General features: G+C 35.0%; 1 protein-coding gene across 4 annotated transcripts; it reads right to left on the bottom strand.

Annotated features, from left to right (window-relative positions):
• Positions 1 to 2,792: 2,792 nt before the first annotated feature.
• On the bottom strand, positions 2,793 to 116,133 carry ESYT2 (extended synaptotagmin 2). 4 transcript variants are annotated; one of them, XM_074193244.1, is made up of 24 exons: positions 115,765 to 116,133; positions 67,756 to 67,797; positions 65,959 to 66,093; positions 63,250 to 63,326; positions 62,344 to 62,416; positions 61,997 to 62,086; positions 38,660 to 38,715; positions 34,207 to 34,327; positions 32,606 to 32,782; positions 31,670 to 31,752; positions 29,699 to 29,747; positions 28,784 to 28,873; positions 28,173 to 28,268; positions 25,761 to 25,862; positions 22,543 to 22,605; positions 20,075 to 20,149; positions 17,769 to 17,855; positions 16,364 to 16,513; positions 12,400 to 12,788; positions 10,976 to 11,074; positions 9,780 to 9,911; positions 4,259 to 4,364; positions 3,412 to 3,461; positions 2,793 to 3,321 (listed from the first exon to the last, which is right to left on the bottom strand). In XM_074193244.1, exons 1-24 carry the CDS (start codon positions 116,116 to 116,118, stop codon positions 3,276 to 3,278), a joined length of 2,742 nt encoding a protein of 913 aa, XP_074049345.1. In that variant the 5' UTR covers positions 116,119 to 116,133; the 3' UTR covers positions 2,793 to 3,275. The 4 variants fall into 4 exon arrangements, with proteins under 4 accessions (XP_074049345.1, XP_074049346.1, XP_074049347.1 ...); XM_074193245.1 differs by lacking the exon at positions 22,543 to 22,605; XM_074193246.1 differs by lacking the exon at positions 25,761 to 25,862.
• Positions 116,134 to 119,893: the final 3,760 nt, after the last annotated feature.

Genomic DNA, 119,893 nt, shown 5'->3' with positions numbered 1-119,893 from the left:
TAAAAATAACCAACCATCCTTTGGGTTTTTGGACTAATCTTAAAGTTTTCTTTTAGGATAAAGATGAGAGAAAAGAAAAATCATAAACCATCCACCATATGAATTGTTTATTGAATAAATACATGCACTGTCATGTAAATTATTTAAGCAAAAAAAAAAAAGGATAACCTATAATAAAAAAGTCCCTCTTCACTGATTTCCAATTTTACAGATTCCTGCAATCCTGAAATAGAGGCAATTGTAACAAAAAGAAAATTTGATTTAGTGGAAATTACAAGTGCTATCCATACTGAATCACATTTGAATACACTTAATTTATTTTTTTAAAGCCCTTCTCACCTAAATAAAAGAAATTTTGTAGAAATTTTCAGAGCATAAAATATAAATGGTGCTATATACAGCAAAAATTTTTTCCTTTAATTTTTTGAAACATTGAAAACAATACTTTTAAGGCACAGGGTATACAATCCACATGTACAAACTAACCAGAACTGCTGTTTGAATTCATTTAAGATTTTATTTCCTGCTTGGCTCAAAATGAAAACTGTTAAGTCCTCTTTACTCACCTGGACTCTTGTATCAAAAATTAAAAATCAATACAAACTGAAATTTTTCCACTATTGAAAATATGGTTCTAAAAATCTAGTCTTCATGATTATCCCATAATCTAATCTTTCAGGTATTCATCCTAGATCACCACCCACCTTATTCCTAATCTTACTATTGTTCTTGATGCTATTAGATCCATGTTAAGCTGTCATTATCTTTTCTTTTAAAAGACTAAAGGGCAGGTACTGGAATTCTTATATTTTCCAGACAAAGCCTCAGTTCTCCCACTAATTAGGATTTAAACTTCTAAGCAATCTAAGTGATAGCAACCTGAGGATACTTGACTAACAACAATAGGAACTGAGTCTCATAAAATTAGGGTCTAGGACTAGATAGTCCTGCCAAATTGCTTTACCTTTGTCTTTTTGTTTCAATCTCTTGATATTTTTCCCCCCTCTGCACCGTCCTAAATAATTTTCTGAACACTAATTCCCAAAAGGGAAAAAAATATATATATATACATGAATATGTGCATATGTATATATGTATACATATATATATATATGAAATATTAGGTAAAGAAGCAAAAAACTACATGTAAAATTCCTTTGTTCCAGAATTTTCATTCAGATGACCATGATGTTGAAGAATGTTGCATTTTCCTCCCTTCTTTCAGGCTGGGACAGAAGACCAGCAACAGAATTCAATGTAAAAAGGTGACAGTAAATCATGGGTAGACAACTAGATTTTCACGGGTTAATACAGATCTTTCTCATGCTATAGGATTGTGAGATATATATCATATACACACACACATATATATATGTATCTATATATACACATATATGTATATATATACCGAATATATAAACACACTTTCTTTTGGAATGGTCACCAACAATGACACATATTCACACTGAAGCCTGTTAATGATGAGGTCTTCCAGTGAAATTTCATTTAAAGGAAACATGATTATTTCACTAAAATATGGCATTATCATTTTTACCAGAGTGAAAATGAGTAGTGAAGATACTCACTCACACTGTAAGTAGACCTCAGGAATCAAAAGTATTTATTAACTAAAAATGACATAAAATTAGAAGGTTCTGGAATCTAATATCCACAACAGGCACTTTGGTATGTTTGGTCATGTGAGCTGTTATAAGTTGCTGAGTTTGATGAAACTTGATTTGAGTTCATTATAAATCTGTTTCTAAAAGAATTTGTTACATAATTTTAACATATTCTCTTAGGTAATGAAGTCAGGTGGGTTACTTGACTAAAAGACCTTTTATTTTTAAACGAGGTGCATACTTTTTGTTTATGAAGTGCATAGCATAATCTTCCACACATAAGTAGGCTCCTGTAAGTGAAATATACTTTCAAAGTCTATAAAAAAAAGACTTCTAAATTTTGTATATAACACTGTTCATGACCTAAACTAATGAAACCACATAAAACTTTGTGTTACAATTGCTGTTAGTCACAACTCTGCAGCTATGTTGAATTCCCTTTGGTCATGCCAGTAACCTCTACATAGCAGCAGAATGTAGTAATGTCTCATTTTAAAGGTGATAATGACTGATACATGGTATAAACTCAGGACAAACTGTGTCTTTAAAAGCAAGTTTTTCACTTCACTGAAGTGGGGTCAAGACAAAGATCAGGTTTGAATTCAACATTTCACAATATACATTCTCAGCTTTTCATAGCTTGATCTATAAATATTTTTTAAAATAGGCTCTTAAAACAATGAAAATTAATATGATTTATGAGTACTAATTTTGATAACTAAATTCTGACATGGAAAGTTGCTTTACTAATCTTTTAAGTGATAATTTATATCTATGTTTTAGATTACATGAATAAGTTACAATAAGCAGGCAACTAAAATTAAATTCAAAATTTATATTGCAAATGTCTTCATTTCTATGGAAGAAAGCCCCATGTGATTTATGGAGTATGACAACCTTCTCTTCAAATATAATACTTTGACAGTTTTTAGTCCTAAAACACTTTTCTTATAATAATAATCATCATGGCTTTTCAACAATAGAACTTAATGTAAAAATGTTTATATATTGTACTCTTTCACTAGCCACAATAGGCAAGAAAAACACTAATCTTAATAGTCTTTTTTAGTTTTCTTTTTTTAAAAAGAAACCCCCAAAATAAGTCACTGAGACCATTTTGCTGCAAAGGTCAAATAAAAGGATTATCTGTCATAAGAATTTAATATGAACACAAAGTATATATATATATATATATATATATATATATATATATATATATATATCCCCTTGATCTATTTTCATCTGACTTCAAACCAGCATGAAGAGATTATAAAAAAAAGTCTATTTACATGGCATAGTGTGCCTTGGTGATATACAAAACAAGGCAGTAATAATAAAGCATATCATATATTCATTTTCTAAAAGACAAATGACAAATGTTTCCATTTAACAAATCTTTCTACCACTCTATTGCACATTGAAATAATAGGCAAAATATTAGAGTAAATTAAAATATGAAATTTAACAATAAAACTGGCTAAATCTGCAAAAAATGTCAATGTGTTAAAATTTATAAAACCTTTGGGGTGTGTAATAACTAAATACATAAAACTATAAAAATAATATTGAAACATCTGTGAAAATGATGCATTCAAAGTGTATAAAGACTGGCTAAGTACAATATGCAAGAAATTCTTCATGTTGAAAGAGGATCTATATTGCAGCCTGTGGTCTTGTACCATCTTCTGTCAAGTCATACCTGAAAATATGCATAAAAATTTATTGAAATATATTTAGAGTCAATTATGTTAACTGTACCAAATCAACAAACATATCAAATCCCACTTACCACTGGGTCCAGCCTTTGGCAAGATCCTCTGAGGCTAGAGATACCAACAACTGAAAGAAAAATGGTAATTCAAAGGGTAAATCATTCATTACTATTGCTAATTAGGGAGGTTCATTCTCTATTCAGTTTTTCATTATGTCTTTTGTCATACATCTTTCCCTCAACCTACCAAGCCCAGAGTTTTCTTCTTTCTGTTAATATTCTTTTTCCCCCATTATCCTGTTTTCTCCTCCTGGGAATTATAATCCTCTAGTTTCTTTCCACAACCAACATTCTTGAATACCAGTTTATATATATTAAGTGTTCCAAAAGTCTTAGTGCTATTTTTAAGCTACTTTAGGCTTAATTAATTAATTAATATGATGTATAAGGACTATTGTCATTAATTAATTAATTAATATGATGTACAAGGACTATTGTCATTCATGAATAATGCCCATAAGTTTACAAGATGACCCAAGTCTCTCTTTTTATCTTTTCCTTCATATAATCTTTTACATCAATGAGACATATAATTTGAAATCTGTCAATTTCAACCTTCTCCTAACTTCATCCTTTTAACTCAGTTACTATCAAAAACGACATGCACCCCTTCTGCTACTTCATCAAGTTTACAATATCAATGAGACAAGTTACAGAGCCTCGACTTTGTTAATAAGTCCTCCAGAGGTTGCAGAATGATGCTGTAGTCTAGGCCATTCTTTCTCATAGAGAACTAACTGAAGATCAGGACTTAATGCAGAGACCTCACTGAGTAGGAGGTAAGGCAGGATTTAAATGATCTTTTTGATGACTTTGGTTTTTAGAAAGAAGAAACACCTGACAATTTTGATTTGCAAAAACTTACTTTGCCTAGAAGCCCTTTGTCTTTGGACAAGAAGCCACCACTGTTCTTGACAGCTACATCCAGGGTTCTCCTTTGCACTTCTGGTAATGAAACACTGAAATCAAAGCTAAAAGGCATAAAGGTATTACTTGCATTTCCTTACTTTACCATTAAAAAAAAAACAAAAAAGCTTAAATTTTGACATTTCAACTTGAATTGCTTTTCCAAATTTTATCTTTTTTTTTTAAACCACAAAACTTAATTTAACAGCTAGGCATTTTTACTTCATTGTCCATAAATAGAAATTCTAGTCTCAATTGGCAGACAAAAATGAGGGGTTGCCATGGCAATGTAAATAACACAAAAGTTCTGTTCATGGCTTCCTGAGTGATATGAGGCAGGACAATTCTGTTACAGACAAGGGGCTATCATTGTGGAAGAAGTATTATGCAATGTAACACTAAATTCTAGGTTACCTTAATAATTTCTCTCTCAGTGATTTTACTACTCTTAAGTACTAGTCCTGTCATGCTCAAAAGTAATTTTATGCTAAAGTGAAATGGACTCTACATGAAGGGACATTGTCTCCAAAACATACTGTAATGGGATAAACAAAGTCAAAGGCAATCAATAAGAATAGCATTTAAATGTTAAAATTGTTTTTTAAAAAAGAATTTCAAAGGAATATAAATCAGAAGGCTAAATTATGGATGGAAATTAATAGAAGTTAACATAATCTAATTTTTGAAGTAATATGAAACTATACAAATGAAACCATATTATGCATTTTAATAGCTTCTTTCTCCAAATGTCTATCTTCAATGCAAATTTTTTTCACTTAAGGGGAGTTTAAAATAAGATGTACGTATGTGTGTGTGTGCGTGTGTGTGTGTGTGTGTGTGTGTATATATATATGAGTGTGTGTAAATAATATATGTTCATTTTCTTCCTGAATTACTACAATAAGAGTAATTATATTATAAAAGTAATAAAAATTTGAATATTTTTTAATAATTGACCTTCCTATCAAGTTAATTATGATTATTATCATGATCTGAATGATTATTTGCAGCATTTCCCTTCTGAGTAATAGTTTATTATGGTGTTATTATGTGTAGTTTAAAAAATACAAATATTAGACCAATAAAAATTATATTAATCTGAAGTCCAACAATAAAGTAAAAGATCTAAAAAACCTCTCTGTAGACAGGTATATCTCAACATACATATATAAAAATATATGTTCACGTAAATATAAAAAAGCTATCTTAACTATAGATCACAATCTAGTTTTATATAAGATGGGGGAGGAATCAGTGGGGGGTAAAGATGTAAACCCTTAAATTACAATTTTAAATACCTCTCCTCATACAAATGAGAAAAATGGAGATTCAAAGATTAAGCCAAGGTCACACCACTAGCTTGTGGAATGGCTGGATAAGAAGCCAAATCTCCAGCTTTTTAGTCTAGTAATCTAGACTATACCTCATGCTATCAACCACCCAACACAGATTTCAGTCATCCTTACATGAATGTGGTACCATCACAATATACCAGGAAACCCTAAGAACTGCTTGGAGAAGTCATTAGACATGGGTTTGCTACATACTCTCCGACATTGATCATTTTTCTTCTTTTTTCATCTTAGCCAATCTGATTTGGAACATTTTTTCATATGAGTATAGATAGTTTATAGTTTCTTCAACAGAAAATTACTGGCTCATATCTATTAACCATTTATCAATTGGGGAGTGACTTGTAACCATATAAATTTGATTCAGTTCTCTATATTCTTTTTTTTTTTTGGCAAGGGGTTAAGTGGCTTGCCCAAGGTCACATAGCTAGGTAATTTTTAAGTGTCTGAGGCAGGATTTGAACTCAGGTACTCCTGACTCCAGGGCTGGTGCTCTTATCCATTGTGCCACCTAGCCACCCGCTAGGTAATTATTAATAAGTGTCTAAGGCCAGATTCAAACTCAGGTACTCCTGACTCCAGGGCTGGTGCTCTACCCACTGCCAACACCTAGCAGCCCCTCTATATATTTTCAACAAGAGTCCTTTAATAAAAACACTAGCGATGAAAATTATTTTGAGCTTTTTGCATTCCTTCCAATTTTGGCTATAAGATTGGTTTTATTTGAGAAGAAACTTTTTAATTTAATATAGGTAATATCATTCATTTGGCAATTTATAATGTTCCCACCTGATGATAAATTTCTCCTGTCTCCAAAGACTGGACAGAGTATTTCATGTTCTTTTAATTGGTCTATGGTTTTGCCTTTTATGTCTAAATCCTGTATCCATTTTGACTTTATTTTGGTATAGGTGGTGAGATGTGGGTCTATGCCTAGTTTTTGTGATACCATTTTCCAGTTTACCCAGTAGTTTTATTGAATGGTAGTGGTGATAATGGGCATCTTTGTTTTACCCTTAATCATTATTAATTAGAGAAATGCAAATTAAAAGAATCCTGAGTTACCAACCTTACACCTGTAAGAATGGCTATCATGATAATACAATAAAAATCGTATGCAATAATGGACCAGGGAGATATAGAACCAAAACTAATTGGAAACTGAATAGCCTCATTTTAAAGAATGAGTGGATTAAACAAACAAATTATAGAAAGAATTAATTATTTTATCCTAGATAATGACAATAATGAAACAACATACCAAAACCTATGGGATACACTCAAGGCAGCAGTCAGGGGATATATTACATCTTTAAATGTGTACATGAATAAATTAGAGAAAAAAGAAATCAATGAACTAAATATGCAACTAAAAAAATTAAAGAAAACAAATTAAAACACCCCAAATGAGAAATTCTAAAAATTAAAAGGAGAAATTAATAAAACCAAAAGCAAGAAAACCATTGAACTAATAAATAAAACCAAGAACTGGTTTTATGAATAAAACAATAAAATTGATAAACCTCTGGTCAATTTGAATTAAAAAAAAAGAAAACAAAATTACTAGTATCATCAACAAAAAAAGGTGAACTCACCACCAACGAGGAGGAAATTAAAATAAACAATTCAGAATTATTTTGCCCAACTCTATGCCAATAAATTTGATAATCTAAATGAAGAGGAAATTAAACACCTAAATAACCCTAACTTAGAAAAAAGAAATTCAAATCCCTAAGAAAAAATCTAGGGCCAGATGTATTCACAAGTGAATTCTATCAAACATTTAAGGAACAACTGGTTCCAATTCTATATAACCTTTCTGGAAAAATAGATGAAGATGGAACCTGCTTAACTCTTTCTATGACACCAATATGATGCTGATACCTAAACCAGGAAGAGTTAAAACAGAGAAAGAAAATTATAGATCTATCTCCCTGATGAATATAGATGCAAAAATCTTAAATAAAATCTTAGCAAAACGACTACAACAAATTATCACTAGAATAATACATTATGGCCAAGTAGGACTGATGCCAGGAATGCAAGGCTGGTTCAATATTAGGAAAATTGTTAGCATAATTAATTATATCAATAACAAACCTATCAGAATCATATAATTAAAACAATAGATGCTGAAAAAGCTTTTGACAAAACCACAGCACCCATTCCTACTAAAAACATTAGGGAGCACAGGAATAAATGGATTGTTCCTTAGAATAATAAACAGTATTTAACTGAAATCATCAACAAGCATTATATGCAATGGGGATAGGTTAAATAGGTTAAATAAGATCAGGGAACAAGGATGCCCATTATCACAACTACTATTCAATATCATATTATAAATGTTAGCTTCAGCAGTAAGAGAAGAAAAAGAAATCAAAGGAATTAGAATTGGGAAAGAAGAGACAAAACTCTCACTCTTTGCAGATGACATGATGGTATACTTAGAGAATCCCAAAAAATCATCTAAAAAACTACTAGAAATAATCTGTAACTTGAGTGAAGTCTCAAGATATAAAATGAACTCTCATAAATTCTCAACATTTCGATATATGACTAGCAAGATGCAGCAGCAGTAAGAGCTACAAAGAGAAATCCCATTCAAAGTAACCCTCAAACAATATAAAATACCTGGGAGTCTACCTGACAAGGAAAATTCATAAACTCTTTGAAAACAATTACAAAACACTTCTCACACAAATAAAATCAGATTTAAATAACTGGACAAACATCAACTGCTCATGGATAGGTCAAGCTAATATAATAAAAATGACAATTCTACCAAAACTAAACTACCTGTTTAGTGCCCTGCCAATCAAAATTCCAAAAATTACTTTAATGAAAAAAGTTATAAGTAAATTCATATAGAGAAATAAAAAGTTGGGAATCTCCAGGGATTTAATGAAAAAAGTGCAAAAGAAGGGGCCTTAGCCCTACCAGATCTAAAATTATATTATAAAGCATCAGTCATCAAACTGTGGTAAATGTATGTGATGGAACACTATTATTGTTCTATTAGAAACCAGGAGGGATGGAAATTCAGGGAAGTCTGGAAGGATTTACATGAACTGATGCTGAGCGAGATGAGCAGAAAAAGAAGAACATTGTAAACCCTAACAGCAACATGGGAGTGATGATCAAACTTAATGGACTTGCTCATACTAACAGGGCAACAATCAGGCACAGTTTTGGGATATCCATGATTAGAGAATGCTATCTGTATCCTGAGAAAGAATTGTGGAGTCTGAACAAAGACCAAGGACTATTACCTTTAATTTAAAAAAAGTTGTCTTATTATGTAATTATGCTGTATCTCAAACTCTTTCTTTCTGAAGGATATGATTTCTCTCTCATCACATTCAACTTAGATCAATGCATAGCATGGGAATTATGTAAAGACTAGCAAACTTCCTTCTGTGGGAGGTGAGGGGGAGGGAAGCAAGATTGGAGGAAAAATTGTAAAACTCAAAATAATTAAAACCTTTCTAAAATTAAAAAAATGAATTACAAAAAACCCAATTATATTAAACTAATTATTAAAATATTTTCAAAAATTAATAAAAAAATAAATGAGTGGTCAGACTTTAGCGAAGCACGGAAAGAAAGACTTGCATGAACTGATGCTGAGTGAAATGAACAGAACCAAAAAAACATTTTACACATTAACAGCAATATTGAGATGATAAACTATGATGAATGAAATTCCTCTCAGCAGTTCAGTGATCAAGGATAATCTTGAGAGACCTGCTAGGTACAACATCATCCACATAAATATGGAGTTTAAATGCAGAGCAAAGCCTACTATGTTCATTTCTTAAAACTTTTATGTTTTTTTTCTTTCCCTTTGGGAAAGGGAGGGTAATAGAAAAATGTGCAACTCATAAATTTGCAAATGAATGTTAAAACCTACCTTTGCATGTAATTGAAAAAATAAAAAAAAGTAATAGAAAAAAAGACATAAGTTTGTGTTCTTCCTCCAACATTCACTGGGCGATCTTATGTAAATAACCAATGTCTTCAGCTATAAAAATGGGATCCAACTTCTCAATCTTACAGGGATATTGCATGAAAAAGGTTTTGTAAATGCAAGTTATTATTAGGAGAAGCAAAATAATAAGAACATACCTTTGATCAAATACTGGATTTAATGTTTTCTTTGATACATGTGTTTTTCTTCTTCCTGATCTTCTCTTGTCTGGAAGTAAATACATTCGAACATATGGATCAGAGCCATCCTCAGAAAAGGCAATGAGATTTCTGTAATTCAAAACAAAAAACACTACATATTAGATAATTTTCTCAAAAAGAAATTCTAGGTCCCAAAAAAGCTATGTGGCACATTGCCAAGAACATATTACATGTATATCAATAAATATCTGGATTCAAACTGATCCATCTAGTAAAAATCTTTAAATCTTGCTCATTTTAAGCCTGAACTTCATTAATTACTCATTTATCAAGTCTCAGTCATAGAGCCAATGTTATAATTTTTTTGACTTCTTAATGTTTATCAAATTCAAACAACTTCTGGTTTTGAGACTTTTCTGCCTGATAAATATCTACAGATTGATATATTTATTCACTGCTTTCATTATCTCCCTATGACTCTTTTACCTCAGTAGGCAAAGGTTTTCCTTATTTCCTTCGGTCACCCTCTTATATCATTATTTTTTGGGTTTTTTTTTTTGCAAGGCAAATGGGGTTAAGTGGCTTGCCCAAGGCCACACGGCTAGGTAATTATTAAGTGTCTGAGACCGGATTTGAACCCAGGTGCTCCTGACTTCAGGGCCGGTGCTTTATCTACTGCACCACCTAGCCGCCCCTATCATTATTTCTTCTTCATATAATTTCCTATGCCTAGAAAATTTACAACTTTATATTAATGAACCCATCTCCCTCCTTTATCCTTACCATGTTTCTTTTATAAAGTGAATATAAGTAACACTAAATAAGAGAAGAAGCCTTCTACCAAAAAAATCAGTATATTTACTGAACCCTCTTATCTCTATACTTAAGGGGAACAAGGTATTTTTACAAGTGCTATTTGAAGTGGATTTTATATATCTTATTTAGGCATCTTGAAATATATGGAAAATTAATACTAATAGTAATGTTATATTGTAAAGTTAAAAGACAGAATTTCCTATGTACTAATTTGAATGATTCTGAAAATAAAAAATAAAATTTAGTTAACCTATTCAAATACAATAATGAATTATCTAGTCTATGTATTTTAATTGTTTCATAACCTGTTTAAGTTAATAAAAACAAAATTTAAAAAGTCTTATAGACATGGACTGGGATATATATATAATGCTCACCTACAGGAATGCACAACCACAATAAGTTTGTTTCTTTGTGAACTGTGACGTATTGTCAACTGAATCTGCCCCAGGGGAGATTGTCCTAATGTGGTTCCACTATAAGAGAAAAAAAAAAAGCAGAGAAATTAGTTATTACCACGCAACATTTCACATAAAACTCAAAATTCTAGATATATACACTATTCACAATCATTTTCATTTGGTGAAAAGATGACATACATACATACAAGCTATTAAGAAGTATATCTATCCTAAGAGTCATTAAGAGACTAACTAAAAACATAATATGGAAATATGTACAAAGATAAAGTATTAGGCAAGTTTTGAGAGCATGACTTGAATATTATATATGCATTACCTCTCCTGCTCAAAATTTGTCAGTTTTTTTTACTTAAAAATAAACTTCAAATTAAGACATCATGGTATTTATACAACACTCTAAAGACATAAACTAGTTACCACTGAAACATTTTGAAATAAGATCCATTTAATAGAGAAACTGTCATGGGGGATGTCACAAGAAGAAGGTAGATGATAATTGCAATTAACTCATACCCCATGATCAGTTGTTGAAAAAATCTAATTCATAGTATAAACCTGAAACAAAGGAAGGATTTGGTAAGGCTGAGATCACTATTGCCTGCAAAGGAGCAGGTACCTCAAAAGAGCTTCTGGAGCAAGGACTCTTTTCAAAACACAAGTTAAATGATTTCTGTTACCATTTAATTAGAAAGTATTCCTTACTTCTCCCTTTTTTCTTGTAATTCTGATGTTAAACAGGCTAATTTATAATTCTGTGAAGAAAACTTTCAAAAAATCAACTTTAATTCCTTACACTGAGAAGAAAAGGTCAGATACTTTATGCTTATGATAAGTAGATTACTTTTGCTGCCTATCTAAATAAAATATTAATAACATTTATTAATTATAGCCTTTAAAACAAGATATTATCAAACAAAAATAAATGAGTCATTGAACATTTAAGGAAGGAAAAGTACTGCACAACAAAATCTTTCACATCCCCATAATACAAATTTGCATCCCAGCTTCTCAGATTTTCTTAGTGACTTGTAGTTAGCTATCACAGTACTTTAACTCATTCTCATTAGTTGGTACCCCTGCCAGCCCTCTATTTCCATCTCTTCCTTCCTATTCCTGAAACCTACTCTATTCTTTTCCATATTTTCCAATGACCTAATTATTTAATACTTAGGAAACGTTAACTTTAATGCCTCTGAAAAATCACAATCATTTCATGTCATCTAATGAAAATTTTGAGTTCTTAAAACCAGCTTCAGTTGACTTTTCCCTCTCAAAGACAATCAAAATGAGACTTGGTTTTATGCCTATTTTGCAATATTCTCTCCATGAATTTCAAAAGCTGCATGACAGTTAAGAAAAAAAAGTACTGAAGACTCTACTTTTCAAGTTGCCGAAGTCTCTGTCGAAGCTCCTGTGTGGCAATAGGCAGTGAGATGTCTGAAGCTATGCTGGGGGTGGGCTCCTTGATGGAAAGGCGGCTTGGGGAAGAGGTAACATTGGAGGTGTGGAGACTGGAGGAACTTTGGCTGAGGTCGGATGGCCACTGAGGACTAGCATTAGAAGGCTGACTCTTTTCATCCGGGTCAGTCTTTCTTACACCGTCAGGTCCTGAAGATGCTGAGACCACTTTGCTGGAATCAGAAGATACAGGTGCAGTGATGGGAGATTTGACAGATGTTTTCCTTCCTTCTTTGGAAACAGAGGGTCTTTTTACTTGGGCTGAATGTTGGTGATCTGGAGACCTTTCTTGTTTTTCCAGATACAACACCTAAGGAAAGAGATAAAACAGAATGTCAAAGAGGGAACATTCCAATGATTCCACAAACTTTTATGCAAGGCCTTGCATGTGCTAGGCACTGATCTTAGCACTGGGATATAAAAACAAAAAAACATGAGGCCCAGACCTCAAAGAATTTATTTTACATGGAGGGGATGCAATATGGACAGAAACAAATATTCCAAAGTAAACAAAATCATGTCAGGGAGGGGAAAACACTAACAAGGATCCAGGTAGAAGGTAGAACCTAAGTTTTAAAAGACTAAAAGCTTTTAAGATGCAGAGTTAGGAAGGAAGTACATTGCTGTTAAAGTGAACAGTCTATGCAAAGGCTCTGAGCAGGGAGATATAAAGATATACAAAGGCAGCAAGAATGGATAGGACACAGAAAACATGAGGAAAAGTAACACAAAATAAAACAGGATAGGTAGATAAGAAACATAGTGAAGTGGTTTAAATAGTGAATAGAAAATTTTGTATTTCATCCTAGAGACAACCGACATTGAGGACTGTAGTATGGTCAAAAATCAGGAAGAATACTTGGGCAAGTGTATAAAGGACTGTCTAGAGAAGGGGGGGGGAGAATGGAAGCAAGAAGATTGAGTAATTATGAAGCTGTTGCAAGTGTCCAAACAGGTGATGGGAACATCAACAAGGGTGGGAAGTGAGTCAGTGGAGAGATGAAATAGATTGTCAAGGTATAATCAGTAAGACTTATCAATTCCATAGATTTGGGGATTGAAGGAGAGTGGAAAAAAAAGGTTGGAAATTATAAGGGTTTAAACTTGTATGACAGTAGGACTGTTTCAAAAGAAACAAATAAGATGAAGAAAAGAGTGACATTTGTGACCATCTATTTAAAGTATGGTGTTTAAAAGTTTGATAGAAGACATTTTTTTTAAAACAGTTACTAAATTCTGAGTTCAAATCTGGTCTCAGACACTTAATAATTACCTAGCTGTGTGACCTTGGTCACTTAATCCCATTGCATTACAACCCCCCCCCCCCGCAAAAAAAATTACTAGATTATCCCTTTTGCAATAGGCATTAATTAAGTCTGGTTAAGTGACTTTCCCAAGGTCAAAGATATTTTAAGTGCCTGGACTCAAACATTTGAATTCAGGTCTTTTCATTCTAAGTTCAGTGGTCTATCCACTGCATCACTTAACTGCCTCTACTATCTATTTTGCTAAGTTAGTAAGTCATAATAAGTTAGTTAGAAAGTTACTGTATTAGAACAAAACATTTTTGTCCTAATACAGTAACTTTCTAATTTCTACTATATATTCTTATATATTACTTATATTTGTTCTAATATAATAATTTTCTAATTCCCAATTTTTAAATATTCTTTTGGTTAAAATTCTCCGTCTTAAATGATCTCTTTGAATTTAACTCTTGGGGCAGCTAGGTTGCACAGTGGATAGATCACCGGCTCTGGAGTCAGGAGGACCTGAGTTCAAATCCGACCTCAGACACAATAATTGCCCAGCTATGTGACCTTGGACAAGTCACTTAACCCTACTGCCTTGCAAAAAAAATAAATAAAAACCAAACCCCCCAAAATTAAATCTTTGTGTTAAGGGAAAAGGAGAGTGAAGTACTATTACTGATATCTATAGATGTAAAGCTAAGGGACTGATGCAAATTCAAATGACTATTAACAATTTTTGATCTATAATTGCAATTCACTGTCAAATTCTGCTTTTTTTTCCCCTTTTAGTAATTTATCCTGAATCTACTACTTTTATTTTTTTTTTTTAGGTTTTTGCAAGGCAAATGGGGTTAAGTGGCTTGCCCAAGGACACACAGCTAGGTCATTATTAAGTGCCTGAGACCGGATTTGAACCCAGGTACTCCTGACTCCAGGGCCAGTGCTTTATCCACTGCACCACCTAGCCGCACCTTGAATCTACTACTCTTCATAGCCAAGGTTCAGTTTAATTCTATGTTTAATCTTTCATTTTCCTTGCAATTTTCCTTTCACCACACTATCTGCTAATGCATTATTAACCCTAACCCTAACCCTAAGAAGTTAATAGAACAGAACATAAAATTCTGTTCTTTACTTTAACCCCATAATTTCCTCCATTTCATTTCTCCTCATTTAAAATAAAAAAGAATATGCTGATTATCATTTTTTTGGATTCAGTATAGCTTCTTCTCATTCTTTCTTGCAAAACTTTTTTTCAAGTTTAACCCAAACATTTTCCTTTCTCCATTTTTTCCCTCTTAAACAATTTCCTTTCTTTGATTCCATCACTTCCACATCATTCTCAATAATTTATGCTCAATATGTTCTTTTTTCTTCTTTCTAACAATAAATAAATCAATAAACAGCCCCTCTCTTTGAAAATCTTCTCTAGCTATGTAGAATGCAGAAAACTAATTCAACTTGGCTCCTATCTAAACATGCAACATTTACATGACTTTCTTTCCAAAACTTAGCAACATACCAGTCTCCTGGTATTTGCAGATATATTGTTAATAAACTTCAGAAAACCTTTGCAAAATTATCATCTAGAATAACCCCTGACTTGTGACTCTTCTTCAATGAATCTTCAAGCATTGTGCCATTTTGTTGAAATTTAATCTAATATCTTCTACTTGAATGAAAACTCTTAGAAAGGTAGACTCTACCTTTCATATATAATATATATATACATAAACATATATAAAATATATCTCAAAGTTCAACATGTCCAAAATAAGAGTTCATTACACTCTTTCCTTCTACCTTCCTGCTTATGAGGACACCACCTTTGTTCTAGTCTCTCATGCTCACTACCTCAATGTTATCCTTGATTCTTCACATCACAAAGCCAATCAATTGCTAAGCCTTGCCATTTCTATCTCTTCTCTCTACTTCTATAACCTTTCATCGTCTCACCCTCGGAGAATTCAATGGCCTTCTTGCCACAAGTCTCCTACAACTCCAATCTATAATCTATACAGTTACCAAAGACTTTTTTCTTGGTCCGCATACATGGCATTCTAGATCTCATCTTGTTGACTTTGTACTGACCATCCCCTATAGCTAGAATCTCTTATTTGGAAAAGATTTTTCCTTCTTTCCCCTCTATCTCAAAGAATACCTAACTTTCTTCAAGTCACAGCTCAAGGATCACCTTTTAAAAATATCTTTCCCCATTCCTTCAATTGCTAATGTACTGGCTCACACATTGTATTTAATTACTTTAGGTTCATCTTGTATTTATCATGAATATATATTCATTATGTATACATTACACACATACATGCACACACTTTCTCTTTTGACAGAATATAAGTTCCTTAAGAATAGGGATTACTTCATTTTTGCCTCTGTAGCTCTAGCACCTATGACAGTTCCTAAAATATAGGAAGTACTTAATAAATATTGACTGATGTTCAATTATCACCTAATGTGTAAATACAAACCATATTTGTTCAAGTTGTTCAAACCATCTACAAAAATTTTCTGTAAATATGAACTGGCCTAATGTATTTGAATGAAAAAAAATTCATACAGCAACTCTTTAAAGTTCCTATTCTATTACTATTTTGATTTCCAAAGATATAAATACCCTGAGAGCAATCTTCATTTTTATAGTGCTGTTTGGACCAGAATTGCTGAGTTGGAACCGTTGATTCAAAGTCAAGTCATCACTTGCCAGCAGCTGGCTAAGAGGAATCTTCAGATTCCCCAAGGAACACTGATGCTGTTCATCCTTGACCTACAGGAAATAAAAAAAAAAGTAGGATATAGTTTCATAATCTAGTTTTTGAAGGGGGGGGAGGGAAAAATACTTATAAAGGTAAAATGAAGAAAAAGACAGTTCTGACAAAACTGATTTTAAGTAGGCATGCCCTTTCATAATTGATTAGTGCATTGCAGAAGATCTTTATTTAGAGATAAATCAGCATCTCTTACTTTCAGGCAACTAATATGTCCTACAAATACATTCTGTCTATACTGAGGACCATAACCTCTTTTATGGCATCAAGTGACTCTTATGCTTGGAGATGGCAGATTATCCAAATCTATTGGAGGTCAGAAAAAAAGACTAATTATAATATTCAAACTTGAATAAAATAAAATAATAAATATACACTTGTAGTAGGAAAACCTTTTTGCTTTACAAGTCACGAAATTTATATCTAGAACTTTACAATTTGTATAAATGAAACAGAAGTTTCCTCCCATCTGAACTACCCTGATCTCTCAAGGTTCTAAGTCCAATGACTGTCAGTACTCGTCTCAAGGCAGCAAGGTGGCCCTGTGTTCTCACAGACTTATTATGTTGACACCTGGTTAAATGAGGACACCGTATCAGCTTAGTCCACTGCAGTACTCCTAAGCTCAAGCCATTCCACAGCCTTGGTTTCCCCAGCAGTGGGAATTATAAATGTGTTCCTACATTCAGCAATAGTTTGTGATGGTACCATCACAAATCACAATATGGTTTTTTAAAAATTACTTAAGTATTTTGGACCTGTAAGGAAATTAATGTATGGAATTTAGAGCTCCACTGCTTTGTGGACAACTCAAAATCTTAAAAGAATAAAAGGTAGATAAATAAATCATTTAAGAAGAGGTTGAAGAAGCCTAACTGAAAGATGCTGCAGGAGGGTATTCAGACATTTCAGAGATCACTACATTCAGAAAGATGGCTAATTATTCTCTGTTCTCTCATGATATGCACATAAAGTGAGTGGGAAATGGAGAGGGGAGAAAAGGAATTAGAAAACAAAAATTTTCTAGTAAAAGCTAACTAAGATTTGGAATGTGTGATGAGAATTAATTTCAAGTAGAAACCTACTACCTTTCTTTAAATATATAATTGGGAGATATAGGTCAGCAGATAGATTTCAGGAACCAAGAGTCAATTGCCTAGCCATCCTTCCGCTTCCCCACTGGTCTTATGATTACACAATTCAGTAGTGAGTTGGAGTGGGAGGTGGGGTGGGGATGAGAAGTAAACAAAATACCTCAATTTCAAGGTCCTGTCGCTTGGGATTGTGAATGAAGAAAGTGAAGTGCTCTTCCCAGACAGGTTCATTGGTCTTATATCGAATCTGAAAGGAGTAGCCACACAATTATATAATGTTTAAAATTATTTTTTCATTACTGAACTTGAAAAAAAATTAAATGTTAAATTTTCAACGTTTTGTAATTGAAATTAAGAAGATGCAATAGAAAGATAGTCCGAACTATTTTAGGACATCATGGAAGTCATTTATTTTTCTTCCTTTTAATTAATTTCTTTATTTTGAATTTTGTAATTTTCCCCCTAATCTTGCTTCCCTCACCCCACTCCCCTCAGAAGGCAGTTGGTTAATCATTACATTGTTTCCATGGTATACACTGATCTAAATTGAATGTGATAAGAGAGAAATCATATCCTTAAGAAAAAAAAAGTAAAGTGTAATAGAAAAATTACACAATGAGATTTTTTTGTGTTTTTTTTAATTAAAGGTAATAATCTTTGGTCTTTGTTTAAACTCTACAATTTTTTTGCTGGAAACAGATGGTACTCACCATCACAGATCCCCCCCCCCCAAATTGTGCCTGATTGTTGTACTGATGGAATGAGCAAGTCCATCAAAGGTTGATTATCACCCCCCCCCCCCATGTAGCTGTTAGAGTATACAATGTTCTTCTGGTTCTGCTCATCTTACTCAGCAGTTCATGCAAATCCTTCCAGGTTTCCCTGAATTCCCATACCTCTCCTGGGTTCTAAAAGAACAATAGTGGTCCACCACATATATATATATACCACAGTTTATTAAGCCATTCCCCAACTGATGGACAACTACTCAATTTCCAATTGTTTGCCACCACAAACAGGGCTGCTACAAATATTTTTTACAAGTGAGGAAGTCATTTCTTTAATGTTAAATGGTTAAGTGTCTTTCCAAAGGTTCTTAACTGGCTTCTATAAGAGGCATGACTATTTGTTTAACATCAATTATCTATGCTTAGACCTTCTTCTGCTGATTGCAAAGCACTCAGTACATGCAGGAGATCAATATAAATTAGTGAATTCTATACAATAAAAAAGATCAGTCAATATGATTTTACAATCGTTACTATGACTATTAAAACACCATAATAAATATAGTTCCTTTCCAGATAATTACAAATGATGAATATCAGTACTATTTTTCTTTTAAAATATGCAAATATAGGGGTGGCTAGCCAGCACAGTGGATAGAGCACCAGCCTTGGAGTCAGGAGCAACCAAGTTCAAATCCAGCCTCAGACACCTAATAATTACCTAGCTGTGTGGCCTTGGGCAAACCACTTAACCCCACTGCCTTGCAAGAAACCTTAAAAAAATGCAAATATAGTTTAGTGATCATTTGATTCCACTTTTTAAAAGTACAATGCCATATTTACTTATGAGTTTATATCTTAATTTGTGATTAGGATGGGGGGGGGATACCACATTTGTCACTATATTAAATAGCAGCCTAACTTCTATACTGTCTTGATACTTGAAGACTATCCACTTGTAATATGGCAATTTATCCCTAATGCTAGCAGCAATTAGGGAAAAACTTCAAATAGTCTTTAGATAATTAACAAACTCTTCATCCTGGCCTTTAAAACCCATTGTAGTCTGCTTCCAGACTGCCTTTCAGGGCAGATTATACAGCCCCATCACTATTTTCCCACTGTATATCACAGCCAAACCAGCTTACTTGTTGTTCCCATACACACCAGCCTGAAACATGCTCTTTCTTCAGGTAGATTTTGTGGAACTACAGCTTCCTTCAAGTTAGATCAAGCACAATCACCTACTAGAAACTAGCCCTGTTTCCCCCAGTGACTAACTCAAGTCATTTTTTGGTGTAAACACTTTTGTATTCATTTTTAGATCTAAGGAAGCACAGCAGCAGAGTGGATAAAGATCAGTCTCAGAAATCAGGAAGCTCTGGATTAAAATTCCCGCTTTAACACATACTCTCTGTGTGACTTTGAGCAGATCTCTTAACTCAGTGCTTCAGGACAACTGTCTGGGACTCTCAGCTGCAGCAAAATCCAGATCTTCCTTGGTAGAAGGAGTTCTTCCCAATGAGGAGTTTCCACATTGAATAAATAACCAGAGAAGTCCTATCCCAATACTTATCTATATATAGAGAAGATCCTTACCATCAGAATTTCATTATTTTGAGGGACAAGACCATCTCATATTTTTTTAGTATACTCAGGGCCTGTCACATAATAGACATGAAATAAAGGCTTACTGAAGGTTAAGAAAGTATGTTAAATGAAAATATCATTATCTTACCTTACTCTCTTGGGCCTTATGTCCAACTGATATTTGAACCAGAGGGTTAGGGTTGCTGTTTATTTTCTTCCCAGACTAATAACAACAATAACAATAACAATAAAAAACATTAAACACTTAAAAACTTTAAAAATAGGTTAGCCATGATTGTCATCTTTTATTCTTGTTAAAAATGCTTACAAATTCTTTCTCTTTCTCACTGGTCCTTGTGCATTTCTATTACTTCCTAATGCTTACATTATGGACATCACACAAGAACAAATCAGTCAGAGCACAATCCTTAAACAAAGTTCAAAGCCATAATTATATCTAACATGTAAGTGAATAAAGAACAAAATAGCTGTTCATTTAAAATTTAGAATAATTCTTTCTTTTAAAAAAAGCAATTTAAAAAATGTAACCTTGTCCATTCTTTAATGTGTATTATCATTTTTAAAGCTTAATATGGTTAAGGTGACAAAATGAATGAAACAAAATGGATGAAAATGGGGGAATACATGAAATAAGAACAACCTAAAAGAAATATTTCCTCCAAAAACCAAAATATTTAAGTTAGTAATAATAAACTAAAATAAACAAAATGGTCCTTTGATGGAAATAGGAGAAAAATTACAAAGTATCATATATGCATTTCCATATTTTGCCAAGTGTATCTAAATATTGAATCATCCTTACCATTTACTTAGCAGTCTAACAGGAAGAATAAATGCCACTTTCAAATAATTTTACATTTACAAAAACCAATGCAAAATGCAAATCAACAGTAACTTCAGAAAAAAGAAAATAATAGTGAGAAATGAAACTTTAACACAAGCAGCTAACAAGAAAATACAACAAAAATACAAAATACACAGTAATGAGGTTTATTTAGAACTCAGCCCCACAAAACACTAACATAGTTAAACATGAATTAAAGGACTGTTAGTAGAAATTAACTTTAGCACGTAAGGTCACAAAGAGTTCTTTCTAGCTGCACTGTTCTAGAACTAATCTCAGAAAATATTCTTAATTATGTTAACTATGAAAACAAAAAAAACCAAAAATATTTAAGGGAAAATTCCAGTTACATCTACAGTGATGTATTTAAAAATAATTGCTTATAAAATACACCATGAGCTGTAGAAGTAATTCACCTTTAAAAATATAGGCAGCTTATCAGTAAAGACTAAGTTGACAATGTAAGAGCAAGCTCACTATTATACAACAGAATACAGAAGCCTGATATTCAATGATGACATTAGTCTTTTTACCCAACTCAACTCCAATGAATTATTACTTCTTCCAGTTGATTAGCTAAACAATCAACAGTTAATTCACCTCTAAAGCAAGAGATATTTATGTACTATATGAAGCAAATTCCTGATTCTCCCCCAACACTATTCAAATTTAAACTGATCTTTTTTGGTAGATGTGATAGTATAAATCCACTTACTGAATGCACTCCTTTGGTGACAGAATTTTCCTGGAGGACAGCAGAGAAAGCGGAGAATGCAGGACAGGGCAGACTAATTTTTTCAACATTTACATGTAAACATTTAACATTTTCCAAAATTCAAGATGAAACCAGTGGAAAATAATTGAATTGATCATCAACTTCTATCAAATAGAATTTCAAACTTCGCCTTTTAGGTAGTGGAGCTTAGTTTTCAATATACCTCATTTAATGGAGATTTAAAACTTCTCAAGAAAAGCTATCACAAAACAGTACCAAAAGACACAACTATAGATTCAAAGATGGATCTTAATTAGCTTATTAACTCAACATGCTGGAAGAAATGATCTTTTCATGTTCATATAAAATTGGTCCATAAGATGACTAAATCATACTCTAAATTTGATTTAGATTTAAATAGAAATCTAGTCATTTTGAGATATTTAAATCAATTAAAACAAGAGTATGAATTACAATAGTTAACTCACATCTGATGCTCTCTACAGTGTAAGGATAATAAATTATATTTAAAGGGCTGTCATATAGAGTTTAACCTTGTTGTGATTAGCTTTAGAAGAAAAACTAGGAATGTCAGATGAAAGATCTAGTGAGGTAGGCAAAATTCGTCATCTTTAGAACTATCCCAAAGTGACCCGGGTTGCTTGAGTATTCCTCTTTCAATAAGAGGCCTTGAAGTGGAGGTTGAATGTCAAAGATGACATGATGACAGATTCAGAGTTGAAAGAGGCTTTAAAGATAGAAGGATTCCTGTTAAGGTAGTTGATGAACTAGGTAACTTCTGATTAACAAGAAGAATCTGTGATTCTGTGTAAATGTTCATAATTACCTGCAAAGTTGATTTAAATGCTCCTGATCACTAATTCTTGGACATAGTGTGGTATTTTTAATTATGCCAACTACAATAAAAAAGATATTAAGTAATTTCTGAATAGATCCATATAAACACCAAAAATTCATCTCTTTCAACATGTTTCAGTTAACTTTGTGACCTTAATGGAAAACTGTATTAGTTTACCTTTAAAGCTTTCTGAACTGCAGCCTTCTTCAAGCCATCATGGTTAAATTCTAATGGATTATTCTTTCAAGTCAGAAGAAAATGAATATTCCAAGGGTTAATACAACATGCAATGAGGAGCTCATGTAAGGTTAATGACACAAAAATGGGAACCCAAAATTTAAAAATAAAAACAAAATATCCACCACCAAAACAACTAAATTAAAAAGCAAACATTGAAAAAAGCCATTTGTTCACATTTCTTGAAGCACAAGAACTAACAATAAATATTTAATCAGCAAATATTCTAAAACAACTCTCCTCTAGAATATTGTCTTTTGTTTTTGGTCCTATACTTTTTCTTTCAAATTAAAGAACAACACCGCCATCACTACATCAATAAGCTTTTAGGTCAGGTTTCATATCCTATTTTTTTGTCCCAGTCCTAGCCCTTACTTGCACCAACTGTGGTTAAATAAAAAGGCCAACTAAACTATGAATCACAACTGCTCTGAAGGGAAAAGAAAACAATCTGCCTGTAAACAAAGTCAGAATATGAAATAATTAAATGGTATCTTGCTAAAAGGTCTATTTTATAATCACTCTTTCAAATTAATACTTTTTTGAGATATATTTAAAAATTATAACCAAGAAGGAAATTCAATTGCATTTTTAAAAAATGGAGTAGGTATGGAGAGAGACGTACTGAAGGGCGGGAGGGTACTCTGGTCTTAATTCTGTCCTCAATAACTGTGTGATCTTGAAACCAACCCCAAATTGGGGGGGGGGACTTAAGTTCCTTTTCTTTAAAAAAAATAAGAAAAGAAAAATGGATCAGAAGATACTTTTTAACTTAACAATTCGATGATAACAATTTTCAACTTCTGACCCTGGTTAGAATTTCAATGATCATGACCAAAATACCCCATCTTCTTTAAAGATATGGATAAGTTTTGTAATATCATTGGGTTGCCTATTAATTCCAAATTATCAACTATTATTTTCATCATATATAAATATATATGCATTTATATGAACTGAAGGTAATCTATCATTCTTGATTGATCATGGCAAACTGAAAGAATTTAGATAAGATGACGCAACTATTTTTAACTAACTCTAGATATTGAGATGCTCTATTAAGGACTGATTACTGCCCTATCAAAATCTTGTTTGCATAATTTAGAAGCATTTCTCCCAAGCTAGTCTTCTTGGAAAATAGTGATCAATATAATTAGATGCAAAAATACTATGGACTTAACTATACTCAAGAGTAAAAGTATAAGAATTAATTAGTAATAAAATTTCTGACTAATCTATAGGTATCTTTCAAATTAAGTATGACAGCCATACAGAAAAGTGAATTTTAAGAATTCATATAACAGAAAATTGTTTCATTTACATATTCTGTCCAAGTGTGAAAAATTCTAAGGACCATGATTTCAGCATCTACCTCTTAATATTAAATTGGGGGACTGGTCAAAAAATTCAAAATAAATTTCTGAGAGCTTTGAGTATAAAGATAAGGTATTCCCACATATGAAATTCTTACATCACATAATAAGAGTTTGAAGAAGGGAATAACTGATGATAAAGAGATCTTGGATTAGGGAAAGTTTTGAACTAAAGCCTGTTGAAAGTACAAGAGTTATAGTTCCACTGGTACCCTTAAAAACCAAAAGCTTCATAGGGTCTCATAACGTCATGAATCCTTCAATGCTATTAATAACTCTAGAACAAATTTCTTTTGTGAAAAGATACTACTGTAATACTTCAACAGAAATTAATGTAATGTGAAACTGACTTTCTTTTCAATATTTTTCATTTTACAATACCTTATTTTTAAGACTTGTTGGTGGTCTTTTTTCCACTTGACATATTTTTTTTTTAGATTTTTGCAAAGCAAATGGGGTTAAGTGGCTTACCCAAGGCCACACAGCTAGGTAATTATTAAGTGTCTGAGACCGGATTTGAACCCAGGTACTCCTGACTCCAAGGCCGGTGCTTTATCCACTACGCCACCTAGCCACCCCCAATATATATTTTTTAAATTACAGTTCTTCCACTGACTGGTATGAAATGGGTTTGATCATTTAACAACTCCAACCTTCAATTTCCTTATCTACTTGGGTTTCCCAGAAGGGTTGTTAGGAAATTCAAATAAAACAACATCTATGAAAAATGTTTTACATATTATAAAGTTTTCCAATCAACTGAATGATCATGAACATTCCGTTCTCAAAGATTCAAGGGTCAAATGCAGTTCAAGATTCATTCACTAAATACCACTCTTTAAGAAAGAATTTTGGTGTGTGTGTGTGTGTGTGTGTGTGTGTGTGTGTGTGTGTATTTAGTAAGGTGTCTATGGCTTTCTGAGAAAATAAAAGCACCAGTGGAAAAATATCAGTTGAATGAATTACATCATGAAAGTATAAGATTATTGCAAAGAGGCAAAGAAGCCACTTTCTGCATCAAAACCAGAGTTTAGGAACTCTCAACTAACCATTTGGGGAACTATCCAAGCTGCACACATCTCCTCTCTACTAACACTAATGATTTTCAGAAGAAAATGAACTTGAGCAAAAAAGGATTTGATACAGTAATAGTATATTTTGTTTTAAGTTAAGAATAAAGAGGAAGGGAAAAAATGAAGTTTTTGGTTTTCTATTAATCTCTTACAATTATTGAATGCCTGCTTTGTGCAAAGTGTATGTGATTCCCCTCTCTGTCATCACCAATAATTAAGAGTTGATTAGATGTTAGAAGAATATAGAACAAAAGAATATAGAGTCATAGCTTAGCTTGATATTTGAACTAATTATTTTGTTGGTGCAGGGCACTGGACTAAAGGAAATGACAGAAGTAACTCCTAAAATCATCCTTACATCTTAACTGAAAAGTAATCACAAGTAGAATTTGATCAATAAAAATAAAACTTAAATTCCTCCAAAAATTTCTTTTCATTGTATGCCAAAATCAACCTAAGAGTTCGTATCTATGACTTCTTAAGAATTCACTCAGCTTGTGCTTCTCATTGTAAGATGTAATATACTTACCAATGTTAGATTAAAAAAAATTTAAGTAGCACAACAAAATGCATAATAGTAGAAATCATGCAAAAAAAATCAAATAAGCATGCTTGGTCATTCCACCAAAGTTGATTGCTTTAGAAGCACCAGACCACACTCCAGCAGTCTCCAATTAAAAAGGAAAAAAAAGTATAACACCAGAGAACTCACAAATAGGGCTCTATAGACTGAGGTAGTATTTTCACAAAAGACTAGTCCAGATGCTCTCCTCTCTTTTAAGTAGCCACACCCAAAGTTTCCCTCGTAGATACTCTTAAGAAGGTGAAAATGGAAGGAGAAAGCAAAGAGTGATGGATTGTGGTAAAATGAATGCACAAGAAGCCCATTTATTATAAAAGTGTAAAGAAAAAAAGAGTCAAAGGATTCCACAATGGCTAGCAGAAAGACCCAGTGAGCAAGCTTCTTAAAAAGTCAGTAGCTTAGCAAGTAAATATTTTCCAAAAATTCTTTGCCTCTGTCAGCCATGATATTTCATGCACAAAGTGCCTTTTGTGAAATCTTTAAAGCTTATTCATTTTTTATATTCTCCAAACTTCAATTTGACATCATAAAAGTTTTACAAAATTGAAACTACTTAACCCAATCAGTGTAATATTTTTTAAAATACAAAGCACATTCTAAAGGTTCAATATTGCTAAACTAGGGATTTTAATGGAAATACAATTTTAGTAAAAGGATAATAAACTCTATGGAAGGTTTCTATCATCAGAAAATAACAATTTATAAAATCCAATTATATTAGACCACATAATCTACATGTTGAGTCCGAAAAAAACCTGAAGACAGTATTCCAAAAGGTATAGATACACAGAATACATTATCTTTCTTTTGATGTAAGATAAAGTAAACAAAATGTACAAACACACACACATAAAAACATTGGTAAAATGTTCAAAAGTTCAAGGGAAGACTTTAAGATAAAAGGAACAGTGTTAATTATACCATTATCAATCAAATTGTGGTAGCAACTAAAGTAAAGCAAAACCAAAGTTGTCTTCCTTTGGTTAAGTTAGAATGGCTTTTGCCATTGTTCTACCAAGTAAACTAGATCCCCTAGTCCAAGAGGAATGGTTCCATTTTAATCTTATATAGGTATGTATTTAACTACATACTAATTTACATACACACACACAAACACACACACAGACAGACACACATACTCTCTCTCTCTCTGAATCAAAAAAACCCCAAACAAACCAGGGAAAATTCTCTAGCTGAATATTCACCAATACATATAGGAAGAAATTTTCCTCACAAATTAATAGAATTTAATAGAAAATTTAATAGAAAATTACAAGATTCTGCTGAAGTGCATAAAAATATATGATAAACTGTGCTATGTCAAAAGCAAAGCATTTTTGAAGCCTATGAAGTTTCTTTTTGACCAATTTGATGAAACTGTACATTTATAATTAAGAAAACCACTAAGCTGAATTGCATGTATAGATTTTTTCACTAGGTACTGTAGGGGACCACATTATGTATCTAATGTAACATAGTTTCTTTTCCATGTTTTAAATTTTGAAAAAGACAAATTTGATTGAAAACTTAATAGCCAAGAGGTTATGCCTATGTATGCAACATTTTGAACAGAAAATTTTTTAAAAACTGTATTTAAAAATAATTTCTTTCCCTTTTAATAAGCAATAATGAAAACTTAGGTTTTAGTACTGACAAAAATCTATAACATCATATGAAAATAATAGTATTCTTGCATCCTCAAACTGCCATTATCACCTAGTCTATTCTATAGTCCGGAAACTACAAAGAGTAAATAAATACTTTACCTACTAAATCCAAATTGAGCTAGAATGCAACAAGAATGCAGTTAACCTCTACTTCGATGTTTTGCTATTTCAAGTAATTATAATTTGCATGTCAGGTTCACATCTTGATAATTAATAATCATTATTATCATTACTTGCTCTTTCTTTAGAGATACTTTTCATAGATTTTTAATATTTTACTGATGCTCTTTTTTCACTGCTGTCATTTCCCAATTCTCCTCTCCCAATAGGACCCTCCCTTAAAATAGAAAAGCATACTTAAACAAAACCATCTGATCCACTGCCCATATCTGAAAACATACCTCACTGTCACTAGGTACTGACAACAAATCTCACTGTCACTGTAAAAGGTACATTATCAGCCTTACTGCCTCTCTAATGAGAAGAGGGAGGGTATGCTTCATCATCAGTCTATGGAGTTAAGAATATGATTTAAATTAATGTCACACTGCTACTTTCATGAATGAAAATCCAATGTTTCTTTTTCTAGGCACTCTTGTTCAAGAAATCAATACACACACTAATCATATAAATAAGATAAGTTCAAAGAACTGCTTTCTAGTCATATTCGAAGAATATGCTTTCTAAACCAAGTTAAAACTCATTGCCTTTTTCTGAAACACAAAGTGACTAACAGTGTGCACATGAAAACATGAGTAAGGTTAGAACATTAGGCACAGTGTGGTTCATCAAAGCAGTGGAACACATTCTCAAGCAAAATGTGCTAGAAGGAAATAGAAGCATCCAAGTGGAGAGTCACCAGTGTTTAACTTACTGGAAGATTTCTTGCTGAATCCAAATATAAGATAAGCAATGCAGAAGAAAGGCCATCATTGGCTTGGTTTTTGTCAGCTTTAATTCCTGTTAGCACCTAAAATAAAATACCTGTTAGAAATGTTTTGACAATCTACTCAATACCTTGTTATTTTCAATGGACTAATCATTGGAACAGTTAAGATTAATGCCTTCCTTTCTTCAGGCAAAAAATAAAATGTGCACAAGCAAACATGAATGTCACAAAATCAAAAAGCAATCTATCTATCTATCTATCTATCTATATATTAAAAAGTATATCTATCAAATAAATGGTTAATTTGACATCTGGATCTTCATTCTCTTGTAGTAAATTTTTGCTCTTACAAAGATATCAATCACTTAAAGAAAAAGTTTGTATAAAGCAGATATATATGTCCCATAAACTTATTTTAAATTTGTTTTTAAAATACTTTAAATGTTTTCAAAACATTGAAAAGAGTTTTGGTTAGAAAAAGAGGGCTCATAGAAAAACTCAAAAGTAAGACTGTCATCTTTTATTTTTATCTTAACAAATATGAAATGAATGGATGTAAATAAAACCAGGGTGACTTAGAAACATAGAAACGATACCTTATCAAGATTCAAAACATTTGGCATCAATGTGAGCCATTCCAGTTTCAAATGCAATTTTCCTTTAGGGACCTCATCCAGAGTGAACCACTGAAATAAAATATTGAACAATTTTTAAAACTGTTTTAGACAAAAGTTTTCATTCATTAGGCCTTATTTAAATGAATCAAAAAGTTTTAAATAAAAAATGTTATGAAACATTTTAAGCCTTATTACATCGACACAACAATACTATAGAACACAATTAGAAGAATTCAAGTGCCTTACTTATGTTTAAAAGTTTATGTTCTCCTATTTTGGCCAGGAAAAATCAGAATTTTAGAAAGCTGAATTTTTTAAACTAAGTTATCAATGTGTTTTACTGACTACAACACACTAAAAGTTTATTCATTCCTGTTTTATCAACTATAATGTAAAAGATAAAAGTTTATTGTGGAGATGTGGAATAAATATGTTTTTCCCCACTTAGCCAAATCCTTCATCTCCTTCAATACCAATTCAAATCCCACCTTTTCACTAAATTCTTGCCAGAATATGGTTTCTTTCTCTCCTATGAATTCCTATAGATCTTACTGTCTCTACGTTTATATGGCTTTAGGATGTCATTATTGAATTTAGCTATTAAGTAAATCTCTATTACTTAACTTTCTGAGTATTTACAACTCATCCCCCCAAATCTTCTTATGCTACTTTTTATTCCCATAATGCCTTAATTTTATTGGTTTGCATTTAACTTTGCTATAGTAAATTTAGTTATATATAGAAATATAATTACTAATATCAATTTAAGTAGTTAGGTTCATTGAATTCCATTTAAGAATGTTTATTGGTAATGGTTACATGAAAAAAATCAAGGTTTAAGACAAAACTGTCAGAAAGAAACCCAAAGAATTTAACCAACAAAAGGGAACTTACTTCATCCAAGAGGCGTTCCTTCTCAACTTCAATCAGATCAATCATAAGACTAAGAAACAATAACATTACAGCTTCAGAACACTTTGAATCAAATGTTTTTTTAAACAAATGAAGCAATTTTTAAGTAAGAGTTAATTTTAAGGGCATTTTTAGGATTATTTAGCCCAAATATCATTTTATAGAAGTGATTGGCCATAGGTGACAATGTTAGCAATTAGCAGCAGCTTTGACCTCAAATTGAGAACTCTTAAGCATAGACCTAGCTGAAGTTATTACAGAAATGCAAGCAAATTAAGACAGCTCTATTCATGAAATATTATGTTAAAGAAATAAGTATCCACCTAGACTATGAGTATTTACAAACTTTACAATCATGTCCAAGCAGTAACAAAGTTGCTGTGGAGAAAGGGGAGGGAGCAGGGATATTATGAAGGATGGAAGGAGAAATTTCTCTCAAATGCCACTGTTCTAGCTATTATTTTTAAATTGTTATAGCTGTACACAATAAAATAATCACATTGTTGGGACACCTGGGTGGCACAGCAGATAGAGCTTCAGCCCTGGAGTCGTAGAAGACCTGAGTTCAAATTTGATCTCAGACACTCAAGAACTGCCTAGCTGTGTGATCTTGAGGAAGTCACTTAATCCCATTGCTGCAAAAAACCCCCAACAACAACCTAACAACCAATAATCACACTGTTGATAGAATCACAACTTTTTTCCTGGCCTGATGGTACTTATATTTATTAGAATCACCCCATCTCCTAAATTAGAAAGAGTAGATCTGAATATCTTTAAAATTGAAACTAGAAGACAAAAGAGAAAGCCCTTGGATTAGAATAAGTAATTAGAAGAACCACATAACTGGACTTTAGATGAAACTGTATAAAATACACTTCTACTAGTTAAAGATGGTTCAAAAGTAAATGAACATTCAGAAAGGGGACTCTGGAAAACTAAGTCAGGAAAGACAACTACATGATGTTAGGAGCAAAAGCAAAGGTAAAAATAAATTCAAATTTAAAAATTCTTGGAAAAGGACATTTAGAAGATCAAGAGACTAAGCCATGGAAGAATGACAAGCAGAAGGAAGGAAAAGACAGAAAATGAAAGATACTGAGGCTTTGTGCATATTCAAAACTTCCTAGAAAAATTCAACAAGCACAATTTGATTTGTTTCTTTTTAGTAATATGCATTAAATTGTGCTGTACAATTTATGATTTTATTACTACAGAATATCCACCTATTAAGGGTATATTGGTGTTTAAACACACACACAATATACATACACAACACACACACACAAACAGAACATTCTGCTTTAAAAACTTTTTGTTTGAATTGTCTGAATCAATCACTTGTTCTCCAATGCTTTAAATTACTGGCATATTAGCAGGCATCAAAGCACCTAATAATTTGAAGTGCATTAAGATCCTTTTCTCTAAGATTATTATGAAATGGTTTTTTGGTTGAAAAATTTTTCCACATTCCAAGATATTCCCTCCAAATTACATTTCAATTAAGTTTCTCTATAAACTTAAACTTAGTTAAATTATTTAGCAACAACATTGGCAATGAGGACAGGGATTCAACTTATGGTTTCATAGATGGAGCTCTCAGATTTAGCTCCCTCTAATCAATGCAAACTCTTCAAGTTATATAATCTTAGCAGGTTTCCAGAGCAAGAAGTAGTGAAATAATTGATACACTAGGGAATCACACAACTAGGAAGTGTGGAAAAATTAGAATTAGAACCCAGGTCTTCCTGGCTTTACAACTGACTTTCTAATCACTATACCACATTTCCATTCAACAATAATAATGTTAGAAATACTAAATTGAACCAATCAAACTAAATCAAAGTATTTCGTCTCTGAGTTATACCAATCAAGATGAACAATAAATGAACCTGATATTTTATCAATATAAATAAACATTACATTCTGATATTATATACAAAATGAATTTACCTTCCAAGGAAATCATCCTTGTCTGGGTCTTCATCAAAGAGTTCAATTTCTAACTCCTGTCCAGGATGTTCATAAACTAAAGCCTGAAAAATAAAATGTCAATAATTATTTTCTACTATTAATGGCAATGATATATTTCTTTAAAAAAATCTTTAAAATTTCCAAAATTTTTAAACATTCATTCTTCAAACCTTTTGAAATAAGAGAAGAAAGCACTGTTTTACAGAAAAAAGAAATTAAGGATCAGGAAACCTAAGTGATTTGTCCAAGATAATAGCATGAGAAAAGAGTCACAATTAGATATTATATCTTGACACTTAGTTCAATCTTCTTGCCATTATACCAAATTGCATTTCATATAAATTAGCATTAAAATACAATAAAAATATTTTAAAATATATTTATTGCTACTTTTCTACACAAGAAATATGGAGAAATGCAAGGGGGGCAAGGTGGATATTAAAATCTTCACCTACCAGCTCCATGACTGTTGCAAATCAAACACACTTTTAAGTTTAATCTGCATTACTGACATTTTCCCTATCATTTTCTTTTTTTTGGGGGGGTTGTGGGAAAATGGGGTTAAGTGACTTGCTCAAGTCACACAGATAATTATTAAGTGTCTGAGGTCGGATTTGAATTCAGGTCCTCCTGACTCCAGGGTTGGTGCTCTATCCAGTGTGCCTCCTAGATTCCCCTACCCATCTTTTTCTTAATGAAAGAAATCAACAAGACACTACTGTCAAGCCAAGATAAAAAGCACTTACTAATTATCAATACAGAAATGCTCAGCTCTTGTGAGCCCTGTGAGCATGCTCTATGATTACACCTCTAGTTAGGTTTAGTACTCCTCTCACTAAACCAAATTACTTTGATAGCCTAAGTTGGAAGCATTAGAATCAATGTTTTAAAATTAAGTGTGTTGTGTACAATTACCTCATAAACTTCATTCCACTTTGGGCTGAGATTTTCTTTGATGACCTTGCTTTGAAAGATTTGGTTACCGACCCTAATAACTCCATAGGGGTCTGATTTTCCCTTGACAAGGCCCTTAAGATAAGTGTCTTTACCTTGTAGATCCTGAGCTTCGATGAAATGTATTCTTAAAACACCCTGAGAATGAAGACACAAAAATCAAAGCAGTGAATGGTTGTAAGCAACGACTGTAGAATTCTTGACTTACTTTTTTACACATTAGTTTTTTTCAATATTGTGGCTTTAATGGGGATCTCTCTAAAATGGTAAGGTGTCCTTTAAATTATTGATATTTTATCCAGAGGAAAATATAGCTGATCAAATTTTATACTTCTAAATTTCACGTACATGAAGTTAAGTTAAATTTGGCAATAGATTGATGGTAGACATGTGCTTAGTTTTAAAGTCAGTATATTTCAAATGATACTAAGAAACAATTTTTAAGTTTAAGGGTATTTCTGGCTTTTCAATGATAAATATTTGAAGTTAAAATACTTAATTTCCGTCTGTAGTTCTTTCCATTTACTTTGCTGTAGTCATTGTGTGCATTGTGTTTTTGGTTCTCTCTACTTTATTCTACAGTTCTCATTTGTCTTACCCTGTTTCTATGTATTTGTGACACTCTTCATTTTTTTCAGCACAGTAATATTCCATTACATTTATGTACCACAATTTGTCAAGCCATTCACCCAGTGGATAGGCATTCATTTCTAATTTGGTGTCATCACAAAAAAATTTATTATAAATATTTTGGTTACATATGTCTTTCCTTTTGGTTTTTGTAAGGCAGTGAGGTTAAGTGGCTTGCCCAAGGACACACAGCTAGGTAATTATTAAGTATCTGAGACTGGATTTGAACTCAGGTACTCCGGACCTCCAGGGCCTGGTGTTCTATCCACTGCTCCACCTAGCTGCCCCCCTACATATGTCTTTCCTACCAGAAATGACAGCATTTTTTTCAAATTTTAAAAAACAATTATCTTATTAATAGTATTAAGTTTAGTTCAGATAGCTGCTGTATAAGAACTTTTAGATCAATCTTTTAATGTGTTTCATATTCTTCTTTCAGACGCATATGAGAATCAAGCTTTAAAATCTGAGTGACAACTGTTAAAAATCATAACATAGGGAAAAGCTCTCCATCTTGAATAAACTACTACTAACACTATTTCTAATATTGCTTTATCAACAGAAAAAGTAAAAATAGAAACAAAGTATTTTAGACTCATTTTCTAAGTAATGTCACTTTCAACAGCTATAATTCAATTGACCACATTTCAAATGTTAATATTTACTGGTTTAAACATCTGATAATAAGCCCTTTTACTCTGAGAATTACTGAAGCTCAATCATTTAAAAATTGTTCTAATATTTTTGCATAACATTTTTGGCTCCAAACTTCCTCTCCAGGGTGATTGAATTAATTTTATATTTGCACAGCAAGAAATGATCTTATTACAAAGAAATAATATTAACTTCAGAAAGAAATAAGAGGTTATTATCAGTTTGTTTTAAAAAAAAAGAAATGTTTCTGTTTTTAAATAAGAACAGAATATGCTTACCTTTGGTATAGGGAATCGCAACTGAGCAATCTGAACTTCACTGACAAGAGGAACTGTGATTCGATTAGGAAGCACCAAGTAATTGGATATTATATCCAGAATAATAGTATCCGATAAGCCACTATTAGGCAAAAAAAAAAAAGACTGTCATATCAAAATAGGTTTTCATAGGTAATAATTAACTCACACTATAGTGACAATTAAAATTTAGTTTTTTAAAAGACAGGACTCAGAATTAATGATTAGAAGGACTTAAATATTCTCACCGCTAAAACTACCATAATTTATATAGTGATCTGAAAACACAAAAGAATTTTATTAAATCGTATAATTTCCTAAGAAATTTCTCATTAAATATTTAACATTCAAAATGAAGACATATTTCACTAAATTTCTATCTCCCATTCTAAATGAGGTAAATGAATATTCTACACATGAATTCTAAAAGATAATCAACTTTTGGTTACACAATAGAACAGAAATTATCTTTTAGTATGTGACTTATAGAAAAAATAAAACAAATAATTATTTGAACTGATATTTCTAATTGACCCTGCCCTCCATTTTTAAAAATACCTGCTTTTATTTTTTATAGAGTTGTTATAAAGCTTCAATAAAATTATGTTTGTGAAAGCACTTGTTAACTGAAAAATGCTGTATCAATAAGGTATTATTTGATGGCATACAATTCATTTTCAATTTTACTGTATATAAAGCAGGAAAGGCACTCCTTGATAGTGCCCTTAGGACATAGATACATAATATACAATTAATATATTTTAGTTCTTCCAACTAAAGAGCTCTATGTATGTTATTAAATACTCACATGATGATGAATCTCCCACATTTTTCCTCTCACTGATAATTAATTCAACATTCACACTGTCTCCCTCTCCTTTCACACCCCCCCCCCTTATTTGCTACAGTGATTTTTACATTACATACTAACAAAGCAGATGTTCTTTTCCCTATCTACTTTGGCACAAGAAATCCATTAATTTTCCTAAAAAAGGAAACAACTGACATAAGTACTTTGTTTACGAGTTGCATCACAAAGTAAGACTGCTATTAAGCCACAATCAAATCCTGGTTAATGTTAGGAAAGACCTCCAGAAGAAGGCAGGATTTTAGCTGAGGTTCAGAAGGAAATTAGGAAAGCAAAAAATCAGAGGTGAGGAAAGAGAACCTTCCAGGCATAGTAGAAAGCCAACACTACTCCATAGAACGGGAGATGAAGTGTGATGTGTGAAGAAGAACAAATAGGCCAGTATATCTGGATCACAGATTGTGGGGAAGATGGGGAATACTGTATAAGAGTGAAGAAGCAAGGATGGGACCAAGGTTATGAACTTTGAAGGCTTGGGGAAATGGTGGAATCTTTAATATAAATAGCAATATTACATAAAGGGGAGAGACTTTTAGGAGGAAGGATGATAGCTTTATTTTGAACATAGTGATCTTACAATGGCTATGGGACAAACAGTTTGATTTTTGCTCCCTCCCGGGGGCAAATAACACTTATAAATGAAAAAAAAATTATTAAAAATTAAATGACCAATAATTGGTACTATGAAATTGGGTCTCAGGACAGAGTCTTGGGTCAGATGTATGGATCATCTATATAAAGATTTAAAACCATGGGAGCTGACAAGTTACTGGGAGAGAAGGTAATGAAGGGGTTCGGGGGAACCTTAAGGGTATGCCCACAATTAGCACTGGATAATGAACCAGTAAAGGAGTCTGAGAAGAACTGATCAGATAAGAACAAAATTAGGAGATAACACTGTCCAAATCATCTCCAAAAAACTAGAGAAGAGAAAATATCTAGGAGGTTAATAGTGCCAAGAAGGAGGAGTACTAGGAAAAAAATTTAGATTTGGCAATTAAGAGACAACGGATAATGCTAAAAGAAGTCTCATTTGATTGATAAGGAAGAAAGGTTAATTAGAAGAATGAATGAGAAGAGAGAAAATAGAGTTTAACATTGACAGCTTTTTCCAAGGCTTGGGTAGAAAAAAGAATAGAGAGAGAAATAAACACAAAAATAAAATAAGGATAACTTATGGGGAAATTAGAGTCTAATGATCTTTTTAAGGATAAAGGGAAGTTCTGGGAATTTTTCAAGGCAATAGGAAGAAGAAAACTGGGAGAGATGACTAAAGAGGCAATTTGCTGGAAAGGATAGAAGAGTTCAGCATTAAAGATTATTTGAAAAAGGGGGTTGCCTTAAGAAGGAAGGCTCCCTCTGGAGGGATTTGTATGAACTGATGCTGAGTGAGAAAAGCAGAACCAGAAAAACACTGTACATCCTTAACAGCAACATGGGGGCAAATTCCTTCAGTGTAACAATCAGGGACAAGTTGGGACTGTCTCCAATGGAGAATACCATCTGTATCCAGAGAAAGAACGGTGGGGTTGGAACAAAGACCAAGGACTATTACCTTTAATTTAGAAAAAAAAAAACTGGTATCTTATATGATCTTGCTATCTCTTATTTTATGTTTCTTCCTTAAGGATATAATTTCCCTCTCATCACACTCAATTTGGATCAAATAGTAAAGACTGCCAAATTGCCTTCTGTGGCGGGGTAGAGGAGGGAAGTAAGATTAGGGGAAAAATTATAAAACTCAAAATAAAACCTTTAAAAAAAAAAAAAAGGAAGGCTCCCAAGTTGTCAGAGATTTTCCTAGGAAGAAATACATTGACTCTGGATTTAGATTGGGTATCACTCATCTGATACAACACCAATGTGACCTTGGGTATGTCACCCAAACTCTGAACCTGAGTATGATCTACAAAAACAGAAAAAAAGGACATCAATAATCTGAAGAGCATCCAAGGAGGGTAAACAGGATGTAGAGAATCTTAAGTTCATACCAAAAGACAATTGATAGAGCTTTAGAATGGAGAGGACTCGAGAATGAATGATATCTGTGCTCAAAAACCTCCAAGACTGTCATGTAGGTTATTAATTCTGTTTGGTCCTAGAGGGAAGAACTAGGAACAATGTGGAAGTTTTAAAGAAACAATTTTAGGTTTAATATAAGGGGGGGATCTAATAATAAGGGCTTTCCAAAAGGGGAAAGGATTGTCTCAGTAGTATTTTACTGCAAAGTAGGTCATCAAGCAGTAGTCACACTGACACTTGTCCTACTGGACTGAAGAAGGGATTCTTTTCCTGGTGTGGGCAGGGTTTGTCCTCTTTACAATGTCATAGCACATTATCATCCATGGAGTTTATTTTTACAAACATTTAGTCACTTAGTATGGTTAGGGAGAAAGCATCAATTTATTTAGAAAACAGAAAGGACTTTCCCCCTAAAATACAGATTTTGAATGAAAACAGAATAATGGCCTGTTTAATAGTAGAAAAACCAAAGTTATATATAAAATTAGTTAGGACTGGGGCGGCTAGGTGGTGCAGTAGACAGAGCACTGGCCTTGGAGTCAGGAATACCTGAGTTCAAATCTGGCCTCAGACAATAATTACCTAACTGTGTGGCCTTGGGCAAGCCACTTAACCCCACTGCCTTGAAAAAAAAATCTAAAAAAAAATTAGTTAGGACTGATATAAGTATGCTTATTAAACATTTCATAAATTCCTAATTTAAATAACTATAAAATGAGTTATATCTGAGAGTCATTCAAAGACATAAAAACCAAACATGCAAGCAAAAGACTTTTCCAATACAGAAATATATGGAAACCGAATGAGAATTAACTTTCAGATATAATAAGCAGCACAACAAAAGAACTGTTGTCCATAATTACAGTCCTTTTCAGGTTTGTGACTTATAAGTCTACCATAAATGATTACCATTCAAAGCTTGGGGCTAATGAACAACAATAAAACAAGATTGGTTACATTTTTCTAACCAGGAAGAGGTGTGTTCTCCAGAAAGTTTACAAATGCTTACTGCATGAAAGGACTTGCATTTTCGGTCAACATTTCACTGTTTCAGGTTACTGAAGACACTCCAAAGAGGTGATGTGACTTTTCAAGTTCCTTATTTCACCCCTCCCCCCCAAATTCCAGAGAATATAATGTAATTTGTGTTCAATGTCTTTAAGCAACCATTCTATCAATCAGTGATTTTAAATTATGAAATGTGGCAAAAGCCTAGATGGAAGAATAACTTGAAAGGCAAATTGAAATCAAAGGATCATCTTTTGATGACATGTTCAAATATTTGGCTGCTTCATTAAATTATTATCTTAAATAAAAATAAACATATATGTGTATCTGTGTAATAAAGTAATGTATCCTCAAATAGGTTATACTGTTACAAAGGTATTAAGATGCAACCTCCCTTTTCAGAAGATTATAAGAAAGAAAAAGATGTCTTATGTCAACATTATTATCAAAATACAGATGGCTTAGCAACAATCACTAAAAATGAAATTTATTAAAATATTACTTAATTAGCTATTATTCCACATTATTTAAGCTTACTTTAGTCCAGGAATATCCAGAAGATTAGTTAGTCCTGTCCAATTAATTTCCAGAAGCTATAAAAAGACAAAGAAAAAAGTGTATTTAATAAGCCTTAAACAATGTATTCTCATTTACATACTTGTTCATTTTTAAATTTAACAGAAAATAAACTATTTGTTCATTTTTAAATGTAATAGAAAATAAACTATCACAAAAAATTCACAATAGAAGAATCAATACTCAACACACACAACACAAACACGTAATTCTGAATTTGTACTTCTACTAAACATATCTTCACTAAAAATCAGAAGTACCATGAGCTGAAATTTACCTAACTACTGTGAAATATGTTTATAATACATACTGTCTAGTAAGCAGAAAAGATCTTTCTTAGGAGAGTAAAGATTCAAATAACATTTTATAGGCAAAACTTCGAATTGTACAATGATAAAATTGAAAGGGATCTGAGAAATTACCTATTCACCTTCATTTTACATATAACGAAACTATGATTAAAGGTGAAGTGATATCAGATCTCATACGCTGTGGCCTTGCCCACAAAATTAATGTTATTCAAAGTGTTTTAGGGAAGGAAAAAGTCCATGCAAAGACAAACTTTCATATAAAAACTTACAAAAAGTCAATAAAACAATCTTACAGGATTACAAGGAAAGCTATTTTTGCCAAACTAAAATTCAACTGAAGGCTTCAAAACTCTCTACCCCCTCCCAGAGACTTTGATGAATCTCACTCATGAAGTTTAAACGAACGACTAAAAACAGTAAGACCCCACTCCCACCACTTCTGAAGTTGTATCAAGTAAAGTAAATTTCAATTTTTCATAAGAGCTGGATGTCAATGAAATCTTTCCTTGAGTTAAGAAAAGGAAAATTTTCACTGCTGTTTAAAGAGCAACCTGCAAAGGTTGCTTCAAAGATTTTCCACTCTCAAGTTTAAGTTACCAAACCTAAACCTAACACTCTTCACAGTATCCCTCAAGCTCTTTGGGTTCACAGACCTTCCTTTCTCTTGTTCCAGCAATTATTGTCCTTACCTCTGAGAGAGTACCTTGTGTCCTTGATCCCCACAACTATCAGTCATTACCTCACTCTCTTATATCTACTCATCCTTTAAAAATCTTCATTTCATCCTTCAAACAAATGAACAATTTCCCTCAAATATGTTAACTTTTAAATTTCCACAGTAACAAAATCGGGGCAACAGAAATCATCTAGTATTTAGCTCTCACATAGACAGGGAAACTGAAATGCAAAGAGGCTAATTTGCCCAAGAACTCAAAGCTAGGACTAGCAGGACAGGGATGAGACCCTTGGCTTCCATATTTCTCTTGTGCTCTTTCCACTACATCACTCTGCTTCTTTTTCTATCTCTTTAAGTTTTTCATTTTTTACTTTGCTGGCAAATTCATCAAAGTAGTAATCTATACCTATTACCAACTAATTCCTCAATTCCTTGCAATCCAGGTTTCTTCTATCCATGTTTACCTGCTACTTCTACTGAAACTTTCTTGGAGTAAAGAAAGTAGAGTAACAGGAAGTAGAGCAATATCTATTCCTCTAAAAAAGAAAATTTCTTCCCAAAAGATCTAGACTGAATATTTTTCAGGAAATTCAAGGGGAAAAAAATCCAAGTGAGTTCTTTTCTCCAGATGAAGTAGGCAGAGGGAGATAGAAAGAGAAGTCTGTGGATACCAGGGATGGGGTCTGACCAGGAGCTATGTGTGGAATCCTCCAGGCCAGAGGAGACTAAAGAGAAGGTCCCAAATCCAGCACAAGGATTTAATTTGCAAATGGTACAAGAACAGTATTCTACCCACTTTCAAGTCACAAATGGAAGCTCGTCTAAAGAAGGGGCAATGGGATGAGGGATGAGGGATGAAGAAAGGTCTGAGACCTAGGCTGTTAACCAAGTAAAGTTCATGTTCAGAAGCAAGTAGCAACAGTGTGGCTTTCACTTCCAAGAGCAGAGCAGGAACTCATTTTAAGCCTCTAATCCAGTCTTAAACAGAATAATCAGAACAGAAATCCCAAACTAAAGGGGAGTCTGAAGTTCTGGCATTCTGTTTTTCTGGAGCACTTCACTGGTTGAATGCAGCTGAGTTCAAAAGCAATCTCCTAAAAGGCAAGCCCCAAAGCCCCCTGCTCAGACCCAAACCTAGGCAAAGAATTCACCAAGCATCCCTTAAAATAAATCTCAAAATGAAAGTCCCAGGAGCATTAAAGCAAAAAAATGAGAGCAAAGAAAAAAATATTACCATTAGTCAGAAAGAAGGAATCAGCAGTCACCAATTTAATAGAAGTGAAGAGCTTAGAATATATTTCAGAAGGCAAAGGATAAGATGTAGAACAACAAATGATTTACCCAGGAAATGGAGTATAATCTTACTGAGGCAGAAAAAAATAAACTATTGATGACTTCTGAGCATTACTGATGAAAACACCAGAACTGCATGGTGCAACCAGAATAGAAAAAGAAATAAGAAAAGGAAAACAAGAATGAACAATCATAAGAGATTTTAAAAAGGTTAAACTGTTTATATTTTAATGCTAATTTAGTTCAAGAAACAAAAAGGGGAGGAAAAGGTTAGGGAAAATTATCTGCTATGGTCCAGTGAGTCAGCAGAAATTTATATAATCAAGAAGGAAGTTGGTCAGGGGAAGGTATTGACATTTGAGTCTCAATTTCATTTGAACTGATCAGAGGAGGGAAGAATACATACACACAGCTGGGTAGAAAAATGCATTTCACTAAACAGGAAAACAGGAGGGAAATAGGAGAAGAAATTAGAGGAAGTTTAAATTAAGGCAGAGATTGGTCCTAAGCAAAATAAACCCCAAACAAAAATATTAAAAAAAATTTCTATAATGGCAAGCAATTAGAAACTGAGGAGGTACCCATTAACTGGGGAATTGTTGAACACGTTATGGTGGATAAATGCATTAGACTATTATTTTGCTATAAGAAATAATGAAGAGAGGACAGCTAGGTGGCGCAGCGAATAGAGTACCAGCCTTAGAGTCAGGAGTACATGGGTTCAAATCCAATTTCAGACACTTAATAATTACCTAGCTGTGTGGCCTTGGGCAAGCCACTTAACCCCATTGCCTTGAAAAATCTAAAAAAAAAAGTAATAAAGAAGATGGTTTCAAAGAAACTTGGGAAGACCTATATATTGAACTGATGCAAAATGAAATGTACAGAACAGAACCAGGAGAAAAATTAAATACAATGACAACAATGTTTGTTAAAGGCACTTTAAAAAATTCTAGAAATTCTCTCTAATCAGTATAATGGCCAATCACAATGCCAGCATAAGAACAATGAATCATGCTACTCATCACCTAATAAGTCACTAAAAGTGCAGAATTAGATGTAGCCAGTGTAGAAACTTGTTTCATTTAACCACATGTTTCTAACAAAGAGAAGGATAGATGCATTGTTGATTGAAAAAAAATTATTTCTAAAAAAGGTAACTATTCTTTTTAAGGTTAGCAATGGTTCTTCCTAATTAGTAGATCTAGGAATCCCAATCCCAATCTTCCTCAACAACTCTGGAGAGACCAGTCATACAATATTCCAGTTATTTCTCAGCTTTTCCTCCTCTTCTTCCTTTTATCCCATAAATGGAACTATTTCTACAGACTACAATAGATTCTTCTTTCTTTTCATAACCTATCTCTGGGACCTTATCTTCTCCTAAAGCTTCCAAATATTCTTTTGTGTTAAGGAATAGCAAACCATGCCCTCCAGTACCACCTGTCTCCAAAAAGAGCTAGTCTCATTTTCTAACATGTTCTGTTACAACTCAAACTCAGTATTCCTAAATGTAAAAAGCATCTCTCATCTTATTTCAACTCTATCTCCTACTTCTTGATGTCAAAGACCATTATTTGTGTAACTATCCAGGATAGAAACATTATAATCATCTGACTCTTCCCTCTGCCCTAACGCATGCAAACACTAAGTACAACGGAACAGCGAGGTGGCTCTGAGAATAGATAAGAATGCCAGGCTTGGAGTCAGGAAAGCTCAACTTCATGACCAGATATGTAACCCCAGGAAAGTCACTTAACCCTGTTTGCCTCAATTCCTTATCTATAAAATGAGTCAGAGAAGGAAATGACAAATCACTAACAAGAAAACTCCAAATGAGATCAAAGAGAATCAAACTTAACAACAACCACTCCCTTCTAATAAGTAAAATGAAGATAACATTTGCTATACCTAACCTCAAGGGATGACTGCTAAAGTTCTGTGACAGACTAAAATAACTGCCTGAACAAGAGGCAGATTGCCAGCTTCCACAAACTTACTGTACCAAAACCATGAAATACAAACTAGACTGAATGATTAAAAAATCAAATTAAAAAAACACAATGTGATTCCTACCCTGAAAATTCAAAAGAAGGCAATCAGAAACCCCAAGGCAGCACAGACCAACTTCCCAATGAATTCCAGAAATGGGAAAGGGACAGGTGTTGTCTGCAAGTCTTCATGTTAGAAGAGCAAGAGCTTAGAGCTTCCTAATATAGATCCAAAGAGATCAGCTATTTCCAGGGTTGAGTCCTTGTAAGTCCAAGATAAGGGTAATGGGCACTTTCAAACCAAAGTGGTGTCAAAGGCCTCAGACCAGAAGGGCCAAGGCCAAGGGCCCTGAGTTCCCAGCACACTGTCCTGAAACACTATAAAGGGTCACAGAGTGACTTAACCGTGGGAGAGATGGAGGTCAGCAAAGAAACCCAGGCAAACCAGGGAACAACAAAGTTGGATTGACTATCCTACTCAGAAGCACAATGAAGTTGAAGCCTGACCCTAAATCAAAGCCCAATTCAGACTGTAAGCTCCAAGACATGAATAAATTAAAAAAATTACTAGTATAAAAATGACCATAAATGCTGAAATTCTCCCAAAGAAAGAGTACATAATTGAATTATAAATTAGCAGATTGAAATAATTTTCCACAAGAAAATCCAATATTCTGAACTTGAAAAGAGTTCCCAAATGGTGGGAATAAAAATTTCACCTACCTCCTAGGGTCCTTGTGAGTGAGGATCAAGTGAGCACTAAAAAATCTTAGCTACTATTATTTTTTCCCCTCAGAAATCTCCATCTATGGCAAAGACATCTTTCTTTCTCTCTCTTAAATTATCCTATAATTGAGTCATCAAAGACTGTTAAGTCATGTCTAATTCTTCATAGCCCCAGCTGACATTTTCCTGGCAAAGATAAAGAAATAATTTGCCATTTCCTTCTCCAGTTCATTTTACAAATGAGAAACTGAAGCAAACAGGGTTAAGTGACTTATCCAGGGTCACAGTTACGTGCCTGAGACCAAATCTGAACTCAGCAAAGGCTAACTAGCTAAGGAATTTGTATTTTATTTAATAACAGCAGACTATTAAAGGATCCTGAGTAGAGGAGTTATTTGAGAATATATGGAAAACTAATCCAGAAGTTGCAAATAATGAATTAGAAAGGAGATAAAGACTGGTGAGAGTCTAGATTAAGTTGGTGGCAATGAGAAAGAAAGAAGTAAATTGATAAAATACTGTTTGAGGCAGATATAGGGATTCAGTGAAGGGACCTTCATTAGAGTATATTAAACTCAAATATGTGTCTTTTGCATTTTTTTCATCAATTCTCTTATTATTCTTGACCTTTTTCTAGGTTTGTAAAATAGTTTTTTGATAGTTTGATTGGTGAAGCACCAAGTGAATTTAATATGGATAATTGTCATTTTAGTTATATTAGATCAACATATCCATGAGTATTTGACATTTTTCCAATTGTTTATATATGATTTTATTTGTGGGAAAAGTCTTTCGTAATTGTATTCCAACGCTCCAAATCACTATTAATAAAAAGAAATGCAAATTAAAACAACTTTGAGGGAACACATACCTATCAGATAAAAAAAGAAAATGGCCAATGTTGGTGAGGGCATGGGAAAATTGGAACATTAATGCATTGTTGGTGGGGCTGTGAACTGATTCAGTCATCCTGGAAAGCAATCTGGACCTCACCAAAAGGACAATAAAACTCATCATACCCTTTGACCCTGCAATACCACTGTATCCCAAAGAGACCATTAAAAAACAGGAAAAGTCTTACATGTTCCAATACATTTAGAGCAGCTCTTACAGTGGCAAAGAATTGGAAATCAAAGAGATGCCTATAAATTGGGGAATGGATGGACAAGTGTTGAAACATGAATGTAATGAAGAACTAATTTTGTAGGAAATCATGAGTGGTTGGACTTTAGAGAACCATGGAAAGAATTACACAAACTGATGGTGAGTGAAGTGAGCAGAACCAAGAGAACACATTAACAACAGCACTGTGAGATGATCAACTATGATAGCTGCAGTTCCTCTCAGCAGTTCAGAGAGCTAGGACAACCCTGAGAGACCTTCTAAAGACAACACTACTCAGATCCAGAGAATAAGCTATGGATTTTGAATGCAGAGTAGAGCATACTGTACTCACTTTTTTAAAACTTCTTTTGTATTTTTGTTTCTTTCTCGTGGCTCCCTGCCTTAATTCTAATTCCTATTTCACAACATGAATAATATGGAATTATGTTTATTAAGATTGTACATGTATAGCTTTTACCAATTTGTTTGCTTCTCTAGGGAGGGGGAGGAAAAGAGGGTGGTAGAAAAATAACTTGGAAAAGGGAGAATGTTTAAAACTACCCTTATGGGGGCAACTAGGTGGCACAGCAGATAGAGCACTGGCCCTGGAGTCAGGAGGACTGAGTTCATATCCAGCCTTGGACACTTAAGTGCCTAGCTTTGTGATCTTGAGCAACTCACTTAATCCCATTGCCTTAAATAAATAAAATTTAAAAAAAACTACCCTTGCATATAATTGTAAAAATTAAATAAAATTTCAATAAAAGCACCCCAAAAGTAGTTTCCCCAAACATTAAGATGTGATTCACTTAAAAAGATCACATTTTCTATGAAAAACTGTTCAAAGCTTCTAAGAATCCACATATATAAATATTTATGACATATAATAAAATTATATATATTTATATATATATATATATATATATATATACACACACACACACACACACACATTAACCATTTTTTAATTAGGGAAAGGCTTGCATTCATTTTTTTTTCTCTAACTTAAAGGGAATAGTCCTTGAACTTTGTTCAAACTCCACAGTTCTTATCTGGAAACAGATGATATTCTCCACTGCAGACAGCCCCAAATTGTCCCTGATTGTTGCACTGATGAAATTAAGTATGTCCATCAAGGTTGATCATTGCCCCCATATTGCTGTTAGGGTGTACAGTGTTTTTCTGGTTCTGCTCATCTCACCCGGCATCAGTTCATGCAAATCCCTCCAGGCTTCCCTGAATTCCCATCCCTCCTGTTTCTAATAGAACAATAGTGTTCCATGACATATATATATATATATATATATATATATATATATATATATGTATATATATATAACAGTTTGTTCAGCCATTCCACAATTGAAGGACATTTACTTGATTTCCAATTCTTTGCCACCACAAATAGGGATGCTAAGAATATTTTTGTACAAGTCATGTTTTTACCCCTTTTCATCATCTCTTCAAAGTATAGACCCAGTAGTGGTATTGCTGGGTCAAAGGGTATGCACATTTTTGTTGCCCTTTAGGTGTAGCAAAAAAACTTATACAAAAATTGACCATGCACTTAGGACATAAAAAGCTAATGATCAACTGCAGAAAGGCAGAAATAGTGAATACATCTTTCTCAGATCACAATGCAATAGAAGTCATATGCAATATTGGGCCAAGGAGATATAGACCCAGAACAAATTGGAAACTGAATAACCTCATTTTAAAAAATGAGTGGACCAAAAAACAAATTATAGAAAGAATTAACCATTTTATCCTAGATAATAATAATGAAACAACATACCAAAACTTATGGGATTCATTCAAAAGCAACTCTCAGGGGATATATTATAGCTCTAAATGCTTACATGAATAAATTGGAGAAAGAGGAAATCAATGAACTAAACATGCAACTAAAAAATTGGAGAAAGAACAAATCAAAAATCCCCAATTAAATAGTAAAATGGAAATTCTAAAAATTAAAGGAGAAATCAATAAAATCGAGAGCAAAAAAACTATTGAATTAATAAATAAAACCAAAAGTTGGTATTATGAAAAAAAACAATAAAATTGATAAACCTCTGGTCAATTTGATTAAAAAAAAGAAAGAAGAAAACCAAATTGCTAGTATCATAAATGAAAAAGGTGAACTCACCACCAATGAGGAGGAAATTAAAGTAATAACTCGAAATTATTTTGCCCAACTCTATGCCAATAAATTTAATAATCTAAGTGAAATGGATGAATATTTACAAAAATATAAGTTGTCCAGGTTAAATGAAGAAGAGATTAAATATCTAGACAACCCTATCTCAGAAAAAGAAATTCAACAAGCAATCATTGAACTCCCTAAAAAAAAAAATCTCCAGGGCTTGATGGATTCACAAGTGAATTCTACCAAACATTTAAGGAACAATTGGTTCCAATTCTATATAAACTCTCTGGAAAAATAGGGAAAGATGGAACTCTGCCTAACTCTTTCTATGAAACCAATATGATACTGTTACCTAAACCAGGAAAGTTAAAACAGAGAAAAGAAAATTATAGACCTATTTCCCTGATGAATATAGATGCAAAAATCCTAAATAAAATCTTAGCAAAATGATTACAACAAGACATCACTAGGATAATACATTATGATCAAGTAGGATTTATTCTAGGAATGCAGGGTTGGTTCAATATTAGGAAAACTGTTAGTATATTCAATTATGTCAACAACAAACCTATCAGAAATCATATGATCATATCAATAGATGCTGAAAAAGCTTTTGACAAAATGCAGCATCCATTCCTATTAAAAACACTAGAGAGTGTAGGAATAAATGGACTGTTCCTTAAAATAATTAGCAGTATCTATCTGAAACCATCAACAAGCATTATATTCAATGGGGAGAGGCTAGAGGCATTCCCAATAAGATCAGGGGTGAAACAAGGATGCCCATTATCACCACTACTATTCAATATTGTATTAGAAATGATAGTGTCAGCAATTAGAGAAGAAAAAAGAAATTGAAGGAATTAGAATTGGGAAGGAAGAGACAAAACTCTCACTCTTTGCAGATGACATGATGGTCTACCTAGAGAATCCCAAGAAATCATCCAAAAAACTACTGGAAACAATTATCAATTTTAGCAAAATTGCAGGTTATAAAATAAACCCTCATAAATCCTCAACTTTTCTATATATGTCTAGCAAGATACAGTAGGAAGAGCTAGAAAGAGAAATCCCATTCAAAGTAACCTCAGACAATATAAAATACTTGGGAGTCTATTTGCCAAGACAGACTCTGAATCTTTTTGAAAATAATTATAAAACATTTCTCACACAAACTAAATCAGATTTAAATAACTGGGCAAATATCAACTGCTCATGGATAGGTAGAGCTAATAAAAATGACAATTCTACCAAAACTAAACTATCTGTTTAGTGCCCTACCAATCAAAATTCCAAAAAATTACTTTAATGAGTTAGAAAAAATTGTAAGTAAATTCATATGGAGAAAGAAAAAGTCAAGAATTGCCAGGAGCTTAATGAAAAAAGTGCAAAAAAAGGTAGCTTAGTCCTACCTGATCTAAAATTATATTATAAAGCATCAGTCATCAAAACTGTTTGGTATTGGCTAAGAAATAGAGTGGTGGACCAGTGGAATAGACTAGGTGTAAAAGCAGGAGATGATTATAGTAATCTGCTGTTTGATAAACCCAAAGAATCCAGCCATTGGGATAAAAACTCCCTCTTTGATAAAAACTGCTGGGATAATTGGAAGTTAGTATGGAAGAAACTTAGATTAGACCAACACCTAACACCCTTTACCAAGATAAGATCCAAATGGTTACAGGACTTAGACATAAAAAAAACAATACTATAAGCAAATTAGAAGATCAAGGACTAGTTCAGCTTTCAGATCTATGGAAAGGGGAGCAGTTTATGACTAAGGAAGAGTTGGAGAACATCACCAAAAACCAATTAGATGATTTCGATTACATTAAATTAAAAAGCTTTTGCACAGATAAAACCACTGTAACCAAGATCAAAAGCAATGTAGTAAATTAGGTGTAGTTCCAAATTTTTCTCCAGAAAGGTTGGATGAGTTCACAGCTCCATCAACAATGTAATAGTGTCCCAGATTTCCCACATCCCTTCCAACATTGATCACTGTTCTTTCTAGTCATATTGGCCAGTCTGGGAGGTGTGAGGTGGTACCTCAGAGATGCTTTAATTTACATTTCTCTAATAAGTAATGATTTAGAGCAATTTTTCATATGACTGTGAATTGCTTTGATCTCCTCTGTAAATTGCCTTTGCATGTCCTTTGACCATTTTGTTAACTGGGGAATGGCTTTTTTTTTAAAATGACTCAGTTCTCTGTATATTTTCAAAATGAGTCCTTTTCAATTCTAATTTTCAAGGAATTATTTTGCACCTCTTTCCATTTGGCCAGTTTTTCTTTTAAAAATTCTTCTCTTCAATGAATTTTTGTAAATCATTTTCTAGTTGGTCAATTCTGCTTTTAAAGGAGTTCATCTCTTCAATGAATTTCATATACCTTTTCCCATTTTCCAAGTCTATTTTAAAGGTGTCATTTTCTTCAGTATTTTTGTGCCTCTTTTACCAAGCTGTTGATTTTTTTCATGACTTTTTTGTGTCACTAATTCCTTTTCACAGTATTTCTTCTACCTCTCTTGATTTTTTAAAATCTGTTTTGAGCTCTTGGTACTGAGACCAATTTATGTTTTCTCTTTGTGGCTGTGAGTGCAGTTGTTTTGGCTTTGTTGTTTTTTGAGTTTGTATTTTGATTTTCCCTTTGACCATAGAAACTTTCTATGGTCAAGGTCTTTTGTGGCTGATTGCTCTTTTTTCCAGTCCATTTCTTAACCTCTTTGTTAAAGTGGGTCTCTGCTCCTGAGGTTAGAGGGAGCACCAAGGTGATATGAGTTAAAGAAAGGTTTGGTCACTGCTTTTTTGGCCTGTACTATAGTCTCTGAGTGATAACAAGATTTCTTTTCTGCCCAGAACTGTGACCAGAGCTTTCATTCCCTTGAGGCTGCGCATTCTAGTATGCTCATACTCCTCATTACCCTAGGACTTCCACCATGAACCACCTATGGGTAATGCCAGAATGGGTCCCCCTTACCATCTGTGGTAAGAGTTCCAGAAGCTGCCACTGATTCAATTACCCTGAAGTCCTGTTGCTGGCTTGCCAAGACCTGGCCCATAATGGACAATACTCCACTTTCATCCACAGTCCTAAAGACCTCTGTGTTGTCTTGAGTAGAAAACTGTTTCACCTTATCCTTTTGCCAGCTCTGTCATTCCAGAATTCATTTGGAGGTGTTATTTTAAAGTTGTTTGAAGGGAAACTTGTGAAAGCTCAGGTAAGTGCCTGCCTTTACTGACCTCTTGGCTCCCTTTGCTAGGCATTTTTATCACCCTTGTGGCCAAATATTTTTTGGCATACAATGCATTACCTTTTAGGTTTTTCTTCGTGCAAAGTACTTCATTTTTTTCAATATTTTCTTCTGTTTATTCACATTTTCCCAAGTATCTTTCTTTTTTTCAATTTCAAAACTGTTTACAATACTTTGCATACATTCTCTGGTGTGATCTATTCTGGAATCTGGTCATCTTATTGTGCAGTTCTTGACTCAATGGAGAAGCTTATTTTTGGTTCTGTTTTGCTAGGGTGCTTGTGTGGCTGAACCAGGCTCTAGAAATGTTGTGAGGGAGAGTAAAAAGTCATTCACGAAGTCCTGGTGCCCAGTATCTGGCACCTCAAAAATTGGCCTAGTGGGGACAGAGGACATGAATATGGCAGGTCCCTTGGTTCTGGAGTGCAGCACTGACCTGATGAGTTCCTTTTTCAAAGATCAACAATTTACTTCTGTCTTTTCACAGGCCAACTGGACCAGAAACGCTGTGTCTCAGAAGACATCGCTATCCAACCATCTCTCCATGTAGAATCCTGCTTTCCTGTGATCTCACATCATCCCTGCCATCAAGACCTAGCTTCTACTGAGCCCCTGTCAATGCCTCTCCCACTCCCAGTTTTAGAATCTTAACTAAATCCATACTGTCACTATTCCTGCAAAGGGTATCTTAGCCTCTTCCCCTTTCTCTTCCTGACAGTCTGAGTGACTTCCAAACCAGACCTGGACATACTTCCTCCTCCATATCCATCATCTCCCTTGATTACAGCAGAGTCTGTCTTAAGTTTCTGTAGTTGAAATCTTAGTATATAGCACAGTATCTGATCTATAAAGTAAAAGCTTAATAAATTCTCCCCCTATTTATTCAGTTTTTGCTTATAAAGAAATTATACCAAAAAGAGGGAACAGACATATTCCTACTGAATTCAGAAATAAGAACTATAAAATCAAATCAACTCTTCAAAGTAGGACTATCACTTTGTCTTTTGTAAAATGAATGCAAAATAAAGGAATTTAAGTACAAAATATTTTTTGGTGGGAATATAGTGACACTTCTTATAAATGACCCTGTCACAAGCTGTCAGCAAGACCAGCTCTCAATATCCTCAGTTATCAGTGTTATATGTAAGAAAGTCTAGATAACAGCAGGGCACAATGCAAGTGGACTAAGACAACTTCTATTTACTGTGGGACCTGACACATTCCACTTCACCACAATTAACTCTCATTTCCTTATTCCCTAAAACTATGAACTTTAATTAAGTTCCTATTACTCAGAAGGCAACCAACATACTACAAGTCAGGGATATGAAGAGAAAAATATGCAGGTATACATACTGATACAATTATGATACACTGTAAGCAATAGTGGACAAGGAAAAGATTTCAATAGTCCTTGGAGAAATAGCTTTCTAAATGGAGTTTGGGAGAGGAATTGCAGAATCTAAGAACAATTTGCAAATGTTCATGCTGCCTGTTTCAAAATCAGAACCACTACCTTTCTCCAAGGGACAATCATCCCATTGCAGATAGCTTATGATTATTTGAAATTTTTCATTACATCAAACATGGTTTCAAGAGTGAGAAGTGAATTAAATGGAGACCACAAGTATAGACTATGTTTTCTAATTACTACTTTAGTAGTGAAAAGGAGAACTATGCTAAGATAGCTTGATGTTATAATGATGAAATAAATAAAATATGTAAGGAATTTTATATATTAAAAGTCAGCATGTTAAGAATATGTAATAATTTCTATGAGTGATCAAGCAATAACTTGGTAATACTATAATTTGCATTTATATAAAACTAGCTTAAAGTAGTCCTAGTCCAATACCACATGATGTTGTGAAGATGATGCTAAGTTCCCAAAGCTATCCAGTAAAATATAAACTCTGACAAGCTATTCATGTTAGAAATATTTTAAGGACATATATGTATGCTTACTGTTTGAGTACGAGACTAAGTTGGTTTGAAAGGGTTCATCACTGGTAAAGTTGTGAGGTGATCAATTGTTCTAAGTAATGATCAAAAACAGTTTAAAAGGGCACAGATTTACATCATTTAAATGTTTACTCAAATGAGAAAATTACAGATTGAAGATGCAGGTAGGGTTTATAAAAGCATGCTTCTCATAATAATTTTATTGGAATTAAGAATTATATACACTCTTTTACACATGAGAAAATATATTATTTAAAATTATATACATTAACCTAAGGGTTGTCCCTAAAAGGAAATGCCACAGGTCAAGTTTGAGTCCTAGTCTCCTATTTCTAAGTCCAGCATTCTCTTCATTATTATTTCCCCTCTTTTTAGAAAACTATTAATATTATTCGACCAAAAAGATATGACTATAAAGATATTTTAAGAAAAAGTTATATGAAGCTTTCTTTAAGCCTCAGAAGTTACACTTTTAAAATTAATTTAATATACATTCCCACTGACAAGTTACATTTCCAGAGCAGTGTAACATTGGAAATGAAAGGATTATTTCAATTTTAAAGACAAAGAAGGGTGATATAATGAAGGGCAAAAAAATTGGGTGATTTGGAATTTAAAAATCAAGGTTCAAATCCTGATTTTTACTAATTTTTGTGTGAGCATGGGCATGTTGCAAATCTCTGGGCACCCCATTTTCTTACCTCTAAAAGGAGAGGGATGGATGAAATGATTGCTAGGGTCCTTTCCAATTCTTAGAATATGATCCTAGGATTTCCAAGAAACCTAAGGTCAACAGGTGAAATGACTTCCTCATTGGACACAAAATGCGTGCAGGATTTGCACCCCAGAATTCTGATTCCAAACTGCACTATGCTGCCTTGCAAACATATATCATGGGGCAGGAGGGAATTCATGAAATATAAAAAGGCTTGTAATCCCTGAGTTGGACAACTTTGAGACTTTATCACTATTACCATCACCATGTGAAACAGCTGTTGTTGACAGTGTAAGGCACCAGGCACTATCAAATAAACACCTTTATTTCTGAAGATATTTTCTCCTGCTCCCAATTTCAAATGAAGTGGGCACAGGTAGAGGAAACTCAAGGATTGATGTCACATAAAGAAGTAGATAGACTTTCCTGGAAGTCATTTTAATATATTTTGTAATAAATTCCAGAGATTCGGCTACCTACCTGGACACTTTTGAAAAGTACTACAAAACATCATTCTAAGAGTTTATGGCCTGCATTTGAGGTCCTACAGAGGTGCGAAAATTAAAAATAAAGAATATAATCAAGTGCCATGTGAATGGGCTGATGATGGTCAGAGAAAGGGGAGCTGAGTGTGGGATGGACATGAGGCAGGCAGAATACGCAGAGTGAAATGTAAGCCAGGGATAAACAGGCAGCATCCTGACTCTTAAAGGGAAGATGCTCCAAGTTGAGGACACAGGGTATGGAAAAGGCATCCATCAAGAGAGGAGGTTTTTGAGCAGAGGAGGGCCAGGAGAAAATCTATGTTTCAGGAAAAAGCTCTTGAAAGACAACTAAAATTAGGATGCTGATTCCCACACAAAGAACAAGGTTTGGAGCAACTGAAGCCAATGCAACTGCATGAGTAAGACTTCTATTTCAGGAAGCCATAGAGCTAGTGAGACTCGAATTTCTAAAAGCCATGAACTCATTCTAACAAAACTGTTATGCTTCGCTTGGAAAAGCCACATCTTATGGTACAAAATGTTGGGTTTGTCACTGCAAACAACTCCAGAGCTGTAAATGAAACACTGGAAATTAGAACAGGAAGCATTCCACTGAGACTTTTGTCTTTTATACTCTACTATAATTTCTACCTGATTAATTATACACTTCCTCAAATCTGAATGAAGCTCTTTGATGAGTGACAATTCATTAAAGACACTTTCTTAATTACCAGACACTTTTAAATGTGTGTCACATTGTAACTCCCATAATTAAAGACAATGGGTTCAGTCAGTCAGGAAATAATAGTCCAGATTTAATACAGTTTAGCATATAAAACTGAAACTATGCAGCTTCTGAATAGCAATTTAAATATACTATAATATCTCTATATAGAAGTAATGTAGTAATCTTTACAATAAGAAAGCATGATAAAAATAGAAGGAATGTTAGATTTTAAGTCAAGAAAATCTGGGTTTATATTTTATAATCAGAAGGGCAAGAAAAAATAATCTTTGTTCTCAAAGACCTCAAATTCTGATAAAGGAAGACAACATTATATAGGGGATTTTAACTCCAAGGTCTATGGAAGGGCACAATGGTCACTATTAGGCAATAACAAAGCAGACAGTAATTAAGATTCCTAAATTTCCCAAAGCGAGTGCAGTGGATAGACTACAGGACCTTAAGTCAGGAAGACATGGTCCCAAATTCAAAACTGGCCTCAGACAATTGCTAGATGGATGATCCTGAGCAAATCATGAAACTATTTTCTCATCTGCAAAATGAGCTGGAAAAGAAGTGGCAAAGTATTGCATTGTCCTTGCCAAAAAAAAAACAAAAACCCTAAATGCGGTCATGAAGAGTCAATTGAAAAAGACTGAACTCCACATTTAAAAAAAAATGCCATTTTTCACTATTAAAATCTCATCCACTGAAAATATCAAGAATTATCTCTTTTGGGTCCAGTTAGAAGTGGTGTTGGTAGTCTCTGCTAATCCTACGGTTTTAAGGTACAGAATCCTAGATTTTCTTCCCTGGAGGCAAAGGAGAGGTAGTAGTTTAAGTGGTTGATCCATACATGCCATACTACCCCAGCTTTCCCCCAAGATGCCTTGCTATTTCATATATATGGAAGATACCTGGTTGAAAGAGAGCTTTAAAGGTTGTGTTTGCAAATTCTTTGTAGAGTCTATCTTCTCATCTTCTACAAAAGATAACGGCCCATAAGTTGCAGGGATTTTTCTTGCGATCATCTCACAAATACCCTTGAGAAAACTAGGCTTATCCAGATTCCTGCCAAGTTTTCTTCAGGCTAGTTTTGTCTTCCATTACTCTATTTTTTTATGAGAAAATACTGCTCAAAATTGCCCATCATTCTTTGTCTCCTTAAGATTTTAGAGCTATTGGGGCAGCTAGGTGGTGCAGTGGATAAAGCACCAGCCCTGGAGTCAGGAGTACCTGGGTTCAAATCCAGTCTCAGACACTTAATAATGACCTAGCTGTGTGGCCTTGGGCAAGCCACTTAACCCCATTGCCTTGCAAAAAAAACCAAAACCTAAATAAAATAAAAAGATTTTATTTTGAATTTTACAATTTTTTCCCTAATCTTACTCCCTCCCCCCACCCCCCAACAGAAGGAAATTTGTACTCTTTACATTGCTTCCATGGTATAGATTGATCCAAATTGAATGTGATGAGAGAGAAATCATATCCTTAAGGAAGAAACAAAGTATAAGAGATAGCAAGATCAGACAATAAGATATCAGTTTTTTTCCCTAAATTAAAGTTAATAGTCCTTGGTCTTTCTTCAAACTCCACAGTTCTTTCTCTGGATACAGATGGTATTCTCCATTGCAGACAGTTGTCCCTGATTGTTGCACTGATGGAATGAGCGAGTCCATCAAGGTTGATCATCACCCCCATGTTGCTGTTAGGGTGTTTTTCTGGGTCTGCTCATCTCACTCAGCATCAGTTCATGCAAATCCCTCCAGGCTTCCCTGAATTCCCATCCCTCCTGGTTTCTAATAGAACAATAATGTTCCATGACATACATATACCACAGTTTGCTAAGCCATTCCCCAATTGAAGGACCTTTATTTGAGTTCCAATTTTTTTGCCACCACAAACAGGGCTGCTATGAGTATTTTTGTACAAGTGATGTTTTTACCTTTTTTCATCATCTCTTCAGGGTATAGATCCAGTAGTGGTATTGCTGGATCAAAGAGTATGCATATTTTTGTTGCCCTTTGGGTATAGTTCCAAATTTCTCTCCAGAAAGGTTGGATGAGCTCACAGCTCCACCAACAATGTAAATTCACTTTATTTTTATAAAGGATTTTTTTTGGGGGGGGGTTTCTGTCTTCCCTTACATGACTAATATTAAAATATATCTGGCATGATTTCACATATCTAAGCTATATCAAACTGTTTACCATCTCAAGGAAAGGAAAGGAAAGAAAATAATTTGAAACTGAATTTTTTTTAAACTGAATGCTTAAAATTTTCTTCATATGTAACTGGGAAAAATTACAATATTATTTTTAAAATACTCTACAGATTAATTTATACTGAAATCCACTGATGTTTTTGGCAGACATTTCTGTCTAGCAAGTCAAATATTTGCTGACTTATTTCTAAGGACCAAATGAGAAAATGTTAAAAACTTCCTACACCTGGGATTTAACAGGTACTTTATAAAAAATTAGCTATTATTAGCTACCATTTCTAAGCATTTAGGCAATCCAGCAATTTCTTGTTTTGCCAATTATATTGCTCTAACTTCTGGAATGACATTATTAGAGTTGGTTTCAATATCATTTTTGTTGTCTGCCTCCCATTTTTATTTTCAAAAGCTTATTTAGTGAAGGTTAAATCATCTATATTCTATATATTTTTCTCCTAAATTTATAATAAAATTAATTCTTCACTCTGATGATGTGATGATCAAATTTTGCAGACAGATGACCATAATAAATATTTTCCTTCTGTTAAAATATTTCTCATTCATTGAGATATTACTTGGTGTTTACGATGTACAGTCCTGACCAATTTTTTGAAGAAAATGGGCGTGATATAGAGATCTTTGGTATAATCCAAGTCTTTTGATCTCTCTGAACACTTTCCTGTATATTTCTCCTCATCTCCAACTTTTCCCATCCTTCCAATGCAATCAACTACTATTAGAGTTCATGTTGATTAGTCTGTCTTATCAAGTTCTTTTTAGAATTTTTCTATCATTTTATCCTTAGCAATCATTGTTAGTGCTAAAGTTGCAATTATTTTTAGGTTGATAATTTTGGAAATATTTATCATACTTTTAGTACTGTAACATCTGAAAAGACAGGTTAATCGTGTTAATCAGAAAAGACAGCTTAATCATATTAATCTTTTACCCCATAAATTCCACTGGTTCCTTGTCACCTCCACTATTTGATGCTTAAGTCTTCATAAACTTCCCTTTCCAATCTTTTTATACTTTATCCGAACTGCTCTTTCATCAAGTGATACTGCACCCCCCCCCCCGCCATTGTCCCAAAACAAAACACTCTTTTTATTGGATCTGGTTGCTTTTTTTGGATGTCCCCCATACCTGCAATGCTCGCCATTCTGACTTTGTTGACTTCCTTCAAGTTCCTCAAGTCAGATGGGATTGATGTCACCTTTTCCAAACCTAATTCCTGGGCCTTACCTCCACTGTTTGTTTCCTATTTATCTTGGGTAGAACTTATTTGCTTCCATTTGTGTGCATACTGTCTCCTCCACTAGACTGTGAGCTCTCTGAGGGAAAAGACTGTCAAGTGCCTGTCTTTGGAATCCCAGGGCTTAGCACAGGATCAGGCAAACAGAAGGCACTTAATACATGTTTACTAAATGGCCCAACATCCCATGACATAAGAGTTCTTGTAGCTTTGAGGCATACTATAAAATCCATTCTATCAACTTTTTTCCTTTCCTTTTCCAAAACAGCCTTTGATCATTTTATTTAGATAATACTTCATCCTCCAGATTTTTATAGCAAGAATGTCGGGGTGGTTAAGACTCAATTCCTCTGGAAATGTCTACTTGCTGGTCCTTAGACAAGATTTCACATTTAGAGAATTAATAGTTAAATTAAAATTTGTTGATGGTCCAAAAACTGTGCTTCTTAACATGTTCTGCCCTCAAACCCATCACTTTGTTACCACCCCCAATGAAGCATACAAATACCCATGAAGAACCATCATTTTTGGATTTGTCCTGTTTCATGAATCTCCATAATCAAAAAAATCACCACATATCCTAACAATTACAAAACAATCATATATTACACACAGTAGTATTCCATTACATTAATATGTCATCATTTGTTCAATCACTTCCTCAAGTAATTGTCAAGAACTACTATTAATATTTTGGTATGGATTCTTTTCTTTCTTTAATCTCTTTGGGGTATAGGCATAGAAATGTCAATGGGTACACTCAGATACAGTGCTTTGTAAACTTTGGTTTTAAACAGTCAAAGTAACTCCTTAGTCAGATTATTCATTTTCTAAATATCTCATTGAGATTAGAGGACAGTTTATTTTTGTTTGATGAACACAAAATATCCATTCATCACCTTAGTATCTTAACTATAAACCATGTAAATGATCTACTACTTTTCACTTCTTTAATCCCTTAACCAAATGGACTAGTTTTTTGGGTAACTGGATCATCTCCATTCTTCTCCTAAAAAATTCTACATTTATATATGAATTGTAAACTAAGACTAGCCTTCATATTGAATGAACTTCTCCAGTCTAGGAATTAGACTAAGTAAATTCCCATAAGAATATCCCTCAGAGATTTGCATGAACTGATGCTGAGCAAGATGAGCAGAACCAGAAAAACATTGAGCACTCTAGCAGCAACATGCGGGCAATGATCAACCTTGATGGACTCGCTCATTCCATCAGTGCAACAATCAGGGACAATTTGGAGTTGTCTGCGATGGAGAATACCATCTGTATCCAGAGAAACAACTGTGGAGTTTGAACAAAGATCAAGGACTATTATCTTTAATTTAGGAAAAAAACTGATATCTTATTGTCTGATCTTGCTGTCTCTTATACTTTATGTTTCTTCCTTAAGGATATGATTTCTCTCTCATCACACTCAGTTTGGATCAATCTATACTATGGAAACAATGCAAAGATTGACAAATTGTGGAGAGGCACAGTGAATAGAGCACCGGCCCTGGAGTCAGGAGTACCTGGGTTCAAATCCGGTCTCAGACACTTAATAATTACCTAGCTGTGTGGCCTTGGGCAAGCCACTTAACCCCATTTGCCTTGCAAAAAAAAAAAAAAAACTTAAAAAAAAAAGACTGACAAATTGTCTTCTGTGCTGGGTGGGAGGAGGGAAGTAAGATTGGGGGGAAAATTGTAAAACTCAAAATAAATAAAATCTTTATAATTCAAGAAAAGAGACTATGCTTACAGAAAATAAACTACCCTTTAATTTATAAACTACCCTTTAATTTAATCTCAATAACTATGAAAAACATGAACTCTGATTAATACAGAATGAACTACCACAATTCCAGAGGTCTAATGAGGAAAACAATACTAGTCACCCCCTCCTGACAGAAAGGTATTGAACTCAAGAAGCAGAATTAAGACATTCGAGAATACAGTCTAAGTAGAAATTAGTTTTGCTTTACTAGACTTATGTGTTAGAAGGGTTTAGTCTTCTTTCCTCTCTTCCTTTTTACAATTTCAGATAGGGAAAGGGAAAAGAAGAATAATGAAAATATTGCTTTTTAATTGGAGAAAAATATATTAAAAAGCTCAAAGTTTACAGAGGTTCAACAATGTGATTAGCACCAAATTTCTGAATAACAAGAACAGCCAAAAGAGCTTTAAAGTTGTATTTTTATTAAAGAGAAAGAATTACTTGGCAACCCACAGTCGATTTTGTTCTCATATTTTCCAGCTTAAAGTAACTGACAAAAAATCCCTTTGGTCTGTAGCATCTGTTGGGTAATTGTTCATTGCCCGTATATGGCTGAGCTGTCTAAATGAATGACTCCTATATCTTCAGTTTCCAGATTTTTTAAAATAGCATTATAAAATTCTGTTTTCAAGGCTTTCATATAACATATGAATACATTTTATAAATATAAAATATAAATATATTTTCTCATATAAACTATTTGGTAGATTTAAATGAAATAAGAATAATATGGATTTTTTAATAACAATCAAACAATAAAGCACTGAATTTTGCTTCTCTTGTAAACTAGGAAAAAAATTAAGCTGTATTAAATTTCATAGACAAAAAAAATAAAGAATCAAGTACTAGGTGATTTACTGAACATTAGTTTAACCTAGGAGATATTTAGAATATGCACAACTGCATTCATGAAGTACTTAACAGATTTTGAACTAATTATGGACTTTAAAAAAAAGTTTAGCTATAAAGGTCAACGTAGTCTATTAGTCTTTAAATATCCCATTTCTAACAGGATTAAAAACTAATCCTCAAAATAGAATGACTAAATTATCAATACGGTGATGTATTTTTAAAAATTGATAGAATTTTTTATTGGAAAAAATAAAGACAACAGTACAAACTGTTCCTTGTTGATTTTAAAAAATGAGGCCTGAGTTAATCAGACGTTTTTAATCTGAAATCTGTGAACTTAAAAAAAATATTTATTTTGATATTTCAAAAAAAGATGATTTCCTTGGTAACTTTAAGTGTTTTATTTCATGCACTTAACATTTTTTTTCAATAAGGGTTCATGAGTTTCACAAGACTGCCACAGAGGTCCATTTACACAAAAAAATAGTTAAGAAATTCTGGGTTATATAAACCCACAATCCAACAATGTGTGAGAAATGATCTCATTTAGAGATGCAGCCTATAATCAAACCATTTCTTCTGTAAAATATAAAAAAACTTACATAAATTACATAATACAATTATATAACAATTGATATTTATCCTATTTAGTTGCAATCTGTTTTTTTCTTTTAAAAAAATCTGTTAAGTTTTTGCCATACAAAAAAGTATGACATCATTTGCAAGCTGACAAAGAGACCAAGAAAAGTGTGGAAATTTGAAATTGTCATATGGTACGTTAAACTTTTCCTGGCTGAAGAGGCCAAAAGATGAATCATTCCCCCTTGCTCTCTTCCTGCCTTCTCTGACTCCAGTCCCGAAGCACTTGGGGCTCCTCCGCAGGCTTCTTCCCCCACTGAGGGCCATTCTTCCAATCTGACACACTATGTGCCACACAGCCACGGCAGCAGCTTCTGGGAAATGGCCCAGGACCAACTCTGTAGCCACAGGGGAAAGCTGAGCCGAGCAGGCAGAGGCCAGGACAAGATCTGGGGAAAGGGAAAGCAAAGGGAGAGCTCCTTTCCACTACACATCCACAGGACTGCTTCATAGCCTTACTGATAATGTCATAAAAAGGAAAAGTTGATCATGTCAATGGAAAGGCAGCGTGGCACAAAAGAGGCTGGATTTGGAATCAGAAGAAGGGGGTTCAGAATGCAGCACCATGGACTGCATCTCACTCCCTACACATGACCCTGAGCTGGTCCCCTGCCTTGCCGGGGTCCCGGGTCTCATCTGTAAAATGAGGCAGTTGGATGAAATGGGCAATGAGGTCTCCTGTACCTCTGAGTCTGTTTTTATAGGATTCTTCCTCATCTTGCCCTCACATTCACCAAGGAATGAGGTCCTCTGAGAAACCAATTAAGTTTAGGCTTTATCTGTAGTATCAAAGTAAAACTGCAGGATGTTGAACTTCTACAAGAGCCAGATTCAAGACAGAGTGGCAGCTTATATTCAGATGAATAAAATAAATATGTACAAATTAAACTTAATATTAAAAAACTGACCCTCTAAGCAAAATCATTTTTCATAAGATATATAATATTAATATGTAGGGAGTATCAATCCTATTTAAACAATTTTATCATAACAAACTTTCAAAGGTTTAAAAATTATCTCTTTAGAAAGATTCTTTAGAGACATTGAAATATACATAGAATATATTTTAGATGGAAAGAAAGCAAAATAAATAAGAATATTTGTTCTGCAGCTGTTCTTCTGTACTTTATTTTATTAGTGAAGAGATTAAAAATAGTGATGTGAACTTACAGGTTTTCGGAGAAAGAAAATGGACAAAGCTCCAACTAATGGCATGTCCCCAATCAATGGTTCTAAGATAACTCTCATTGTACCATGAATCTAAAATAATGAAAAAAAAAGTTATTGTATATCTTTATATAAACCTAAAAGACAAAAACAAAAAAGTGTTATCATTTTAAAATTCAAGTTTAAATGACTAGTTCAGGATTTCCCAAAATGTCACATACTGAGTTGTGCCACAGTCTATAATTAGTAGACAAAAAACTTTCAAAGAAAGTATGACAAAATGGAAAAAATAAGTTTTATTTTTGATGTATTGTATATTGAACATTTAGTTTTTCTGAAAAAGAACTCACCTGTATACTTTTCACTCCAGCTCTACAGAAGTATCTCTTGATCTCCAAATCAATCTCACAATTTCCCACAAAACTAAAAGAGAAAAAATATATTATTTAAAATAAAAGCAATTAACAATGTATTGTAACCAGACAAATTATTATTTATTCTCAAGGATAGGGCTCAAATGAAATTAAGCCAGACAAAAAAGAAATCAAGTTATGGGGAAAATATTTAATTAATAAAAAATAAACATGCATCATTTTAAGGATAACCATCATCTAAAGAGTTGAAAATTGAGTTGTTCAGTGAAATTGAACAATTAGACCAAGATTTGAATAGAAGAAACAAAGTAAGTTAGATTTCAGCTGAGTAACAATATAGGGCTTTTAATAATTCCAAGTGGCTCTTGCAGCATAAAATCTCATCTTTTTAGCCCAAATATTCTACCAATGATTCTTTACAGCTGAAAATCTTGAAAAACCACAGATCTGAAAAATCAATGTTGTAGATGACACAAAAGGGAATAGAGAGATGTACGGTGTGTAGAAGTAAGCTGTAGCATATTTCAAATGCTGACATGTTTGCAGAGAATTGTGTGAAGAGTTCACTCAGGAGAAGCATGATGTCAACTAGTCATATATCAAGGTGACAACCAACTCCAGGTTGCAGTGGTAAACACTAGAGGAAGGACTCTAATACACTGGACTGATTCTCCCAGGAAGATCAAAGTGAGATCACAGACAAGAGGTGCAAGTATGGCTGGAGTCTAAACTGTCCCACCCACCAGGTAAAAGCCAGGGAAGAGGGGAAGTTCACAGGGTGGCATTATAATGGTCAGTGGGTAGAGGAAGCTGGTTGGGTCAACTTCCCTTTTTCTGGTTGGATTAACTCCTAAGTTAGTGACAGGGCAGAACAATAATTACCTGATCTGAAGGTCCAAAATAATCTGCCGTTTATCCACATTTTCAGTGTACACTTTGACACCATTGATCCTCAGGGGCTGAAACAAATAAGTTTTCAGAATATTACATATAACAAACTTTTGTACTTTATTACATTATATTTTTAGCTTTTCCACTGTGTACTACTACCTTTCATAGATGTTCTAATTTAAGTAAGTTAGATTTTATTTTATTTTATTTTTTTTAGATTTTTCAAGGCAATGGGGTTAAGTGGCTTGCCCAAGGCCACACAGCTAGGTAAGTGTCTGAGGTCGAATTTGAACCCAGGTCCTCCTGACTCCAAGGTCGGTGCCCTATGCACTGTGCCACCTAGCCGCCCCTGGTAAGTTAGACTTTAAAAGCAAGATACCAAAGGGAGGTTATATAAATACATAAGTCTATCATTTTCCTCTCATAAATGAATACTACCATTAACAAAAGAGAATTTCATTTATTGTAATATATTTAAAAGATTATTAGCATTTTGTAAGGAGGAAGTTGTCTCTCCTCATTTCCCACACAATTTAAGATTCAATCTGGATCTATAGATTATCTCAGAAAAAATTATTCTGAACTCAACATCTTCATTTTAAGATCATCAAAATTACTATGTATCCATTCCTTAAAATGAGACCCAGAAGGCAGACAAGATGGTAAGATTAATCCTCTGCCAACCCAAGACTTCCCTGTGTTTCCATGCCTTGACAACATTCACCAGGGTGGATACTATTCCAACCCCTTCACCCCTAAGCAGGTAGAACAACAAGAATCATCAACCTGAAGGCAATGAGCGTCCATGAATTCTGCCAGGATGGGTCTCAAACTGTAGACACAAACTCATAAATCATCCAAGGGCTCAGACTCGAATCTTGTTCCCTTGTAGAAGTTTGTGCTAAAGTGAGCTCTTCAAGAATCCAGAGTCATTTTCACACTGGAATCTAAAGATTTAGACTCTAGTGGAAGGTGGTAAACTACTTAGAAAAATAACATGTCACCAAGGAACAGCAGTGATCAGAAACCTTGATCGGCGGTCAGAGAGACCTAAGTTCAAATCTAACCTCAAAACTCTAGCTGGGTGACCCTAGGCAAATCACATGACTGCTGGATGCCTCAGTTTTCTCATCTGAAAATAGGTACAATAATTAGCACATACCTCCCAGGGTTGACGTGAGGATCAAATTAGGTATTAGTGGAAAAGGTATTATTCCGGTGCCTAATACATACATACTAATTGCTACACAAATATTAACTGCTGCTGTTGTATTTCCCTTCCAACTATTTCCCCAATTTTCACTTCTTGGATCTCCTTTAAAAGGTTATTTGTAGACAAACTTAACATCTTTTTTCTTATCATCTGTTCAAGGCCTCTGGGGCAGAGAGAAAAGAGAACAGATTTTGCAGTCAAGATGATGTCCTCTGCAAACATACAATCTCTCTGGATCAGAATTTCCTCCTATACAAAATGAGGTATGTCTCCAAAGTCTTGTACTAGTTTTAGGAACCTACAAACCTCATCCTATAGAAAGGACAAAAATAAAATGCTAACCTATATTTTGTAATTTCATATTGTTAAAGGGTATATCAATTGATTACTTTAAAAAAAAAAAGGGAACTGCAGCTATGTATTACCCAAAGCACATATGCAAGTGAGGAATGCTAAAATTTCACACACAAAACCACAAAAAAGATCATCTAACTGAAAATTATGTCAATCTGCATCAAAATATTTCTTAGAAGGAATAATTAAAATATAGCTCTCTATGTCAGTATGACATTCAGTTGTACTAAATGGTGTTTACATGATTTGGTTTTGATAACAAATGGTTTAATAATACCTTCACCCTACTTAATGTTGTGGCTTGAAACTCTACTATTAGAGACAGCCATCCCTTGGGATAAGTTTTTAATAGTGTTTTGTTAAAATGTAAATATCCCCAAGAAATACTACATTTTAAAGCTGATTGTTCAGCTATTTAAGCATAAGGGGGACTTCCTTTTAAATAAGCATTCCAATATTTCAACTGGATATATTCCAATTTATCCAAAGCTATTAAAAATCTTTATTAAAGAGGAGAGTAGACTTAGAATTATGGAGCATGATATGGAGAAAAGAACATATGAAGGCTGAGGTTTTTTTTTTTGACACAAGAAGTGCTACTGGAAGAAGATAAAGTTGGATGGAATGCTAGGGGATGGGAGAAGAACTTTAACATGAGAGGAATAATTAAAAAAAGAAAGTGGTCATCTTTCAATTGAAGACAAACTTCTCTTCCTTCACAATTCTGCCAGGGACTGAATTACTCTAATGAACAATAGTAAAAATGAGAAAGACAAAATGATATGGCAGAAAAAGTAAGTAACGAACATCAGATAATCATTGGTGGGGACAGCCAAGTGGTAAAGGGGATAGAGCACTGGTCCCCGAGTCCAGGAAGACCCGAGTTCAAATTCAGCCTCAGCTACTTGATACTTACTACCTGTTTGACCTGGGGTAAGTCACTTTACCCCACTGTCCTAAGAACAAACAAACAAACAATTAAAAAAAAAACACGCAAAGCAATTTGTAAACCTTAAAAATTTTCTAGGCGATTAAGTTCCCTACTGCTAAGTAGTTAAATAACTATTTTACCATGTTACATATATCTATGTGTGCCCACCAAAGACAAAAGAATAATTCAAAATGACACTAACCTGATGACCCATATCAATCTTTGTGAAACTGAAGGTGCTAAGGTGAGCATTTGCTCCCCGCACAGCTGGTTCTATTGTTTCTCGAAACAATTTCTCTATAAACTGGCAAATAAAGGGCCACATGTGTTTTACAGTCTAGGAAGGAAAAATAATCTGTTAAAAAAAAGTTACAAAAACACAACCTGTTCAAGTCATTGAGAACAATGTACCTTCAACCAGATTTATTTTTAGATGCTGCCTGTACATCTTCTGTCCAAGGAACTTGCTGTACTTTAGATGATTTGGGGGTGGGGGGAAATTAAAAGGATTCTATTTCCCACATAGTACAACTGTGTTAAACCAAAATGTAATAGAAGTGCTCTAGGTAATAGTTTTTTTAGTTCTTTCATTCATAATATATATTTAATATCTGAATTAAATTTAACAGGAACAGTGAGATAATTTTTGGTAAACTTCCTCATTTTAATTTACTTTCCTACCTTATAAAGCAAACAGAACAATCTAATATGCCTTCAAGAAATAATTTAAAATTAATTCTCACTATCAACTAATAAAAGGGTAGAAAGTTGAGGACAAATAGAAGAACAAAGTGCATACCCTGACACATGCTTTTATTTTGAGTTTTGACTTGTCCCTTTATATAAATGATAAAGGAAAAAAAGTTCCAGGTATTACTATATATTAGTATGGTCATTATGGTTTAGAATCAGTCATATAAAGTCAAAGTATATCTGATTTGAAATGGCCCAGTCATTCCAAAAAGCCAAGTGGAACAATGCACAAAGATAGACTAAAATGGGAGTATCCTTTGATGCTGCAATACTCACATACCAGGGTAATAGGGTACCCAAAGAGACCAGAGAAAGAGGTACAAAATACCTATAATAAACTTTTTTGTTTATTATACAAAGCAAGTATGGGTGTACCCTTCAACAAGGGATTGATTAAACAAGTTAAGATATATGAGGGTAATAGAAAACTACTCTACTGTTAAAAAAAATACCAAAGGGTAAAGTTTCAAAGAAATCTGGGAAGATTTGTATGAATTTATGCACAATGAAGTGAACAAAATTAGGAGAACAAAGGAAAACAATAATGATGAGAAGTAATTCTGAAACCTCAATGACATATGATCAATTCAATGGTCTCCACAATTCCAGACAATCAATGATGGCATGTGACCCCCTGCTTGACAGAGAAGTCATGGACTCAAACTGTAGTATGAGACATGATGTGCAAGGTAACTTAGCAAGATTTTTTTTTGAGTTTTGTTTTTTTCCCAATGAAGGAAAGTAGGACAGAAAGGATTGGGGAGACGGAGGGGAGAAAAAAAGGAAAAAAAAAAGACAATCACTGAATTATTTTTAAAAACCCACGGAAACAGGACAGCTATAAAAGTGAATTTTCTGAATTTATACTTAAAAAGAAGAAATTTACCAAGACAAAAGTTTTGCATACTGTCATATTTTTCTGTTGTTTATGTATATATATATATATATATATATGAGAAAATTATTTTTCAATGGCTCTAGCTAATATCAGAATAAAAACAATCTTTAAATAAAACAATAAAGTAAGCAGGAAGATGCAGGAAGATACAGAAACGGAAAAAATGCTTCCAACATTCCCTTAAGCTTTTCTTTAGTTACAATTAAAGGAACATTTCCAGGTAATAGCAAGTTACCCAACAAAGTCAAGTTCTATAACAAAGAAAAAAAAAACTGATTCTGCTACATAATTTCAGATACTGTAAACTTTAAAATCTCAAACAGAAAGACAAGAAGATTTGAGTCTTACCTTATTTAGCCATTCTGCTCTTTCAGTGTCTGGAAAATGGACCTACAACAAAAAAGATATAGATATCCTACATTAATATGAATAGGAATAAAAAACTCAGATTACTATTCCACATATCTATGAATACTTGTCAGAAATTAATGATTAAAAAACTCAAAGGAAAGTGAACCTAGTTGTACCATATCTAATACTAGATCTAAAACTATATCATAAAGCAGCAGTCATCAAAGTGATCTGGTACTCTCTAAGAAACAGATGGATCAGTGAATTAGATTAGGTACAAAAGAAGCAATAATAAATATTTGCCTTGATTTTATATATATATATATATATATATATATATATATATATTGCTTTTGAAAACCTATTGTTTTTATATACTCTGCAAGTTGCAAAATTAGGTCTATATTACTCTATTAACAACTGAAGGAAAACAATCTAAAAAAATGAAATAAAGGTATGATCATTTGGACCTTTGACATTATTAGTTTAATAGTACTTTGAGGAAGAGAAAAAACTGTAAAGTTCTAAGTGCCAAAAACCCAATCTTTCTCCTATATTTTAGCCATCTATACAACATCCTCACTTGCATGCTCTGCTTATATCTGAAACCTGAATTCATCTTCCATTTAACATTTGCTCCTCAGCAACAACAAAATCCAAGTGATAAGCCTAATTGTTCCTTTTTTTACAAGGCAATGGGGTTAAGTGATTTGCCCAAGATCACACAGCTAGGTAATTACTGAGGTAGTATTTAAACTCAGGTACTCTTGACTCTAGGGCTGGTGCTCTATCCACTGTGTGGCCACTTAGCAGCCCCAAGTCTAATCATTCCTAATGAAACATCCCAAAAAGATATATAAAATGCACTTTCTCTAGCCTTAGGTAAGCCAAAGGCAACCCAAATTCATATAATTCATATAAATGGTACAGTTGGGGAAGCTCATAATGGAAAAAATTGTTGCAGAGACACACTATGGCTATGAATTTTCAACACCATGCTGAGGGGAACTTTGCAGGCTTTTAATAAAGGAAAAATTAAAGAAATTCAATAGGCTGAAAAGCTTTACTAATGATATCTAAAGTGGTCCAAAATATTATTGACAGTAGATAGGGCAGGAAAAGGAGAAATAAACTCAAATGGAAGAACAACCAACAGTTTAATCACTGAGATAGTAAAAGAACAAAAGAAAAACTTCAGTGCTTAAGGCAGATCCTATCCAGAGGAAACTGCTAAACATCACATGTTGATGAAAAAATTTGGAGTGGGTACAATTGTAATAAAGATAAGCATCTTTCACTGGTGACTAATGAATCATACAAAGTCCTCTGGGGTGGACAAGGATTCTGTTAATATTCTTTTTGATTCCTGCTCCTCTATTATGGCACAAAAATCTTAGACAAAGTCTAGGCTCCTGAGATGAGCCTGCTGTTAAACAAGAAACAGATCTATTCTCAACCATCAGTTAAGATGGAGACCTTTCTTCAAAGAAAGAATAATCTTAAGGTTATTGTTGAAAGTTAGTTTTTAAAGACGCTAAATTGTAAATTTGTTAACTGATTGGTGATTGAAGGAAACTTGGAATTAGGGACAGTTAAGAAATAATGGGGGGGGGGGGCCTCAGTGGATAGAGCACCGGCCCTGGAGTCAGGAGTACCTGAGTTCAAATCCGGCCTCAGACACTTAATAATTACATAGCTGTGTGGCCTTGGGCATGCCACTTAACTCCATCACCTTGCAAAAAAAAAAAAAGAAAGAAAGAAAGAACAGGGGCAAAAAGGAATTTATATGATCCAGCAAAAAAGGACAGTCCAAAAGATAAACAAAAGGCAATGTGAAGAAAATGGTGGGAATCTCCATACATACACACACAGACACACAGACACACAGACACACACACATACACACACACAAAGAAGATGAGTGTGGATTGAGAAGATCTGAGTCTGAGTCTCAATTTTGCCCCCCCACCCTAAAATGCATTCATCTACTTGACCTATGAAATGAGATTAGCATTTGAACTACTTAACTCACAGGGTGCTTATGAAGATCAAATGAATTAATTCAAAGTTGTTCTTTTTTAAAATTATATAAATATTTTATTTATTTTCTAATTATATACAATAGTGATTTCTACCTATCATTTTTTTGGTAAGGTTTTGAATTGCACTATTTCCCCCCTCAACAGAAGGCAATCTGATAATCTGAAAGTTCTTCTTAACAAGTTAGGTGCCATAGAAACTTATCCAGAGAAATAGCCTTAAGGACTTGCTAAAAGGGCAGAATAGCAGATGACCTGTAGCACATTTTCTTACTTTGCCTTGCCCTGACCCTTCTGAACTACCAGACCTTACAACCTGTCCTGCAGTTGCATTTTGCAGACCAGAGTCCACATACCCTGAAGGATTTAACCCATTCTTTGAAACTCCCTTCACGGAGCCTGCAACACTCTGACTGGTGAAAAGCTAACAAAACCAGAATATCTTCCCATTTGACCCTGGCAATCTTCTTGCTTTCTACCCTACTTTTTTTTCCTTCCTTCCTGTATTCCTTTCCAGCTGAAACAATAACAAAAACAACAACTAGCATTTGTAGAGTGCTTTAAGGTTTGTAAAGCACTTACAAACTGCTCATTTTATTCTCATAATAGCCTTATGTTTACAGATACTACTTTGCTTTAGTGTCAAAGATGAAATGACATGTGCTGGGTCATATAGCTGGTATGTCAGGTGATTCCCCTTACAACTGAAGTAATTTCCCAGACCAAAACATCCCTCCCTGACCACAACTCTTCTGTAGGAGTTGTCTCTCCCTAGATACTTTGAGGGCAGAGTATTTGACTTCTGTATTTGTATCTTTAATGCTTTAGCACAGTGCTTGGAAATGCTTTTTCATTCATTTCTTCCCATATTAAAGTTGTCATAAAGGTGAACAGTTGTGAAGTTGGGCATTAGGTTCCAAAGTTAAACCACTGAGAGGACAAACACTGCTTAGACAGTAATTGAGATGCCCCCCCCCAGCCCTCCCAAAATCAGCATGCTGAACCCAGAATGATTTCATCATTAATTTGTTCTATTTTTCCATTTAAAGTGACCACTGTAATCTAAGACCTAATATCATTCACATTATATGTTACAGAAGTCAATTTTGCTTACTCTTAAGTATGTTCTCAATAGTTACTGAATTAAAGTGAACTCAGGGTGAACCAGAGTAACCTTATATGCTGGAATCTACTGTAAATCTTTCAATTTTATTCCTTTTTGTTCATATAAAGCAAACATAACTCATTATGAACCACTAATGATTTGAGCAATAGTTAGGTAACCAAAATTCTTTTTTCCTCCACTATAAAGTATCACCTATGATATTTCTGGTAAACCCAGCCATTCAAACTATTTTAAGAATATAATGAAGTTTTCTAATATTTGCCCTGTTCCAACCTTACCTTCCTTGAAATATCATTTGATCCCATCCTTTCCTGATCAAGAAACAACAGGGATTCCCTCATATATATTGTGTCAAATCCCAACTCTTCATTTGAAATTACTAACATTCTTCACAGATCTTTAAGGCAACTATGTGGCAGAGTGAATAGCACCATGAATAGAGGCCCTGGAATCAGGAGGACTTGAGTGCAAATCAGACACTTGATGCTGATAAGCTGTGTGACCTTGGGCAAGTCACTTAACCTTGACTGCCTGGCATCCAGGGCCCTCTCCTTCTGGAAGAGAAAGTGAGGCTGTTGACTTAGCACAGCACCCTCTCATTCAAATCCAATCATGGGCTTGTCATGGCATCACCTCTCTGATGTCATGGTCTTCTTCAAGAATGAAGGACAAACCACAATCTCATCAGCTATAATTTTTCTATCATTCTACTTTTAAAATTCTTATCCAGTCAAATTTACCTGCTTATCCATTTACACAAAGTTTACTCATTCAGGTTTCTTTATACATTAAGACAATCTATGTGCTGTAAAGAACCTCAAAATCACCATTTGTTTACAACTAAATTCCTTTTACAGTATCTTCCACAAGTAGTCATCCAGATTACATCCGAGTGTGAGGAACTACAGGCTCTCCTTCCATCTATATCAAACAATCAAAATTCAATTCAACTCATCTGTTCCATGAAGCCAGCTTCTCCAAATTTGATCATTTCTTAAAAATTCCTTAAATGGGGCAGCTAGGTGGCACAGTGTTTAAGCACCAGCCCTGGAGTCAGGAGGACCTGAGTTCAAATCTGGCCACAGACACTTAATAATTACTTAGCTGTATGGTCTTGGGCAAGCCACTTAACCCCATTTGCCTTGCAAAAACCTAAAAAAAAAAAAAAAAATTCCCTAAATCATTTCTGCTCTGAGTTAATATTTTGTCTACACTTTCTACCAGGATGATTGGTGTGATTTACCTGTTTTGTGTGTCCAAGCAGATTACAAAATCATATACAAATATTTTATCTGTGTTTATCATTCCAACAACATATAATAAAACACTGTATATGTAGTCAGGGATCAATATATTTTTGCAAAGCATAAAATTATTTTATTGTCCTAATTCTTCAACTTATGTTTTACCTTGTTATAGGCAGGTAAATGAACCAGCATATAGAGTTCAAACAGCCTGAGACATAGTAACCATGAAACCTTGGGCAAATCATTTAACTTCAATTAGCTTCAGTTTCCTCCTCCTAGTGATGTACATAAGCATCAGCAAAAAAGATGATTACTGAATTTTCTACAGGAAAAAGACTTTGCAATTTTTTTATCTTTATATCTATGCTAGTATACCACCGTATGAGAGAAGAAAAGGAATCAAAGGAAATACAATTTGCACAAGAAAAAAAAAAAGATAAAATTTCCCAAGACCTATTTCTCAACAGAAATTTAAACCACCTTTTAACATGTCTTTACTTTAACACTTGAAAGGATCCATGACTTCATCATAGTGGGTATTCGCTAAATCACCAAAAATCAAAAAACTTTCCACCCACATCTTAGTACACAGGTTCCTGAAATTAGGTCCAAAAACTTTTATCACCAACTTTCTTGAGAGAAGCCTCTCCAAATTTAGCCAATCCAATTGAACAAATCATTCAAGATCCCTGAACCTTACTTTCCTCAACAGCATAATTAGAATAAAAAAAAACTTGTAAGTATAAGGTTATGAAGAAAAACTAATATGCAAGTGCATGGTGAACCTTGAAGAGATATGTAAATGTCAATCACTATGATTTTTTTTTGTTGTCCACAGTCATTATTTTCCCGGTATTTGGAGCTTCCCAGTTAGTACCTTATCTGATCAAGAACTAGCACAGCCAAGTAGCATCATGAAGTAGAAAGAGAAGGAAATCAATGTAGCCAAAACTAGGAGAAAAAAAGGAAACTGGGAGAGAAAAAAAATTAAACCAAGTTTCTATGATAAAGATCTTATTTCTCAAAAATTTAGAGAACTAGGTCAAATTTATAAAAATAAGAGCTATTTCCCAATTGATAAATGATAAAAGGATATGACTGACCAAGCAGTTTTAAGAGGAAGAAATCAAAGTCATCAATAGTGATATAAAAATATTCTAAATCATTATTGACTAGAGAAATGCAATATTTTTTTGAGGTACCAACTATCAGTAGTCATCGGAATGGCTAAGATGATTGATAAACAGGAAAATGGTAAATGCTGGAAGAGATGTTGGAAAACAGGGACATTAATGCACGACTGGAGCTGTGAACTGGTTCAATCATTCTGGAGAATACTTTGGAAATATGACCCAAAGGGCTATAAATGGTGCATAGCCTTTGACCCAGCAATATCACTATAAAGGCCACACCCCCAAGGAGATCAAAGAAAGGAAAAGGATCCAAAAGTACAAAAATATTTATTGTAGCTCTTTTTGTGAAAACAAAGAATTAAAAAAAAGTGATGCCAATCAATTTGGAAATGGCTAAAGAAACTATTTTATTTGAATGTAAAAGAATACTGTGTTGTAAGAAAGGAAGAGGAAGATGGTTTCAGCAAAATCTAGGAATACTTGTGTGAACTAATGCAACGTGAAGTCAGGAGAACAATTTACATAGTAAAAAGCATTATTGTTGAAGATAATCAACTGTGAAAGTCTTGTTAAGTCTGATGAATACAGTAATCCATAAAATTTCAAAAGACTCATTTTAAAAGGCTCTCCAATTCCAGTTAGATAACGGAAAGATTCAGAGTGCAGATTGGAGCATATTTTCCCCCTTTGTTTTTCTTTTTAAATCTTTTAAAAGATTTTATTTATTTTGTGTTTCACAATTTTTCCCCTAATCTTACTTCCCCCTCCCCCCCTTTGTTTTTCTTGGGGCTTTTTTGTGGGGTGGGAGGACATGGTAAACGTGGAAATATTTTACAAGACTTCACACACACACACACACACACACACACACAGACTCTCTTTTATATTTTAAAGAGCAGCAGACTTAAAGAGTTAGCAACTCTGTGACCTTAGAAAATAGCATCACCTCTGGGCCTCAGCTAGCAAATGATAGCTCTAAATCTGTAAATCTTAGTTTATTACCTTGGAATTCATCTCATCTAAACCAACTACTTCATTTTGTAGTTGAGAAAAACGAAAGCCGGAGAGGTAAAGTGACTCACTCAGTTTTAAGACTAAAAATAATGTCAAAGTCAAGAACTGATACATCCCCTGGTTTTCTAGGTGGTACAGTGACAGAGTTCTGGGAAGATCAGAGTTCAAATTCAGTCACAGACACTTATTAACTGTGTGACCCTGGCCAAGTTAATTAACCCCTACTTCCCTCAGTTCCCTCTTCTGTAAAGTGAGAATAATAACACCTTCCTCCCAGGGTTACTGTGAGGATTAAATGAGATGATAATTGTAAACTGTTTATAGTGGTGCCTAGTACAGAATAAATACTATAAAAATAGCAGCTACTAAAATTGTTGGATTGGATTAGTCCAATGCTCATTCTACCATACCAAGAACTTAAAAGGGCAGTCATGTCAACAGTTTGTACTTCCTTCAAAGGTGATAACCACAACCACAAACAACTTTTTTTTTTTTGCAAGGCAAATGGGGTTAAGTGGCTTGCCCAAGGCCACACAGCTAGGTAATTATCAAGTGTCTGAGGCTGAATTTGAACTCAGGTACTCCTGACTCCAAGGCCGGTGTTCTATCCACTGCGCCACCCAACCACCCCCAAGAACAACTTCTAATTCTCTAAAATTTAATTTTTTGACATCATCCATAAAGAATATAATCAAGATATTTTGAGGCCTTCCCTTTTAGGCCTTCCATTTCTTGTCCTAGTGGGGGGCGGGGGGCTCTAACCACACATTAACCTGTCCTTTTTTGTAATTGTGCATTTCCTAGATTTAACAGTTTTTTACACTATTTTGCAAAGAAATAATCATGGATAAAAAACTGCCACCTACTTAGTCCTCCAAGCTTCTTTCCACTCTGGTCACCAGTGATTTTGATTCTTTTAATCACCTGGGTTTGTGAAGATAGCAAACAAACTTTGGATCATCAAACTATATATCACTGTACTTTTTTCCAAAATAATTTTCCAAATACTATTTAAACTTTATCCTCCTCAATTTTAAGCCCAGATCCAGTGCCTCTCTCTGACAGATATGGTGATGCAATGCCATATGCAATTTGATGGGTAACAAGAATTCTACACCATTTGGTTTTTTCTCTATGTATAGTCAGGCCAATTACTTTGGTATGACTCTGGATTTGAACAAGGACACCATCTGATGTTTCTGGAACTTGAAAGAAGTCAGGAACTATAGGGTTTGTTTCTATATAAGGCATGTTGCATAACAAGGGGAAAAAATCTTTGAGGAATTCTGTTTCATACCTTGTTTGATTATGATAATCAGAGAATCATTAAAACATTTCTGTAGCATCAACTATCACATCTCTATCAACGTATCTTATATAATCTTAATATATGTAAAGGAAATAGTGTGCTGGAGGTGGGGATTCTAAGGTTTTCTTTTGTTCTACTGCGTCAAACACTTTTTAATAATCAGCAATAAAAACAACAGGATTCAATATTCCCTACATTTGTAAATATGACTAAATGACAATGTTGTAGTGTGCTCTCATTTCTTCTATTTTCATAACATACTTAAGAAAATGTCAAATATCCTATAAGGGATAAGAAATTAGTAGATAGAATTGCTAATGCCTTTGTAGTTGCTTTTTAAAATAAAAATAGATCTTTCCATTCTTTTGGAATTTTTCCTTCTTTAACAATATCAAATGTGGCCAAGAGAGTTGATGATTAGTTCAACAGAAGTAATGGGGGGGGGGGGGTTATCTAATCATTAGTTTTATTGGAGACATAATTAGTTGCAGTGTTCGTTATAACTCAAGTTTTTCACAATTACTTTCCTTTAAAATTCTGTTGTCATAAAAATTGTTCTGGTTTCTTTTAATTCACTCTGAATTAGTACACACAAGTTTTCTCAGGTTTCTCTGAATCAGTTCATCCAAGTTTTCTCAAGTTTTTCTGAATTTCTTTTGTAATTACTGATGGCACATTCTCTCTTACCCCTTTCTAAGGAATTTATTTGCTCTGAAACATGGGAAGCCTGAAACAAAGATTCCAGGCATGGCTAACATTTCACACAGTGATGGCATTCAATAAAAGATCTAGTTACCTAGAAGCACTCTAGGAAACCTGTCATGGTTAAAGATATTAAGGAGACGGGTTGAGACTATATCCTAGTGGAGGGGCGGGGAATCTACTTATTGCATTTTTTCCAACTGGCTCCCAAAACAGAGACAAAGTTCAAGACTGGGTTTACATGAAGTGGTATTACAAGCCAGTGTAAAATGAATCACTTTGCATGTTTAATAATGGTTTGTTTATCTGGTGTTTCAGTACTTTGTCATATCCAGAAACGGTTGGTTAGCAACATATTGAAACTTAATAAATATTACATTCTTTCACAAGTAAAGCTTTGGTATCAGACCCAGTGTCTTATACATAGAGCGAGAATATTTAAAAGCTACTTTCCATTAGTGGTGGCCAACTAAATACTTTCCTTTAAAAGCCAGAGGACTGTGGAAAAGATTGAAGTGCAATGAAGAGATGTTGTTTATAAAGTCACAGAAGTTCAATGTCTGGCAGAGCTAAGAAAATGAATTACTTCCCTACCCAAAAATGAACTAAAGCAGAAAAGTCAAATAAACAAGCAACATAAGTATGACTATACCATATTAAAATGTCTTTTAAAATATTTAACAAAATAAAAATACAGTAGAGCATAGATAATGATAATATATAATTTACTAAGTCTAGAGCAAACTGTTTCTATTTGATACCACTGAACTAAAGGATATCAAAATAGTTTCATGTCTGTCCTTAAACAAATTAGTCAAAATTATTATTATTATTATTATGACTACTACTATTATTATTATCATGCTTATTAAGTTACAAATTTAGGATTTTATATTATTTTTATTAAATACTAAAAATAATTTAAATAAATAATTTGTTTAATTTAATTAAGTACTATTAATTCTATTACAGTTTAAAAAGTAAAGAAAGCACAATTTTTTTAATTTTTAAGAAACTGTTTATTTAAGGCAATGGGGTTAAGTGACTAGCCCAAGGTCATACGGCTAGACAATTATTAAATGTCTGAGGTCACATTTGAACTCAGGTCCTCCTGATTCCAGGGCAGGTTCTCTATCCACTACGCCACCTAGCTTCCAATATCTTATGAGGGGGAAAAGGACTTGGAGGGAAAAAAAATCTCAAACCAAAACTTTCTGGGACCTTTAAAACCAAGTGAATGGTTTCTAGACTGTTTTCTTTATCTAACTAAAGCAACCTAGAGGTCACCATCATGACAAATTTTCAAGCAGGCCTTTACTAAGAGCCTGTCCAGCTTCGTCCTCCTCACACTCCTCACCAATCCTCCTCTACACCTCCACCCCTCTACCTCCTCTACTACCCACACCAGTGCTCAGCTGGACACACTGTCCTTAAAGGGCTGTGATTAAGAATGATAAGGTTCGGGGTGGCTAGGTGGCGCAGTGGATGGAGCACTGGCCCTGGAGTCAGGAGTACCTGAGTTCAAATCTGGCCTCAGACACTTAATAATTACCTAGCCGTGTGGCCTTGGGCAAGCCACTTAACCCTACTGCCTTGCAAAAAAAAAAAAAAAAAGAATAAGGTTCTATTACTTGATTATTGGTTCACCTGGTATAACTTTGCTACTCAATTTGGGGCAGCTTGGGGAAAGAAATGGTTAAGAACCAAAGCTCCATCTACAACCAAAAGCAGAAAGTTCATAAAACCAGGGCTAAAAGAAAACATTCCCAGAATGGGTATGCTCCTGGGAGAAATCTTTAGCAAGAATTCTTTTCTAATTCTGTTATGAAACACAGAGCTAGAGCTGGTCCACAGGAGGGATTCAATCTGTACTGGCTGGTGTTAAGTCCCTTAACTATTATGACTAGTTGCTTGGTATCTGGTTTAAATTTTCTATGACCTCTATCTTTTGTGAATTTAAACACATTTGCCAATTGCTTGCTGACAACATGCATACACATAAAAATTATGCATAGCATTAATTAATAATGAAAGCCATTTTCCCTTATGTAAGGAACTTTCTGTAGCAAAGTTTATTTCTTCCACCTACAAAACCATTCATCTGTCAAATCCCAAGGAGTGAGTGTCCTCCATCAGAGGACATCATCCCAGGCTTGACTGGCAAAATAGAAGTAGCAGTCCAAAGGAAGACTGATGCTCACAGTAACTTCCTGTGTAGATTCAATTGCTTCTAGCTTTCTTTTGTGCTATTCTTCCAAATCTAAAGTTCACAGGAAACTGTCCACCAAGATCTAGAAAACTTCCCAGAACCTAGGATGATCAACAAGATCCTCCACATCCCTTTCTTAGTCAAACAAGGAACACTGCAATTCCTACTCTCAAACCCATCAACCGATTTTAGTATTCAACTGGTTGATGGGTTTGAGAGTAGGAATAGCAGTGTTCCTTAAGGTTTCAAAATGGAAAGACGAGTAACAGACCACACCTGGCTCTTCATCAGTCACCATTCTAGGAACCACCCAAAAGGAGGAAATATTCTTAATACATATTATTTGGTATTTTTCCTGTTTAAAAAATAAGAGGAAAAGTGAGGAAGCCATATTTGAAACTGCCCCACCACTGTGACAATCCAAGCACAGATCTGGATGACTGCAACATCCTCTCCTACTGCAAGTTCTCCTGGGGTCTATATCAGCCATATGCTACATCTTTAATAAATCTCACTAGGACATGTAAATTTTACGAATGGACTTTCCTCCTTTTCTCCTCTATGTGACTCCTTTAGAGAGGCTTTTGTCTTCAAATGTGGGAAATGAAATAGAGAAAATGATCCAAATCTCTCATTTCAAACTTCTAACTTGTGAAAGCATTCTTCATTGATAATTCTACAGAATTTTGTGAACTTTAGCAACAGATGAAGTATAGCTTACACTATGAGGCTAACATCTGCTATATACTGGAAGAAAACAATATACATATTCTCAATTTCTTATTCTAGCTCTCTCTCTCTCTCACACACACACACACACAAGTTATGAAGTAGTAGTAGAGAAAGATCCACAAATGGAATTTCCTGCAGTGGCCAATAATTGGACTAGGGCTCCCTTTCCAAGACCACATTATAAAATAGTTCTCATATCTGGTCTTCAGTCCTAAGAGACCCTTAAATAGAAAGAAAAACTGAGAAAACAATCCAACAAAGGGGATAGTGCAGGCTTATCCTGCCCAACTAGAAATTTACATGGAGTGTTAGGAAGATGAGTAGATGCATTGGACAGGAAGAGAAGTCTGACATTGGAGAGAAGTAGAAAATGTGGTTTTCCAACTCAAATACACAGGTTCCAACAAATAAATAGGTTCATTTTTAAGATTCATCACACAAATTTCCCTTGGTTTATATCTCAGTCCTGGGAACTTCAGTATCTGATTCATTTTGCTTGCACAAAAAGATCTCTGCTTTCCTATGAACACTCAGGCTAAAAGGAGCATTAAACAAAGAAAAGGTTTTATTTATTTATTCAACCATTTTAAAAATGCATAAAATCAAAAAAATTTTCCCACACCCTTCCCAAAGAGACCAATAAAGCTCTTCTGACTTGCACTAACATTTACCTTGTTTGGCTCAAGATTCCCAACATTTGTAGACTGGTAAGCAGTTCTTTAAAAATGAAGTTACCAGGTAAGTTAGGAATTGTTTAGGTGAAGACAAGAATAGGGGAGGCAGGGAGATAAGAGTACAGGCAGACAGTTCTAATTTGAGTGGAGCACTAACAACAGGTCTGAGGGAGACCTCCTCCAAACCTAAGAGAGGTCTGTAAAATGGGGACGTGCAGAGTGGAGCAGGAGCCCTGGAGGCAGCCAAACCGCAAACAGCAGTTATTTTGAAAGCATGAGGCCAGAGACAATAAGGAGGTCAGACTACTAGTCAGAAGAGATTACAGGGGATCCTCTGGGCTGGCACTGGATGCAGCTTACACTGACTGGTAACTCCTGCCAATACACAATTCTAGGTTGCAGTTCCATGGCAAAGAGAATGCTGGTAACTGGTCACAAGGGAGCATGGAGTCTGGTCATAGTTCCAGGAGGAATGCTAGCAGCAGCAGCAGCAGGTAAACAAAGGACCTGATCACAGTTCCAGAGCCAAGAGAAGACCAGTGCTTGTGGCTGCAGGGGAGCAGGGTTGCAGGTTCCAAGAACTAGCTCTGAAGATAGCAGCATGAAAAAAGCAACATCCCAAGGATGAGCAGAGCCCAAATTTAACAAAATTCAAAGTCAAAAAATAGATTGGAGAGTGATCAAACAATAAAAAATTAACTTCATAAAAAGCCACCAACAGTGGTAGGGAAGAGGCAAGATATAAACTTAGAGGGCAACAATGTGAAAACAGAAACAAAGCCACAAAGAAAAATGCTAACTGGATCCAAGCCCAGTAAGGATGCCTGAAAGAGTTAAGTTTGCTAAAGCGAAAATTGGGAAAAGAAATGAGAGTAATACAAAAAAACGAAAAGAGAATTAATATCTTGGTTTTTTTTAAGGTACAAAAATACTGAATAAAATAACACTTTAAAAATAGAATTGGCCAAATGTAAAAGAGACATAAAAATTCACTGAAGAAAAGAACTCCTTAAAAATAATTAGCCAAATGGAAAAATATAAAAGCTCAATAAAAAAATAATTCTTTTATTTCCTTTTTTATTTTTTAATTTTTATTTTAAGGAGTAATGAAGTAACTTGCCCAAGGTCACACAGGCAATTGTTAAGTGTCTGAGGCCGAATTTGAACTCAGGTCCTGTGCTCTATCCACTACACCATCTAGTTGCCCAAGAAAATAATTCTTAAAAATTAGAATTTGGGGGGCAACTAGGTGGCTCAGTGGATAGAGCACCGGCCCTGGAGTCAGGAGTACCTGAGTTCAAATCCAGCCTCAGACATTTAATAATTACCTAGCTGTGTGGCCTTTGGGAAAGCCACTTAACCCCATTGCCTTGAAAAAACTAAAAAAAAAAAAAAAATAGAATTGGAGAAAGGGAAGCTAATGATTCCATGAGACTTCAAGAATTCAAAAGAATGAAAATTTGAAAAAATGGAGGAAAATACCAAAAAAAATTGAAATATCTCACTGGAAAAACAATCAACCTGGAAAAATAGATAAAGAAGAAATAATTTAAGACTTAGTGGACTGCCTGAAAGACAAAAAAAGATTCTAGACATCATATTTTAAGAAATTATCAAGGAAAAACTGACCTTATCTTAGACCCAGAGGGTAAAAGAAAAATTGAAAGAATATATTGACCACCTCCTGAAAGAGATCCCACAGGAATATTATTGTCAAATTCTAGAATTTCTTTATTAAGGAGAAAGTAATACAAGAAGTTTAAAAAAAAAACCACCCCATAATTAAAGTATCATGGAACCACAGTCAGGATCACTCAAGAATTAGGAATAACACTTGAAAGGAGTATAGAGCCTGGAATAATATTCTGGAGGGGAGTTATAATGATTAACTAATAATAATCTACCCAGAAAAATTGAGTTCCATCAGGGGAGAAAATGAATAATTAATGAAATAGAGGCCTTTTAAGCATTCCTAATAAAAAGGTCAGAGCTGATTTTCCTCATAGTTTTTCCCCCTTTATTCTAATTCTTCTTGCCCCATGTGACTAATGTGGAAATATGTGCAACATGTATATGTATAACCTATATCAGAATACCTGCTATCCTAGGGTGAAGGGAGGGAGAAACTTTACAAGAGTGAATGTTGAAAACTTTAAGTATGATTGGAAAAATGAAAATTAAAAAAAATACCAGAGTTGAATAGAAAAATCTATCATTCAAACAGAAGACTCATGAGAAATATAAAGTGGTAAATATGGAATAGTATTCAAAAAAGTCTCAATAAAATTAAATCTGAAGTAAAATGCCTATATGGTTAGATGACACATGTAACTCCTAAGAATTTTCTCATTATTTAGACATTTTACAATCTGCACAGAGGGCATAGGTGTGAGTCTATTATATTGGGATGATCTAAAAAAAGAAAGTAGAGCTAAGAAAGAAGGGTGCACTGGTAGAGAGAGGAAAGATAGAATGGGGCAATTTCCCTTACAAACAGAAGGTCCACAAAGAAGAGTTTTTTAATAGCAGAGGAGAAAATGGTGCAAGTAAATGCCTGAACTTCAATTTCACATGTAGAAACAGAGAAAATCAGTTGAGAACAGCAATCTATCTTATCCAATAGGGGGAAGATAAAAGAGAAAGGGAAGAAGAGTGAAAAAGGGAGTGAAATCTATATGAGGGTGAATGTGCAGGCAGTAGTCAGAAGCAGGACACACTTTTGAAGAGGGACAAGAAAGAGAAGAATAAAGAGGAAAACTGGATGGAATAAAATGTACAATTAGTGATCATTAACTATGAATGTGAATGGAATGAGATAACTTTAAGAATAGAAGTGGATAGCAAAATAGACTGGAAACCAGAATCCAATAAATATGTTGTTTATAAGACATAAACTTAAAACAGAAAACACATGCAGTTAAAACAAAGGACATGAGCAGAATCTATTATTCTTCATAAAAAAAAAAGAACTAACAGTCATGATCATAGACAAAGCAAAAGCAAAAATAGATCTAATTAAAAGATAATTAGGGAAACTATTTTGTTAAAAGATACCACAGATAATGAAATTATCAAAAAATGTTAAGGACAAATTCCTTTGACAAAAGTTTCATCTCTCAAACAGAGAACTAAGTCAAATTTACAAAAATAAGTGTCAATTCCCAATTGAGTAAAAATTTTTTTAAAAATTTAAAAAGGCAATTTTCAGAAAAAGAAATCAAAACTATCTATACTCATATGAAAAATATTCTGAATCACTATTGATGAGAGACATAAAAATAAAAACAACTCTGAGATACCTCCTCATCACTATATAACTAGTCATTTTTGCAGAAAAGGAAAACGACAAGTGTTGGAGGGGATACAGAAAAATAAATTGACTAATAAACTGTTTGCTGGAGTGGTGACTTGATCCAATCATTCTGAAGAATAATTTGGAACTATGCCCAAAGGACTATAAAACCGTGCATAGCCTTTAACCCAGCAATACTATTATTAGGTCTGTACCTCAAAGAGATCAAAGGAAAAGACTTATGTGTACAAAAATATCTATAGCAGTTCTTTTTGTCCTGACAGAAAACTGGAAACTGAGAGGATGCTATCAGCAGCTGGGGAATGCCTCAACAAGTTGTGGTATCTGACTGTGATGGCATGCTATTGTACCATAAGAAACGATGAGGGTGAAGGAAAAAAATATGGCAACACTCATATGAACTTATGAAAAAATGAAATAAGAACTTAGAAATCACTGTGTCCAGAAATAGCAATGTTGTAATGATCATCAACTGTGAAAGATTTGGTTGTAATGATCATCAACTGTGAAAGATTTGGCTACTCTGATCAATATAATGATCCAAACAATTCCAAAGATGTCATGATGAAAAAAATGTTGCAAATTGCAACACAATTTTCTCACTTTCATTCTTTCCCTAGCTTTTTTGCAATATGGTTAACATGGAAATATAATCTGCATTGTTATTTTGCTTTTCTTCTCAGTTGGTGGGGCAGGAGAGGGAGGAAGAGAATTTGGAATTCAAAAATTTAAAGAAAATACTGGGGTGGCTAGGTTTCTCAGTGGATAGAGCACCGATCCTGGAGTCAGGAGTACCTGAGCTCAAATCTGGCTGCAGGCACTTAATAATTACCTAGCTGTGTGTCTTTAGGCAAGTCACTTAACCCCATCTGCCTTGCAAAAACCTAAAAAAAATAAAAATAAAAGAATACTAAAAACATAACAGATTTTCTAAAAAAGACACATGACGGGGCCGCTAGGTGGCGCAGTGGATAAAGTGCCGGCCTTGGAGTCAGGACTACCTGGGTTCAAATGCGGTCTCAGATACTTAATAATAATTACCTAGCTGTGTGGCCTTGGGCAAGCCACTTAACCCCATTTGCCTTGCAAAAACCTTAAAAAAAAAGACATGAGTAAAGAACAAAAAAGAAATTATCAAATTAACTAATTTCATACTCTTTCATACTCTTATCATGTCTGTGTGTCCAAGTGCTATTCCCCAATTTTTCATATATTTCCTCTCGTTCAAACTTTAGGTTCAGAAAATTAATTTTAATAGCATCTCTGAAAAAGAAATCCTGAAGACAATGAAAAACAAAGTCATCCTTTGGAAATGAAACTGCTTCACAGAAAACTTAGTAGAGTTTATAATAAGAAGAAAGTTGAAATAACATTTTTCAGGTTGTAGAACTATTGGGTTTATCCTCCAATAATTCTTAACTTTTTTTGGTGTCACTGACCTGTCTTGGCAGTGTGATAATACCTACAGACATTTCCGAATAATTTTTTTAAATTCAGATTTGAAAGAAACGCTAAATTTCAGTTAAAGGTTAGTAAAAATGAAGATGTGAATTTTTTCTATCCAAGTTCATGGACCCAAAGTTAAGAACCTCTGCTCTAGTTTCATAAGTCAAATAATTGATTTTAAAGCTAACCCCCCCCCAAAAAAGGTCATAGGTAAAATTTAAAGGAAGGAAATCTGTCATCAAGTATTAAATTAATTTCTTTTCAATCAAAAGCCTTCTTGGGAATAATGCCTATTCATAGGCCACAAGCCTAGATTCCCTAATAAGGAATTTAGAGCAGAAAATAGATTCCATCACAAAAGGGAAAGAAAAAGACTGCCATGTGTATAAAGTAAATTCACAAATTATATACATTAAAATCCAGAGTAAATGCAAAAATAATTTAAATATCTAAAACACTTTTAAAAAGCTTTATAGTATAATTTTTAAGTCTTTGTAGCCACACCTCTAACATTCTAAAGAAAGTCACTATATAATTAATTGCAGAACATTTTACCCCACTGAGCTGGCAGTCTTTTCAAAAGTAACCTGAAACAAATGAAGAAACAGTTATGATTTTTCTACGTACATCATGGATACTGTGACTACTACATTTGGGGAAAGATACCAAAAATACACAAAGGACAAACACTCAAATATTTAGTTTACATGGAAGAATCTATGGTTATTGTGAAATAACTTATTTAAGAATTCAGGACTGGCTACTAGGTAATGATTACAGGCATAGCAGTTCACAAAGATTCCCTTCAAAGTGATGACAGTATATGTAGTGATAAAACATACCTGAGCTATTAAAGAATCAAAGTCCTGTAAGATTAAAAAAAAGATCTGATTGTTTCATATACCTTAAATCATACCCCAGATCCTTATGGAGCCTGCAGGTGCCCCATTTTACAAAGAAAATGAGGCCATGGGGCAGCTAAGTGGTGCAGTGGATAGAGCACTGGCCCTGGAGTCAGGAGTCCCTGAGTTCAAATCCGGTCTCAGACACTTAATAATTACCTAGGTGTGTGGCCTTGGGCAAGTCACTTAACCCCATTGCCTTGCAAAAAAAAAAATGAGGCCAGGAAGCCATATACCTGTGGTTGATTATACAATAGACTAGCAGCTAAATTCAAATTTATTTCATCCTCTTTCAAAAATAGCTTATATTTGGTTTAAATACAGCCTACTTTAAACACTAGAAGCACCTTTACCACTCTACTAGCCTATAAGGATGAGAGAGAACAAAAAAGGTCAATAACAAAATACAAAAGTGAGTGCTGGACAATTTTAATGGTTAATATTTTTTTAAGGTTTTTTGCAAAGCAAATGGGGTTAAGTGGCTTGCCCAAGGCTACACTGCTGACTCCAGGGCTGGTGTTCTATCCACTGCTCCACCTAGCCACCCCTAATGGTTAATTTTGAACTGGAAAGAATTAAAAATAGAATGTAAAAAGGAAGACATCAATAAAAAGTTGTTTTAAAAAATAATGTGACAACAGCAATTTCAAATGTCAGTTATTCAGAAAGACAAATTGTAATCATACAATTTTTACTAAGTATAGGATACTATATTGAGCTTTGTAGAGTGATAAAAAAATGATGGATACCCATCCAACCCCATTCTTCCCTTCATTATTTTCTTCCAGCCCTTCACTAAATAGCTTTCCTTGAAAGAAAGCTTCCAAATAGCTCATCTTATTTAATGTCATTTTTTATATACTTGCGCCAACCAGCATATTCCTAGTACTTAAAGAATCATTATATCTAGACAATCCTCAATTTTTATGGGTATTACAGTCCTAGAAAAGGATAGAGCAAGTCAAAAACATGATTGCTGATACACTGAACCTATGAAAATTAGAGGGTTAGGTTCCCATGACCACAAAAATAGAGATTACTGAAAATACTTTTCTGCATATAATTCTTTATAACAAAACATTAATTCTTATAATATATACTTTTCCTACTCCAGTAACCAGACAGGATAGGACAGGAAAATATGTTTAGAAACTTAGGTAAAAATGAATAAGGGGAAATCTCTCTTGACTTCCTGAACTATTCCCTGATGAAGAGCACAAGTGCAGGGCTGAGTTCTGGCCCCCCAGTCAAGCTGAGACCCCCTGCCTAGCCCAACCAGACTTCTCTACACTCCTCCTTGCAGTAGGGCAGTAGGGGAGGCTCAAGAAAAAGGGCCAGGGTGACCACTATCTCACTGACCCCATCCACTTTTCCATTTTTTCAATTCTATCATCATGCACTTGGAAAGTGATTAAGGCATTTATTAACTGGAACATTTTCTGAAGCAGATACAAACACTTGTATGAATACAGACAGTTCTCACTTTAAGATGACAAATCCAAAGACCTCTACATACAGTAGATAATAGAGGGAAGAGAACCTAGTGAGTTTCCGAAGGAGGTATGTTCTCTAATCTTCATGTGTCTTGTTAGTCCATAATTATTTGCCTGCTGTCTCCTCTCTTAGAAGACTTAAGAAAGAGCTTTGCATCCCCCAGCTTATTAGTATACTATAAGACGCAGATTAGTGCTTAAAGAATGCCTTATGACTTGACTTACCCTAAAGTTATAACATTTGAGTCTTTCTGACTTCATTCTTTCTCTGTCAAATCAAGTCCTTATTAGACCAGCAATCTTTTTTTTTAGTTTTTTTTGAAAGGCAATGAGGTTAAGTGACTTGCCCAAAGTCACACAGCTATGTAATTATTAAGTATCTGAGGCTGAATTTGAACTCAGGTCCTCCTGACTCAGGGCCAGTGCTCTATTCACTGCACCACCTAGCTGCCCCCTGACTTCATTGTTAATAGTTAAAGAATACAATGAAATTTATGTTCTCATTAAAATTATGCACCCAGGGTCTAGGAAAACACACACACACACACACACACACACACACACACACACACACACACACCCCACACTTCTGAGCGCCTAGACAGAGCTAATCACTGTTCCTCTTTCAGAGACAAAGTAAATTTCTAGCCAACTGCCAGTATGTTAAAGATTTCCATTTAAAACACCAGTGTGGAGACACTTTTAATAGGTTAAAGAGTACCAAGGAAAAGTGAGACTAGTAAACCAAATACAAACAGCACATGTTTCAACATCACCAGCACTTCACCCTTCATCTAAAAAACACAGAACTTTCTATAAAGGAAAATAAATAAATGCAAAGTTTTTATTCTTAAACTGAATAAACTGACTTCCTGCCAAGATGGTTACCCGAATGGAAGCAGACCACCTCACTCCTACCTCCATCAAAACCTAAAATTTGCACCAGACAAAATAATCAAGATATCCACTGAGAAACTACAATAAGGGATTTTTTTCCTACTCCAAAACTCTACAAAACAGACAGAAGCCTAAGGGCAAAAGGAAAGGATAGGAGCAAGGTCAGCACTAGCTCAGGCAAATAAGTTTATGTCTCCCCAGCTCAACTAGACCCAGTCAGAGCCTTCAAGAAAATGTCCAAAGACAGGGGAGTCCCAAGTGAAACCCAGAGACTCAGAGATCCTCTCACTAGAGGCTCACTTATAGCATCTGAATATCTAAGACTCTGAACTTCCAAGACCAGGAGGAGACTGGAGAATAACTCCTGTTAGTGGAGCAAAAACCCAGAGTACCCAGGTAGAGACTAAATAGGGTCAACCATCCAACCCAAAAGCCCACTGGGAGCTAATACAAAGTTCCAATTCAGGAACAAAAGTTTAAGAGACAAAAGAAAAAAAACAATAATAAAAATATTGCAAATCAAGATATTACCAAAAATTCTAAAAAAAAAAAATGAAAGCAGAAAAGTAAAATGAAAACGTGGATAGAAAGTAAACTCTTTAAGGGTAGAAACAGTTCCTTTTTTATTTTCCTCTCTACAACACCTAGTCTAGTGTCTGGAAGGTGGCAGGTGCTTAACTAGCACTTGCTGATTACAAGGGTAAATAAACAATAGGTTGACAAAAGGCAAAGTCCTGGAAGTGTTTCTTACACAATTATCAAAGGGATTTGCTATCATTTTCAAGTTCCAATTAGTTAGGAAAGAATTGTTAGCTAATGCAATGGGCAGAAAAATCGTGGCCAGATGGGAAAGGGAGTAGAGATGTACAGTCTAGGGCAAATACAGAGTCACTACCTAAAGAACACTGATGGAAGGCAAAGGGCAAAGGATGGGGGGGGGGGGGGATAAGGAGATAGAAGAAAACATGGTAGTGGTTAGAAGAATAATGAAAATAATGTGAAGCAGATGGTGATCTAAAGTACAACCAATAACAACTCCTTGCTCTTATGAGGAGTTGCTTTTATTGGTAGTAATCAGATTTGACAGGAGTAACTGATTATAGAATGAATACAACAGTTGACAAAAATATGGTATTCTTGAAATGACCAAATCTACAGATCATAAAAGATGAGAAGAGGAGGAAACAGGTATGACCTGTTATAAATCTTAAAATTTGGGAAATCAAACAATTCAGTCAGCACAAAAATAGATCCTATTGTTGTATATCTTTGCAAGGGAAATGAGGTGTGAAATATCAACATGAATTCTAGTAGATATAATGCTAATTGATGTCAATTAGGAAGAAAAGGAGTAGGATGGAAATAAAGAGATCATTGTGGTCAAGCAAGGAATTCACCTCCCAAGTTCTTAAAGAGCCATGTGCAGAGATGGAAGAACAGACAAAGGAAAAATCCACAGTTGAGGCATAGTCCTTTAAGATTTTCAGGAAAGCTAAAGTTTAAAACATAGGATTATAATGACTACTAAAGACAACAAAAAGCCCTTTGGGGGAAATGTAGGGGGTGAGGCAGGATAAATGTAAGGAAGAGGTACATACTGCATAAAGAAAAAAAATTCAAGAGGGGCAAGACTAGTGCTTGGGTCTGATACCAGGAAGGTAGAACTACTTACACACCCATCGTGCTCAGATTCCTCTACCAAGACCTTTAGCCTAGGAATCAGGGAACTAAATGGCTAACAAGGAATTGAAACAATGACATTTTAAGAAAGCCACCTCAATGAATTCAAAACACTAGGTCCAAGAGAATTACAACCCAAGAAAATGAGAATTTTTTTGCATGTGTGTATTCTAAATAAAGGATTTAGAGAGACAAAAAAAATCATAATTAGGAGAGGAGTCACTTAAGAGACTGGCAAATGTACTGATTTTCAGAAAGAGGAAGAATGTAGACTCTTTAAACAACATATCAGTAAATTTGACACATTTTTTAATTAATATTTTATTTGTTTTCAGTTATATACAATAGTAGTTTCTACCCATCATTTTCTGTAAGGTTTTGAATTTTACAAACTTTCTTCCACCCTCCCTTCCCTCCCCATCCCCCCACAGAAGGCAGGCTCGTAACCTTTACATTGCTTCCATGCTATACATTGATCGAAATTAAATGTGTTGGGAGAAAAATCATATCCTTAAGGAGAAAATAAAATACTAGAGGTAGCAAAATTATAAGGCACTTTTTATTTAAAAAATAGAAGGTAATAGACTTTGGTCTTTGTTTAAATTCCACAGTTCTTTCTCTGGGTACAGATGGTATTCTCTTTTGCAGGTGCTCTAAAAATGTCCCCGATTACTGCATTGATGGAATGAGCAAATCCCATAAGATCACCCTCATGTTGTTGTTGGGGTGTACAATGTTCTTCTCGCTCTGCTCATCTCACTCATCATCAGTCTGTCATGCAAATCTTTCCAGGCTTCCCTGAATTCCCATCTCTCCTGGTTTCTAATAGAATAATAGTGTTCCATAACATACATAAACCACAATTTGGCCATTCCTCAACTGATGGACATTCACCTGATTTCCAATTCTTTGCTACCACAAACAGAGCTGCTACGAATATTTTTGTACAAATGATGTTTTTGCCCTTTTGCATGATCTCTTCAGGGGTGACTAGGTGGCGCAGTGGATAAAGCACCGGCCCTGGAGTCAGGAGTACCTGGGTTCAAATCCAGTCTCAGACACTTAATAATTACCTAGCCGTGTGGTGTTGGGCAAGCCACTTAACCCCATCTGCCTTGCAAAAACCAAAAAAAAAAAAAATTAAAAAATGATCTCTTCAGGGTATAGACCCAGTAGTTGACACTAATTCTTTACAAAATTCTCCAATTGGTTATCAAAAAGATGGTTTTGTAAACACCTAAAAAAGAAACTAGTGATTACTAGAATCAGCAGGGATTCATCAAAAACAAGTCATATCAAACTACCTTAGACAAGATAGATGCTATGTAAGTTGTATATCTGAATTTTAAAGCAAAGCATTTTGCTAAGTTTCTCAGGCTTTTTAAACAAAATGAAGAGATATGAGTTACGTATTAGTAAAGGTTGGTAGGTTCTAGTTAACTAGTTAAAAGATCAAAACCAAGGAGCAGACACTAATAGATACATTTTGACATAAGAGGGAAGTCTTCAAAGAAATGTCTGTTCTTACTCCTCCTCTGGAAGAAAAAAAAATTAATTATCATCAACTTTACAGATAATGTGAATTTAAGGAGTATATAACACAATGGAAGACAGAACTCACATCCTAAAACGTCTAACCCATTGAATGGGTTAGAATGATTGACCAAAACTAAAAGGATGAAATGTAATAGGGATTAAACATAACATCCTGTATTTGAGGTCAAAAAAATACATTTATATTGGTATAAGATAAGGATAAATGAAATGAGACAATAATTCATTTGCAAATTCAACAGATGTTAACAGCATGATACAATATCCCCCCCAAAGTAATTTTTTTTAAAAGAAACGTGATTTCTTTGGTATAGAATACTCTTAAGTATAGAAACTATCTAGTGCCAATAAATTTCAATAATTTCTCTGTAGCTCACCGTCTAGGGCACTAGAATAAGTGACTTAGTCCTACAAACTGAGTTTACAACAGAAGCAAAAAACGGGAAAACCTAGTTGTTCCTGCTACCTGTTTCCTTAAACCATACATCACGCTTCTCAGTGACATCTTGAAACTTCATCAAGAGCTACTACACTTTAGAACCAGGTGATAGCTGCTGCACTCTACCTTCATCTCAAGTATTATATCTAATTCTAGGCAGCCCATTTTTAGAACGGACAATGAGCAAGAATGGTGGACACGCAGGAGATTAGAGGAAGTGAAATCATTCCATATAGAGATCAGTTCAAAGAGATAGGAATGTTTAGCTTGGAAAAGACTTTTACATCCATGTCTCTGACTATTTGAAGGGTTGTCACGTACAGGAGGGATTATACTTGTTTTATTTGGCCCCAGAAGGTAGAATCAAGAACAATGAGTGGAAGTTACAGAGAAACAGATTTCAGCTTGATCTTTCCACCAATTAGAACTTTCCAAAAAGGCAGCCTGGGGAGGCACCTCATGAGTTCTTCCTAACTTTTGAAGTTCTTCAAAAAGAGGCTAGATGACAACTTTTGGAAATGGTGCTTAAAAGATTCTTATTTCCCTTCCAATACTGGAATACCATAATTTTTTTTAAAAAAATTACTTATATTTAATGAAAGCCTAATGTCTAAGCTGTAGGAAAAATATGTCAATCCCATAATTATCACAACAGCATGTTCCATGTTTTCACCACTGAATGTTTTCAAAAAAGCAAACCTAAAAATTGGGACTCCATTCTGAAATTTAGTAAAAATGTCATGACATTTCTTCAAATGGCAATTTTTAATCCAAGATGAAACTCTTTAACAGCAAAAAAATAAAATTTTAAAATGATACCTGATATCAAACTACAGAATGCCAAAAACAAAAACCTTACTAAACAATCTTTGGATTCATACATTCACATATGTTTATTAAATACCAACTACAAGTGGCAGAAACCACAGAAGAAGTGAAGATGTTTTTCATGGATGACAGAATCAAAAACTTAAGAGCTGGAAAGGATCTCAACCTTCATCTAGTTTCACACTTCTAAATTTTGAGATTAGGAATCTAAGGGCCAGAGAGTTTAAGCAACTTGCTCAAGACCACAAAGATAAGTAGTGTTAGAATCAGAATTTAAACCAACTGTGACTTCCTGGGAAACATACTTTCAACTCGATCATGCTGCCTTACTCAGCTATTTCTAACTTAACCCATAGCACTCCCCCTAAAACTACTCCAGAATTTTAGACAAAAGATCTGTTGATTTTATTACCAAATAAGAATATCTTTTGTTTTATGAATGATCCAAATGATCTTGTTAGAAACCATTAGTGTAAACTAGTCAATATAAAGACACATTTAAACAAGAACTTTACTGCATGAGTTTCATTTGTACAGTAAGTGTTAAACTTCGAGTAATATCAGACATTCTTTGCCTAAAAAGGATCTTGAAATCTAAACAACTTTTTGCTGTTAATATTTATAAAATACTTGTTGTCTCTCCATATAAATAAGAAATATTACCAAAACCCTGTAAATATTTCAGACATTAAAATCTTTAAATCTTTAGATTCAATCCATTTAAGTCTTTTTTTAACTTTATTTTAGTTGACTTTCTCTTAAGACATTGCTCTATCACTGCCTACAAATTAACTAGCTAATCTGTGTAAGATGCATGACTATACTCTTTAGTTATGAAAAGATCACAACTTCCTAAATAATGTTCACTTGATATAAAAACAATATATCATGCCCAGACAAGGAACTGTAGCATTTAAATGAAAAGCCAAATCATATTATCTCCAATTTTTAAAAGTTGTCTTATAAATTGTCATTTTTTTTCTCTCTTCTTTTGGATTCTTCTCTCACAACATGATCAATACAGATCTGTTTAGCACAGTTATAAATGTAGACCCTATATTAGACTGCTTTCTGTCATAAGAAGAGGGAGGAAAGGAGAAAAATGTAAAACTCAAAACCTTGCAAAAAAAAAAAAAGATTGGTTAAAAACTACCATTGCATGTAGTTGGAAAAAATAAAAAAAAATTTTTTTAAATAATATATTGCACTCTTTCATCACAAAATGAAAATATTATTAACATTATATTTAATTCATAGGGTAATTCAACAAAAGAGGACTATGGTGATTTTTCTGGAGAATATTATCTTTACTACTCTTCCCCATAAGAATGAAAAAAAAAAATGGACAAATGGTACATTGCAAACAGATTCTCTATTTTCCAGAGTCTTAATATAGGAACAAAAAGACATCAAAATGCAAAGCAATACACCAGAATTATCTTAGCTGCTTCAAGTAGCTGAGATGGAGGGCAGCCTCAGAGACTCTGCTCCCCAGGAAATGTTGGGCAAGAATAGGAGTAGAAATTCTACTATATAGCTTCTTATTCAGTCAGGACCATGGGCACCAACCATACCCTTAAATTATGTCAATCAGTAGAAAGGAAACTTTTGAAAATCAGAGCTTTGGAAAAGAACTAATGAATTTACCTTTATGGAAAATGGATTTGTTTGGTGTTATAAGTATGAATAATTCTGACTTAAAACAATGGAAGTAGCTTTTTTGAAAAATGAGCCTTTATTTCTCAGTGACAACAAAGGCTAGTTCTGAGCTCAGAGAAATTACATTGATATTAATACAAGGAGAATGAACATTTCCACTCCTTAAACAATTATAGTTGGTTGCAACCCTTACGTGTTTTAAACAAGTCCTTTTCTCACAGTCTTAGCAATAATAAAACAAAAGAAGCACTGCACCTCTGGGGTCCTCGAAGGTTAATATAAATCCATTTACTTATCACTAATCCAAAAAAAAAAAAACTTTTGAAAGTGTAACGGCTCATATTAGTCAAAATAGCTATATCATTAAAATATAAGTTCAACAAGATGAGCAGAACCAGAAAAACATTGTACATTATAATTGCAACATGGGGGTAATGATCAACCTTGATGGACTTGCTCATTCCATCAGTGCAACATAATTTTGGTGTATCTGCAATGGAAAATACCATCTGTATCCAGAGAAAGAAATGTGGAGCTTGAACAAAGACTAAAGTAATAGTAATAGTAATAATTTACTATCAATTTGGGAGGGAAAACCCATTATCTTATGTAACTTTGCTATCTCTTATACTTTTATTTTTCTTCCTTAAGGATATTTCTTTCCCATCACATTCAACTTAGATCAATGTATACCATGGAAACAGTGTAAAGACTAACAGACTGCCTTCTGTTGGGGGGGGGAAGGGAAGAAAGAATAGGGGGAAAATTGTAAAACTCAAAATAAACAAAATCTTTCTTTTAAAAAAAATATAAGCTTAAGGAAAAATACCTAAAATGCATCATTAACAGATTTAGCCTGTGCTTGATAGTCATTTGCTGAATGAATGAGATATGGTGCTTGTTCTCATACAGTTCATGGTATCATTAGAGAGGGCAATTAAAATAAGGAATAACTGAATATCAGAAACAGTAAAGAGACTTGCCTAACAAGTCCAGATTTCACAGGCAAAGTCAACATTTCTTATAATTGAATGGGACCTTTAAAATCAAGCCACCAAGTCCATCAATGAAGACAATCATTTCTATGAAGGGTTCCAAAATTCTTATACTAATGCTTCAAAATGGTACAGAGTAAAATTAAAGCTTTCCTTACATTTCTAAATGCAATATGCTCTTTTATCTCTAAGTTTTGCCCCTGACAATTTCCCCTTCTCATGAAGGCTACTTCTTCTTCTTCTTCTTCTTTTTTTTTTTTTTGCAAGACAGATGGGGTTAAGTGGCTTGCCCAAGGCCACACAGCCAGGTAATTATTAAGTGTCTGAGATGGATTTGAACCCAGGTACTCCTGACTCCAAGGCCGGTGCTTTATCCACTATGCCAACTAGCCGCCCCTTGAAGGCTACTCCTTAAAGTATTTCTTAACCACCATGCATTCCCATGCCTTCTGTTTCTTTCACTGCCCGTGCACAAATTGAAAATAATTTCTTTCCAGTGTCTCCAGGCTTCCCATCCCCTCACACCCAGTTCTATACTTTTAAATATAAAATTAAAAGTAATTATATCCTAGATGATGGAGATGAAGACTGATGAAGTCAAAAAAAGGTCAGTGGAAGAAGATTTTGAATTCCTGGTCAAGGAACTTGGACTCAATCTGACAAGCTAAATGTACACCAGGACAGACTTGAAAGTTACAACAGGACAAAAGGGTCATTTTAGGAAGATTCACCTAGCAATTGGTACATGATATATAATGGAAGGAAAAAAGTCAAACTAAGGTTGACTAAAAAGTTGCAGCTGAAATATGCTCAGATTAAGAATGGTCATAAGTATGATTACAATGGGAATAAAAAACTAGAGATAGAGTTCAATATTTTCCTGGGCTATCTCTGATATGAAATGATAATTAACCTATGAGGAGAACATAAGCTTTTAGTTGTTTTTACAAGAGCAGTAAAAGTGATTCTTCAATGTCCCACAGGAGAAAGGTCTGTACTTTAGAGATGGGATTAATCTTGTAAGTCACTGCTATAAAAGAAAAAGAGAATGTCTGATCTTGACCTTATTAACATCATATTTTAATACACTAAGCTTAAAAAAAAGCACAATAAATCATTTTTCTTCAACAGGTCAGTCTCTTAAGAAACTTGGGAGATTCTGTACAGACCAAGAATCCCTATGGAAAAGAACTTTTGAAGCAAGGGCCATGCCATTTCAGCTTCTTTCCCCAGGTTTTTTGAGGCAATGAAACAAGACAAAAAAGACAGCTCTCTGTAGACAACTCCTTATTCTTTCTTACTATCTCCAAAGATCTTAGGATGAGCACCATCCTACATCTTCCTACTCCATCTACCTCCTGTTCAAAAAGAAAAAACCAAGAAAGAAAAACAAGTGGGCCAAAGGGCAATTTCAGCTCAGTTTCTGTGTAGCATTCCTACTATTTTAGTGTTCTAATAAGTCTAATATATAAATTAAGGAAGTTTGGAAAGAGGTTTCTGAGGAAAAAAAGCATGCTGCTGGCAAGAACTGTTTATTTGTAATTTAAAAATCCAAACAAGTTATAACCCAATATATTGCTTAAATTTAAATATTTATAACAAGCAGAGAAAAACTTTATTCCAAGGGATGATAGCAGTGCCTTTTATTTATTAATTCTTTGCTTACTAACTTTAACTAGGGGGCAGCTAGGTGGCACAGTGGATGGAGCACCAGCCCTGGAGTCAGAGGGACCTGAGCTCAAATCTGGCCTCAGACACTTAATAGTTACCTAGCTGTATGACCTCAGTCAACTCATTTAACTCTACTGCCTTGAATAATAATAATAATAATAATAATAATAACAACAACCAAAACAAAAGCAAAAAACTTGAACTAGGAGATTTACTATTTTCTATTATTCACTTCTAATTAATATTATTAAACTACTATATAACTGATAAATTAAAGAAAGTATGGGGGGCGTCTAGGTGGCACAATGGATAGAGCACCAGTCCTGGAGTCAGGAGTTCCTGAGTTCAAATCTGGCCTCGGACACTTAATGATTACCTAATTATGTGGCCTTGGGCAAGCCACTTAACCCTGTTTGCCTTGCAAAAACCTAAAAAAAAATAAGATTGAATTAAAGAAAGTATGAGATCTATGCTTAAGTCAGGTAGAAGAATTAAAGAGCATTAGTCTGGTTAAAAAAACCCTCAAACCTTAATGGACTTGATCATTTCATCAGTGCAACAATCAAGCAACAATCTGGGGATATCTGTGATGAAGAATAACATCTGTATCCAGAGAAAGAATTGTGGAGTTTGAACAAAGACTGCTACCTTTAATTTAAAAAAAAAAATTATCTTATAATGTAATTTTGCTATCTCTTATACTTTATTTTTTCTTCCTTAAGGATATGATTTCTCTCTCATCACATTCAACTTAGATCAGTGTATACCATAGAAACAATGTATAGACTGGCAAACTGCCTTCTGTGGGGGGGGGGGCAGCAATAGAGCACTGGATCTGCAATCAGGAACCCTAATATCAAATCCAAGCTCAGATTCTGTGAGACTGGGCAAGTCATTAATCTCTGTTTGTCTCAGTTGCCTCATCTGTAAAATAGGGATAATAATTATAGCATTTACTTCCCAGAGTTCTCCTGAAGATCAAAAAAGACTAGTTATAAAGTGCTTGGCACAGATCTGGCACAGTGTTATATAAATGCTGTTGTTATTATCATTATTGTGAGGATCAAATGAAATAACATTTGTAAATCACTTAGCAAAATGCTTAGCAAACAGTAGGAGCTTAATGAAAGTTTTTTTCCCCATTTCTTATTCAGAGGATGATTTTATTCACCATAAGATAATAAATAAACAAGCTACCTGCAAAACTAAATTGACTAGTCAAAAAGCTGTATCATTAAGAAAACCATTATAATGTTTGTCCTTCATTTTTGAAGATCAGTAAATGTCAGTGGCTGGATTCCACATACCCCCTAGCCCCCATTCCAAGACCAGTGCTCTATCCACTGTGCCATCTCCATCTAGCTGCCCTGAAGCTAAATGGCAAAATGGATAGAGCACTAACCTTTGAGTCTGGTGGAGAGGAGTTCAAATCCAGCTTCAGACATTTGATATTCACTAGCTGTGTGACGCTGAGCAAGTCACTTAACTCTGATTGTCTCACATCCAGGGTCATCTCCAGTCATCCTGAATCATATCTGGCCACTGGACCCAAATAGCTCTGGAGAAGTGAGACTCGTGACTTAGTACATCACCCCCTCACTCAAATCCAATTCATGTGCTTGTCAGTGAAACCATTACCGAAATTCTAACACAACTAATTCTAAGACCAGAGTCTTGTTCATTAAAAGTTTCATGCCCCCTCCCTTCTTGTGTTAATAACAGTAGATATTCTTTTCATAACAGATACTTTATTATCAATTATATGAACTTCCTGTGTTGATAACAGCACAGATATTCTTTTCTTAAGAGACAATAATACTATCAAATTCCAGGACAAATCCTGTGTATTAATTGTGTATTATCATTTATGTTTGAGAGTAGAGTTTGGGATTAGGAGGTGAGGAAGAAGAGAATGAGAGGAAAAGAGAAGAATGAACCTTTGGTTCTATATAATTAAGAGTTTCTTATTGAAATAAAAAACTACTAGGAAGTAGTTAACATCAAAAACAAGCAAAAGAAGCCTTTCTAACAAATAGCACTACATATTTGACTTGGTTACTCACAACAATTTTGAAAAATTTACCATTCATTGGTTTCTACCAATAAATATTCCCAGCACCCATTATAGTATTCACCAAAATGCTAACAATGTTCTCTAACAAAATCTTAAGATACTCTCTACAACTTGGTTTGGTCATGTTTTTTTTTTAATGCAGTTGCTATACCTTAACATTTTAATAATGTATAAAATGGAGTCTTTACACAGGCAGAATCACCTAAAAAGGAGTTCCATCATTCCTAGTTAGTCCAGTTTGCACCCTAAAATGTTCATTGTAATACATTTCACTATTGATAGTCTATTGTAGTTAAGGAAAGAGGAAGATGAGGTCCTCTGAGATAAATTAATAGAGTGGAGGATTGAACCAAGGACCACAACTTTATTGGGAGTACTGTCATGGTCTTCTTTGAGAAGAAAGGACAAACAGGAGCAACCAACAATGAAGAGGAAACCCAGCCTAGATAGGGAACCTCTGTACCTTGGGGGAAGGCAGTTTGTCACAAGGAAACAAAAGAACTAGAGTTAAAAGCCTGCCTTGAGGAAGCTGAGATGTTAGGGTAAAAAATTAAGCTTTCACAAGTTATTGTTCAGTGAACTTATCTAAGGCTTAGAACAAGCAATCCACTTTCTGCCACCAAGAATGAGGGCTCAGAATTTAAAGAACTAAATATATGAAGAGAAGTGTCTGTTGTAGTCAGCCAGTTTTTACCTTCAGTCCCATCTTTTGGTTTACAATTGTTCTGGGAAAGTAGCTCCGTTTTCACTTTTCAACTCTTATCTTCAGCTTGTGACCCAAATCCTTCAAAGGCCCTCTTTTTCCCTATCACTTCTCTTTCCAGCCTGAAGCCATTCTAAACATGTTCTAAAACACCAAGGCTCTAAAGTTCTCATTCGCTATCTGCTGGGCATTTTTACTTCTCCATTCTTCAGTCCTAACTTCCAGTTCTTCTTTGTTCAGGGGCTTTTACCACCACATGCCTCCAGTGACGGCCTCCCCATAAATGGAGTAGTTGTTGCTTGTCTGCTCTTCCCTCATTTTAGCCATTATTATCCCTATTACTTCCTTCAAGGTTTCACCATAAGCCCTTGCATTTTGAAAACAAGTTCCACAACTTTCCTACATTTGATAAAGGGTTTGTTTTTATTTTGCAAATTAACATAATTACCTGTTACTTGGCTCTTCCTTGACCGCTCCTCCCTCAGCCAGTTTGGAGTTAGTCCTTCAAACTTCCATCATTGTACATGCAGTCTTTGTAATCTACTCTAATGTAACTCAAGCTTTCCCACTTAACACTTTTCCTATTTCTGCCAAGATACTATCACTTTTCCAGTTACCCAGGTTCCTAACTCAGAGTCAGTCAATTAGCACTGCTTAAAGGTCTATGAGAGACAGGCACTATGCACTCGGGATACAAAGAAAGGCAAAAAAAGGGTCCCTGCTCTCAAGAAGCTTATAGTCTAATGTGAGGGATATGAACATGAAAACAACCACTTACAAACAACTATGGACAAACTATGTCCATAAAGGCCAAATGAAAGGTGGCCTCAAGGGGAAGGCATCAAAATTAAGGAAGATTACGAAAGGCTTCTTGCAGAAATCTTGAAGGAAGCTAGAAGGCTGAAAGAAGAAAGAGTAATTGCAGGCATGGTGGACAGCCAGCGAAGATGCTCCAAACAGATGGAATGGGTGTAGTGTGTGAGGTGGAGCAGGGAGGCTGCTGTCATTAGGTCACAAGAGTAACATGAAAGGGAGTCAGGTTTTAACTGAAAAAGAGGTATTGAATGCCAGCTGGCTCCTCTCATGTGGCAAAACACCTGGCATTGATTCCTTCCCTGCAGAGGTTGATAAGGCATATTAGTTGATGGAAATCTTCCAGGTTAAATGGCAAGATTATATCCCCTGTGAGATCAAGCACACACCTCCCCTGTCCATCTCTATAAAGGAAAAGGAAACAGCTGTCTAGAGACCATCAAAGACAGCTCTCTCTCAGTCACTAGGAGGCCAGATTCTTGCCAGAGTCCTCCTTAATAAGCTGATCCTTTACCTGAAAGACAGCCATCTACCCAAGAACCAAAACAGTCAACATAATGTTTGCTCTTCAGAAAGAGCAAAAACAATCAACAGTGTTTGGTCACCAACTCCAGGAGAAACCAGGAGCAAAACAGAGGTCTGTACAACATTTGTTGACCCAACAAGTCTTTGACAGCATTGGTCAGAAGGGATTGGAAAATTTGGCTGCCCAGATAAGTTCATCAGGATGGGACACCAGTTTCATGATGGTGTGCTTTCAAGAGTTTCTCACCACCTCCTAGTCACTAGTGGAGAAGCACTTATTCCCATTCCTTTCAAGCATAATGTTTTCTACAATGCTGACAGATGTCTTCAATGAGGAACAGTATCAAGGTCAGCTACCTTGGGGAGAGGAGAGTTGGTACTGATTTTTTGTACACAAATTATTGTGCAGTGAGTACAATCTCTGAGATGGAGATGAAACAGAATATAGATTGATTCCCTGTTGGTTGTACTAATTTTGGTCTGACAATCAACCTCAAGAAAACAGGTTCTCCACCAGTCAGCACTGCAAATAAATATCCACACGTGGAACTATCATTTATGGCAAATGGAAAAAATTTGACTGCTATGGATAGGTTCACTTCTGAGGCAGTATAGTTTCCAAGGATGTTCACATAGATGTTGAGTTTGATGCACACATTCCCAGAGCTAGCACAGTGTTTGGAAAGCTCCAAAAGAAAGTGTGGGAGAAAAGAGGTATTTAAGCTACTGGAAAGGTAGGAAGGTTTCAGATTATGAAAGGTTTTAAAAAGTCAAACAAAGGATTCTATCTGATCCTAGAAGTATCAGAGTCCCTGAATGGGGTAAAGGGGGTAGTATGGTCAGGTCTTTGCTTTAGGAGGATGAATTTAACCAGTGAAGACTACACTAGAGTGAGGACACTCCTATAATAGTGCAGGCACAAAATGATAAGGACCTATATCAAGTTTTCAGCAGCGTCAGAAGTGGGAAGGGGGGATATATACGAAAAATGTTACAAAAGTAAAAATAACAGGACTTGGCAGCAGATTGATTATGGCAGGTAGGTTGAGTAAGAGAAAATGAGTAGCTGAGGATGGCAAATAGATTGTGAATCTAGGTGACTAGGAAGATAGCAGTAATCTCAACCATGAAAGGAAAACAGAAGGATAAAAGGATTAAAAAAAAAATTCAGTTTTAGTCTTGATCATTTTAAGGTGAAGGGAAGATTCAATTCAAGATGACCAGAAGGCAGCTGGACAAGGAGATCTCATAGAGTCCTTCTCCCGACACCTTTTCAATTCTAAATCAATTACAAGTCTCCTATTTATCACCAATACTTTAGTCACATGACCAACCCCTAGTTCAGGCCTTCATCATCTCTCACCAAAACTATTATTCTAGCTTCTAAAGTGATTTGCCAGCTTCCAGTCTCCTACCTCTCCATCCATCATCCATGTCACTGATAAAATAATTTTCTAAAGGAAGAAGCTCTAAGTCATTTGCCTATTCAAAATTTTCAATGGCTCCCTACTGCCTCTAGAAAAATTCAAATTTGTCAACCTGATATTTAAAGCTCTATAATTTTGTGACTTTGGGAAAACTTCTCTAAGTCCCATTTGCAAAATATGATAGTATACTGACTAGTAAGAGATTACTGAGTGGATCAAATTAAGAGCTTTACACTTAAAGCACTGAACAAGTATCACTTCTGATTGTCATTATTCTCACCATTATTATTATTATTATTATTCATCCAATTCGTGATTATTTCTTGAGTTTAAACTCCTCTCTACTTCAAAAAGTTACCGTTTCTCTAGAAGTTGGTTCCCACCTTCACATATAATTTTTTTTTGTTCTTTTCTTTGGTGAGGGGCAAGGCAGTGGGGTTAAGCGACTTGCCCAAGGTCACACAGCTAGGTAATTATCACAAGTATCTGAGGCTACATTTGAAATCAGGTCCTCCTGATTCCAGGGCCGGTATTGTATCTATCTACCTACTATGTCACCTAACTGCCCCTTTCACATATAATTCCAATCAAAAACTTGTGACTCTTTTACACAACTTCTTAGATTGGTTCATTTCTCTTTGCTCTCACCCCTGTAATCCCTAATGCATAAGGCCCTGATTACTGCATGTTAAAAGCCTCTTACCTGATTTCCTAAGTATTTGTCTCTATGCTATCTAATCCACTCTGAAAACTGCTCCTTGTCATCTTTCTAAAAACACAATTTTCATCCAGTTACTTCACTAAGAAAACATGATCTATTAAATCAAACCCAAACTTCTTCAGACTGAAATTTAAACCTTTCTACTGCCTGAAACTCTAACCTCATAAAATATATCTTCTATATATTCCCTAATATGAATCTATCTTCTTCAATGCCTACCACAATACAAACCCTTTTCTCCAATGTCTTTCCCACACTAGGTCTTTGCTAATAACTAAACAGAGAAGCTGATGGTAATTGCTTTAATTTTGCTTAATCTGTTCTCCCCAGATAGAATGATCTGGTAGAAATATCCCCTTCCTTAATGCCAGATTCTATAATACTTTCAAGTCAGGTTCAATGATCTAGTCATAGCTGATATCATACGATGTTATTCTCAACTCCTATGTTATTTTTCAGGCTATAACACTCTAGCATTTGGTTATGCAATTACTAGTATTGCTCTTTAATTTGTTCATTCATTCAACAAACATTTACTATGCATTTACTATGTATAAGACATTGCATTAGGGGCAGCTAGGTGGCGCAGTGAATAGAGCACCAGCCCTGGAGTCAGGAGGACCTGAGTTCAAATGAAGCCTCAGATACTTAACCCCATTGCCTTAAATTAAACAAAAAAACATTGTACTAGATGTTAGGGATTGAATAGTAAAAAAGGACACTGGATTTTACTGCATTTTATTAGGGGAAGACGTTTACACAGGTAAATTTAAGATAATTTGAGAAGAGCAAGAGTGTGAATGATTAAAACACTTAAGAAAGACTTCGGAATATAAATTGAATAAATAAAGCAACACAGAATTCTAAGAAGCAGAAGGGTTCTAGCTAGTAGTGTTTTAAGACATCTTTCAGACAAGTTCTTCAGGGTTTTTGTAGCTCCCCACAGTACCTGGCTAACAATTAAGTCTTGATGCTAAACATAGACCAAAAACCTCTCTAGTTCCAACTTTGAATCTTCACATATATGTACTTATGATAAACACATGTACATACATAAACATACATACTCAACACATGTACATGCATAAACATACATACTCTAGATCAGACTGACTAGGACAGAGTAAAAGAAATGCTAATAGTAAAGTAAAAATACAGACCTGGAACCACAAGAGGGAGGGTGAGAGTGGGGAGAGAAATAATCTCTCTAAAATGCTAACCACACCCCTTTCCCTCAAGGTATCCTTTGCAACAAAATTAGAAACCCCAAAGTAGTTTGTTTGTTTGTTTGTTTTAGGTTTTTTGCAAGGCAAATGGAGTTAAGTGGCTTGCCCAAGGCCACACAGCCAGGTAATTATTAAAGAGTCTGAGACAGAATTTGAACCCAGGTACTCCTGACTCCAGGGCTGGTGCTTTATCCACTGTGCCACCTAGCTGCCCGGCAAAGTAGTTTTCAATCCATCAGTTAAACAAATTTAAATTAATCTCAAAGAATGTAGAATTTAACTAAACTATCCAAACAAAAAAAAAATCCAAGTGGATTTACCAAGTTAATATCCAGACATAGGTTTTTCTTTTTAAGATTCACTTTATACAAATTAAAAGCAATTTTTCATATATCAATGTAATCTCTAGCTAACTAGGGGGAAGGAATGTGCATAGTGAAGGATGGAGTGCTAAACTCTGGGTAAGGAAATCTGAGTTCCATCCCATTTACTGTCACTGTGGGCAAATCTATTAACTTCTTCATGCCTCAGTTTACAAATGTGAAACTAAATGTAACTCCTTATTGAATTTCCAGTGTTCAGGACAATAAAGGGCATCAACTAGACACAATAAATAATTACTTCTTTGTTAGTAAAAAGGTGCAGTGCAGACTTTCCCTACTTAACTCCTGAGGTCAGTATGAAGAAAGCATTCTGCAAAAAAAACTGTTACAAAACATGCAATATTTCTTCACCTATGAAATTTAAAATTCTTTAGGCAGAATGCTTTGGGGTTCTTTCTAGTAATGAGAAAAAGAGGAAAAAAGGTTAGGAAAAGCTCTTTATTCAATATAGATATAAATAATAATAATGTAATTTCAGCATTGTAGCCTAAAAAGTAATAATGAAAAACTTAAAATCAATTAATACCATTAGAAGTAAACAGTTGAGGCAATTTGACATGTTCTCTATAACCATAGCTGATCCAACCAAGAGCCGGTGGTGTGTTAGAGGTATGTACCTTAGTGCAGCATGAAACAACAATTGGATCAATCTGAACTGCCTAACATGCCACTACGTTATTCCCCTTATCTGAGGAACTCCCAATATTTCAAAATATTAATAAAGACATAAATACACAAATATAACATACATTCAGATAAGTTAAATGAAATCCACAAGTGAAGCTAAGATGGTCTAATTTCCAACCTTTTGCTTTATTCATTAAACAACACTGCATCAAAAGAACAGTTAAGATTTTTTAAATTAAACTTATGGTATAATAAGTTATTAATGTTATCTTAATTTCTTTTTAAGAAAAAACTTTTAGATTTTTTGCAAGGCAATGGGGTTAAGTGACTTGACCAAGGTCACATAGCTAGGTAATTACTAAGTGTCTGAGGTCATATTTGAACTCAGGTCCTCCTGACTCCAGGGCTGGTGCTCTTATTTCCCTGTGTCACTGAGCTACCCTTCTTAATTTCTTCTAGTAATATAACCAATGAGTGGATGAAATACAATTCAATTCAATAAATCATTACACATCTAATGTATGTAGAGTTGTTAACCCAGGAATTAGCAGAGCCAGAATATTTATGTAAGATCCTGCCCTTAGGAAACCAGTCTAGCAGGAGGAGATCCACTTGGTATGTAAAAATAATGAAAATAATACAAAATCAACTGAGAGGTATAAGCAACGTTTGACTTGAAGTTATAAATTTGGCTTTTTTGAAAAACATATTGACCCTCTGTGTGAGGGCAAGTTCCTCCATTCTCCTTGATGCCTGTCTTCCTGGCTTGACTGAAAGTTAAGAAAATAGCATGTTATAATGGAAAAAGCACTGCCTTTGAAAGAAATATAAATTGAGGGGTTTCAACAATTGGAGAATGGCTGAAAAAGTTGTGGTATATGAATAAAATGAATTATTATTGTTCTTTAAGAAAGCGTGAGCATGCAGATTTCAGAAAAATCTGAAAAGATTTATATAAACTGATGTTTTTTGAAGTGAGCAGAATCAGAACATTACACACATTAACTGTATGATGATCAACTATGCTAGACTTGGCTCTTCTCAGCAATATGGTGATCAAAAACAAGTCCAAAAGACCTGTGATTGAAAATGCCATCCTTATTCATAGAAACTATGGAGTCTGAATGCAGACCAAAGCACATTATTTTCACTTTTTTTTTTAATTTGCTTTTTTGTTTTTCCTCGTGTTTTTTCCCTTATTGCTCTGATTCTTCTTGTAACAATAAAATATATATTGTACAATACTGTACAAATATAGCCTCTTTCAGATTGCTTGCTGTCTTGGGGTGGGAGGATGAGAGGAAGAAAATTTTACAAAAATAAATGTTTAAAACTATCTTCATATGTAATTGGAAAAAAAATAAAATACTATTTATTTCGGGGGTGGAGAGAGGCATCACCTTTGGAATCAGAGTCAGCTGATTCCCAGCTCTGCTGGCAAATTTGCCAGCTTCTTACTTTTCTTTAATTTTATGTGCCTGGTCTCTGTTGCCTTATCTGTAAAGTGAGGGGGTTAACCTCTAAGGTACCCTAATTCTATGATTAAAAGCTGGAATCACTTATTAAATGGGTTCGTAGTCTCTCTGGGACTTAAAGCCATGAAAAGCCTTCAAAGTATTCGTTCATCAGTAATAGCTGCCAGCTTCTATTTTTATGATTTAAAATGAAGATTGTGAAAACTTCAAAATGTCTGACAACAGAAGAATGATATAAAGAGCACCTAGAAATAAGGAGAGCTCAACTATGTTTTGGTGAATCACCCTCTCTACTGAGCCTCATTCATGTTGATGTGAAATTTAAATTTTTTCTCATAATGACCTGTAACACAGGGAACACATAAATTGTTTTTTGGATTTTGGGGGGGTTCTTTTGCAGATGAGAAAATGGAGACCCTTGAAAGTTATCTGACTTGCCAAAGATCAAAGCTAGTAAGAGATGGGCTTCCAATGCAAGTTCTGCCCATCATGTCAAAACGACCTTTTTAAGATGTCTTTGAGTACTAATACTCTGATTCCAGAATTTTAAAAATTTAGAATTAGTGTCTTAATTCATTTGTTCATATTTTTAAAAGCAATGGCCACAACAAATCTTTATTGAAAGCAATGTCTCATATTAATCATATTGATGAGAAAGGACAGTCAAATGATCCTGATTTTAAGTCACATAACCAGTTATCTTTAGCTAAAGTAAAATTATAATCTAGTCTTATTCCTCAAACCAATTTTGATATTTGTAACAATGCCTGGAAAAAAATTTAAATAAACATTTATTGAATTGAATATAAGAAACTTTTAATCTGCTTTTTAAAATTAACTGAAATGAAGACGTTAATAGCCAGTATGACACAGAGCAAGGGAAAAAGTCAGAATGATTGACTCAGGGCAGGGGAATGCTATTCTTCCAAAGGTTATTTACATAAGAAGGGAGTTGGCTACACATATTGTGCATTTTAATGATTTAAAAATAAACACTATTCTTAGCTAGGTTTTACAATTGTTCCATTACCTAGCTAAGTGTTTCCATACAGTTAATCAGTTTTGATATGAGCTTTTATAACAACCTGAGAAGCCCAAGAAATGAGAGCTAAAATTATGGTTTGAGATTCTGCCATAAGACTTCTTCTATCTATGTTCAGCTCATTTTATCATACCTAGGATCATAGGATTACAAAACTGAAAGGTCATCTAGTCTGGACCCTTCATTTTACAGCTGGGGAATGTGAAGCCAAGATGGCTTAAGAGATATACCAAGGTCACCCTGGTAGGAAAGCAGCAAAGTCAGAGATCCTCACAAATCTTTCAGTTTCCCATCAAATATATCTATTTTCAAATCTGACAAATAGCAACAAATTTGAGAAAGGGAAAACTATAACTTCAACTATTAAAAAAATTCAAAAGAAAAGGGAGAAGTTATAGAGAAAACATGAAATTTATAATTACAGTTTTATAAATTAAAACAAGATAGTAGTGTATACTATGATACTTTTTACAATGAAAATCAGTTTTGTAATAAGAGCGGTTTTACTTTATACATATATGCATATTTTTAAAAATATTTTTTGTACTTTTTTGCAAGGCAATGGGATTAAGTGACTTGCCCAAGGTCACACAGCTAGGTAATTATTAAGTGCCTGAGGCCAGATTTGACTCCAAAGCACATCCAACTCTTCATGACCCCATCTGGAGTTTGCTTGGCAAAGAAACTGGAGTGATATACCATTTCCTTCTCCAGCTTTTTTTTTTGGTAGATACGGGAACAGAGGCAACAGGGTTTAAGTGACTTGCCTAGGATCAAGGAGTACATGTAGTAAGTAACTGAGGCCACATTTGAACTCAAGAAGATGACTGTTCCTGACTCCAGACACTATCTACTGCACCAGCTATCCCAATAATTTTTTATAAATAAATATGCATACAACAGTTACCACTACAAAACTAATTTTCAGTTTAAAAATACCACTGTTCTTAGATGAAAATGCTATTGACCTATACAAGTAGGAGAGGCATATATTCTTCACTAATTTGCTGGACCATCTATAAAGGGTTTCATATAAATCCCCCAATGGACCACTGAGGTTGAAGGAATGTTCCAAGAGTAGAAGAAATACTTTTGTTGACATCTCAGGATTCTAATTCTTTGTAATTTCAAAAACAATTTAATAGTTTCACTTTAGAACTTTCCTGGACAGATATCAAAAAGTGGATTGCTGTTTCCTTAGCAAATACAGATTTATGTTAAATACTATAATGCTTTTAGACAGGTCAATTTAGAACTTTAATATCCTAAGATTTACTTTACTTTCTATTTTAGGTAATCAAAGATTCAAACACCTTTTAAGAGGGGCAGCTAGGTGGCGTAGTGGATAGAGCACTGGCCCTGGAGTCAGGAGTACCTGGGTTCAAATCCAGTCTCAGACACTTAATAATTACCTAGCTGTGTGGCCTTGGGCAAGCCACTTAACCCCATTTGCCTTGCAAAAAAAAAAAACAACTTAAAAAAAAAGACTGAACCCAATATTTCACAACACCTGGTTAGTGATATTTCCTTTTAGAATTCAAATACACAAACTCAGAACCCAAAACTCATTCAAGGCTCAGGTAATCCTGCCTAAAACTTAGAAAACTGCACATAATATTGTTAGTAATAAGACTTCTATATAATATTAGTGTCACTGCTTCTGTAGAAGGCCTGTACATAAGTAATTTGATCAAAGAACCTTCAGGTGTGCAAAATACATTCCTTACAACAACATGTATGGTGATAAGACTCCAGCCTCAGATGTATACTAATTGTGTGACCAGGGAACTTTTTACAATGCCCTAGGCAACTAGAAGACTATAAATTGTAAAAAGGGGTTTCCCTGTTAATTCAGGTAAAGGAAATTTCCTTATGTGGGATGACTTCCAGTCCAATAAAGTCTTTATAGTTTTTATTCTTCATAAAATGTTTTATTAAGACCAGAATAAAAAAAATCAATCTATATCCCGATAGTTTTCCATCTCAATCCTCTATCAAAAATATCCTTAACAAAGCAACTGTCAGCATACTTAAACTAAATTTACAAGTACCATGGTAACAAACTTTTAACTAGGACCCTAAAGCCACCCATGTTACCAACCTCTCATTTCTGAATAACCTGATTTTAGAAGCTTAATGATTACATTATCATCTATGCTTCAATAGAGAAATTAACAAAGACTTAAAAATTAAGAACAAGGATGCACCAGTCTAAATGGGAACAATAAAGAATGGTTTGCTTTTTGATGATTTTCTTTCTTTTCTTTTTCTTGGAGACAGCAATTCTATCCATAGGAGCTGTGACATGCTTCTGTGGTGGAAGTACCCATGCCAACTGTCCCTTTAACTACTGAAACAATGATTTATTGGTGCAAATTTCTGCAAATTCCCCTCTTTACACCCAACTAATGACTCAGTTTTGAGATCCAATGAAATGGTACATGAGAAAGTCAAGGACTCAGCCTCAGTTTCTGAGGGGGTTGAACTAGATGGTTTCTTAAGTCCCTTCCAGATTTAAATCTGTGTGACAATGGAGGCAGAACTACTGTGTGGAAAGTACTGTAATTTTCCAATCACCTCTCACAGTTCCACAAATTTCAAGCAGTCAAGTGAGGATGGTATTTACTGAAATAGACCAGGATTTGGGAATCTGGCACACCTGAGACCTGATAATCTAAAGTGTAATTATAACATAGTATTAGATCCTATTTGAATTGAGGCCCAATTTGCTATCTTACATTTAGCAAGGTTCTATTTATTGCTAACTTAGAAGTGTACTTTAGTTGCCATATCACAGTGATTTAATTATACCACCACCTTTCTCTCTCTTCAACTTAAAGCAATAGTACATTTATTATCATATAAACAAAATGCAGTATGTCTCTTGTTCTAAGAAATGATAGTTATTACTTTGTGGCACAGTAGATAATGCAGTAGTCTTGGAGGATGGGAGTTTGAATTCAGCCTCAGACTTTTACTAGCTGTGTGAGCTTGGGCAAGTCATTTAACCCCGACTACCTCACATCTAAGACCATCTCCAGTCATCTTGATTCATATCTGGTCCCTGGACCCAGATGACTCCAGAGGAGAAAGTAAAGGCTGGTGGCTTAGCACAGCCCCACCTCCCTGATGTCATGGTCTTCTTTGAGAATGAAGGACAAACATTAACCTAAGAGACACAATACACTGAAATGTTTAATAGTTTAATAAGTTTAATAAAACTAGTAATGAAATTTTAATAAAGTTAATTTTGGTTGTTTTTTTTTGTTTGGGCTTAATAGGGTTTTCCCAAAACTGATTAGTCAAGTATATAACTCATTGATTAGTCACATGTTGGGGGGGAAAACACTCATGCACAAAAAATGTTTGCTGTTCTTTTTACACGTGGTCAAAGTGTCAAAGTGTAACTGCTGCTTGCTTTTGTTCATTTGGTTTTACTGACTCGATATGCAGTCGCAGTTAGTACTACAGAACCTAATATTCTGAGGTTAAAAAAAACAGATCTAGAAAAAAATGATTATGACATCAACAAGACAGCATAAAATAATATAATGTACTTGCTTTTTTATATATCCAAAATATGAGCGAATTATATTTGTCATCTCAAAATCATTTAAGAAACTGTTGACTGAAAAGACTGACCAATATTGTGGAAGTCAAAGATTCAGCATTTACCTAGATTTTAAAATGGAATGAGTAGGCTAAGTCAAAGGCTCCCCACTGATCCCCTCAGTTATAGTAACACAAAACTACATCTTACTTAAAGGTGTTAGTAATAAAAAAAATCCACTCTAGTCCCCCTTCAAATATCATTTCCTATATAAAGTGCCCTCCTCACTAGAGTCTAAATTTCATTTAAAACCCTGAAAGTTGTCTTCTCTAAAATTCCTATCTCCCTTAATGCTTTAATTTTTCTATGGCTATACTAGTATAAAATTCCAAAAACATCAAAATGATAACCCCACCTACACCAGACTCCTGAATAGAGCTGGCCAGAAGGAATATTTAGGTTCAAATCCTGCAATATCTTGGCATGCAACACAGGTTAAGTCACAATTTCTCAATGCGCCAGATAATTTGCAAAGAATCTATCAAAGTTGATGAACAGGTGCCTGCTTATCTGGAAGTTTCCTTACCCAGAATTCTCTATGCCAGAGGTGTCAAATATACTGCCTGGCAACAGTGGAGTGCAGCTCCAACCAGATGAAAAGGTAATTGGGAAATATTTAACAAAATAAATAAAAGTACAATAGAACTTGCATAACGATAGTTATTACTAAGTCAATTATAAGTCCATTATTACAAGTCAATAAGAGGCCCTTGAGGAATACTTAAATATGGTTTAGTGACTCAGTTCTATTTGAATTTGCCACCACTGCTTTAGACCAATATCACAGGTTTAAGAATATTTTTAAAATTTTACCAACAAAAAAATGCAGAAAGCTAAGCACTGTATATTTTCTTTTTTTTTAGCCATTTAAAGAAATGTTCATATGATTTCAAAAGAATTAATCCGTTTACAACCACAATTCCATTACTAGACATTAGCTTCCATATCATAGCTTTAACAGGATAAATTTCATAGTACTTTATGGAGATCCAAAGTTCAAAGTTAGGAAATAGAGTTCATGCTTTCCATGCCTCAGTCCTACTCAGAATCACAGGCAAGATGAGCTATAAAATTTTTTTTTATCTTGAGAATATGTTTATGCTGATATGCAAGAAATAATACTGTTTTGTTTTAATTTTTAGATACCTTTTTTGTTCAGGTTTCCCATTATGACCCCTCAACCACAACACACAGCTTGGAATGTTTACAATATAAAGCCAAGGAATGTTTACAGTACAGTGCAATGCAAAGCCAAGGTGCATAAAGCCATTTCAAGGTATGAATCATTCAATAACCAATTCTTCAAAATAAAACAAGATTTTTGAAGAGTTTGAAATTGTTGTATGGGATAATAATTAGAGTATGTGATCTCTCAGGTCCCCTAAGCCATTCAACACAGCAACAAACTCAGATAATTATATAAAAACATCTCATTAAGTCAAACTAACACCCAAATCTTAACTCCTGGGTACTCAAAAACAATTAAATTAGTGTCTCTATGTGAAGTTATCACCATCCTTACCATTATCTACAAAAACAAGGAGTGTCTACTATTTCCCTTCTTTCTAACCATTTCATTTGGTATAACCTGAATACAAGATTCAATTTTTAAAATTCAATCATCCTTTTGCACTTTCCAATTGTATATGTATTCCTGCTATTTTCAACCTTGATTATTCCAACTTCCTGTTCTCTAATTTTCCTCAATCTTTGTTTCAGATATGCAAAGTTAGCTCTCTTGAATCTCCAAAGTATCTTTCCTTCCTCAATGACAAAGTCTTTTCCAAAATTGAAATACACATTAAGTACTCTAATGAATACACAAATACTTTCCCCCAATTTTTCTGCTACTGCTTCATCCTTTCTTTGACCTATTTCACCAAGTTCCTTAGACTCTAACTCTCTTCTCAAATGATCTTCTAAAATTCACTGAATGTGAGCAATTTTATATATTTTTAAATTTTTTACCCCTCCCAGCTACATGCAAAAGCAAATTTTAACATATACCTCCAAAACTTTGAGTTCCAAATTCTCTGCCTTCCTCGCCATTGAGAAAGCAAGTAGATTAAAAATGTGTAGCCATGAAAAACTTTAGTTACAACATTTATGAAGCAATTTTATATAAAAACAGATTCTCTTCAATTCAATTCAAATTCACCTCATTTGCGTTATGATAAAGTTATACTGTATTCATAGCGGTTTAAAATTCTAGTGCTGTATGTATACTATGGAAACAATGTAAAGACTGGCAAACTGCCTTCTGTAGGGGGTGGGGGGAGGGAAGTAAGATTGGGGGAAAATTGTAAAACTCAAAGTAAATAAAATCTTTAAAAAAAAAAAGGATATGATTTCTCTATCACATTCAATTTGGATCAGTGTATACCATGAAAACAATGTAAAGACTGGCAAATTGCCTTCTGTGGGGGGTGGAGGGAGGGAAGTAAAATTAGGGAAAAAAGTGTCAAACTCAAAATAAATAAAATCTTTAAAAAAAACAAAGATTTCTCTCTCATCACATTCAATTTGGATCAATGTATACCATGGCAAATTGCCTTCTGTGGGGGGTGGGGGAAAGGAAGTAAGATTAGGGGAAAAATTGTAAAACTCAGATTAAATAAAATCTTTAAAAAAAAGTATATGATTTCTCTATCACATTCAATTTGGATCAGTGTAAACCATGGAAATAATGTAAAGACTGGCAAATTAGGGGCGGCTAGGTGGAGTAGTGGATAAAGCACTGGCCTTGGAGTCAGGAGTACCTGGGTTCAAATCCGATCTCAGACACTTAATAATTACCTAGCTGTGTGGCCTTGGGCAAGCCACTTAACCCCATTTGCCTTCCAAAAACCTAAAAAAAAAAAAAAAGACTAGCAAATTGTTTTCTGTGGGGGGTGGAGGGAGGGAAGTAAGATTAGGGGAAAAATGTGTAAAACTCAAAATAAATAAAATCTTTAAAAAAAAAAGGATGTGATTCCTCTCTCATCACATTCAATTTGGATCAATGTGTGTGTGTGTGTGTGTGTGTGTGTGTGTGTGTGTGTATATATACCATGGCAAACTGCCTTCTGTGGGGGGTGGGGGAAGTAAGTAAGATTAGAAGGAAAATTGTAACTCAAAATAATAAAATCTCTTTAAAATAAATAAATAAACAAACAAATAAATAAATAAATAAATGAAGTTCTGGAGCTCTATATGCTTGAGGAAGACCTACAGTTGACACAAGTGGAAAAAGTCAGATAAACACAAAAAGGACCACAGAAAATAACCATAAATCCAGTCGATATTTTAAGCTAGCTCACTCCCAAGTCGGGCAAACTTCCCCGTTAGATTCCAGTCTAAGGCTAAGGGAGGAAACTCTGGGGCAGATTTCAGCAGCCAGAGCGTCACAATGTTGTTACTCAGAGCGGGCTGGAACGTCCACTCGGAGCCGCTCCGCTCCGCCCTCCGCGGTGCCTGCAGAGACCAGCTGGGGAGTGCGGGGGAATCGGATTCAACAGGGGGCGAGTGATAGCAAAGGGCAGGATCCGATCGAAAAGAAGTTCATTATTCTTTTTTCTTTAAGGGATAGAAGAAAAAAGGAGGGAGAGAGACACGGAGATGAGAGACAGATAAAGAGACAGATAAAAAAGAGAGACACAGATAAAGAAAAAGAGAGACAAAAAAGAGAGACAGAGAAGAGAGAGAAAGACAGAGAGACAGAGACACCAAGATGAGAGACAGATAAAGAAAAAGAGAGACAGAGATAAAGAAAAGGAGACAGAAGAGAGACAGATAAAAGAGAGACAAAGACACGAAGATGAGAGAGATAAAGAAAAAGAGAGACAGAGAAGAGAGAGACAGAGAGACAGAGACACGAAGATGAGAGACATAAAGAAAAAGAGAAAGAGAAAAAGGATAGACAGAGACAGAAAAAGGAGAGACAGACAAAAAGGAGACAGAGGAGAGACAGATAAAGAGACAGAGAGAGGAGAGACAGACGGAGACAGGAGGGGAGGGACAGACCGCGGGGCAGCGGGCTCGGGGCGCGCTCCCCGGGCCGGGCAGCAGGGAGGGCGGGCCTGTCCCGGGCTGCGGGGCCGGGCTGCGGGGCCCGCCTGTCCCGGGCTGCGGGGCCGGGCTCCGGGGCCCGCCTGTCCGGGGCTCAGGGGCCGCCTGTCCCGGGCTGCGGGGCCGGGGGCTCCGGGGCCCGCCTGTCCCGGGCTGCGGGGCCGGGCTCCGGGGCCCGCCTGTCCCGGGCTGCGGGGCCGGGCTCCGGGGCCCGCCTGTCCCGGGCTGCGGGGCCGGGCTCGGGGCCCGCCTGTCCCGGGGGGCGGCTCACCCAGGCCGGCAGGTCGGACGTGCAGATGCTGAGCCGCACCGCCCGCTCCTCGTCCTCCAGGAAGGCCAGCGCCCGGTCCAGGCGCGACGTCTTGCGGCCCCGGTTCCTCCGGCACCACACGAGCAGCAGCAGCCCCAGCAGGATCCACAGGAAGCTCAGCCCCAGGTAGCCCAGCACGTAGACCGGGAAGAGCAGCACGAAGCTGCGGGCGAACTGCGCGCACAGCCCCGGCACGTCCACGCTCAGCATCGCGGCCGGGGGCTCGGCGCCCGGGCCCTTGACGGCGGCGGCGCCGGGGTCCCCCGCGGCCTGGGAGGCGGCGTCCCCCGGGGCCCGGTCCCCGGCTCCGCTCATCGCGCCGAGGGCGGCGGCGGCGGCGGCGGCAGAAGCGAGCCCACGGCCGCCCCCTCTCCGCCCGACAGGCGCGGCGCTACGAGCCCGGCGCTGGCGCAGGCGCAGGCGCCGGGGCCGCGGCCGGGCGCATCCTGCTCCGAGCCCCCCGCGCCGCTCACTGGGAGGGAGCGGATCTGGCCGCAGCTCGCGCCGCCACCGCAGCCGCGCCCGCGCCCCGGCTTCCGCCTCCCCGCCGGCGCGTGACGTCAGCACGCCGCCGCGGGCGGGGCGGGGGGGGCCGCGGCCCGAGGCTTGGGCGTCGGCTCCGGCTCTGGGCGGGGGGGGGGGGGCCCCCGCGTGGGCCCCCTGCGGCGCGCGACTGCGGCTGCGCTCCGGGCCAGGGCGAGGCTGCCGTGGAGAGAAAAGCGAAGGAGAAAGGGGGAGGGGCAGCGCGGCTATCGGCCCCGCCTCTCTGAAGCTCTGGGGGGGTCGGCAGGGGGGGGTTACCCGAGAGTGAGGGACGCGGCCTCACGGCCTGGCCCGGGCTTGTCCTGCCGGTGAAGGACTGGCCCTTCGCAGTCCTCGGGGAGTCCGCGTCCGCGCCACAGAGCCTGCGGCGATCGCTGCTGAAACACCAGCCTGCCTGAAGCTGAAGGGACACTTCTTTTTTTGTATTATTTTATTATTTATTATTATATTTATATATCATATTTATTATTTTTTATTATTAAACATTTTATTTTGAGTTTCCCATTTTTCCCCCATCTTACTTCCCTCCCCCCCCACGGAAAGCAATCTGTCAGTCTTTACATTGTTTCCACGTTGTACATTGTTCCAAATTGAGTGTGATGAGAGAGAAATCCTATCCTTAAGGAAGTAACATAAAGTATAAGATAACAAGATCAGACAATAAGATAGCAGTTTCTTTTCCTAAATTAAAGGGAATGGTCCTTGTTCAAACCCCACCGTTCTTTCTCTGGACACAGATGGTATTCTCCATCACAGACAGACCCAAATCGTCCCTGATTGTTGCCCTGATGGAATGAGTGAGTCCTTCAAGGTTGATCATCACCCCCATGTTGCTATTAGGGTGTACAGGGTTCTTCTGGTTCTGCTCATCTCAGTCAGCATCAGTTCATGCAAATCCCTCCAGGTTTCCCTGAATTCCCGTTCCTCCTGGTTTCTAATAGAACAATAGTGTTCCATGACATGCATATACCACAGTTTGCTAAGCCATTCCCCAATTGAAGGACATTTACTTAATTACCAATTCTTTGCCACTACAAACAGGGCTGCTATGAATATTTTTGTACAAGAGATGTTTTTCCCCTTTTTCATCACCTCTTCAGGGTAGAAACCCAAGCTGGATCAAAGGGTATGCACATTTTTGTTGCCCTTTGGGCATAGTCCCAAATTTCTCTCCAGAAAGGTGGCATTGAAGGGAGACTTCTGGATAACCTTCTGGTTTATCCCAAACAAGGGCTGAATCCTTTCTATGGGCTTTAAGACTTAAGTGATGATGATGATGATGATGATGATGATTCATGTCAATTGCATCCCTTTTTTTATTTTATGGTATAGATTTTTTTTAAGATTTTATTTATTTTGAGTTTTATAATTTTCACCCTAATTTTACTCCTTCCCCCTAACCCCTACTTAAGGCAATTTGCCAGTCTTATGGTATAGATTCTTGATTATTTTCTGAGAAATTTAAACTTCTGAATATTTAAAGAAAATAAGGTCTTACTAAGGTGGCTATGTGGCACAGTGGATAGAGCACCTGCCCTGGCATCAGGAGTACCTGAGTTCAAATCTGACTTCAGATACTCAATAATTACCTAGCTGTGTGGCCTTGGGCAAGTCACTTAACCCCATTGCCTTGCAAAAAAAGAAAAAAAATAAGGTTTTAGGTAATTCCAAGGGACTGATTTCCTACTCTCATGTGAACAGAGCTCTGGACTAGAGTCAGGAAGATGTAGTTATCATTTGTCTTTAGGCACTTAGGAGTGTGATACTGGGCAAGTCACTTAACCACTTTGTGCCTTAGTTTCCTCAGCTGTCAAATGAGACTCATGGTAGCATTTAAACCTTCCCCCTGCCCTTGGTTGTAAGCATCAAATGAAATATTTATAAAAGCCTTTACAAATCTTAGGGCAGCTGGGTGGCACAGTGGATTGTACTGGAATTGTAGTCAGGAAAAATTGCACACTGGAACTGTAGCCAGGAAACCCCCCCCCCTTTCAAATCTGGCCTCAGACAATACTTTGTGTGACTCTGGGCAAGTCACTTAAACCTGATTGCCTCATTTCTCATCTATAAAATGAAATGGAGAAGGAAATAACAAACCATTCTCCTATCATTGCCAAGAAAACCTCAAATGAGGTCAGGAAGAATCCCTTGAAACTGACCGGCAACAACAAATTATTATCATCTAACCTCATCTTTTATTAGCTAAATCACAATATGAGGAAGGAAACAACTCAGTGTGATGGAAGAAGTACTGAATTTGGAATCTAGTTTCATGTTTGTGTGTGGGCCTTGGGCAGCTTGTCCCTTGACTTCCCTGAACATCTCAGTTTTTCCATTTTTCAGAAACAAAAGGTTGGACTGGTTGACCCCACTAAAGCCCCTTCCATTTCTTTGAAAAGTGCATATATATATATATATATATATATATATATATATATATATATATATATATATATATCAAGGGTTATTTCTCTCTCATCACATCCAACTTAGATCAATGTATATCATGGAAACAATGTAAAGACTAACAGGCTGCCTTCTGGGGGGAGAAGGAAGCAAGATTAGGGGAAAATGTGTAAAATTCAAAATAAATCTTTTATAGAAAAAAAATATATATATATATATATCAAGGAGGAAGCTAGGTAATGCAGTGATTAGTCAGGAGTATCTAAGTTGAAATCTAAATAATTACCTAGCTATGTGACCTTGGGCAAGTCACTTAACCCTATTGCCTTACAAAAACAATAAAAAATATCAAGTACTTATTATGTGAAAGAATCTGTTAAGTGTACTGGGAACAAAAGGACAAAAGTGAGATAAGTCTCTATCCTCAAGTAGTCTTCATTTGAATGCACAAAGACATTTGTATCTGGAGACTCAAGGGAATAATCTATCATCCATAGGGTAATCAAGTGATCCCAAGCAACGATGATGATGATGATGATGATGATGATGATGATGATGATGATGATGATGATGATTGATGATGCTCAATTGATCGCAAGCAGATGATGATGATGATGATGATGTTTATCCTTCATTCTCAAAGAAGACCACAACATCATGAAAAGCATATAAATTGGATTTGAGTGAAGGGTTGCTGTGCTAAGTCACCAGCTTCACTTTCTCCTCCATAGTCATCTGGGTCCAGTAGCCAAATATGGATCAGAACAAATGGAGATGGTTGTGGATATAAGGCAATTAGTCTTGCCCAAGGTCACCCACCTAGTAGGTGGCAAGTGTCTGAGGCTGGATTTGAAATCCTGTCCTCTACCTACTGTACCACATATTTGCCCTTTCCAAGTAATAATTGTATTTATGTGATTAACATGTCCAAAGGTGTACCTTACGCTTAAGAGTGTCAGATTCTGGCAGCGGGGCCAATGGCATAGATAGAAGGTACAGTTGTATATTGTTTGTTGTTCATTCTTTGTTCTGGAAGAAGACCAATGAATTCAGGAAGGTAATGTCTTAACTTGCAAGAGAAGTAGATTTAAGTGAGTCAGGGCTGTGCAAAGTTACCAGTCTCATTCTCTCCTTCAGAGAC

This window comes from Macrotis lagotis, chromosome 7 (genome assembly GCF_037893015.1).
Source record: "Macrotis lagotis isolate mMagLag1 chromosome 7, bilby.v1.9.chrom.fasta, whole genome shotgun sequence".
Taxonomy (NCBI): domain Eukaryota; kingdom Metazoa; phylum Chordata; class Mammalia; order Peramelemorphia; family Peramelidae; genus Macrotis; species Macrotis lagotis.
Note: the sequence above shows the minus strand (reverse complement) of the source record. Positions and strands in the feature narration are given on the sequence as shown.

What these genes read in the sequence shown, in the direction of transcription:
- ESYT2 (XM_074193244.1), bottom strand. Translation starts at nt 116,118, where the DNA reads ATGAGCGGAGCCGGGGACCGGGCCCCGGGGGACGCCGCCTCCCAGGCC. An exon ending in GACAGGACCTTGAAATTGAG is followed by an intron (nt 16,514 to 17,768) that starts GTATTTTGTTTA and finishes TATTTCCTGTAG; the next exon opens with GTCAAGGATGAACAGCATCA. An exon ending in GCCAAAGGCTGGACCCAGTG is followed by an intron (nt 3,322 to 3,411) that starts GTAAGTGGGATT and finishes GCATATTTTCAG; the next exon opens with GTATGACTTGACAGAAGATG.